The sequence below is a fragment of the Denticeps clupeoides genome, chromosome 2, assembly GCF_900700375.1.
Source record: "Denticeps clupeoides chromosome 2, fDenClu1.1, whole genome shotgun sequence".
Taxonomy (NCBI): Eukaryota; Metazoa; Chordata; class Actinopteri; order Clupeiformes; family Denticipitidae; genus Denticeps; species Denticeps clupeoides.
The window spans coordinates 19973373-20117551 of NC_041708.1; the positions used below are offsets into that span (position 1 = coordinate 19973373).

Below are 144179 nucleotides of genomic sequence, written 5' to 3' on the forward strand. Positions count from 1 at the left end.
ACCCTCTTTTTAAATGTAATAGTAATGTAGCTTTTGTAAATTATGAATAAATATTATCTGTCATTTTAAAATAGTAACCTGGAAGCTTTTAAAAAAATGTATATACAGTACTAAAGTCAACGTACAAACATCTTTCAATACATGAATTAACATTTTAATATAATTGATCAATTTAATAGATTATAGAAGCTACAAGGTCTGACTTCAAGGCCTCACTTTACTGTAAGATCACAGTTGTAAACTACTGCTACTGTCAGGAACTTCATGGGTTAAGGTCTTGCGCATCTCAACCAGCACCCGTTCACTGTCAAAATATACCTGGCAGCTCTGTAGCTTAACAGCAGTATCAGTGCGCAAAGTTCAACAAATGTATCTAACCACTGTGTGCACAGAATCTCTTAATTTTATATTAATTGGCTTTTTTTTTTTTTTTTTTTTTTTTTTTTTTTTTTTTTTTTTTGGGGGGTACCCTTCCCCCCCTGGCATCTCTTACCCTTATGGCAGAGGCTCATCGGTTAATGTGGATCTGTGCTGTGACTTGCAGTCAAGTTCAAGGCACGTATCATCTCTTGGTTGGACAGGAGGTGCAAAAGCAGATTTATTTATTTATTTATTTATTGGGAAAGGGGGTTTTATTTAAATAAACAAAACCTGACTCACTATTGCCAAAAAGAACTGAAACTGACCCAAAGGCATGTCAAACAAATGCTAGATAAGTAAAGTCCATGTTAATGTTGCAGCCACATCCTGTGGCTTTAACGGACCACTCTCAGCTGATGCCGTTTGAGCAGGAGTGATCAGGAACATTAAAGTGTGCACCCAGCAGCCACAGGGATGGAATATGTTCCAGAACTCTCCATTTCTGACGGTTTCCCTGAATTTTATTTAAATGTAATTTTGCAGTGATCTCATTCCCCAACCGCAGAGCTGCTCAAGTGGAATAGTTTTTACATGAGGCATGATGCCATACACTTCATTACTGGCACCAAACAAAACACACAGGTAGAATAGGTTTGATGCAAAGTCAATAAATCGCTTGTCAGTTTCTGACCAGGTTTTCTGATTTTCCTCAATGAGAAGTCCAGCTGCACAGAGGTTCACAGACCTGACCATGTTGATTTTATATGCTCATCCTTACTCTGCAGCTCTAAATTTTAAGCTCATTGAAGTTCAGTAAGATCAATCAGGAAAGCTAAATCCACAACATTGTGTTCAACCTTGGGGCAGTGATGGCCTAGCGTTATTAAAAAAAAAAAAAAAAAAAACTTTACTATCGACTTAGGATCACAATTTAATTGTCACGTGTAACTCGTTACTCCCCAACCATGATTACAAAAAGTTAAGTGCTGCAAATGGATAGTCCTGTTGAACTAAAAATGTCAAATCAATAAAGATTTTGATGCTTTGTCCCTTACTTTGTCAGTTATGTTTCATTTGCTTCATATGACATTCTAAACTAGTCTTTTGAGCTGTAGACATATCACTGTACCAGTATAGAAAAAAAATGTATTGACTCCCTGTAAGTGGCTGTAAATCTGGAACAATAGATATTTTCCAGAAACTCTGTAGCTCCTACATTTTACGTTTGCAGGCGCCATAGTTGTGCTATAGGGCTCATCTCCAACAATGGTGAGGTAGAGAACCTACCAGAGGTCTGTCTGGTTTTAACAGACTCTAGCTGAATGTGGCTTCAGCAGTAGACAACAATGTCAAAACCAATCAATTGGTCTTTTGTGGAGAAGGTGAGTGCCTTACATCCCTAATCTCACCCCCATTACAATTAACTGCTACAATCACACAGGGGCTTCAGGGTCATCACGGCCCCCTTCCCTCCCAAGCCGTAAGACTCCTAAAAAAGGATCTGCACCCTGTAAAAAGAGCCCCAAAGTGGTGATTGTGGCAGATTAGCACCAATGCAACTCTTGTAAACCTGTAAAATGTTGTGTTTTCTCGTTTCTGTTCATATTTGCATATTCTGTAAATAAAGTGGATAAGGACACATCACTGCATGTTGTACTTGTATTTTTCCACTTTGAATCTGGTTACTAAGATATACTGGAGCATGACCATGCAAACATTAGGTGAGAAGCAGAATCTTATTCAATGCGGTACTTACGGTAAGTAAGAAAATAAATTATGCCAAGACAATAAAGCAGTAATCTGTTTATAACATCTTGTGCATGTGAGGCTGCACCCAGGCTGCAGAGTTTTAAACAAGTTGGAGCTTATTCAGGGAAACCGCATGGCAACAAAGTTACAGTAGTCCAGTCCAGATGTTATTAATGCATGTACTAATGTCTCTACATCAGAGAATGAGAAACAGTACATCCTGGAAAAAAATGTAATATGACAGTCAAAAAGCAGAGCATCATAGGTCGCACCCAATTTTTCTTTACTAATTTAGTAGGAACAATCTTATCTATATTCTATATTTATTTATATAGGGACCAATCACCAAAACTTTAGTCTTATCCGAGTTAGGCATATGATAGTTGCATGGCCATCCAGTCTCTGTCTTTTATGCAAATTTCCTTCTTAGAAATGTGGTGAACTTCATCCGCTTGACAGACATGTACACATGTAAATTTTAATTTATTCCATATCTACGAACCAAATGTCAGAGCAGAAGCATGTACTATGAGAATAACAAGGGGCCCACAACTGAACAATGTGGAATCCCATATTTCAGTCTGGTTTTTGCAGAGTAGTCACAACTAATTTTTAAGCCAATTCCATAGGATGTTATAATCTATGCTGTCTAAGGTCTAAGAGAACTAACACAGAGATTAGGTCCTGGTCAGAAGATAAGAGGAGGTCCTTTTAATACTGTGACTTTGGGTGCTGGAAGGACTTCAGGAGAATTGGAAGAGAATTAGCCATCACTTTTATTTAAACCCCCAAGTGCTATAGGTTGTGAGAAGTCTGGCAATTCAAAAAGGTTCCCTAATGCAGTAATATGCCCCAGTGCCATCACCGCTACATGTCTACTTCATGACAATCAGTCATCCACCCCACCCACCCCATGCTCCCTGCTACAGTGGTTAACCAATCACGCATTAACACCCACAACCTGTCCACAAGAAGTGGGACAGGGGTCAGGGGTGGGAAGGACAGGAGCAGTAGTCAATGCTCATTTCAGTTTCTCGAATGTCACTGTACACTCGGCAGTTTCCATATAGTCGCACTAGTCGTTTTTATTGAACATTTAGGTGATATAATATGCAAACTATGTTTAAACCACCCCATAAAACATTTCTAAGCACAAGTTGGCCACAAAAGAACCAAATTCTGAATTGTATGGTTCAACTCAAACATTATAATAAAAAGAGAAAATAAACCAAAATCAAATTATCAATAATTCCTTATTAACAAATTGTGCTTTTTGTTCTTTCTATAGCAAATAGTTGTATATTGGCAGTTTTTACTGACAAATGAGCACACTGGCTGCTGATATAAGAAATTAAATACAGCGCTCTGCCCCACAAAATACTACAGACTGTTCAGATTGAGCCACATAACACAAACAAAAAGCCTATAAAATGTATTAAAAATAAAAAAAACTGAGAAAGCACAGGTACATAACTATTCACAGCCTTTGTCATGATACTCCTGCCTCCTGTGTCCCCTGATCATCCGTGAGATGTTTCTGCAGTTTAGTTGGAGTCCACCTGTGGAAAAAAACAATAGATTTTACATGATTGATTTACATTGGAAAGGCACACGCCTGTGCATATCAAGTCCCACAGGCCACAACCGAGGACACAAGTTCAGAAAGTGTAATCGGGGAAAAGAAATGGAGCGTAGTTACTGAGTCATCCGTTCGCAGAAAGATGTCAATGGGAGTATTTGCTAAAATATAAAATGTGTTGTCTCATCTGATTTATACAAGACAGTGATGCTCCTTATTGCCGCTGTTGGCAATGAATTATCATTAGCTCTTCTTAGTTTAGCAATGGTGTCAAACAAAATCCAAGAATTGTTCTTGTTTTATTCTATCAAAGTATACAGATATGCAGATCTAAAAAAGGAACGACCTTTTCAATGTTTGATAAGACTGTCCTTCCAGGTTTGAGCTACGCAATTCCCTTTCCAGTCTGCGTGTGTCCTGCTTCAGTTGACCGGTATGGTTATGTCATGTAGCCTCCTTTTCAACATTATTACACTTCATTTTTACTGGACCAACCATATGCAGGCTACTTCAAAGTAAAGCATCCGTGGTCTCTGGTACTTGTTTACTGCAGAATCTGGGAGGTCGGCCAGCTACAGTGTTGGAGGAAGATGTTTAATATACTCGGAACATTTGGAGTTTGTGAAGTTGTGCTCCTCACTGTCTCTTTGGAGTCTCGAAGCACAGGATCCTAATATGAAGAGAGAATAATAAGTTACGCAACAATGTATTATTTGCGTTTTGAATCGCGTTTGTGCAGTTCCTAACAGTGTTTCCGTACAGTGAGGATGTCCTTGCGTTTAGAAGCCCACGACTGATTCAGCCGCATCGAGTCGCGGGCTGGAGGTCTTCTGTAATCTGGGTCGGAGGCCGCGTCATGAGGCCCACAACGGGGGAGGCGCGTCGACCATAAAGGGGGCAGCAGCGGATTCCGCTGCGGGTTCCCAGTCCGCGTGCACCATGCTGTGGGTTCTGCTGGTTCTCGCCCTGCGCCTACAGGCCGCCTGTTCTACAAACATCCACGGGCCGTAAGTGTGTGTTTTTTTGTTGTACGTGTGCGCGCACGGGCTGTTAGTCACTATTTGGGGTTTCGGTCTGTTGTAGAATGATATTTGGTCCTGTCTCATGCTTTGAAGGGTTTACCTGGTCACCGTCCCCTCCACTGTATTCGGGGGCAGCACCGAGACCCTGTGCATCACCCTGCTGGTACCTGAAGGTCCGGTTTCTGCAGAAGTCCTGCTGGAAAACCCGAGCGGCTTCAGCAACACTTCGCTTCTGGAGCAGAGCGTTTCACAGAACTTCTACAAATGTCTTCCCTTCCAGGTCTGTTCGCTATATGTTTAGCCTGAATGTGGATTTAGAATAAAAATGTGTATTTATGCATAAGTGTGACAGGACAGGACAAAATCATTCATTACAGTTACTGTTCTAATTGAATTTTGAATGAGATGTTCAAAATATTAGCACCTTTGCCAGTGCTCTCCCCCCTCTTGAATTAAAGTTGTTTTTAATGATACAGAATTACAGAATAGCCAGAATGAAATGTTGAAATTATTTTTTTATTTAATGTCTCCTGTTTCTTTCCGCTGTGGTCTCCTCAGGTTCCTGATGTACGCAAGGACACTGTGTTCAAGCTCCATGTCACTGTCATATGTCTGGATAAAGTTTATAAAAACTCCACCCAATTTCTTGTCACACCATCACCACGCCTGACCTTTATTGAGACCGACAAGCCTCTCTACAAACCAGGACAAACCAGTAAAATACATAAGTTTTCTTTAATATGACATATTTCTCATTAATTCTGCATTAGTTTTAAGACTTTGATGTTTAATTCATCTTCTAGTTCGATTCCGGATCGTCTCCCTGGATGCCAATTTCTTGCCGTATAACCAAGTGGTAAGAGATCATTTCACGAACTTGTAGCACAAAAACAAGTCAGAAGCTAGTTGGGTGGGTGGGTCAAGTGTGTGTGGTCCAGGCAGTGTGAGCTTTAGTCATGGGCTAAGCAGCCGTTGAGTATTGTGTTTGAAATGTTCTTACTCACACTGCTGCATTGCAACATGGATTACTGGTTATATGCATCGGGTCCGTGGTCTGGAGTTCATCTAGAAGGTCATGTTTGATGAAGGCCTCATAATAAATAGATGTTGCAACCTCTGTCTGTAAGTGGGGGGAAGACCATTGTTCAACCTGTTTCTCTTTATCTGTTTCAGTTTAAGTCTGTGGAGATTGAGGTACACGCAGCATGCATTACCATCACTTGTATGTACAATCATTTAAAAATTGCAGCATACTGCACATAGCCATTGTTGGTTGTCTTTCTCCTTCATAGGACAGCGCCTCGAACCGGATCGCTCAGTGGTTGAACCAGTCCACGTTAAGTGGGATTGTAGATCTCTCGTACTCCATGGCACCTGAGGCCGCTACAGGTTCCTATGCCATCAATGTGTGGGATGAAAGAGGGCGACAGACATCTGATTCCTTTGAAATTAAGGAATATGGTCAGTATGTCTACAGCATCTAATAAAGATATTTCTGAAGGGTCTGTTGACATGGAATTCTCACCAGATGTCTTTCTCACCCATACAAAGTAATCAAACCATAGATGTCCATAAATTAAGGTGTGCGTGTGTAAGTGGAATTTCATAAAGGGACAAAAATATTGGAACACCCTTACTGAAATGTATTTAATACAAAAACCAGCTTCAGGAATGCAGGCATGGCTCAGGCGTGATTTTGGCCCATTCTTCCACACAAATGGATCCTGATCCTGAAGGTTCTTTCTCGGAACTCTGAGCTTTAGTTCTTCCAAAAGATTCTGAATAGAATTCATGTCAGGTTGTGCCATTCTAGCAGCTTTATTTTCTTTCTTTGAAACCAGTTGAGAGTTTCCTTGGCAGTGTGTCTGGGCCCTTTGTCTTGCTCCACCCTCATTTTATCATCCTGCAGCCGATTTTTATCATTTTCCATTCATCCTTGCTTCAGTAATATGAGGCCTGCCAGTGCCGTGTTCTGGAAAAATAGCCTGACACCATGATGTTCCCACGTCCAAACTTCACTGCTGTTGTGGTGTTTTGGGGTGGTATGCAGTTAACTTCAAATCAATCACACAACACTGCAGTCATTTGTAAATTCTTTTGTGTTTATTCGCCTTTCTTAAGTGTTGCCTAAATACGAAGTGAAGGTGCACCTGCCTGAAATGTTAACAATTTTGGAGCCAACTGCAGCACTTAAAATCTGTGCCAAGTGAGTATATGATTAAAATGTTCTAATATTGTTCTTGCAATAAAGCACCTGTGTTCAGTATTTTGATTGCAGTTTATGCCTGCAGATACACATATGGGAAGCCTGTACTGGGATCAGTAAGTGCAGAGGTTTGCAAAAGGTCACTGTGGCGTTGGATGGGTCATCTTGACTCTTTTTGTGAAAAGTACATGATGCGAGTAAGTGTCATTTACATCAGTTGATTGACCTCAATCTAAAATCAAATCAGGTTAACATATAACCGAGTGCAAGCCAATAGATCAATATCTGCATTATGTTAAGTGTTTTATTGTTTTGTTGAGGCCTTTTCTCATTTAAATTTGCACTTGTCCAAATTAAGGTTCTATGCACTCATTTCAGCATAGTTATTATGTATTATTGGTTTTCATTGGAGTACGGAAAGTACTGAATGTCTTTTTGTGTAAAATGTCCAGACCTGCCTGATAAGCACTGGTTTTCCCACTGGTTTCAACCCTTTACATTAATTATTTTCAAAGCACTTAATTGTGGCCATAGAATCAAATTCAACATCATTACATTGAATCTTTTTTGCATTTGGTACAGCAATTATTATTAGGATTAAGTGTTTTTTTATTCTTTCTTTTTTTTGTTTGTTTAGACAGATGAGACCGGATGTGCCTTGTATACCATTAATATCACCAAATTCGCTGTGAATTATGAGCAGAATCGAAATAGATTGCATGTGGAATGCGAAATGAAGGAAGATGGAACAGGTAAGTGCTGCCTGTGATTGGTTATTGATCATGTGCTCCTAAACTAAAATTTATTACTGTACAGGGTGGGCCATTTATATGGATACACCTTAATAAAATGGGAATGGTTGAACACATTTTATAAGTGGTCAGAAACTTGTGAAATAACTCATGAAAGAATAAAGTTACCTTAAAACCAAGCACACCATTGTGTGTCACATGACCATCTTCCTATTGAAAAAACAAAAGTTGGATCCAAGATGACCGACTTCAAAATGGCCACTATGGTCACCACCCATCTTGAAAAGTTTGCCCCCTCACATATACTAATGTGCCATAAACAGGACGCTAATATCACCAACCATTCCCATTTTATTTAGGTGTATCCATATAAATGGCCCACCCTGTAGTTTGTCGATGAGAAAGGAGAATTGGGGATACAGTTTGGGACGACAAATTGTAATGAAGTAATTGTAAACTGTTTGAGTGTGTTTGCTGTTTGCGAACCAGGGGTGGTTCTCAGGGGAAGTGGCAGTGCACCTTTTACCCAGGAGATGAAGAAGGTTTCCTTTCAGGAATATACAGAGACATACAGGCCTGGTATTGCCTATGAAGGACAGGTATGTTGAGTAGTTTTATGTTTAAGTTATTTTGATCAATTTTTCCGTTCACTCGTTTTTAGTACTTCAAGTTTTTACATTCATCTTCTACATGGGGGCAGTGGTGGCCTAGCAGTTAAGGAAGCCGGTTGCCGGTTCGAATCCCGATGCGCCAAGGTACCACTGAGCAAAGCACCGTCCCCACACACTGCTCCCCGGGCGCTTGTCTGGGCTGCCCACTGCTCACTCAGGGTGATGGGTTAAATGCAGAGGACAAATTTCATAGTGTGCACAGTGTGCTGTGCTGCTGTGTGTTATCTTTACATCTCTCAACCATTCCCTCATCTGGCTGGTAACTGGCTGGTACTTCTCCCACCAGAGAAGTATGTCACACTATGCAAAGCAAAACATCACTAAAACTCAGTTGGATCCTTATTCTACAGTTTCTCAAAGCAAAAATTAATGAGCATGATCACCAATGGTGTTTCCCTCCAGCTCTTAGACAAGAGGTCCCAGCACCTGGTGAAATACCACAGCACCTATTATTCATTAATAACACATAATTATCCACGTGGGATGGAATGATGTTCTTATTGGATCTCTGAGATTTTAACTGATCACTTGATCAAAGCTGCTTGGCTGAGGTGTAGGTCCTAATTTTTTCTGCTCCACTGTCACTGTTCACTGTTCTACTAGGTGAACGGTCTCATTAGCAGCACAAACTGTCCTATTCCTTCTCAACCTTTCATCAGTGTTTTATAATCATTTATGAAACTGTTTTCCATCCTTTGTGTCATTATGAGAAATGCGAGAGAGATGTGATAATGTGAATGTGAAAATGTGAAAGCGATTGTCATTGTGAAACACGGCAGCACAGCACACGATGACACATTGAAATGCGTCCTCTGGTTTTAACAAGTGGACAGCGATGACAAGGGTATCTGATAAATGGGAGCAGTGTGGGGGGACGGTGCTTTGCTCAGTGGCACCTCAGTGTTACCTTGGCAGATCAGGATTCGAACCGGAAACCTTCTGATTACAGGGCCACTTCCTTAACTGCTAGGCCACCACTGCCCCGGAAATCAGTGAAAGGAATGTACATCTAGTCTACACAGACTCTCCACTGATGTCCCTCAGGGCTCGCCGGTTCTCCCTGTTAGGTTATATCTTCACATGGCTTCTCATGCCACATATCCCCTTCTTTCGTACCTCTGACACATTTCCACCCAGAACTTCAAGGTCATCTCATCTGCAGTTCTTTCCTAGCACTGAGTGCCAAACTTCATGCTACAGTGTTTATATAGTAATCATCCATATATTGCTTCAGTCACAATCAGCTTTTTAAGATCTAAGTGCTCATGTTTGGATGCAGTAACAAGTCTTGAACTTGTCCAGTGATCACATTTTAAATATCTGCTAACACAAATGTTTCCAAGAGGTATAATGAGTGGTGCACAGTGGTGTATAAAAATGGGCAATTACCCAGGGCAGCTTGGTAGGAAAAAAATCTGAACATTTTTACATTTCATGTGGTCATTTTTAATGAATTAATTATTTACTTTGTTTATTGGAATTAGAGAATGAGCAATAACAATATTCTCAAAAGGTTACAAGAGAAAACAGCTCAAACAATCCCCCAATCTAGACCCAAATAATAATAAATTAAAAAAAGAAATATAGATATATTACAAATAGTACACAAAAATCGCCCCCCACACCAATCTATACAAAAAATAAATATTTAAAAATGCAAACCACCACTGTAGAGTTCCACCCACACACAAACTGTATCACCCAGGAACATAAGGGAAATTCTTGCTCTTAACCAGATTGAGAAAAGGACCCCAATTCTTTTTGTCCTGTCTTAAAGGACCCCTTAGTGAAAGTCTTATTCTTTCCAGTTTAATGAAATAAAGAATATCCTGTATCCAGTGAATTTGCATGTAGACATTTTAAACAGATGTCACAACACCAAGGAAGGGTAGGACCCAAGCGCTTTTACAAAAAACATTTTATTTTTATACAGGACGAACAAATATATAGGATTCTACTTGGGAAAATGTAGAGAGGAAACTGGGAATGGAAAGGCTTACTCACACAGACACACACACCCTCAGGCTGCGCATACTACATTTACATTTACAGCATTTATCAGACGCCCTTATCCAGAGCGACTTACAATCAGTAGTTACAGGGACAGTCCCCCTTGAGCAACTTAGCGTTAAGTGTCTTGCTCAGGGACACAATGGTAGTAAGTGGGATTTGAACCTGGGTCTTCAGGTTCATAGGCGAGTGTGTTACCCACTAGGCTACTAATACCCCTACCAAACTTGCACACAAACTCTCCACCTACGTGTAACAGACACTCCAGAGTCGCACCGACAAGACATGTGGCCTGACGGACCTGACAGCCCACTGACCAGACACAGTAAAACCGCTGGCAGCCCACCGACCACATGCATAGATTCACACAACTCACTCTCATCCACGCACAATGACCTGTTCCTTTAGAATGTTGAATGTACGGCACTGAATTTATCATTTTGACTTTGCATTTCTCAGATAAAACTCACTTCAACGTACCCCTTGACGGATTTCTCCAGCCCTGTGGCAAATGCATCAGTCTATCTGTCTGCTCAGTACAATAAACATGTGGAAAACAGGGTGCTAACAACCAACAACAATGGCCTGGCCTACTTTTCATTAGATACTTCCCTGTGGAATTCATCTCAGGTTTATCTCAAAGTGGGTTGGGTTTCTTGCTTCTTATTTGGCTTACAGTGAATCACATGTCATGTATTATTAAACATAATACATGTCATGTATTATTTTATTTATTTATTTATTTATTTATTTATTTTCCAGGTGGATTTGATTAGTGCTCAAGAAAAAAAAACATCAGGATCAACATTCTCACGTTACAGCTTTGCTGAGATTTTCCTAAACTCATTTTATTCAAAAAGCAAGAGCTTTGTGAGACTCAGAAGACAGGATGGGAGTCTCTCATGTGAGACTGACAGCACAATACGTGCCAGTTACATTATTCAAGGTGATGAGTTGAAAAGCAGTCAGGAGTCCCTCGACTTTTACTACCTGGTAAGATTTCAATCTTAAAATGGCAGTTTCAGCTAATTATCTTGTATAGAATGAAAAATAACCCATTAAACATTTCCTTTGAGTTATGCATTGTGATATATTACTATACATATTTGTGTACCTAACTGAGTTGACTAAATTCACCCTGGTGCAGGAAAAAAATACAAAAAACAAATAAATAAATCAAGATTTAACAACTAGTTTTAAAAGCAAAGTCTCTTAAAATGTATTAAATATTTGTAAATCTTGGATTAAGCACCCCTAAAGCAACTAAAGTATTTGATAAGTTCTTTTACCTGTGATGTAGGCACTAATATCATTAATATTATACTCAAACAGGTCTTGTCAAAAGGGAGGACCGTCCAACATGGACTGCTCACTGTCACTGTGAGAGACACAGGTAAATAATTCAGCAAAAAAAAAAAAGTGTATTTAAAAAGTGCGCCCACCCCTGTTAAAATCATTGCAAAACGTATACATAGATATATAACCTATAGTTATTTAAAAAAATGTGCAATTGGCTGATTGCATAAGTTTGCACACCATTAAACAACTGCTTTGATGAAGTAATTTATATTCAATTTCGAAATTCAGTCCATCAGCATGACCTGAAAATGTGTTCCAAATGCACAGACAACAGATTTTCTGTTTGATTTAAGTTGGGGCTGTGGCTGTACCATTTCAAAACTTTTTATTTCCTTCTGGTGATGGCATTCTTTTGTTCATTTGAATGTATGCTCGAGGTCATTGTTGTGTTGAAAGGAGAAATTTATCTTCATATTCAGCTTTCTCGCAAAGTCCTGAAGTTTTGGAGTTGTCACTCCTGAGGTGTAAACAATGGATCACAAGGAATGAAGAGAAATGAACAGTTTATTTGAACACAAATAAATAGTGGTTGGAAATGATCCACCACACCTCGCGCTGAAACAAAGTCAAAATTGAAAAATCCCCAGTTCACCTAAAGTGAAACCACCACAAAGCATACAATGATCATGCTTTACTGCGGTATTCACTTTGCCTTCACTCTGCGGTCCAGCTCACCCACCCCAGCTCAAACCATCTCGATGGGGTTCAGGTCTGGTGACTGTGGAGGCCAGGTCATCTGCCGCAGCACTCCATCACTCTCATTTTTGGTCAGATAACCTGGAGGAGGGTTTGGGGTCTTTGTCCTGTTGAAAAATAAATGATCGTCCAATAAACACAAACTGGCATGTTGCTGCAGGATGCTGTGGTAGCCATGCTGGTTCAGTGAGCCTTCAATTTCGAATAAATCCCCAAAGGGTCACCAGCAAAACACCCCCACACCATCACACCTCCTCCTTCATGCTTCACAGTGGGAACCAGGCATGTGGTTTCGGCGTCTCACAAAGACACGGCGGTTGAAACCTAAGATCTAAAATTTGGACTCATCAGCCCAAAGATCAGATTTCCACAGGTCTAATGTCCATTCCTTGTGTTTCTTGGCCCAAACAAATCTCTTCTGCTGATTGCCTCTCCTTAGCAGTGGTTTCCTGGCAGCTATTTGAAGCCCTGATTCACGCAGTCTCCTGTTAACAGTCGTTCTAGAGAAGGGTCTGCTGCTAGAACTCTGTGTGGCATTTATCTCTGATCTGTTGATAACTGGTTTCCAGTTTCTGAGGCTGGTGACTCAGATGAACTTGTCTTCAGAAGCAGAGGTTACTCTTGGTCTTTCATTTCCTGGGTCGGTTCTCATGTGTGCCAGTTTCGTTTTTGCGATTAATGGTTTTTGCAACTCCACTCCACTCCTTAAAGTAATTATGGCCGCTCGTTTTTCTTTAGTTAGCTGATTGGTTCTTGCCATAATATGATGTTTAACAGTTGTCCAATAGGGCTGTCGGCTGTGTCGTAACCTGATAAGGCAAACCTGTGAAGTGAAAACCATTTCAGGTGACGACCTCTTGAAGCTCATTGAGAGAATGCCAAGAGTGTGCAAAGCAGTGATCAGAGCAAAGGGTGGCTATTTTGAAGAAACTAGAATATGAAACATGTTTTCAGTTATTTCACCTTTTTTGTTAAGTACATAACTCCACATGTGTTCATTCATAGTTTTGGTGCCTTCAGTGAGAATCTACAAATGTGAATGCTCATGAAAATAAAGAAAAAACATTGAATGAGAACTTCTGGCCTGTACTGTAGATGATATTTAAACCTGCCATTTTAACAGGAGTGTGAACACTCTACATGAATTTGAATCTGGTATCAGTATGTACAGGTATGAAGATATTTCCTGTCTTGGAGAGTTTTAATTGGTGGATTTTGAATGGGGTATGTTACATTTTCCCACGTGCAGTTATCTCTATTTCCTCTTATCTTATAGTGAACAAAGGGGAGCTGTCCTTCTCACTGCAGCAGGTTCCTGAACTGTCTCCGCTGGTTCAGGTTGTGGTCTACACCGTACTGCCTGGTGGAGAAACGATGGCAGACAGTATGGACTTCCCCATCGAGCTGTGCTTCAAGAATACGGTCTGCATTCTATTTGATCTATGAAAAGGGGGATTATCCATTTTGCATCTTAGGAAGGATGTTGTAAAAAGACACAGTACTGTATAATCTTATCTGTAAGTTTTCATAATAGACCAGAGGTGGACAAAGCCTTTTTGATTGATCATGTTACACTTGGCTCTACCAGATAGTAAGGCATTAAACATGTTTTGTCAATTTGTAGTAAAATTTTTCAACTGTAATAATTGAATTGTCTTTTTCTTCAGGTATCTCTCAGGTTTCCTGGGTCCACAGAACTTCCTGGTGCAAAGACCTCCCTCAGCCTTGCTGCTCACCCGGGATCTCTCTGCTCTGTCAGGGGTGTGGACCAGAGTGTCCTTCTGATGAAATCTGGACAGGGGCTGACCGCCAAATCAGTACTTTTTTTTTTTAATTTTCGGTCCTATTTATGATCCTTCATATCTGAGAGGAATGCCAGGAATTTGCTTGACAGCAACAGTTTGATTGGACTGGGGTGTTCATTATTATCCCAGTTTGGCCATCCATTTCAGCCATTAACGGAATGGTGTCCATCCAGTTTTATAAAATTCAAAGTACTTCACACTTTAAAGTCAAGAAACAAATTAACTAATGTGTTAATGGTGGCAGAAAGTCTTTGCAAGGCAATGAAACAAATAGGTTCATAATGTATTACACAATATTGATTACTAAGTATTTAAAAACCATGAACCATATTTTTTTTAAATTAAACTTTCTCCACATTTTCCACTTAAGGCATGAAACCATTAATCTTTCTCGTGTGTCAGAATGGATCATCCATTTTTTGGACCAGCACGGCCTTGCAGAACATGATTCGGTGCAGGTGCAGTGCATCATTCCAGGGGTGTGACATTCTCAGTATCCTGTCACCATGAATGTCCAACGTCCTTCCAATAGGGGCCACCACAGAGGATCAAGCAGTCTTCACAAAGATTTGGCAAAAGTTTCACGCTGAATGCCCTTCCTGACCCAACCCTCCCATTTACCCAGGCTTAGGACCAGCACTAAGAAACACAGCCACATATGTCCTCAATGGCTGGGTTGATTAGCAAAAGAATTTGCTGATCAAAGCACATTTTGTCACTTTACTAGATAAAACTAGCAGTCAAACATCATCATTAAAATCTGCAAGGCACTGGTTGTGGATACAGGTTGATGCACACACACTGCAGCTGCAGAGTAAGAAGCAGTAGCCTGGCTGGATAATAATCTTAAATAGATCTCTAAATTTGCTTTAAGACGTCTTTATTAAATGGAATTTTAAATTAATCTTGTTCACTTGTTAGTAATACATTGACTTTGACATCTGTGCTTTTCATACCTAAATTGCCTGCATCTTGTTACAAGATGAAGGACTTCTTTTGGTTTATGCCATTTTGGTTATTTGTGTGTCCACAGTGTAATTTTATACAAATTACACCAATTGTTCAAAAATTCCATAAACCAAGAACATTTTAAATGGTTAGGGTTAAAATCCAGTACAAGGCAGTTTTTGTGATATGATCATATTGGATCATTTATCTTGTTCAGTTTGACATTTGACTAACCTATAAAACTGTTCTCATCTGTGTAGGTATTTGACCTCCTTCCTGTCCAGAGGCTTTCTGGGTATCCATTCTTAGTGGAAGATACTGATTTTTATTTGTGCCCCGAAGAAATCAATCAACCTGACCGTAAAAAGCGTTCATATCTCCCGGACTTTGAAAAGCATAATGATGTCTACAGCATCTTCAAAGTAACAACATGCAGTGTTAAAATGATGTGTGGTTGTCCGGTAAAACTATCTGCACTTCTAAATTCATTATCACCTTTTCTAGGATATCGGGATCAAGCTTCTAACAAACTCTGATGTGAAAGACCCATCAAATTGTTACCCAACAGTGCTTCAAAGTGGTTAGTATTTTTCATTTTCAGTCATGTCACATTTAATCACTGAAATATTTTGGGCCTTTTTGTTGCACTTTGCAGTACTTGAATATGACAGTCCAGTAGGAGATGCATTTTTTGCACCAAGTGTAGCAGCACCCAGAGAGAAACAGACTGTTCGCACTTATTTCCCTGAGACATGGATCTGGGACCTGGTACCAGTTGGGTATGTCTCATGAACACCATGTCTATTTAAAACCCGTTTACTCATGATTTTAAACCAATTGACATTGGCTCATGCTAATTATTTTCATTATTTATTTCTTCTGCTTTCTATTTAATTGAATGGGTTCGCTAGTTCATGTATGTTGCATGAAGGGTTCTTTTTTTTTATTTTGGTTACTCTGTAGGGGTGTAACTCTAATCTGGCTTCAGCCAAGATGCTGGACATGTCTCCCATTTGATTAGCAAATAATCACTCCAATGTTTTGTCAAACCATTTTGGGAATTTGTAGATTTTTTCTGTGTTAGTCAGATGATTCACCTAAAATGCAGTCACGAGCTACTGTGCATTTAAAATATTTTTATCTGGTTGCATCTGACATTTCCACTGTGTGTCTGAAAAAGAATATTCAAAAACCTCCTAAACCCCTCCATGCTTCCACAGATGTCATCTGCATCAACAGCCTTTTAATGTTATTTATAGGTAAATTGCAACTACTAATGTGTTGACTGCTGTAAGAAAGGATAATTTTGTCCCCCAAATGTCTGCACTGCATTTAAACAAGGCCGTCAGAGTAATCTGACCATAATCCCTGTAATGCATGTAAAATGAGTTACAGTGAAAGGAATGACACATTTTATTTATTTGGTCAGACATTCTGGATCAGTCACTGTTGAGAGAACCGTACCAGATACCATCACTAAATGGGTAGCAGATGCATTTTGTACATCTCCGGTGGGCTTTGGACTGGCACCCAGCGTTACCCTCACTGCGTTCCAGCCATTTTTTGTTAGCCTGACGCTGCCTTACTCTGTGATCCGGGGCGAGGTCTTTACCCTCAAAGCCACAGTCTTCAACTACCTGTCCAAATGTATCGTGGTGAGACTTCTTACAAAATTCTTCAGCTTCTGTTTTTTTTTTTTCCTTCTGTAATGCAGTGATTTAATGAACTTAACATTGTCATTTTGATCATTCTGAAAATGAAGGTGAAAGTAACCCTGGCTGACTCTACCCAGTTCAAAGTGCAACCCAGTAAAGGTTCTACAGACACTCGCTGTCTGTGTGAAAATGAGAGCTGGACTTTCGGATGGGTCGTGACTCCCTCAGTTCTGGGTAGGGTCGTGTTCTCGTTCAGCTGGAGGTACAGAGGCTGCTTGAGAAATGCTTTATGCACTTGCTTTGTATTTTCCAGGTGTGGTGAGCTTTAACGTAACTGCTGAGATTATAAACGGTGACAAGCTGCTGTGTGGAAATGAGGTGGCAGTGGTGCCAGATCAGGGACTCAAGGATACGGTGGTTCAGACTTTGCTGGTTGAGGTGAGGCCTTTGTGTAAGTTTTTAAGTGAAAGTAAAAGTGAAGTGACTGTCATTGTGAAAAACTGCAGCACAGCACATGGTGACACAACAAAATGTGTCCTCTACTTTTAACCATAACCCTTGGCGAGCAGTGGGCAGCAATGACAGGTGCCCGGGGAGCAGTGTGTGGGGACAGTGCTTTGCTCAGTGGCACCTCAGTGGTACCTTGTGTCACCTAGGCCACCACTGCCCCAACAGAGTTGTTCATGTTTCTTTTATATCATCAATTGTCATGATGGGAGAACGGAGCAGATACAGAATGTGAATGTGACGAGAATCTGAAAACCCAATTGCTCTCAGGCACAAAAAGAGGTGGGCGAGTTTTCACATTTTATTCATTGAACGTATTACAGCTGACACTGCAACACCCACCAGTGTTGATGCTCATTTAACAGCACAATGCGCAAAGAAAAACAGGGTCCAGGATATGAAAGGGAGGAAAGCAGAGGAGATGATTATTCTTACTATGAAGATGAGTAATGAGCTGAGTTTTAGCGCACAGCAAAGAGTCCTGGTGGTTTTGAACTTCTTCCACTTACGGATGATGGGAGGCCACTGTGCTCATTGGGAGCATTGCTGCTCAAAGCAGCAGAAAGTTTTTTGTAACCTTCCCCAGAATTGTCAACGGACAATTCCTTTGACTTCTTGCTTGGTTTGTGCTCTGACATGAACAGGTATTAAACCTTATATGGACAGTTGTCTGCCTTTCCGAATCAGGTCCAATCAACAGTTTCAACTCCATCTCAAGCATGATCAGGGGGAACCGGAGGCACCTAAGCTCAATTTTTTTGTACATGTACATGAGGAAAAAATGAATCAATTTTAAAATAAGGTAACATAACACAATGTGGGAAAAGTGATGCGCTGTGAAAATCTGTTAAAATTTTGATCTTATGCAACAAAAACAAGTGTTCATTTTCATAACTTTAAAGAAATGTCATTTGAAATTGTGAAATTAAAAAAGATGTAATCCTTATGTGTCACAGGCTGAAGGAACACTAGAAACTGTCACCCACAATGTACTGCTCTGTCCAGCAGGTAGGTGTTTTGAATTTTTCTATATTCAGTACATTTTAAATATTCAGTGTTCAGCAAATTCTTCTTCTGTTCTTACTGTTTTGTTTTTTTTAACATGCAGAAGGTCCAGTGGAAAAGCACATTATACTGACTCTGCCTGAGGTCTTTGTGGAAGGCTCTGCAAAGGCCTTTGTCTCAGTTCTTGGTACGATTTGCAAATCTGTGTTAGTAAAGACAAAAAATATATACATTATCCTGCATAGTACACATTTTTATTTTGTGCAATATTTGGCACACATGGACATACATAAAATGTCATTTATGTTCCCTCATCCCTACAGTATGCCAGTACAGCATGTAAGACTGACTTCCCCAGAATTGGAATGCCTTCTTGTTACACTGAAATCTGAAATTACACATAAAAATACACTGACTCTTTAGAATAGCTAACTTAATTTGACTGCTTCAGTTTTATAGGCATTTTATTTCTGACCATTAATTTATTTATGATTTATGACCAAAATCAGGAAATTTTATATACAAATCCAGCATAATTCTTCTAGTGCTTTTTCACAGATGAACTGCAGTTGTGACATATTTCTTGTTGACAGGTGATCTGATGGGTCGAGCCATGAAAAACTTGGACAGTCTGCTGGCTATGCCTTATGGATGTGGAGAGCAGAACATGTTGCTTTTTGCCCCCAACATCTTCATCCTCAAGTACCTGGAGAGTACAAACCAACTCACAGACGAAATCAAGGGCAGGGCCACAAAATTTCTGGAGAGTGGTGGGTGCTTTTTCTGTTTGGCTTTGTTTTATATTTGTTAAAAACTTTTAACATTTTTTCAACTTGGATATTTCAGGCTATCAAAGAGAACTCACTTACAAACATTCTGATGGATCCTATAGTGCTTTTGGAAGCAATGATGATTCAGGAAACACATGGTCAGTGTGGATCAGTTTTTACAAGTATTAGAGTTTAGCAATGTTTTAATTTTCAATCTCTAACATTATCATTAGGCTCACAGGTTTTGTCATGAAGTCCTTTGGAGCCGCAAGACCGTATATCTTCATAGACCCCAAACACATTACTGATGCTAAAAACTGGCTTGGAAGCCACCAGCAGGAAAGCGGTTGTATTGCTTCAGTTGGGAAACTTTTCCATAACGGCATGAAGGTGAGAGGGAATCGCTGACTGTCTTAGTTATTCAACTTTTTTTGTATATATTGTATGCAGAAATTGTTATGAATAGTTTAGTTAACATATTATGAACATCACATTAACATTAAACTCATAAACACACAGGGAGGAGTAAGTGATGACATCTCCCTCACTGCGTATATCAGTGCTGCCCTCCTGGAGCTGGACAAGAACACTTCTGTAAGTATTAGACCAGCTATATATATATCTAGGGTTTTCAAATATAACAAGTTTCATTTATTATTCTGTAGGATCCTGTGATTGAGCGGAGTCTATCCTACCTGAAAAGCAACGCTACAACACTGAATAACACCTACACCACCGCCTTACTGTTCTACACATTCACTCTGGCAGGGGACAAAGAGATGAGAAGCACGCTACTTAATCGACTGGACAAACAGGCTAGGAACGCAGGTTAGGATCCATTACCATTACAATCCCTTTTCAAAACCTTGTGATGCAGGCCAGGGCCATAGAAACACTCCGTCTTTGGGATGCAATGCATCCTGTTTGCTTTGTTACATCCATGTGGTGTTTTTTTTTTTTTGTTGTTTTTGTGCACACAGGTAATGGCAAATAGGTGAGGCTATATAGCACAAAGACAAATAATACTTTTTAAAATGATACATTGAAATTATGAATACATTGTTTGATGATTTAACTGCATTCATGAAAGTAAAGTGATTGTCATTGTGAAACACTGCACAGCACACAGTGACACAACGAAATGTGTCCTCTGCTTTTAACCATCACCCTTGGTGAGCAGTGGGCAGGCGCCCAGGGAGCAGTGTGTGGGGACGGTGCTTTGCTCAGAGGCACCTCAGTGGAACCTTGGCGGATCGGGATTTGAACCGGCAACCTTCCGGTTACAGGGCTGTTTCCTTAACCGCTAGGTCACCGCATGGATGCTGTCAAGGGATAAGGCGTAAACACATGACGTGATAAATGTTAAAGTAGGTTTTAATGGACAAAACAACACAGGCACAGGAACAGAAACGTAGCAGAACAGAGAACACCTCAATAATGCAGGACAAGGGTGTGTGTGTGTGTGTGTGTGTGTGTGTGTGTGTGTGTGTGTGTGTGTGTGTTTGTAAACCTACCAATATGTGGACATTGACCTGACTGCACACCAATAAGGTGGGGACGTGTGTCATCGTGGGGACCAAAAACCAAGTCCCCACAAAGTTAACTACGCTAGCATGTATATTTCATCAAAATAAGCCTACCCCTTTAATATCTCCAAAGTCCCCAAGATGGACATTTTCTTGAAAAACATTGTGTATGTGTGTGCCTGGAATTGCTCACAGTGTGTACACGCCAACTAGGGTTGAAGAGGGTAATTGCAATTGCAGATACACACAGTAACACGTGGTACAGCAATGCTGAACTCTTATTGGCTCGTCTTGATGACGTCACGGACCATCAGAAACCAATGAGAGAGCTAATTGTTAATAAGTGCCTCAGTTAGCAAGACTGAGTTTGCTGAGCTATAGCACCATCCAGATCTATGTAAGCTAACTTTAACTGCAAGAAAAAAATCATTTAAAGATTCATACTTTTATGATACACATTGTGTTAGGGGTAAATAATATTTCTTTCAATAGTAAAGTGTTTTAGTAAGAAAAGCTATGACAATGCTAGCTAGTTAAATGGTACTAGCTTAGTTAGCACATGCTAGTTTCTGTTATTTATGGATATTTAAAATTACAATTATTACTATATCTTCCATAGACGTTTTCACTAAGCAGTAAGAGAAATAATGTGCTAAGAAAAATGGCTCGGAGGCGACAAAGCCCAATAAACAATGCCATTTTTCACATCACCACCTGCCGTGATAAAGCAGGGCTTGATGTTAAATACATCAATTCCTATAAAGGTGAGCAAAGCAGATATATTATCTTAAACTAATTACTATGAGGGAAAGTAGGTATGAATGTGGGTTGTGATTCACAAATTAGGCAGGGGAGTGTTTGCCGAGTCAGATATTTTCAAAGGAGATTTCATACTGGAGTACAGAGGAGACCTTATCGATCCAGAAGAAAGTAAACGAAGACGGCGAATTTACCACAACTCCCTAAAAGGATTTATGTTCGATTTCATCTGGCATGGAAAATTCTGGACGTGAGTACAAATGGATTTATATATTTTCCTTTGTTTTGATGTATAACTGTATTAAATATTTAAAAAATATATTTGAAAACGCGCTGCTAAAACTAGTATTAGTTTTTTATTAGTATTCTAGTTTTGTTGCCACATGTGGGAACTCGTGTCTTGTGTGGAGTTGCACAGCATGGGGAGCATTTAGATCATTTATCATCGCTAAACCGCCCATAACAGCTTTAAATGTGTATTATTAATTTTTTCAAGTCAGATGTGGAGTCAAAATGGGTTACATAACGTCGCTCAGACACACAGGGATTGTGGGTAATATGGTTGTTTTCTTCTGATGGAACAGAATTATTTCATCATTTGTCTGTCAGCATTTAAGGTACTTATTGTAAACATGCAATACTATATTGACTTATTTACAGTTGGCTTCTAATAGTTAAGATAGCAGCTCATGCATGGTTCCTGCTCAGGTCTGAATATTTTCCAGAAATACAAAAAAAAAAATGTTTATTTGTTCAGCTATTTGAAGTAGATTTATAATGTCTGCATATATCAGTTGTGTCATCACAAGATCACAAAAAATTGTTTAACAATTTATATATTATATTGATAATATAAAATTAAGTAATACAAACTAACAATAGTATAATTTTGCATTTAATAACTATTCTCTTTATTCAAATTCAGTATTGATGCTGCAAGGGATGATGGCACCCTTGGAAGACTGGTTAATGATGATCACATTAACCCCAACTGCAAAATGAAAAGAATCATGGTGGAAGGAAAGCCTCATTTGTGCCTTTTTGCCTTAAAAGACATAACACCTGGAGACGAGATTAGATATAATTATGGCGATGCTGATTGTCCTTGGAGGAATCAGGTAAGAATTGTAAAAGATATTTTGAAATCTGATATTTATATAAATTAAGATTTTAGTATTAATTAATTGTAATATTATGTTTGTTCATAAAGTTTTAACAATCAGAATAATTCACACATGCTCGCATCCATTTTACTGTTATTGGTTTACTGGGCTTTTCATATGTTTGCAGCCCTGGTCCTGCATTCGAATTCTGTAACAAATATTGAATCTAGAGAATTGTGGTTGTTTTGTTTATTTCACTGAAGATGCATCATCACTATACCTACTTAAGCATATTCTCTGCATCTGTATTTATTTAAAAATGCTTTTGCAACCTGACACTGTTCAGCTTTTTTATCTTTTACCAGTATTTGGGGACTTATTGGGGATTCCTTTGATAATTTCAGGAAGAAAGAAGTGGAATGGAAGGAGCCAGTAACTGTCCCAGGTCAGAAAACGTATCCAAAGTTCATTGGATAACTGCACCCTCAACAATCAGGTATAAAACTGCTGTTTAATTACCCGATATTATCCATACTTTTAGAATGAGAGTGTGCATTTTAAAGTTATGCAAACATAACTTTCATATTTGGTCTAATTGTTGGCTGTTTTGTTCATTCCAGGAGACAATAAGTGGTGTAGACAGAGCTAATATCTTCCCCAAATCAGATGGTACCTCTGAAGACATTCAGCATTCCACAGACTGTTCACAGGTTGAGACTTTCCACATTCAGGTATGATACTTCTTTTTAAAATGTAATTTTAATATAATATACGTTAAGTCCCCACACTGTGCAATGTGCATGATATATGTGAAGTCCCCATGAACTATTGTGTATCACAAATCTTTTTGAAAGATTCACAAGACTCAGGATGAGAAGTGCTGCACCTCCCCCACTATGTCCCCACATTGTCTTCTAAAATTAAATCTCTATACTAAGTCCACACACTACACCTATTTTGATCTATTAGGATTTTGTAACACATGTACAACTCTTAGTACATTTAAACATTGAAAATATGTAGTGTGATTGTAGAATGGCAACGTATCTTTTATGTTTGGATTAATGGCTGACTGTTTTGTTCATTATAGGAGACAATAAGTGGTACGAACCAAGCCAGTAACTGCCCCAAATCAGATGGTGCCTCTGAAGACAATCAGCATTGCACAGACAGTTCACAGCATGACAGTATCTTCCACATTCAGGTATGAAACTGCTCTTTTTTATGTATTTTAATTACAATATACGTTAAGTCCCCACAATGTGCAATGTGCATGATATATGTGAAGTCCCCATAAAGTATTGTGTATCACAAATGTTTATGAAAGATTCACAAGACTCAGGATGAGAAGTGCTGAACCTCCCCCACAATGTCCCCACATTGTCTTCTAAAAAAAAATCTCTACACTAAGTCCACACACTACACCTATTTTGATCTATTAGGATTTTGTAACAAAATTAATTATTTTAATGACATGTATAACTGTTAGTACATTTAAAACATTGAAAATATGTAGTGTGGTTGTAGAATGGCAACATATCTTTTATGTTTGGTCTAATGGCTGACTGTTTTGTTCATTATAGGAGACAATAAAGGGTATGAACCAAGCCAGTAACTGCCCCAAATCAGATGGTGCCTCTGAAGACAATCAGCATTGCACAGACAGTCCACAGCATGACAGTATCTTCCACATTCAGGTATGAAACTGCTCTTTTTTATGTATTTTAATTACAATATACGTTAAGTCCCCACAATGTGCAATGTGCATGATATATGTGAAGTCCCCATAAAGTATTGTGTATCACAAATGTTTATGAAAGATTCACAAGACTCAGGATGAGAAGTGCTGCACCTCCCCCACAATGTCCCCACATTGTCTTCTAAAAAAAAATCTCTACACTAAGTCCACACACTACACCTATTTTGATCTATTAGGATTTTGTAACAAAATTAATTATTTTAATGACATGTATAACTGTTAGTACATTTAAACATTGAACATATGTAGTGTGGTTGTAGAATGGCAACATATCTTTTATGTTTGGTCTAATGGCTGACTGTTTTGTTCATTATAGGAGACAATAAAGGGTATGAACCAAGCCAGTAACTGCCCCAAATCAGATGGTGCCTCTGAAGACAATCAGCATTGCACAGACAGTCCACAGCATGACAGTATCTTCCACATTCAGGTATGAAACTGCTCTTTTTATGTATTTTAATTACAATATACGTTAAGTCCCCACAATGTGCAATGTGCATGATATATGTGAAGTCCCCATAAAGTATTGTGTATCACAAATGTTTATGAAAGATTCACAAGACTCAGGATGAGAAGTGCTGAACCTCCCCCACAATGTCCCCACATTGTCTTCTAAAAAAAAATCTCTACACTAAGTCCACACACTACACCTATTTTGATCTATTAGGATTTTGTAACAAAATTAATTATTTTAATGACATGTATAACTGTTAGTACATTTAAAACATTGAAAATATGTAGTGTGGTTGTAGAATGGCAACATATCTTTTATGTTTGGTCTAATGGCTGACTGTTTTGTTCATTATAGGAGACAATAAAGGGTATGAACCAAGCCAGTAACTGCCCCAAATCAGATGGTGCCTCTGAAGACAATCAGCATTGCACAGACAGTCCACAGCATGACAGTATCTTCCACATTCAGGTATGAAACTGCTCTTTTTTATGTATTTTAATTACAATATACGTTAAGTCCCCACAATGTGCAATGTGCATGATATATGTGAAGTCCCCATAAAGTATTGTGTATCACAAATGTTTATGAAAGATTCACAAGACTCAGGATGAGAAGTGCTGCACCTCCCCCACAATGTCCCCACATTGTCTTCTAAAAAAAAATCTCTACACTAAGTCCACACACTACACCTATTTTGATCTATTAGGATTTTGTAACAAAATTAATTATTTTAATGACATGTATAACTGTTAGTACATTTAAAACATTGAAAATATGTAGTGTGGTTGTAGAATGGCAACATATCTTTTATGTTTGGTCTAATGGCTGACTGTTTTGTTCATTATAGGAGACAATAAAGGGTATGAACCAAGCCAGTAACTGCCCCAAATCAGATGGTGCCTCTGAAGACAATCAGCATTGCACAGACAGTCCACAGCATGACAGTATCTTCCACATTCAGGTATGAAACTGCTCTTTTTTATGTATTTTAATTACAATATACGTTAAGTCCCCACAATGTGCAATGTGCAAGATATATGTGAAGTCCCCATAAAGTATTGTGTATCACAAATGTTTATGAAAGATTCACAAGACTCAGGATGAGAAGTGCTGCACCTCCCCCACAATGTCCCCACATTGTCTTCTAAAAAAAAATCTCTACACTAAGTCCACACACTACACCTATTTTGATCTATTAGGATTTTGTAACAAAATAAATTATTTTAATGACATGTATAACTGTTAGTACATTTAAAACATTGAAAATATGTAGTGTGGTTGTAGAATGGCAACATATCTTTTATGTTTGGTCTAATGGCTGACTGTTTTGTTCATTATAGGAGACAATAAAGGGTATGAACCAAGCCAGTAACTGCCCCAAATCAGATGGTGCCTCTGAAGACAATCAGCATTGCACAGACAGTTCACAGCATGACAGTATCTTCCACATTCAGGTATGAAACTGCTCTTTTTTATGTATTTTAATTACAATATACGTTAAGTCCCCACAATGTGCAATGTGCATGATATATGTGAAGTCCCCATAAAGTATTGTGTATCACAAATGTTTATGAAAGATTCACAAGACTCAGGATGAGAAGTGCTGCACCTCCCCCACTATGTCCCCACATTGTCTTCTAAAAAAAAATCTCTACACTAAGTCCACACACTACACCTATTTTGATCTATTAGGATTTTGTAACAAAATTAATTATTTTAATGACATGTATAACTGTTAGTACGTTTAAACATTGAAAATATGTAGTGTGGTTGTAGAATGGCAACGTATCTTTTATGTTTGGTCTAATGGCTGACTGTTTTGTTCATTATAGGAGACAATAAAGGGTACGAACCAAGCCAGTAACTGCCCCAAATCAGATGGTGCCTCTGAAGACAATCAGCATTGCACAGACAGTTCACAGCATGACAGTATCTTCCACATTCAGGTATGAAACTGCTCTTTTTTTATGTATTTTAATTACCATATACGTTAAGTCCCCACAATGTGCACTGTGCATGATATATGTGAAGTCCCCATGACGTATTGTGTATCACAAATGTTTATGAAAGATTCACAAGACTCAGGATGAGAAGTGCTGCACCTCCCCCACTATGTCCCCACATTGTCTTCTAAAAAAACATTTCTACACTAAGTCCACACACTACACCTATTTTGATCTATTAGGATTTTGTAACAAAATTAATTATTTTAATGACATGTATAACTGTTAGTACATTTAAACATTGAAAATATGTAGTGTGGTTGTAGAATGGCAACATATCTTTTATGTTTGGTCTAATGGCTGACTGTTTTGTTCATTATAGGAGACAATAAAGGGTATGAACCAAGCCAGTAACTGCCCCAAATCAGATGGTGCCTCTGAAGACAATCAGCATTGCACAGACCGTCCACAGCATGACAGTATCTTCCACATTCAGGTATGAAACTGCTCTTTTTTATGTATTTTAATTACAATATACGTTAAGTCCCCACAATGTGCAATGTGCATGATATATGTGAAGTCCCCATAAAGTATTGTGTATCACAAATGTTTATGAAAGATTCACAAGACTCAGGATGAGAGTGCTGCACCTCCCCCACTATGTCCCCACATTGTCTTCTAAAAAAATCTCTACACTAAGTCCACACACTACACCTATTTTGATAATGACATGTATAACTGTTAGTACATTTAAATTTTGAAATTATGTAGTGTGCTTGCAGAATGCAAACATTACTTTTACATTTGGTCAAATTGCAATCAGACAGTCAGAATTGCACTGCCAGTTCACAGGTTGAGAGTATCTTCCACATTCAGGTATGAAACTGTTCTTTTCAATGTATTTTTATCATAATATCGAATCTCGAATTCCGATCCGCCAAGGTGCAACTGAGCAAAGCACTGTCCCCACACACTTCTCCCCAGGCGCCTTTCATGGCTGCCTACTGCTCACCAACGGTGATGGGTTAAAAGCAAAGGACACATTTAGTTGTGTGCACATGTGCTGTGTTGCAGTGTATCACAATGACAATCACTTCTCTTTTACTTAATAAACATTAAGTCCCTTCAATGTAAATATATGTGACATCCCTACAAAGTAGAATGTGCTTCACCACTATTGTTGAAAGGTTAATAAGACTCAACAAGTTTTGTGTACGTGCCTCAGCAGGTACCCACGTTGTCTTCTAAAATGAAGGCTTTAGTGAAATAGCTAAGAGACTCCATGGTAGCATGAAATGGAGTCTACAACTGACATAAGTGGCTCAGGTAGTGCAGCTCGTTCAGGATCAAATTCAAATTTTATTTGTCACATACACAGTCATACATGATATGATATGCAGTTTTAACAAAAGTGTTTAAGTGTTAGGATATGTTAGGAAGTGTTCAAGTGTTAGGTATATCAATGCAAGCTATGGCAAGAAGGTTTGTGTAGAGTCCAGAACATGAAGGCACTACCAGGAAACAGGCCAGTACATCAGAAGACATGGAGGAGGCAGTAGAAGGGCAACCCAGCAGCAGGACCGCTACCTCCACCTTTGTGCAAGGAGGAACAGGAGGACCTCTGCCAGAGCCCTGCAAAATGACCTCCAGCAGGCCTCTCTGCTCTGCTCAAATGGTCAGAAACAGACTCCACAAGGGTGGTATGAGGGCCCGATGTCCATAGATTGGGGTTTTGCTTACAGCCCAACACTGTGCAGCATGTTTGGCATTTGCCAAAGAACAACAAGATTGGCAAATTCGCCACTGGCGCCCTGTGCTCTTCACAGATGAAACCAGGTTCACACAGAGCACATGTGACATGTGACAGTCTGGAGACGCCATGGAGAACATTCTGATGCCTGCAACATCCTCCAGCATGACCAGTGTGGCAGTGGGTCAGTAGTGGTGTGGGGTGGCATTTCTTTAGGGGGGCGCACAACCCTCCATGTGCTCGCCAGATGTAGCTTGACTGCCATTAACTACCGAGATGAGATCTTCAGACCCCATGTGCACATCTGGGACATCATATCTCGCTTCATCTACCAACACCACGTTGCATCACAGACTGTGCAGGAGTTGGCGGATTCTTTAGACCAGGTCTGGGAGGAGATCCCTCAGGAGACCATCCGTCACCTAAACAGGAGCATGTCCAGTCATTGTAGGGAGGTCATAGAGGCACGTGAAGGCCTCATTACTGGGCCTCATTTTTACTTATTTTAAGGACATTACATCAGCCCATAGTTTGTTTTGCCACTTTAATTTTGAGTGTGACTCCAAATCCAGAGCTTCATGGGTTGATAAATTTGATTTTCATCGATAATTTTTGTGTGATTTTGTAGTTAGCACATTCAACTATGTAAAGAAGTATTTAATAAGAATATTTCATTCATTCAGATGTAGGATGTCTTATTTCTGTGTTCCCTTAATTTGTGAGCAGTGTATTTTCTCCAAGAAAGAATCAAATCCTTAACAATTTTGAATGCATTTGTTTTGTGTTTAAGTGGCTCTTGATGTAGAACCACCCATAGATCCTTCTGCAAAAGAAGTCCAGAAATCTTCAATTGAACAAGCAACAGAAATAACAAGTACCACAACTACCATGAAAGGTACTGTTTGTTAAACTTCATAGAAAGCCTTTATGAACTTAAAAATCTCTGTTTTTTCTGATGTGCTTTGTTCATTCAGGTCGAAAGGTGGTAAAGAAAAAGAAATGGGACAGTGATGAAATGAATGCAGTTGAAAAGCATCTAAACAGGTTCATCAAAACTTGTACAGTGCCAGGAAAACAACAATGTGAGGCCTGTATAAATGCTGAACCTGTTGCCTTGAAAGACAGGGATTGGTTGTCTGTAAAGTTCTTTGTGAAGAACAAAATCACTACCCTTAAAAGAAGAATGTAAAGTCAGTTATTTTATTTTGTTTGGTATCTTATTTTCTGGTATTTTAGATTTCTGGTTATTACATTTGTTTTAAAAGGATCTTAGAATCTCTTTTTTTTTTTTTTGGAAATGGGTGCAATTCAGTAAAGTGTCTTTGAATCGAATGTAAATATGTACAGAATACTGTTCAGAATGCTACATAAAAATAGCAAAAAAAAATAAATATTTTATTCATGTTATTAAATTTTGATCTTTTCATTCATTATAGCTGCATCCCAGCTGTTTCGTCCCCATGTTGTTCACAAGTACCTACATCTTACAGTTAACCAGACAGTTCACTATGTGTGTCTGCTGGTCCTCACAAGTGATGTCTACCAGACAAGGTCCCCAGTTTGTAGGAAAATGTCACATTGCTTTATTAATGTATTTTCTATATTTTAAAGTGACAGTCATTTTTAAAGCCTCAAATGAAACATAAATCTATCTTTAGATTTTTCATAAAGCCTTTAGAAATGCACGTCCCCACGATGTGGCATCGTGCATGTAGTCCCCAAATTGCGGCTACACAAGTATGTGTGTGTGTGTGAGTGTGTGTGTGTGTGTATGTATATATTTATTTATTTATTTATTTTACCAGTGTATGTATGATACCTGCAGACTGGTTTTTGTAGCTTTCTCTCATTAATGACTTTAGGAGGTGGCCGTTACTGGGGACAACCTGAGGATTCTGGGAAGAGGACGGACTCGATCGCTGTGGAAACGTCCTCCTATGTTCTCCTTGCCCTGCTATCTGGACCCGAACTGGATGGATTTGGTCTGGGATATTCCGCCAGCATTGTGCGCTGGCTGGCCCAAAACCAGAACCCTTACGGAGGCTTTTCCTCAACACAGGTGCCATGCTTGTGTTTAGAGGCTATACATTTGTTTTGCTAATGCATAGGCTCCTTTTCCTCTTGAGAAAGATGGGGGTGAAAAGTGTAGTCTGAGGGAGGAGGTAATACAGACCTTTATGTTTATTTGGGCAGAGCGCAAAAGGGCCTACCCACTATGTCATGTCCACTATGTCCAGCTTGCTGAATTTACTTCTTTTCATTCTGTCACCATGACTTGTCCTCATACCGCAGTCTCATGAACTCATTTTTTTCAAGTTTTGAATTCTGTGAACTGCTGTACTTTTATAATGTATTTTTTTGTTAAATTGCGTACATTATGGTTTTTGCATCTAGGATACAGTAGTGGCTCTCCAAGCCCTCTCACTGTACAGTGCTGCCACATACAGCCCAGAAGGAGAGACTACGGTCTCTGTTTCCTCACCAGGAGGATTTCAGACGGACTTCACCATAAACCAGAACAACCGGCTGCTGTATCAGGAGGAGCGGCTGAAGGGCTTTCCTGGGAACTTCAGCATCCACGGGAAGGGTCAGAGCTGTGTTTTTGTGCAGGTGAGGCTGATCCCAGTGTGCATTATCAATCAGCTCACTAACTGAGTTGAGTTTAAAAGTATAGAAGTAGAAGTGGTCGATAGTAATTAAATAAATGTAACTGTTTACTGTACCTAGTATTTTAATTTTTCTAAATATCTTACTTAAAGCTTTCTTTTCAAGCACTCTTGTAAGTAGCTGTGGCTTAAAGTACCTGCCAAATGAAGTAAAAAATTATTTTACTTTTTACTCCAGTGAATAAACACTTTTATAAACAATTCAATTTTATTTTAATCATTGCTAGTTTGAATGACCTCCAGTATCTCAAATACCAGCAGTTTTGACAGCCAGTAATGGTTCAGATTGATTTTGTTGACTATATAAGATATTCATTCAACTTCACCCACTCCAGATGGCTATGTTCTACAATATCCCCCCTCCTCCAGACTCCTCTGCATTCAACATTTCTACAAGGACTTCAGGGACCTGCAGCGGGACAAAGACTCTTTCTGTATTTGTGAAAGTGTGGTGAGATTTTCATTTATACATTTTACACACTATACACTATAAATCCCAAAGGGTCAGTTTCCCTTTTGTGCATTTAATATGAGTCCTAGACAAAACGTTCTCCATTCCAACATGTCTTTAGTCTAGGACTAGGCTTAATCCATGAACAGGAAACCGGCTTTACTTTCTACTGTTCCTTTCTTCCGTGACTAAGGCAAAACTAAACTTGCATCTTATATTAGGTATACAGGCCGACGAGAAGAAACCAACATGGTGATCATTAACATCAAGCTGCTGTCTGGGTTCATTCCTGTTAAAGATTCTCTGGACAAAGTGAGAAAGAAATTACACTTGATGATAGTTAAAGCCAAAAAGATTCACATTTCTCTTCCCTGCAGCTGAAAAATGACAACACAGTGAAGAGAGTTGACCAGGAGGACGGACAGGTTATCATCTACCTGGATGCAGTAAGAGAAATTACAAGATAAGATATTTCATGAATTATTTTATTATGTAAATTTCATACTTACCAATACACTATGATGGTATGTTGCAGCTTAGAAAGATGTCGGCCAAAACGTACAGCATCACCATTCAAGAAGATGTTCCAGTGAGAAACCTTAAACCTGCTACTGTGAAGATTTATGACTACTACCAGATAAGTAAGGTTTCCTGTTTTCTTTTTTCTAATGATTTTAATAATTATTTATTTAACAATAAATAGTTATTTGATTACTTTAATCAAATTATGTACTTATGATGATGGACTGATAGTGAATTAAATGGTCAGCAAAGATTTCACCACTTTGTATTTGTTGTTTTTAAATTGATTTACTGTTGAGATGACGTGTCATGCATAACTCTGTTGCTGTTTTTATTAATATAATATTTTTCTATTAGGTCTTAATTATGTTTATTGTGTAAAATAATACTAACCTTGTAGCATTCAGTGGGACAGCTCATAAATATGTTGACTGTATTGACAGTACTGATTTAAGATCATAAATTATGTTATGGGTTTGTGATGTGAAATGTAAAAGTATTTGCATCCGAACAGTTAATTAAGCACATACTTAAAGAGTTATTAAATCAGCCCATGGTCAAATATTCATAATCAATATTTTAGCAATATGGGTACGGTGATACTAACAATCAACTGTCATGCATACTGAATAGGTTGTTCTGAGAGCTGCCATTTGACTAAATATGAAATGGATTCTTCACTCAAGTGTTTCTGTTTGCAGGTGATGAAGCAGTGAGTGAATACAGTTCTCCATGTGCAGAGAGTAAGTTGATTGTGTTTGTCACTTTGACACACAGCAGAGCACAGCACACGGTACACACCACAAAATGTGTCCTTTGAATTGAACCCATCATCCTTGCTGAGCAGTGGGCAGCCATGACGGTACTTTTTCTCAGTGGTACCTCAGTGGCACCTTGACGGACCGGGATTTGAACCCACTATTCAGTTACAAGTCTGTTTTTGCTACCTGCTAGGCTACCACTGCCCAGTTCCGCAGATTATTAGTCGTGTTACTGAATAATGAAAATATGTCTGAGAGCAGATATAAAATGCTCAGTAATTATAACTGAAATTCTCCTGATGTACGTCCCTGTTGTTGCAGGTGATGATAATATCCTGCTGTAGGACATCACGCGATCTACAGCTGCAGATGAGACGTTAAATTCATTAAAAACAAAATAATCATGCATATGTGAATGCATGCAGTGTCCTTTGTCATTATTTGATAAACAAATACATACAGTACAGGCCAAAAGTTGGGACACACCTTCTCATTCAATGTGTTTTCTTTATTTTCATGACCATTTACATTAATAGATTCTCACTGAAGGCATCAGAACTATGAATGAACGCATGTGGAGTTATTTACTTAACAAAAAGTGGAGACCTGGCCTCCACAGTCACCGGACCTGAACCCAATCCAGATGGTTTGGTGTGAGCTGGACCGCAGAGTGAAGGCAAAGGGGCCAACAAGTGCTATACACCTCTGGGAACTCCTTCAAGACTGTTGGAAAACCATTTCATGTGACGACCTCTTGAAGCTCATCGAGAGAATGCCAAGTGTGCAAAGCAGTAATCAGAGTAAAGGGTGGCTATTTTGAAGAAACTAGAATATAAAACATGTTTTCAGTTATTTACATAACTCCACATGTGTAGTTTTATAGTTTTGATGCCTTCAGTGAGAATGTAAGTTGTCATGAAAATAAAGAAAACACATTGAATGAGAAGGTGTGTCCAAACTTTTCGCCAGTAGTGTGAGTGTGTGTGTATGTGTATGTATGTATGCTGAACAAAATGCGCACATCCCTGTTCTTATAGACAGATTGTGTTGTGAAATATTTTACTAAACATCAAAGCCAGCTCCAGTATCCACAGTTGAGTTGGTACTATAGATTAGATGTATATAAGGTCAAATAAAGCAGGACCACCATCTCTCCAATGTACAGAAGCAGGCAGCGGATATCACTTGTAGGAGGTAATGCCAGGGTTTTTATTCTGAAATGTCTGAATCCACATTTGAACAATGGTTGTAAAAAATAATGTTGCTGTTGTGTGAAGCGTGAACGTTCTTGCCTTGTAAACATTCTATTCTCTCATAGAACAGTGACTAAAGAACATTGAACAGGCTCCAGTCACAGATGTGTTTCTGTAGGAAGTGTGGGCGGGGACAGGTGGAAGAGGGAGATATCCTTTATAAAAGGTCCCCTCTGTGTTGACTGCTCTGGAGTCCTTGCTCTGCTGATTTAAAGTGTGTGCACATTAACTGGAAGCTGGAGAAAACTGAACACAGATGCCATGTGAACTGAAAAGTGTCTGTGCACTGAGTCGGTGAGTCATGCTTTAAAGCAGGTTTGTACCAACGATCCTGGTGATATTAGCATCAACATATCATTTTGTAACAGTCAATTATTCTTTTTTTTCCATTCACAGAGGAGCAACAATAACAATTTCACATAGAAATGAAAAAAAAAATCATACATACACACTCACACACTGTGATTCCAGATTGACAGTCAAGTACATAATAATAATCAAGGCACAATATGAACTTTTTCTTTTTATACTATGCACAACATCCAGTTGAGCTGTGTCAGGGTCACTGCTGCTCTTCCCTTAGACTGGCAGTGATGGTGACTCGGCTGATTACAGAATTATCGGGGCTGTAAGGATTAGCAAAGAGACTGCACTTTCGGTTTCACCTTTTCAGTACCTGGCAACATAAAAAGACACAGTGAGGTCCATCTCCCATCAGCCACTGGAGTAGTAAACGCTGGCACCTGATTGGATATCGAAGCTTTGGTGACTATTTAGAACCCGGGACTTCTTTGTTGGGCTCCAGCACCCCATAGCTCCAAAACACACTCATCCAAGAGCACCTTGTTTGGCTTGATGTCATTTGGCTATGTCCCGTGTCATTTATTATCTTAAAAAAAAGAACAAAGTTGAAATAGAATTTTCTTTGACACAAACACCTCTATTGGCAATAAGAAGCTTTTTGACACTTTTGGTTATGTACAGTGCTTTTCCTCTGTCTCGCTCAACAATGCCCTTTTTGAATCCAGGCAGAAATACAAATTCAAAGTGTAGAAGTGTCTCTACAACAGCTGATTTGTACAAAAATGTTAACTCATTAGCATAATAATACAAACACATAAGGGTGTCTCTGTGCTCCGGTTTTTCTGGATAGTCCCGGAACGGGCCTCAGCCCTTGTGTGCTCCCTGCCGAAACGCAATTCATTCTCAATCTTGACGACCCTCAGTTCATGAACTGTGTGTATCCCTCGGCGCCGGTCACAATGACGTCCATCCAGATTCGCATGGCTTCTGCAGACGGCGCCACCATATAGTATAGTCTGTCATGTGTCTTCACGCAGAATGTCAGAGACGGGTTGGGGCTCTAAAAAACAATTAGCGTACAGGAAGAAATGTGTTTGAGACTGCAATATTATTACAGAAGTCAATATTATTCTATTAAAATGTATGTAAATGAAGAGCTATCTGTACGTTTTTGGAAAGCTTGTTGGTTTAGACAAAATCAGACTTAGAAACCAGCTCCATGTTGATGCCAACGTAAATTAAGTACATTACCGGTCAAAAATTTTAGAACAACCCTATTTATCCAGCTTTGTTTTTTTTTTTTAATTAAAAATTCAAGCATAGAACAAATAAAAAGTTCATGGAACTTTAAGTTAACTTAAAATTTATTTTGATATCAAATATACAAAAATCTTAATATCCTCTGCAGAACAGTTCACCAATACAACCGCATATAAAAATCCTTCGTGATAAGCTGAATATTTTTTATGAATTTTAATTAATCAGTCCAAAACAAAAACTTCTTCCAGTCTTCAGTAGTCCATTGCCGGTGTTTCCAGGCCCAATCACGACTCTTGTTTTATTTTTTATTTTTTTCCTGTTGTCATTTTGCCTGATAATTGAGAAAAGATGGGATACCTGTAGGAATTTGGGTGCATCAACTTCCGAGGCATGACCAATCATCTTTAAGCTGTTAACCCATTTCTGGGTTGCGCCATGAAAAAGGCCATTTTGTACAAAATTATGATTAACCTTTATCAAAAAAAAAAAAAAAAAACCCTCTGACAGTACACCACTGACTTGAACTGCTTGAATTTCAATAAAAAAGGGGTTCGTGAATTTATTGGGCGTAACAAAATGGACATCCTTATTTTTGTTCGTGTCATCACTGCATCTGCCTAAGCAAAAAGTTTTGATGTATTTTTTGAACAGCAGATTGATTCTTGTACATATTCTTACACAAACCACCCTCATGTTCAAAACCACCCTCATGGACTTCAGTGATTGAGCATGAAGGTAATATTCATGTTGGGTCTCACACACTCTGTGTCCATGCACTAATCTTGTTAATGCATGAAATCACACACCAATACAAACACCCTGCTCCACAGTGGTGGAGAACTGTAGAATTTTACACCATAGCACCACAAGGCCAAATGCAGAAGAAAACATGCAGCTCATGGCCAGAAGCGAGTGTGTTGGTGACATGGTCTGAGTAGGATGGACGCTGGCCATGTGGAATGGCAGTCAGTCGCTCTTTTCTTCCAATCAGTCCAAAGGAACAGTGGATGAGGGACCTGAATGTTCTAATTCATCAATGCTTTTGTTCATTTATTTGTAATGTTTGTGATGTAAACCTGCTCTGGATACTATGCACTGTACACTCAGTGGCCATTCGTTTTCAATATGCGTAATTTGGTTAGAAATCACCGTATGACAAGTTCCATGTGTGATTCATGAAGCAGGTCTGTGTTGATAAATCTGGCGTACGGGGCTGCGTACCAAAACATGGAGGAACAGAAGGTGGTGCAGAAAAGGAATTTCTCAGAAGTCGAAACTGACCTCATTCCAACCGAGGTACTCATGAGTGAAATATAATAATATAAAACATGAAAACATACTGGTAGCCATAGGCATGTCTCTAATAATGTTACTATGCGCACCGAACATTTAGAATTGTTGTCATCTGTAATCTTACAATTAGATAAGAATGCTTGTTAATATATATAACCCATAACAAAATCACCTAAATTCATGGCTGTTTGACAGAATATAAGATGATCTAAGATGTAGTTTATTCTCTGACACGGTGTACGTGATATGAGAGCTGCCGTGGATATGAGTGTGTTGTACGCTCACGGTGGAATTTGGTAAATAACAAAACGGCCGTTGAAATGATCGTACATCCATTTTCTGCCATAGGCACGTTTGATAAATGAGGGCCAATTTTTTGCACTACAGTTCAACATACTTTTGTGTAAATAAACTGTAGTATGCTCTCTTTTGGCTACCAAAAAGTCTTACATAATGTTTTAGTCTAATAAATTGAATTCACATAATGATAAGAGTTCAAATCAGTTGTCCTCAGGGATTCATGGGTACACTGATGGGACACCAATGGGACAGCTTACCAAAAACTAGCGGTACATTTTGTCCACATGGTGATAAACCGGATGCCTTACTGCACATACAGCACATAAAAATGGTGCCAGGTTCTTGTTCCTTGTTAAGAACAGATATTTTTGATAGGGTCACAGCAACTGGGGCATAATGAAAGTATATCAGCGGATCCTGCAGTCTGGGGTAACGCTCCAGTACTGGGCTTATGGGACACTGGAGGGGGCGTCCCTAGGGTGTCTTTCATGCAAATGGCTCCACTTTCCCCCACAGGGAAAGGGGGCAGCAGGGACATGCACAAGCTGAAACTCCAAAGGCATACATACATTTACCAAATTCAGGTTGAAAAATCCTTTCTGTGAAGCAGTAAGCAGTTAAAAAAAAAAAAAAAAAAAGACAGCAAAAGAGAGAGAAGAGCAGCGTGAGGAGAGGAAACATAACGGGAAGTGTGCAGATCAGCGCCGGGTGTGATGATGAGAAAGCAGTAATGTGACGTACAGTATTGGGGACATACTCTACCTTTGTGGCACTGCGTAAGTGGTCGTAGTAAACTTCCTCGATGGCCTGGAAGTAGATGACGCCTTTCAGCTTACTCTCGTGCTTATCTGGAAAAAACGAGAAGCGTAAAACAAGGCGGTCAATCACACCCCATACAAAGCCTTAAGAAAACCGTCCGGATTTCCTCCAGATGTGGATTTTCTTTGGCGTTTCTGCTCGGTGTGGGTTCGGAACCATCCCCCAGTTGCCACTGCGGCGGCGGCTGCCAGCATTGCAGCGCGTTTCATCAGCCACCGACAGAATGAGGACACACTGAGCCCATTTCATGCCCCCCACTAACCCCAGGCCACCAAACCCCAGTGAATACTAACGAGCGAGGAACCTCCAGGGAATTGTGGGGGGGTCAACTCTGCTCATGTTTACACATTTACAGTCAGCAGTACGTTAAAGCTGTCATTAAAATGAATCAAAGATTCAAATGGATTCCTTTTTGTTTTCAGGAACATTTTTTTTTGTATTTGGAAACTATTCAAATATAAAATAATATAGGACTGGAGCGGCTTTTTCTCAGTTCTAGTAAAACAGACCGGGAGCCTTACTTCATTATTTGTAAAATCTTTCTTTTCACACAGACCTTGAACTATTTAAGAGACAGGATGATTAAAAGATTTAACAACAATTCTATTATAACTGGAGGTCATTAAAAATGCGCTACTGTGCTCCACGAGCCGATTTTCTACAATAGACACAGTGCAACTGTTATATCGAAGATGTCTTCATAAAAAAAAAAAAAAAAAAACTCACTCACTTTCCCTAACCATGTATCTCTGATATATCCCATCCCTGAACAACACACACCCACACCTATGGACAATTTAGTGTCATCCATCCACCTAGTGTGCAATACCTTTGGGTGGAGGGAGGAAACCCTGGCTGGTGGAACAGCTTGCCCTGCTCCATTCGACTTGCCGAGACTACTACCCCCTTTAAGAAGCAGTTGAAAACCCACTTATTCAAAAAGTATTTCAGACGAATCTAACACCTACACACGCACACACACTGCACAAAATAAAAAAAAAATTATAATAATAATCCTTTTTTCTTTGTCTAGCACTTTACAATTTCCTAGCATTTTCTTTTTTCTGACAGGTTAGGCCCTATCAGGGCTCTTAGTTTTGTTAACTCAAAATCTATAGAAATCGAACGAGAATTGCTGGTGTCTTCCTCTTGTTAGTTGTTTTGGATAAAAGTGTCTGCTAAGTAAAGTAAAGTAAAGTAAAGAAACCCATGCCAACACACAAACACAACTCCGTAGCCGGTGTCGAAATTCACGACCTTATGGAGGTTATGAGGCCACGTCTCTAACCACCAGGCCACCATGTGCCCTGAAATTCTGTTTTAATTCAGTCTTTGTTCATCTATTCATGTAAACTACCTCCTGTCAATGTGTCATACACAGTGTTGCATAATTTCCGAAAATACCTAATATATATTTCAAAAATACCTGATATTTAACTGCAGTGTGTACTCAGTACACTTTTCCTGCCCAATCTTGCAACACTTCTACCTGCTTTCCCCATCATTGTATTTTGTTGTAATACCAAAAGTGATGTGTTATTTAATTTCAGGACCAAGCATGCATACAGATTTATGTTCAAGAATTCTGTGATTCTAAAAATCATGTTTAGTACATCGCTAAACGAAATATGCCCTTATAAAGATGACCTTCAAAAGCTTGCTATTAACTACTAGTTAATGAGAATATAACATTGTGTTTTGATTTATTCTTGTGTCCAGCAGAGCAGTTTAGGAGCAGCACTGCACCTACCTGTGTAGTAGGAAAATGTCCGTTTAAGCCGGTCAAACACGAACCAGCGCTTCTTCCACGACTTTATTTTCCCTCCCATTTTGACCAGGTAACCCTTACACATCTTCTCAGTGAGGATGACGTGGTAGCAGGTCTCCACGCTGTGGCCGGACGACTCAACATGGGAGCGCAGGTCGAACTCCTCCTTGCGTATTGGCAGGTAGCGCGTCATGGGACGGGCCTGGGGTGGGAACAGGACACTTGTGTGGGGAAAAATGTCACCCTGTCTTCTCGCCTGACCTGGCGGACGCTCACTGACCTGAGAGAAGTTCTTGGCTCGCATTTTGACCTCTTTCTCCACCAGCTGACGCCGATGCAACGTCTCCTCCTGCAGCCGCTGTTCCGCCTCCTCTCTCCTGCGACGTTCCTCTTCCAGCATCTGCTTTCGAGCTTCACTCTCTCTCTCCTAGCGGACCACAGGCACCGACGGTCACTCCCCCCACCACCATGCTGGACTTCAGCATTACAAAAAAAAAAAAAAAAAACTCACTCTGCACTCGATTAGCCTGGCCCTCTCCAGCTGGGCCTCCTTCAGCATCTTCTCCATCTCCTCGATCTTCAGAGAGTCCTTCACACTGGTACTGCAAAGCAGCATATTCTTGTTGACTCCACAACCAAGACCAGACTGGACATCACAGGCTACTGATAATTAATATCGTCAGAGTTTATTTATCAGTCTTATGCATGCATTTTAAACCAGTTTATTATAGAATTAAATCATTTACAAAATCATATATATCTCTACATTGTCTATATGCTGTGCTGACCTGAATCTATCTGTTTCACGACTATTCATGCAGAGGTCTAAATAAATGAATGAATATTGTGTTGAATCTGTCAAGTTACTGACACCAATTATAAAAAGTCAGCTTTGATGTCTGGGTTCAGATCTCTCTCTCTCACACACACACACACACACACACACACACAGAGAGAGGAACAGCAGCTGCATGCCAAACAGCTGCAGCGTAGAGAGACTCACACAGTGTCTGAGTGAAGACTGAGTGAAGTGAAAACCAACCCCCCCTGTGAATATACTACAACAGCACACCCACAAGACCAGTCCAGCCTGAGTGGCTAAGAATTTCGAAAAGCTACACTGCCCCCTTCTGACAGAAAAAAAGCTCAACAAACTACCATGCTAAAGATTCATGGCCAGGGTGGGTCAATCTAAAGCAGCACTTCTCAATTATTTTCTGTTTAGCCCCCTCGTTCCTCATTTCCCACAGTTGTCACAATACAGCGCTAAAATACGCTTCATTTTTTACAACATGTGTTTGATGATCTGAAATAATTAAATGTGACTAATGGGGAAAAAAGTCAAGAAATCAGGTGGGCAAACACTTCACATCACTGTATATATTTCTCCGATTTGGCGTGGTTAATAGAATAGTGGAGGACAAATGATCACTTGGAGCTCGAGGTCATGATTGTTCAATATTTAGTAAGGAGCATTTGTACCAGATAACAATAATGTCTAATTTACACTTACACCCTGCTGCTAGGCTGTGCAAAATGTGGGTGTAACTGCTCAATTCTTGTAACTGCTCAATACTGATCATTTGCAACACCAAATTGGATCAGTTAAGCCTTGAACTTCATAGATAGGTGTGTCTAATCATGTGAAAAGGTATTTAACGGGGCCAATTGCAAGGTGTGTTTCTCTTTGACTCTCCTTGGAAGGGTGACAGCATGGGGTGAGTACAAGGATTATGAGACCGGTTACAAATCCCAGATCACCTCCAAGGACCTGCAAGAACATCTTGCTGCAGAGGGTGTATTAGTACATTGTTCTACAATGATGAGAAAGAAGCCCTTTCGGCACAAACTTTCTTTCTGCCACAAAACAGAGTCACTTGTATGCAAAAGCTCATTTAGGCACGGCAGATTTAATTTGGACAAAAATGCTTTGGACCGCTATAAAACGTGAATTGATTCATTTGGTCATTAAAAAATACAATAAACGCTATATGAGGCTCAACTTAATTCTCTGTTGCGTGCCCGAATTTATGCAGCTGTCTACTTTTATTATGATGCATATTGCATATTTACTGACTTTACATGTGGTTGGTCAAAAGCACAATGTGTCTTCTATGCCTTAAAATAGCAATATAGCCACGACATGGCCAGCCACAACACTCCAGTAAGCACAATAATTTCTTACATAAAGGAAGGACACTGGCACATGAAGAGAAAGTGAGCGACAAACCAAAAACTATTTCAACGCACATACTTATAATGCAAAACATTGCACCTTGTAAGAAGTCATTGAAGGTGAATTCAACAAATGTCATGATGACCGAGGATCTGAACCAAAACACACAGACACAGAAGATAGCTATTCATGTGGGTGTGGCTGTGCGTGTGTGAGTGTGTGTGCACCTCTGACCTGGACATGTTGTCCGGCGAGCATGCGGAGTTGTTGCCGGTGGAGACGCTGGTGTCCATGCTGTCAGAGCTCTCCAGGCTCACCGTGTCGTAGGGTTGCTCCCGGGACGCTGGCTGATGGTGCAGGATGGAATGGTGCAGCAGAGTTGGAGGTGGCGTGGTGAAGGGGACACTCAGCTGAGTCTGGGAGCCGTGCAGCGCCTCCCACTGGCACTGTGCCTCCACCGCCGCCCTCTGTTTCAGCTCGGCCAGCCTCCTCCTCTGCTCTTCAATCACCTGTTGGCCTGGAAGCACCAAAGGGGAGATCACCAGTTAGGGAGGGACAAGAGAGACCTCCATCCAGAGACCGTGAGAGAGGGGAGAACAACCTCCACCCACACCTATCACCAAACCGACACACAGAGACAGAGCAGAGCAGCCGGCAGACCAGTAAATCCACTAAACAAACACCCACATAAAGTCATGCTGAAGCCATCTACTCGCGCGTCTGTCTGCTCAGCCACAACCTCGTGCATGCAGGACTGACACCATAGTCAGCTCAGAGGTCAGCTAAGCAGACACGAGGCCTGTGGAGAAACCAGAGGACCGTGCAGCTTCAAACGTTCTACCTGCAGGAGCATCCCTGGCTGGGCAGGACTCCCAAACAGAGAGTAAGCACTCTGGGAGAGAGCAGAGAGATGGGGAGGGACAGAAAACATCAACCTGAGAGGACGCTGTGTTCACAGCACCTACTTAGATGTTAATGCATGGAGTTCAAATGTGAACAAATATGTCAAAAATAAGCCCAACATTTCTTTAATATCTTCAATAAATGAACAGAATATTTAGCCATTTATAGACAGACACCATGGGTGAGACAGGTACAGTAGGATAGACAGATATTGGAGGGTGAGACAGGTACAGTAGGGCGATGCAGTTGTAGGTCGGTCAGGCAGGTGCAGGTCACCTTTCTGCTTGAGGGCCAATTGTCGCTTGGTCTCGATGTCCTGCAGGGTGGCGGCCAGGTTGCGTGGCAGGCTGCCCGTATTGCTGTGGATCATCAGAGGGCTCTGAAAGAAAATCAAGGTAAAAGTGAAACAAGGTTGATGGCTGCACACAGTGCTCTGCTGGCACAATTCAAGGTTCTACCATAATCTCATCTGACCACAATTTCTTGTGATTCCTAAATCACAAAATCGGTGGAAATGGCTGTTAATTCATGAAAAATCTGCATAAATGTAAGGAAAGCTCATTATCAGCAAAAATGAGTCTTGCATTGGAAGACTGTCACTTTAAGAAGCTCCATTCACTCTTTTTATGATCTGAGTACAGCTGAAAACAGCAGCACTGATGAAAGCAGTGATAGAACTGGCCAAATTCATCTTATTTAATTATCTGTATTCAAACACATTTCCTGTTACTTTTTCATTTCTAAACAAGTCTACGCTTTTCAACAAGTATGTCAGTCAATGAGAACGTGCTGATTGTTTCTTATACCCGTGCTGGGGTGTTGCGCCCCAATGTCGCTGCGCTGTATGGTGGAGACAGACCAGTGCTGACTTTGTGCTGTTGTACCGCATCACCATCCTGCTTGGATCGGAACATCTGGCAACACATAAATGAGAGTTACGTTTATGAATTCAGCCCAATCCAACACTGGGATTAATGGTCCCTGCATCTTGATCAGGGATCTGAGGTGCTATCAGCTCTCTAAGCTCTGTGATGCCAATTAACTGCTGACTATGCTGAATGTAGGAACTTCGCCTCGGGGATGGCTTAATTTTTCTTTGTGTTTGATGTTCTAGCGTACATCAACACATAATCTACTGTTTTAAATGTTCAGTACAAGGATAAATAAAAGGAGCTGCAGTTCCTGGTCCTGAGGGACACCAGCTACATCACATCCGCTCTGAAAACAGAGAAGATCAGCGTCCGCGTCCACCGGTACCTGTGAAGGTCTGTGGGTGGAGGTGGATTTGGCCGGGAGAGGAGGGGGGCCTATGCGGCCTCTGTCCCCCACAGCCGAAACCTCCTGGTACCAACGTTCCAGGTCCCGAGCCACCAGTAGAGGTCTGGTCCTCTCAGACTGCCAGCAGCAGACAACGCAACAGCCAGAGAGTGAGAGCAGAACAGGAAACAAAGCAGAAGGAGAAAGAGAAGAGATCACACAGAGGAAGAGACAGACAGGAGAGAAAACATCACAACGTGTCTCATTCAGCCCTCATCTCATTCTCTTCTTTTTATCTTAGTTGTATTTAAAAATTGTTACATTTTCATTTGTGGCAGTTATCAGACGCCCTTATCCACAGTGACTTAAAGTCAGTAGTGACGGGGACAGTCCCCCTGGAGACACTCAGGGTTAAGCGTCCTGCTCGGGGACACAATGGTAGTAAGTGGGGTTTGAACCTGTGAATTTCATAGGCAAGTGTGCTGTCCACTAGGCTACTACCACCTACATGTTTTATCCTCACCCATGTTACCCAGCTTTGGACTGGTACTAGTTACCTATTAGAATATACACTAGAACATAAGTGCCATTGTAATGAGATGATCAGTGTTATTCACTCATTATATGTAGCACCAGGTTCCAGAGATACGTTTTGGCCCAGCTGTTAAGGAAACGCACCCAGAATCAGAAGGTTGCCGGTTCAAGTCCCAAACTGCCAAGGTGCCACTGAGCAAAGCACACTGCTCCCCGGGCGCTGGTCATGGCTGCCCTTCGCTCACCAAGGGTGAGCAGAGGACACATTTTGTTGTGTCGCCGTGTGCTGTGCTGCAGTGTTTCACAATGACAATCACTTCACTTTCCCTATCTACTTGCTAACCTGTATGTAGCTGAAATGACAATAACGCTCACTTGAACTTGAAGTTATGGCTGATTGGCAAATTTCAACATAACTGCACGTACAAATCTCAATTTAGAGTCAATTTTGTCAGTATTTGGTATTTTATTTTGTGCATGTTATATTATTCAGATTATTCTATGTTCTATTATTCTGACAGCACAAAAATGGGTCCATGTTTACCACAAGATGGTGCCGCTTTGCCACAGAAAGCAGTGCTCAAGCTATTCAGTACAGCAGACTGGAAAGCAGAAATCGGTGTACGTGAATTGTGTAGTGACTGCTTTTTGTTATATTTTCTTAGTTCAGTCAAAGAAGAGATATGAGATTTTCCTGGGCAAAGGGAAAGGCAGAAGGAACAAGACACACCTTGACAGAGAGAGAGAGGAAGGAGCCATGAGGAGAGGGCAGGCAGGAGAAGGCGGAGTCTGGAGCGAGAGACTGCAGCGATTGGACAGGAGAGGTGGGAGACGACTCGACCTTTGGCATTCCATAGATCTCATTTAACTGGCCGACCGTGATGTATTCCTTTTACCCGATTAGACACAGACATACAAACGGAGAGTTTGTCAGGCACACCGTTCACAGGGTCACAAGTGGGCAGAGATAAGCTGTATTGCACTGTAATAGTTCTGCTAACAGACCAATGCTCTAGATTTTTCTGGCCATGACTAGTCCAAATGACAAACGGAAAATGACTATCACTGGAAAAAGAACCAATGAGCATGGAGTGAAGAAGTCAGCTTTCAGGAAGGAAGAGAGATGGTACCTCTCTTGTGTTAGTTACAGTTGAGTCAGGGGACAGAGACAGGCAGGGACGAGAAGACCTGGCAGGTTGAGCATGGTTGCCATGGAAATCCCTCCCATACATTTTACAGATGTCCGTGGCCTCCCAGAACTCCTGAGTCAAGCACATTCACAGTCAGCGGCCCAGATACACACCGCACACGAATCACACCAGCAGCTTTTATGCACTGATTCTATGCTGTTTACTGCAGGCCAGAACACAGTCTTCTGAATTCCGCGAACACAAACTGATCTCTAGAGCTCAATCCTATAAGGCTGCAGGAACAGAAGTTGTGCAGTTAACTTCAGTACGTCAAGCTACACAAATACCGCAAATCTTCCAGCTCATTCTCCACTGTCATAGTTTAATGTGTCTGGGAATACTGGACTTTGAAGACTATAAGAGGGTGTCACCGGAAAATGTTCACAATCACACTTCCATCTAGTGGTGCTTCCTTATATAACACTGAATAAAGATCAGCATTTGAACCTTACTGTTGGGTTTTGGCTATTCATGCCTATTTATTCAGAATGAATGCTGATTTTTACCATTCGTCTTCTGGAATTTGTGCATTATAAGCAAAAAAACATGATGACAAAACAAATTATTCACCATGTGATGATTTGTTAAAAAAGAGCAGATGACAAAAATGAAAACGTACACTACTAGCTATCAAACTCATTCATATCTTTGTGCACCTCTGTATTATTAGTGTAATTGCTTAAACTTGCTTTTATCAGAACATAAGTGTGTAACATTGTGACGTCCTGTGGCATATTGCAAGTCAATTGAAGACACTTGAACAGCGGTGACAGCAAATGTCCGGTACACTTTCAAAATAACACTTCCTTTCAAAATCGCATGCAAAAAAAAACAAAACTTGAAAACATGCCGATCTTCAACCTGTGGCCTCAGCGCTCATGAAACTGAGCAGCGTGACCTTTGTGCTGCATGCAGCGACAGATGCCTGTTACCTGCAGAGGCTTGGTGGGACATATCTGAGAATAGGAAAGGTGTAAGAAGGGCGGAGTCTGGTAGAGGTCAGCCTCGCTGATGTGGAGAACTTCCTGTTCAGCAGTGAATAAATCAGGCACTCGACTGGACATTGTCCATGCTCCCCCTCTCTGGTTCTTTTTCGCTAGCGTTGTTAGCTTGTCATATTTAACAAAGGCATGGTACATGAAGACATGTTTGAGAAAGGGCTCATGGGTGCAGATGGGACAAAGCGCGTTTTCCACAGGGAATCATACCTCTTTCATTGTGTTGGAGTTCTTTGGAAAACTCCTCCCTCCAGTTAAGACAAGGTACTTCTTCTCCAGGCTTGAGAGCTTCTCTTTCTCCTATAGCAAGAAGTGCCACAGTCAACAAAAAAAGCATTCTCCCTCCCTACATGCCATGTTCAGCACTCTGTGGGGGACCTGGTGGCTTTATGTGGCTCCAGTGTCATATGTGGCGTGTATTGGATGTGAATGAGCCCAACGCATTTAAAACAGTGTGAATTTGAGCTGGTATGAGGTGCTTTTCAGTCACAAGTCAGACAGACTTTTGGTTAAACTCACCCTACCTGACTAACCAGTGACACATTGCCCTAGTAGTCAATCTCAACTGACCACCATTATGTCCCAGAGCAAGACATTTAACTCGTTAACTCATTTAGACGTTCCAATTTGAGTTTTATTTTTCAGCATTCGTTTTTAACAGAGTAGTGCATGCAAAGGTATTAAACACTTTAACTGTTATACACAGCCACGGTCCCGATATCAGCACCAGTGTGCAAGGTACAGCAGATCAGCAGCAGTCCAGGTCAGGGTGACTTATACCAGGGTATCATGGGGTACATTGGCGTTTCTTCACACGCCTTGACTATATTTAACCTGCATCAATCTGGTACAATTTACGCATGTATGAAACATGTGAGTTGAGCCCTCAGTACCTTCTGCAGCAGCTGCAGGGTGACACCCCGTTCTGCAGTCAGCCGTTCATTCTCCTGCGTGGCCTGAAGACCCAGCTGGGCAGCCTGACCCTCCAGGGCGGACACCTTCTCCTGGACGTGCACAAGACAGGACACACAGCAGATGGTGACACGCTGCACTATTGAGTCTGGTTGGCCGGTGGGTTTTGGATTATGATGATGAGGATGATGAGTGTGATTTATTCTACCTTCCTCTTGGCCACGCTGCTCTGGTACTGCGCCCGTTCCTGCAGGAGCTGCTGACTCAGCGTCTCTCTCTCCTCCTCCAGGCTACTCTCCTTCTCCAGCTGCTGGAACTCCAAGTCCTCAAACTTTTTGGTCTCTGATTCCAGGGCATCTGCCTCCTAGACACAAACGCACATTGGCTTTTAGAACAAGTTAAGTCTAACAATAAGTCTTATTTTGATATAAAAATTAATGAAACAACTCACAACATCTGTGTTCATATTCAGTTCCTGAACCTGACGTTCACTTCACTGAACCTGACGTGGCACCTCAGGTCTCACATTATTTTGTCATATTGCTTGTCGTAAATTGTATGTATTGCCATGTAACTGTCATTCTGGAGAAGCTAGTTGGTATCCAGTAGGGTCTGGCCCACATCCCCTCTGATTTGAGTGGCCAATGAGAACCACATCACAAACCACACCTACTACACAAAGCAACAATTGTCGAGTTCTTCAGCCCCAAAACACCCCAGATTCCAATTTCACCATTATTGCTTTTATATCCAAAGTAGCCTCACTTACTCCGCCCATCTCTTGTGATGTCACATGTTGTTTTTCAGTGGAAAACATACAGAAAAGACTCCAGACTGGGAACCAGCACTGGAACAGTGGTGGCAGGGCAGTGGGTGGCCTAGAGGTTAAGGAAGCGGCCCTGTTGCCGGTTTGAATCCGCCAAGGTGCCACTGAGGTGCAACTGAGCAAAGCACCGTCCCCACACACTGCTCCCCGGGCGCCTGTCATGGCTGCCCACTGCTCACCAAGGATGATGGTTAAAAGCAGAGGACACATTTCGTTGTGTCACTGTATGCTGTGCTGCAGTGTTTCACTTTTCACTTTCACTTGGAGCAGCAGTACCAGATATTTGGCAAGAACTGTTTTTCAGGCCATGAAGTACTGATGGAATGTTGTGAACAGAGAGGACAGCTGGACATGACTTCTCCTCAGAATCCTGCAGATGGATGGGGCGGGGCAGTAAGGATGTGAGTTAGTGGTAATATTAATCTGTTAGTGGAGTCAGCCCATGAAGAATGCGGTGGGAAGCTCACAAATTCAGCCTGTTTGACCTTCAACCTCTGCTAGCCTTCATGTGTTATGTGCTGAAATTCGCACATAGGTGTGTGAAGGGAAGGCATCTGGGAGTTTCCAGATCATGTGTGTGGGAACGGGGATGTTTGTGTGCAGGTTCAGTTCTACTCCTCAGCCGGGCTGGACTGACCCGTTTCAGCTGCTCCTGTAACTGCTCCCTCAGAGACTCGGGGCAGTTGTGCAGCTGATGCTCCAGCTCACTGTACCCATCCTGAAGCCTGGCCAGGGCTTCCCGCTCCGCATCTACATTGGCTCGCTCCTATAGGAACACACAGCGTCCGGATAGACAACAGACAGAGGGAGGGGAATGAGAAAGAGAGAGAGAGAGAGACACTCAAATCCTTGCCATGCAGATCAAAGAAGCCTCCTGGGGGAGGACTGTCATTACTTTTGTGTTCCTTCCACCAGGCCAGTGTGTCTGCAAGCTCTAATCAGGACATGTTATCATCTTCATGTTAAAATGGCCACTTTACTGCCACAGACTGTAAAGGACAGGCCCACGGGCACCTGTCACACTGACGCCATGACACATGAATCCCAGGTCACATGGCGTGGTGGGTTGGTTTTAGCTGGCCTGTTGCTGCGCAGTGTGCAGGGGTCTATTTCAGCACCAGATTTTTCCCCCATTAGGGAAAAGACTGGTCACTTCGCTGGCATGCATGATCAGACGTTTAACCTGTTCTCCAGCTCAGACTGGAGGGTGGACTAGACCTTCCCTCTCTAGTTGGCTGTGTCCCTCTTCTGCAATTGGCTGGTTTTTACAAGATAGTGTTAAAGAGGATTGTTAAATTTCCATGTTTCAGCCTTGCTGCTGCTGTTTTAGGATCTGTCTGTTTTAACTGGGCCTGAGGGCCTGTCAGGAGATCGATGTGACACAGTCAGTGTTACTATGAGAACACACAGCAGTGACTCTGAGAACAGCTCACACACAGCAGACGTTTCACTGCGGACGCATAAAGCTAGTGAGGGAGAAGATGTTGAACCAGCTGGTTCCCTGCTGGTGTCTTAACAGCAGGTCCATCAAACAGCATTTCTTCTGCGGGGGGCTGGGACTTTTTTCTTTTTTTTTTAAACTTTCTTTGCACTCAGTTGAGAGATCTTTATGAAATTGTGCCCATGTAGGGGTTACTTTGTTCTAGTCATTGCATCCATAGCTGCTGCAATGTAGATTGAGGGGAAACCTGGAATTTCTACAGAATCCCTCTGAGGCTGCATCTACATTCTGTACCTCGTTACAACTAACTGTACGTTATTCAGAGGTGGGAAGGTGAACGCTGACTTATGCAGTGAGACAATGAGGGGTTAATTCATGTTAATGTTAGAGGAGCCAAGCAACACAGGGGAAACATTAAAACAAGGGCAACAGAAAATAACAGCATCTGCTCATCTAAGAAAAGCAGAAGACCTCAGAAGGTCATACAAAATTGATACATTGATTCATTTATAATTTAACATGGTTTTCAGGCATCAGCCCAACAAAATTTGCCCACATTTTTATATTTTCAATTTATGCAGATTCCATATCATTCAGTTATGTTTCCATTGTGTGCAAATATTTTTGCATAGTTTTCCCTTATTGGGGGTTATAAATACTTCTTATTGTTACTCACAGAAAAAACTAAGTTGCTGACCTGATACCTCAACAGCCACATGCTAATGTGAAATGTCAAAATTCAGGGGAAGAGCACCACCGAGACGCATTCTATCCCAGGAAATCTGAAAAATTGCTTTCAAAATGATGTGTGTGTGTGTATTTTACCTTGTCTTTCTCCCGCTGTACTGTAGTCTCCAGCTGGTTGAGTTTGTGCAGTAACTGGTTGATGATGTCACTCTCAGCCTGGATCTGCTCCAGTTCAGCCTCCCGCTCTCCCTCCAGCAGCGCTCGCTCCATCTCTGCCTGCAAATACACTCACATGAATACACACACAAATATCCAGGCATAGTATGTCATGCTGCTCCTCTCCTCTCAGAATGACTTCCTGTTTCCTGTGTGATGGGTAGATTAAATAGGCAGGGGCTTCCTGTGTTCCTCTATTCTTTCTCACACACACACACACACACACACACAAAATCTTGAAGAATGCCTTAACCCAAAAACCATTTTATGTTATTTTAGTGTTGTCCCCACAATATAAATGCATAGAACAGTCAGTTGTTTAAGGCTCCAACTGTACCTCCTGCTTGAACTCCTGCATCTGCTGCTCCAACTCTGAGAGGCGTGTCTTCAGTTCGTCCAACTGCGCTAGTCCTCGCATTCTCTCTTCCTCCAGGTAACCCAACTGCAGCCCACCATCGGCCCCTGAGCTCAGGTACTCCCCCTGCAGACCACCCGCAAACATGGCTCACTTTGCTGCCCAATCTCATTTTACACACACACACACACACACACACACACACACTCACACACACACACACACACACACACACACACACACACACTCCAGAAATATTTTGTGCTGATGACAAGTTAGCAGACCAACAGTGTACCCTTTTTTATTGTTTAAGCAAAAACATAACAACGTGCACGGTGTGGATGTTACATGTCAGATGGTCAGGTTTAGAATTTTTCACTCAAATGGATCCTACTCTCATGGCTACTCTACTCTCATCCTACTCTCAAGCGTCTCTGCTACAGTAGACTATCGGATTGCTCCTCATTATGATTAATGCTCACCAAACAGCGCTTTACCACTAGGCAGCGAAAAAATGCGCCATAAAGGATTTTTACAGCTTCGTGATTTGTGAACCTGCCAATTATTGGCCCTGTTGGCTTGTCGCAGTGTTGCCAGATCCTAAATGTCGAAGTATCGTACCAGCATCTTAAAATTATTGGATTTTGAAAATAATAATCGTACAAACGCACTCTGACGTGGTTCAGAAAATCTGCTTTAATAACATATATCAGCATTTTATAGTGTACAATAGGGCAGAACAGCGTCCCTATGCTAAACAGTCTAGAAATGTACACGTTGCAACAGAAGGCTTTAGTGTTAGTGCAAGCTAAAGGCTTTAACTCTCAGTAAAACTGGATTCTTTCTCCCATTCATCTCTGTAAGTCTGATTGTGATGTTGCATATGCTTACAGCAACTTTGCGTAACTGCAACTCCACTCATCATTGTTTACTGAGTCACCAACATCGTGCACTGATTGGCTGTAAAAGCATGAGAGACGACTCTGTACTTTGTCGTGATAATGAAATAACTTATTAAATTATGTGACTTTTGGAATTATTGATTTTACATTGTACAGAGGGTAAAATTATGGTAAAAAAATACAAGAATTATCCCACGTTTGGCAACACTGGCTTGCCGTAGTAGAGGGGCAAAGGGAGGGTGCGCTGCAGTGGCCTCATATATAATTATCATTTACATATAATTATTATTATTACTAATATCTGCTTAATAGGGTAAATTTGCAGGTAAATTCATGTGGCCTTTTTCATATGAAGAGAAACATGTTTTAAGAAACACTTTTTTCTTCCTTCATTTGTGGCGCTACCTAGATGGATGGCGACCTTAACATTTGCCTATACTGCCTATGCCAGTGGCTGATCATGCCATCACCTGCTAATGTCAATTACTGGGGTAAAAAAAGTATTTAAGTTGGCATGCGCATTATTCACGCATGCCCTTTCGCTCACTGTATTTTACTCAATAGACCTCTGCATTCATTGATAATATAGAACATAGGAGAGAACGGGGAATGTTTGTTTTGGAAGGAGGATGATTTTGACTTTTTATTCCAGGGGGGGTGACATCCCTCCCCACCCACCCTCAACTGGAGCACTGGTTATAATAATTCCTAGGGCTGTGTTAATGTGTTAATTTAATGTGTTAATTTAACGTTTATTTTAACGTTGTAAAATAAATGAGTGTCTGAACATGTCTTTTTTTTCAGGTGCAGGTGGCACAAAGTTGCATGTTACACCATGTTCAAAAACAGAACATCTCCCTGTCACTCCTTGTCTGATGATGTTTACCACAATTAATTCATTTCAATATGTGTCATTAATTAGTTGTTTTTTTTTAATTGATTGACAGCCCAACTAATCATGACCATCTTTGACCAATTGGAGCACCACCTGCCACAAGGTTCTCACTCCAGCCTGACACGTATTCGTTTCAGATCTTTATTAATGGCCTAATAATGAAGATGGTTGGCTGTAAACAGTGTGTGTGAAAACTTTATGGCTGGTGGTACATCAGTCATCCAACAGCTGTCCTGTTTCACAGCTACACGATGTGGAGAATCAGCTCATACGTCAGCTCAAAGCTGACAGCAAACACTTCGAAGCTCTTCTGCTGACCTGCAGCTGCCAAATGGAGAAGAAGGTATGAGAGTACCGGGAGCCAACGAGCTCCTTCACCCTGACAGTCAGCTTGCCTTTTCCATTCTACTGTACATACCATTCTTCACAATTTCTAAACTTTCAGGGCAATAAAGGGGTGCAATATGTTCCTAATTCCAACTGAGCACCATATCTTCTACTGAAGCCTTCATATTTTATTAAACTGGAGCAAAAACTGTAGACGTTTAGTCACCACATGGCTGTATAAGTGTTAAGTGCTGAAACTATGCTCTAGTTATGTGTATTTTACCACAGTAAAAGCCTAAACAAGTCAGAGATAGACTTAAATTGACCTCTATATTGTATGTGTGTGAGTGTGTTGCGTGTGTTTTACCGGCGTGTCTCCATTCAGACTGCTGGCTCTCAGCTCCTGCTGACTCTCCGTGCTGCTGCTCTCTTCCAGACCCACCCCGCCTCCATCCCCCCGGCTGTACTCCGCACACAGGCTCAAGATGGTCTCCAGCCGCTGGCGTTCCTGCAGCAAAAGACAGCCCAACCCCGTCAACACACCTGCCGATTCGGCCATATACCCTCTGTGTGTGTGTGTGTGTGTGTGTGTGTGTTAAGAGTCATTACGGGTATTTTTCTCAGATATCAGGCCATGTTCTCATGTGACTGACACACTTGTCTCAAAGGAAAATAAACAGCAGGGAACATGTGCAATGCAGGTTGTGGATGTTCATTAACCAGCTTTATAAACATTTCATTCAGTCCATGGTGGACTTGGTTAAGGCCAGACCTGTGTTTTGTAGGATTTTACCTTTACCCGCTATGTAGTCATTAAATCAGCCATATTAGAGACTGTGACAAAACATTCTTTGATTTTTTCTGTTTTATTCGCAACATCGCTCCTCAGCTCACTTCTGATTTTTTAAAGTCATAGAAAGTAAAATAATATAATGTAAAGCTACTACACATTTCTGCATTAAGTATTTTTGTAGTAAACCTATAAGGCTAGATAATCATTTAAACTGCTGTGTACATTCTTTACTGTTTCCTGTTGCATAAGCGAGTGAGTAATATAAGTGTGTTTCACAGTTTCACAGCATCACTGCATGTGAATAAATAGGAGTGAATGAAAGTATGTCAGGGCAGCGTGATGGAAGCAGTCACTCCAGTCCAGCATCCCTTTACTGCTCTTTTTTCATCTTTGGAAACAGCTGAGACCCTCCACAGAGTAACACCAACCACCTGGGCCTGAGCCTTAAATACTGACCTGACCCCCCCCAACCCCACCACACACAGTCTCTACCTCACAAAAATCTTCTGGATCCCCAGAGGTCAATTCTAATAATTGAACTGAAATCTTCACTGGTACAATTAGAGAGCAGGAAAACCACAGCCTGATCATTACTTGGCCTTCATCAAGACATCTGCAGGAACAGACACGCCCGGGAAAATGACAGAGCTCGACAGAGCCGCCTTTACTCTCTACTCACACAGGTGAGATCACAGAAAGTGTTGCTGTTGCTACTCATTATATCCTCCTTCTGGTCTCCGGGTTCCCGTCACAACAATGGCTGACAGGCCACCATGCGTGGGTCTTATCTGTTCGGAACAAGAGTTCAAGGCCGGAACAGATGTTGTGTTGATGGCGAGCAGACAGCTGATCCCTATCCTGTTCCAACGATCGATCACAGCCTCTCACGTCCTCCAAGCAAACAGGACCAGAGTGATTCAATACGGTGTTTCAATGCGCACCCACCTCATTTATGAATCTGTGTAATAAACAAAAAGTTTACATCTCTCCAAAGCAGAGAGGTTTTGCCATGATGGCAGCAATTCACTCTCCACCACCAACGGGGATGGTTCCTGCTGAACACTTTCTTGAATATGACAGCAGCACTGACTTGTAATACAACTCTGGCTCACCAGATAATCACAAACCCAGCAAATTCCACCAGATTCTGTTCTGTCAAGGACGAGAGAGCAGCATGTTCTCAGCCCTGTTCAAGAACTGTAGCGTGAGCACAATGATGCCACCAAACATTGTCAATCTTTTAGGTAGCATCTCACTAAACTCCACATCAGTGATGATGGAGATCTGCAGAAGTGACCAGTTCTGAAGCGTGAGCAGAGACACTAAAACATTCAAACCTGCACACCAAGTGAACACTGAATACTGACCGTACAGGCAGGCATCATAGAAAACAACATCCACATGATGTGAAGAATACTCACTCTCATGGTGTCTGGTCTGTTCCTCTTAACAGATCCTGTCTCTTAACAGTCCTTCTGAGACAAATCCACAGCCCTCGCTGAGCCCCTCCCACCAGTCTGTGTCCTCAGGGTGGTCTGCAGAGACCATAAAACTACCCCCACTGAAGCTCTCAAACTCTGCCCACAACAAGCTCAGCAGGGGCAGTAGGAGAATAATGCATCGAACCAATAAACCAGATGAAATCTCCTTTTGCTACTGCAAACCCATTACCATTTTTGGTTTGTACATTAAAATTCATTTTTCAATCTCTGAGGTATCCTACCGGTGGGTAAGCTTCATGTTAGTCAGAAGAAGTTTACACCACAGATTCTCATCTGTGGAAGGCTCCATATTCCATCCCAAACCTCCAGTGGATTTTTACACACACACTTATATTAAACAAGAACGATTCTAGAACCGAGTACCCCCCCGGTCTACCGCCCCACCCACAGGGGGATGACCACCTGGATACGGGCGCCCACTATAAACATTCGGCTGCCATCTTGGATCCTTGCCTTCAATTCGGTTGTGATTTATTTCCTCTGTTGGAAAAACTCTTGGGAGTGATATCACGCTCCTCTCACCCAGGACATGTCTGCGAATGGCCCATCCCGAGATACGAACCATGCACACAAATTGCTATGTTTGAGAATGAGCAGCAGAAAAAGTATATCTGAAAAAAATTACATTATTTATAAAGGCAAAATACCTGGTATCCATTTTATCCAAACTAAAAATATTTAAAACAAAAATAAATAAGTAATAAATTAGTGTCATGGACTGGCTCCGGAGGGGGCACTCCGGCTCCGCGATTAGGCCAGAGTTTTGTTGTGTTTTGTGCATTGTTATCCTGATGCAGCTGTTGTGAGTGTACACGCCTGTCATGGCTGCCCACTGCTCACTCAGGGTGATGGGTTAAGTCAAATTTCACTGTGTGCACCGTGTGCAGCGCTGCTGTGTATCTCATGTGACAATCACTTCACTTTCTTTCTTCACCTGACACAACCGGCAGACGCATGATGCAGAAAACTCAAGCTCCAAAGCTGAAACTCTTCAAATGGGTGCAAGGCAAACTTCCCTCATTAAAAAAACACTAATGCTTGGTGGTGCATTTAACATTATGGCTGTTTGCTCACTTTTTCCGTACTGCTGTGAGATAAACTGTGTCCCATTCCCCAGCAGTTGTATAGTACGGCTTTGCACTTCAATGTTAAAAAAAAAAATTGTATTGCAATTAACTGTTATCCCAACCAGTTTTACTCCTCACACGTTCATAGCCACTTTCAGCCACTTAATCTAGGATGTAATAATCTAGAATGTACAGAAATAAATTAGTTTAGAATGCTGGAATGTTTGGTTTCCAAACCAGTTTGAAGTTAAGAGGGCAGTACAACATGCACACCACAAAGATGGAGAACTCACACATTCAAGACATGCCACAAATGTAATCGCCTCACACAGGATATAAAGGTTATTCATTATTGACTGAATTCTTCTTTCCTTTCTCTCTGCTGCATTGTGTCTCTTTCCCTGATAATATCTTCAGTCTCTTCCATCCATCGCTACTGGAACAGTGCTGCAAGAAGGGACCTGAACGCAGGGGTCATGTCCAGCCCTGATAACCCCCAGCCACATTCTTTGGAGTCTAAGAACATTCCAGGCCTGTCAGGCTTACTGATGTCTAGACGTCTCCTCATCATCTGAAACCGCTGCCAAGCAAAGAGTGGTTGTGCAGTCGCCACCGCGGAGCTCATTCGAAACCAACTAATAAACCCGCCCACCGTTACTCAGCAGAACCCCGCCGCGTGTAAAGAGCCAGTTCTCACTGCTACGTCATCCACAATGGCAGGCAAAAATATGACCTTTGACCTTTTGGAACGGCACCTTGCCAGGGCTCCAGAGCGCCACAGTGATGGAACAGACTAGACTTAAGACGGGAGATAACAGTCACATACCAAACATACCCTGTTTCACTCAGTTTGAAAAGTGCTGTTCTAACACGCAAAATCCAAATGTGAAGTGATTGTCATTGTGATACACAGCAGCACAGCACACGGTGCACACAGTGGAATTTGTCCTCTGCTTTTAACCATCATCATTTTGCGGGGTGGTTGTAGCCTAGTGGGTAACACACTCGCCTATGAACCAGAAGACCCAGGTTCAAATCCCGCTTACTACCATTGTGTCCCTGAGCAAGACACTTAACCCTGAGTGTCTCCAGGGGGGACTGTCCCCTGTAACTACTGATTGTAAGTCGCTCTGGATAAGGGCGTCTGATAAATGCCGTAAATGTAATCACCCTGAGTGAGCAGTGGGCAGCCATGACAGGCACCCGGGGACCAGTGTGTGGGGACGGTGCTTTGCTTAGTGGCACCTCAGTGGCACATTGGCAGATCGGGATTCGAACAGCAACCTTCTGATTACGGGGCCGCTTCCTTAACCGCTAGACCACCACTGCCCCCCAAACTTCATCCAACATGCTCTAAAGGTCAAACCAACATTCAAATAATTTTGTTATGACCAGAAGCTTTCATAACAGCACAGTGTGTGTGTGTGTGTGTGTGTGTGTATATAAATATAATTTTGATCTGTTAATCCATTGGGAAAGTAACAACATCCCGGTCATGTGTTATCTCGTCCTCCCAGCCATTTCACCTCCACGCACACGACTGCCGATCACCCGTGTCTCTACCGCATCTCAACGTAGCGTCAATACATTCATAGCTGGTTCCAAGCCAAACTACCAGATTTCTAGTCCACCAGTGAACAACCGCAGGTTTTTGTCTTGTCATCTGCATTCTTTGTGTCCCCGATATTGTCTTGGCCAGGCGCTCCAGACTGGCTCTGTTTCAGCGCTGCGCCCGCCAGAGTCCGGGGCCACATGCCAGCCCCGCGCTGCCAGCACCGAGGGGAGAGCGCGTCCCAGATAAACGGTGCACCGCGGCGCTTCGCAGAACCGGCCAATCACATGACCTCCGCGCCGGGGCTAAAGGGGCGACCGCTGTAAATAAACGTCCTCCCCGGGCAACTTTTCAGCCAGGGAGCAGAATGGATCTCGGGTTGAGCGCAGGGAAGAGTTCGGATGCAGATGAGATGAGTTTTTATTGACGGTGATCAGATGGCTAATCATTTATACCAAAGTAAAAGTGTTTTTTTTTGGGGCACACAGTGAAATGTCTCCCATCCCCCTTAGTGGGCGGTGGGCAGCCACGAAAGGCACCAGGGAACAGTGTGTGGGGACGGTACCTTGCTGAACCTTGCCCGTTCAGGAACCCCAACCCTTTGATTACTCTTACCTGCTAACCATCTTTAAATTGTTTTTTAAAAAACATTTTTGAAATTGACAAAAAAAAATTCTATATTTTTGGCTTCAAAAGCTTGTCACGATGAACACTTCCTGTGGCGCACGGTCAATGTTTTATTTCAGTTGTTTAAGCACCTTTGGCCTTGATATAAAGTGACTGGTTTTGTCTCCCACTTACAAATATTAAGTAGGAAATGGTGCGTCACTTGGCACCAGGCGTCAGCTGTGACAGGCGTCCTTTATTTTTCTGCATGACATGCGGGAAGCCTGCAGCTCTGCTGCCTGTCATCGTGGGCCTGACAGCACACACACACACACACACACACACACACACACTCCCCTCCACTCCCCATGTTTGCCAGTCCCATCCCAACCCTATCAGGACGTGGAACAGGGACGCAGCACTCGGAATGTCCCGTCTCCTGGCGAAGGCATGCAGGAAAACCGCTGACTGCGCTGGGCCTTATCTGCTCATCTCTGGGTGTTAACCATGTTTGTGCTTCGTCTTCCGCAAATATTTTTAGAAGAAACAGAGCTCAGATTAGGGAGCCTTCACTCTGTCCACCCAGCTACAATGCATCACGCTTCAGGACTCATCTAAGTCATGCGGTTTAGTGTCTTTTCCATTATCTTCCCAACCCCATCGTGTGGAGCTACAGTGAGCCTTCAGGCATGGGGCACTTCTTCCGTGGGTTGCCATGGAGAAACCGGGCAATGCAGCAATATTTTTATTCTCAAATACGCTCAATAATCCTCTCCCCATTCAACAGTGGCATCAGACAGTACTCCATCGTTACAAAGGCGTTACCGTTACTGATAATAACACGTGGAGCGTTGCTGCAATAGCTTGATGGTTATAATAACGTGCGATTTGTAACGGAGGGCAGGAAGTAGAAACGGTCAACACGTCTATGGAGGAAAGCGTTGCAGAGAGTCAGTATTCTGCCAATTTAGACCCAGCGTCTAGATAGTGATGCAGGAAATGAATAAAAAAAAATTTGCTGGCTGCGACCCGTATCTCATGAAGACCCAGAGATTTGCAGATATCCGAGGCTGTTGATATAACAAACAACTCCCCTAGCCGTGCCTCTTCTTTACATTTTTTTTCTCCTTCACCAGCGTCCGTCCTGGCAGGCATTACACTTTAAACCAATCCTTCACTGAGTATATCGCCGATTGCTCCTCAATGTTACAGTCTTACCGAGCCTACATAAAAAGGTGTTATATAATCAATTTATTGTCACAGTTTAAAAGTGAAGTGATTGTCATTGTGAAACAGTGCAGCACAGCACACGGTGACACAACGAAACGTGTCCTCTGCTTTTAACCATCACCCTTGGTGAGCAGTGGGCAGCCATGACAGGTGCCCGGGGAGCAGTGTGTCGGGACGGTGCTTTGCTCTGTGGATGTACTAAATGCACTAAATGATAACTCTGTATATGAGCTGAATGCTTGAGTTTGTTATTCGGTGTCTTTGACCCGGTCGGGTCCCTGTGGGTGACTTTGCATCTTCAGAGCTCTTGGTGGGACCTTGTCACACCGCATACCGACCTGCTATTTGTGGAAAAGAAAACCCAACCAGCCAACCTTGACACAAATGCAATTTTGTACTGACTTTGTGCTGTCATTTTTGTAACCACATTTCATTTTCTTGTTTAGAATGATTAGAGCATCTTTTCAGGTGGCAGATCCTCGCTACTTCACTTCCTCCACCTGAATTTCGTGCCTTGGCTGTTTTCATCCGACCAGCCACATGACTTTGACTTAACAATTAAAGTAAAACTTTAAATGTACGTTATGCACTGGAAACAATGGCCAAGAACGTGGAAGTTGATAGCAGAACAAACCTACGTTCAGCTAATGTGAGCTCAGCTGACGAAGGAGTAACATTTTAAGTCACATTTCTAATGCTGTAACTAACTAGTACTAACTAACTACTCAGTAGTAGTACTAACTACTTTTTGAAAGAAGTAAGTAGTAACCAAAACCAATTATGTTTTTTTAGAAATATGCCCCACGCTGCTAGTCACAAACAGGCCCATCCCAACATAATAGCAAGATTTCAGAATATATATATATATACACACACACACACACACACACACTATATATATATATATATATATATATATATATATATATATATATATATATACACACACACACACACACACACACACACACACACACACACACACACACACACACACACACACACACTATAGTGAGATGCACCCAACCCCTCCTCCACAAACGAACCGTTTTAACACAAACTTCTCGTTCTGAAACATCAACCAGGTTCTGCCACTCACCAGCCTCTCCATCTCCTGCTCGCGCATCCTCTCCTCACGCTGCCGCCGGTGGTACTCCAGCAGCTCGTCCTCGTTGTCGCTGATCTCTGTGATGCTGTTCTTCCGCTCGCGCATTCCAGGGTGGGGTAGACGGAGGTCCCGCGGGCCCGAGGCCGACATCTTTCTCTGGCTCCGCGGGCTGCTGATGGGCGAGGAGACCAGCAGGGAGCCCAGGCTGTAGGCGGGGCTGAGGGTGTTTCCAAAGCTGGCCTTTCGGGCTCCTCCCGTCTCGACGCCAGTCAGGCTTGATGTGGGCGATGGACTGCGGGCACGGACCAGCCGTGTGCCAATCGTCTCATCCAGGGGACAGCCCAGCGAGCCCTTGCGTCGGGAGCGTGGGCTCTCTGGCACCAACTTGACAGAGGGGCTCTCTGGGGTCCTCAGTGGGAGAACCGGGACCCCCCTGCGAGAGAGCGAGGGGCTGAGGGGTGGAAGGTCGCGCATGCTGCTGGACTCGGGAGTGTGGCGTGCTAGCCGCGGGCTCTCGGGGGGGTGCAGCATGGAGGACTGCTGCTGGGACGCCACCCCTCCAGGAATGATGTGAATGATGGGGTCCAGTGGAGGTGGGTGGAAGGAGCGTGAGGGCTGAGGGGGGAGCTGAGCTGAAGGACTGGAGGCCAGCGAGAGCTCCAGCTGCTCTTGGAAAGGGCTGCCCGGCCGCTCTTGTAGGACAGCGGCAGACTTGACCCTTGGGCTGGATGGGGACAAGGAGGGAGAAGTCCCTGAGGGGAACCTGGTAGTCAATCTCGGGCTGCTTGGCACAACCGCTCGCCCAGCAGAAGAAGGATCAGCAGAAGGAATGGAAGACAAGGAGAGGAGAGACCGTGGGCTCTCAGGTTCACCTCCTGCCTTGAACCCATCTTGGTTGGCAGTCCGGCGGGAAGGCTTGGGGCTTGGAGGGGCCTCCAGTAAAGCCTTTCTGTGAAACCTGGGGCTCTCTGGGACCCTGGGACCACTGGCGGTTGCACTGTGATTAGTCAGGCTGGTGCGGGGCACAGGGACGGGGGGCTGGCTGGTATAATTGTAGCTGGAGGAGCGGGTGGGGACAGGTGGGAGTGAAGGTAGATTGTCCTGGCAGCTGCTGGGGGACGGGCTGTTGTAGCTGCCGCTGCTGGCGGCTGATGGCGAGGGTGAGGACAGGGGAGAGAAGGGCGGAGAGGCATTTTCGTAGCTGGAGCCCACAGACATGGCCCCCGGACTGGTGGGCGGGGACAGCAGGTAGCGCCCCCCTCCATTCAGCATGGGGGACAGCGGAGACAGCAACGAGGGCTGTGCGGGAGATTTCTTGTCCTCAGATGCTGGCTGGGTGCTGTCCATGACTAACGAGTCCATGATGTCCTGCAGGTCCTTCTCGATGGAGTTGACCAGGGCACTGTGTTCAGGGTGCACTCTCTCTGTGTGATGTGTCTGTGACTCGGCTGACCGTGGCTGATGGTTCCCATTGACCAGGTTTGTGTCTGCATGCAGAAAAAAAAAGACATGGCTTAAATCAACCTCCACACCATAGAGGACATCGCTGGACAAGTGACATGAGCTGACCTGCAAATCCCTTCCTGATCGGAGACACATCTTACTTCCATGAGTCTAATATCCATTCAGATTGAAGTGATCAGATGTGAATGATTACAGACTAGCCTTTATCACCAGAAAGTGTGTGTGTGTGTGTGTGTGTGTGTGTGTGTGTGTGTGTGTGTGTGTGTGTGTGCTGGTATGGTCTGTGTATGCTTACTTTCACATGATGAGAATTTCATGTGAAGTGTCTTATCAGCGCCGCAGAAGAAGCACCTGGAGCTACAGGGATTTCAGCCAAAAATACAGAGGCGAAGAGACTAAAAGAGACGGACCTTTTGGGATGTATTATTATGAAATACATTGGAGAGTGCATGACGGATTCATGTACATTTCCCCCTGCTTCTGTAATATTGGATGAATTTGGTCATATTCAGCTCCTGTCTGCTCATACCATTACAGTCCTTGGTCCCTGACTCTCCTCTCTCCCCTCACAAATAATGCATCGAATGAAGCATCTCACATGCTGAAGGGAGGACCCGCTGCCAGTGACATCAGTGCAAAAAGGGAACATCTGGCAGCGCGTATTCCGTCTACGTCACGTGATACGGCGCCGGCTCCGCTGCGTAAATCCCTACCGGCGAGTTCAAACGCAGCTGCAGTCGGTACTCACGTTCAGGGATCACCTGAAGACGACGGGATTATAATCCGACCTCCGCTCTCCGCGGTGCTGATGTGACAGAGCGGAGCGGGACGGAGAGGGGCGGGGCTTTCGCGACGCTCCGTCTTAAAGGGGCCGCGACATCTTTATCGGGCGATGACGTAAACGTTCGTAACAAGCGGCGCAGCGAAAGTAAATAAGTCAAAGTAAAAAAAAATGTATTGTTAAGAGACGCGTGTCCCTGAATGAATTATTTGATGTGGATGAATTTGACAGGAGTGCTCAACACATAAATCAAGCACAGAGATAAGATGATGCACTGTACCCGAGTGGTAAAAATAGGTCCAGTAAAGGACACCCCTAGACCCTAAATAAGCCCTGGAAGGAGCAACAGAGGAAATAACTTTCGCTCTCCACATGACTGGAAACTCCCAGAGGCTCCTTCACCTCTCCCTTACACTTCTGTCTATCTCTCCGTCTGTCTGGCACTCACAAATAATGCATTTTTCATGGTACATAAATCTGAGAACCTTTCCCACTTCCCAAAGCAATCCTTGCATAACAGCCATGCGTGATAATTGGTCTTATTTTTGGCTCCATAATAACAGCCTTGAGTTTTGCAGAAGCGAAAATGCCGCACTTCCAGACCCTTGCTGTCATATTTTTAGACTGGAATGTCTGCAGCAACAGAACGGTTTAATTACCATGGAAAGGAGACATGTGCATTTCTAGCAATAATACAGAAGGTGCAGGGAGGTCGCAAGAAGATTTACATATGTGATGAAAAAGCAAACTAACAGAAAGAGCGATGCCTGGAACTTTAGTACTCAAGTATACATGGTTGGTACGTGACTAGCTCGACCAGACACCTCAGTAATGTGGACCTAAAATATCATACTGGGATTGTGTGACCCACATACAATTTATACAATTACCCTCGATTATGTGCATTACGAGAATTAAACTGTGCATCAAATATAAATTGAGTTAAAGATATATTTTGAGATTGTCCCTGAAGAACAGAGTGCCACTGCCTCATTATCAACATCGTTTGGTTAATTAGAAGATCAAAAGTGATACCTGTGAGCAAGAATTTAGATTAAATTCAAATGTTGAATTTTGCAGAACAGCATACAATGACTTTCATAGCACTTTCTGGCAAATAACTGAAATATAATAATGGAGGGTAATCAGTCCCCACTGACTATTGTATAAATTACGCCCATACCTGTGGAGCCACTGTCAGGCAACATGCTCTTCATCATGAAGGCCTCCTCTGGGTGGTTGAAGCGGAAGAAGGAGGACTGACCCAGACACAGCATGCAGCCTGTTGGGGTAAGGAGCAAGGACATCTTCAGACACAAAACTCTGAAAGAACAATCCGAATAAACACAGCAGTGCTAGGGACAATAACAACTGAAAAGAAATATCTTGAAATTAGAGCAGGGACAAAGTAGACTCAAAAGCAGAGTATAAAATCCAGAAGCTCAAAACTAGAATGAAAGCTATATTGGTTGTTTGTCAAGGTTCGTGTCACTATTTGCCAGGACTGAAGGTTTATGACAGTTTTAAACCCAACTGTCAACATGTCATGTTGAGAAAAAGACACAGAGGTCAGGTCAAAGACGAAATACCACAGCAAAATTGCTCTGAAATATAGGTTGATTAATTGTGGCACAGCTCTCAAATAAGACTTTCTGTAGGCTACTGCTGAATTTTGCCTCTTATTCACTGCTCCTGCAAATTGATGGGGTGTTCGGTGAAGCTGCCATAGAGACGCTGGAATCACAGCAGATGTTCCTAAATAAAGGCCACCAGATGCCCTTTTGTTCACTTGATTACTTACTTCCAAGGCTCTGTGAGAACAAGGTGTAATTACAAAAGAGCTCAACACCGCCCAATCACCATAGAAACTATCAGTACAACAAGGAGTAAGGACATTGGAGGACAAAGACAACAAATAGAAATATACTATATATTACAGTTATAATGTGTAATAAAAAAAGACAACAATCATTAATCAACAATATTGGGGCAGTGGTGGCCTAGCAGAGGAAGGAAGTGGCCCCGTAATCTGAAGGTTGCCGGTTCGAATCCCGATCCGCCAAGGTGCCACTGAGCAAGGCCCCGCCCCCACACACTGCTCCCCGGGCGCCTGTCATAGCTGCCCACTGCTCAGCAAGGGTGATGGGTTAAATGCAGAGACGCAATTTCCTTCGGTATTAAAAAAGTATAACAAAACAAAAAATCAGAGCGGCAAAAAGATTTTATGATTAAAGATACGAGAAAAAAGTCATCTGAAGTCGAACACACTTGTAATCTTTACTTTACTTAGCAAATGCTTTTATCCAAAGTGACTTACAAGAGGAAGACACCAGCAATTCTCATTTGGTTTCTATAGATTCTGAGTTTCAAAACTAATACACAGAGAAAGCTCTGCCTGAACACGCAAAACACACGTCCCGGGGCACGCTTGTGTACACACACTCGCCAAAAGCCAAAAGCATGCATATGCACAAGCACAGGCACGGCGGAGCCCTTAAGACGTACGATCTGCGCATGTGCAGGTGCCTGAGGTGTGTTCACGGAGAGACACACTCAACTTTCGGTCACAGACACACCCTGCAAATCATACAGCCGGGGGCCAGGGTTTTCAGTCCCTGGCAATTCCACTGTCTCTACACTCTGAACACACACACACACACACACACACACACACACACACCATCAGCTCTTATCTAAAGAGCCTGATCAGTGAGTCTTGTGTGTAGCTGGCAGAGATTAAGCCAGTATGGCAACAAGCGTCCAGCTGCTCACCGGACTCCTGACAGAGTCTCTGTGCTTTGTGTGTCTTTTCCTGTTTCTGCTGTAAAACATCTGTGTGTGTGTTTGTGTGTGTGTGTGTGTGTGTTTGTGTGTGGATGAGTCAGCAGGAACACCTTGCCAGATCTGCACTACACAGCAGGTGCTGCAGTGCAGGGATTTTTACATTTAACTCACTTACAACCACTAGTTACAACTCAGGGTTAAGTGTCTTGCTCTGGGACACAAGGACAGTAAGTGGGGTTTGAACCTGCGACTTTGGTGGTCCTCTGGTTCACAGGTATGGCAAGACAAACCTAGACACAGTGATGAACGAATACCCATCATTTAGTGTTCATATTTGACATATTAAATGTCCCACAGGTGACAAAAATCCAGACAATGTGTTCTAAATGCATAACGTACAATAAAACACACACATACCATGTTTCTGCATTTTATTTGACTACATTTTGCAAAAAAAAAAAAAATTATATTCTGTTGATTGAAAAGTAATATATAAAAATAACTATATAATGGTTAAATATAGAATTAATCTTAGAATTAAATCCAGTTTCACCAGCCAAAACACTACATGGATGGAATTATATTTTTGGTTGTCAATTTTGCCCATCGATAAACTATGAGATTAATTATTATGATGAATCGCATTTCATCGTGAATTCCATCGTGATCCACTTTGTAAGATGAGATCTTACAGCAGAACCCAACGTGCGTAATAAGATCACCGTAACATCCTAACAAACGCCACCTTTAAACCTAAACCCAATAATGGCAAATATGTTGCCCTTTTGCAGTTTTAGCGTCTTCATGGGAATATTTGTTCCTGGCAAAACTCAAACACACTCACACCCCTCACGGTGTGACCTGCGGCGAAGAGAGATAAGCATTTAAATCCTATTTATTCACTTGACGGGCTGAACAAACGAAACCACAGACCTTCCACATCCAAGCTCAGATGTTCACCCAGCAAACACACCCACAGTCACGTGACCATATACACGTCAACCCGGGGACAGGGCAGTAACCCCAACATTCTGGACAGTTCGAGGCGACCGTGGGGAGCTGAAGCCACGCATATAAAAATGGAAAAAAAAGAATTATGACGTTTGCAGACAGGGGTGGTCGGCTGGGAGGATTAGACCAGGAATAGACCTGTAACTGTACCCCGGCACCGGGGCCATGGGGGACACGGATCATCGTGTCACTTCCTCTCCGCGACACTCCTCACAACGCTGCAGCACGACGAGTGACTTGACGACTTGAAAAGTACTGGTGCATCGTTCCTGTTCTTGCGAATTCTGCTCGAACCGGAACCGACTCAGATAGAGACGACTCCTCTGTTCATTTTTGTATGTATAGATCCTGTAACTGCGATTAAAATACGAGATATGAAACCTACTTCACGCCCGGTCCGCTCCGAGCGGGCGGGTCTCTTTAAAGCTGGAGACACGTGGGCTCCCGCCGGTCGGTCCCCTGGAGATCCGGTTCCGGGTGGCGAGCCGGTTCTCCCCGCTTCGACTCTCCGGTAAAAACTCCAGACGCGGTACAGTGGCGGTAGATGTCGGACCTGTTACGGGGGTGTTGTGGGAGCCCCGGGTCTCCAGCTGCCGCAAAGACAGACAGACGGAGGAGGAGGAGGAGGAGGAGCGCGGCGTGGCGCAGGACGACGAGGAGGAGGAGGAGGAGGAAGATTCATTCCTTCATCAGGAACTCACATGAGTCACTTCGTACCGCCTAACCAACCAACTGTTTAAATATCACTTTGTACGTGATTTCCAAAAAAAAACAAAACACCAATTTTATTTCACTTCACTTTTACTAATTCCGTTCAGATGTCGGGTCCCCTCCCCCGCTTGGGAAGTTCAGAGGAGACAATGGGGCTTTTAGGAGGCTGCAGTAACGGGTGTGATTTCACAGTCCTCCGTCACATTTACATTTGAATATGAAATAGAAATTCAGTTTCTCACAAAGATTGTTTTCACTCTTAATGGGTTTGAGTTCAAGAAAGTTCTGAAACATTAAAGGTCATGCCAGTCTTGAGACCCTTGCAGGTCTCAAAATGTTTCTGTGGAAGAACGATCGTACGTTCCTAGAAAACCTATATCTAGTAGAATCGTTTCCTGCCCGTCTCCTCGGGTGGTTGCTCGGAAGGAGAACTGACCACTTTTCTCTCTTGGCGCATATATTCCATCGGCTTGTAGTTTTTACATCATTTACAGCATTTATCAGACGCCCTTATCCAGAGCGACTTACAATCAGTATTTACAGGGACAGTCCCCCTGGAGCAACTTAGGGTTAAGTGTCTTGCTCAGGGACACAATGGTAGTAAGTGGGATTTGAACCTGGGTCTTCTGGTTCATAGACGAGTGTGTTACCCACTAGGCTACCTCCACCGTAGTGAAAACACATTCTTATTTTCTGACTTTGGTTTTGCGAGTCGCCAGTGTCAAGCCCGCAAGACTAGTCTGAGATTGTTCCCCATCATTCTCTTGCTAGAAAAGAACCAGTCGAACGATGGAACTGAACCAGGCGCGGACCTGGCGCATGACCCCCTGCCTACTCTGCCACTCGCCATTTTTTTTTTGCTGGAGATGGTTGACATCGTCTGTATCACTGCAGACATTATGGTTCTGTTTAAAACCCAGCCAACCTGCCAAAGACAATTACTGCAAACACCTCACAGTGGTTTATCACATTTATTACAGGCTTGGATATTTGTCAGCCGAAGCGATGCATTCTGGGAGCACAAATCTGCCTTTATCTTTTTTAACGATCCTGACTGAATGGACTACAGGGATTCATTATCTGAATCATCGTTGATTTGTGCCACTCTGGCTACAGATAAGGATGTTCATTTCCTCTCTGCTCTCATGACAAGAACCGTGTCGTTAGTTCCACCAGTCTTCAGATTAACTCTTTTTTTGGGCCACACCTATGAATAGCATTTGGACCTGCTGACAACTCAGCTCTTGACCTCTTGGACTTGAGAGTAACGCACATTCATGCTAATTGTCTTATTAGACTTTTAATCGTGATCAATCCTCAGAGGGTGACGTACCTTGAGAAAGCCTCACTGGTTTTGTGGTGGGGACTCCGTCCACAGAGCACTGGTTCCCACACGGGTGGAGGGATATGATCCCACCCTGGTTCTCGATGAAGCAGTGCTGCTCAGCTACCCCTGGGCCCTGGATGCTGATGTCCACCTCGCCACTGCCCAGTGTCGTCCTGCCTGTGTAGACAGCAGTGTGTCAGTGTAAACTGCAGCATTAAACTGCTCAGTCATGTCACAGCGTCACTGTTTCTAGTGGAGCTCCCAGTTATGGAAGGTGAGTCAAGAGGAAGAATGGAATTCCACATCCCTTCCCCCTTCTTCAAAGCCTGTCTGGCCATGAGGCTGCAGATAACAGAAACCCTCCCACCACCACCACCCAGCAAAGAATGTCTCAGAAGCATTCCTAGGAGAGCCGCCCTGGAGAAGATCTAGACGGTTCCTATTGCATTCCAGATGAGTCAAAGGGAAAGGCTCTTCCTGAATTGTCATGGAAAGAGGTCACGAGGGGATTTTTTTTCTTTTTTGTTGGAGGAGTGGGGTTTCATGTGATCAGAAACAAGGGTGATGGCAAGGTCAGGGCATGGACTATTCAGACCGGATGGAACAAGCTGTGTGTCGCTGTAGGCCATCCATCAGTATGTGACAGTGTGCGTGTGTGTCTGAGAGAGAGAGCAATAGCGTCGCTTATATTTATTAGGATATTAAACTGTGCCAGTGGTGCCCTAGCAGGTAAGGAATCGAACGCATTCCTCATATGAAGGTTCCACTGAGGTCCCCGTCCCCACACACTGCTCCCCGGGTGCCTGTCATGGCTGCCCACTGCTCTCTAAGGGAGATGGGATAAATGAAGAGGACACATTTTGTTGTGGTTACCGTGTGCTGTGCTGCAGTGTTTCACAATGACAAAAACAATTTTTCCACTATCAGCCCATCCTTAGGAACCTTGGTGGTCTCTGGAAGATATTCATAGGCAGGATGAGCGAGATAAGCACTCCACTTGACCCAAACTTTGTGTGATCAGATCTCTAATTTGAACATTCATCCATATGTGCTTTCTTCGTGGTGGCCTTATGCTATTAATATATTCATTCACAGTAATGACTAGTGCCATGAGTAGTGCTGCACGATTAATCTAATCGCAATCGTAATCGCGATGTCAGTCTGTGCGATTACATGAACGCAAAAAGCTGCGATTTAAATGATTAGTACATGGATTGGATCGGCAACATATCCAATCCATTCTCTCAAAGTTTGCGAGTCTCGCTTCAGTTGGATGTGACCTATTTGGTCACATGACTTTCGATTCGGAGACATATGGTTAGACGCCGCATGACGCGCTGCATCGTACGTCAACGTCGCTGCCATATTGCGATAGGCTGTGCTGTGGCGTGAAGCATATACATGTCTATGGAGAGAAGTGCATAAAAATGCCTCACTCTTGTGCTGCTTGGGGCTGTACAAACAGCTGTATGCTCCAAACCAGGGATTACATTTCATAGGTAAGGCTGGACAATTGTTTTTAATATATTTGGCCATTATAAAATCCCCGTTTTTTAAGTCTTAACCTTAGCTAAGATAGGCTAAGCTAGCGAAGCTATGCATTCCTGTGTTCAAGTCAGCCTCCAAACAACGTTTTGGTTAAACGTAAGAACTATAATATGGGATTTTATAATGGCCAAATATAATCAAAACAGTTGTTTAGCCTTACCAGGGTTTGTCGTTCGACAGTAATGTAAAATAGTTTTTTGTGATTAATTTTGTAGAATATTGTATTTTGAAAGCACTGGGCATTTCAGGTTATAAGTAGTTTGTATGTTTATCATATCGCATATTGCAATATTGATCTCAATAATCGCAATATGTCTTTTTCCCCAAATCGTGCAGCCCTAGCCATGAGCTTCAGACATCATGTCAGGAAATCACGTCTGCCTGTAGAAACAGTTACTTAATATGATACTGAATATTAGTTTCAGAAGTATATTTCTAACTGTTATTTTAATGTAAGATGTCCATGAACCAAGCCACCAGGGGTGCATGTGACCATATGTTTCCTGGTGCCGATCCCAAGCCTGGGTAAATGGGGCGGGTTGCATTATGAAGGGCATCCGGCGTAAAACTTTTGGATCTGTAGATTTCCTCAGTCATTTCTCAACAGTGCTTTCAGTGATACATAATGGCTTAGCCATTTCGTAGAACCCAATGTGTCTTAATTATGACTTACCTTCAGGCAGGGGCAGCAATGTGATCGCAACGCTGAGACGGCCACTCCCCAGACTGACCAGGTGGGGGCGCTCGGCCTGAACCTTCAGCCCCTTGCCAGTCTCTATTAGGTCCAGCGGGGTACTCTGTGAAATACAGGTTCTATAAAATCTTCTTTCAAGTGATGCCTGAAAACGCTGTAGGTTTCAGAACCACCAAACAAGCATATTTGTGCACATTTCTATACACATTTACCTGTTCCCATGACACAGACAACTACACCCAACTGAGCAGGCGTGGGGGTGGTGTAATCATAGTACTCCTTTTTATCATTAATTTACTATTTAATTGAAATTTATTGTACCAGTCAAAAGTTTGAATGTACCTACTAATTTATGATTCATGTATTTTTTACCATAAAGAACATAACGGAAGACACGTGGCTATGAAATAACACTCGTGAGGTTATGTAAACAAAAAGTTGAACTTTTGAGTCTCTCCAAAGCAGGGAGCTTTTGCTGTGATGGCTTCTCTACACCACCTTAAGTTAGACAACGAGGACGGTTTCCAAAAGTCCTGAACACTTTCTTATCATTCACTCATGTTTAACGAGCATCTCATAAAGCGTCTTTTGATGATAAAAGTAGTGAACAAAGAAGCCAACAAGGTAAAAGGAGGCGCCTCACAATTCACTTTCTCCTGCTTCTAAAATAGTAAATGTTTCTTGTGTTGGATTCTTCAATATGCTGGGTGGTAGTATCCTAGTGGGTAACACACTCGCCTATGAACCAGAAGACCCAGGTTCAAATCCCACTTACTACCATTGTGTCCCTGAGCAAGACACTTAACCCTAAGTTGTTCCAGGGGGACTGTCCTTGTAAATACTTATTATAAGTCGCTCTGGATAAGCGCATCTGATAAATACCATAAATGTAAAAATGGCTCCATCTCAGTCTCCACAACCAAAACAGAATAGGTGTGTCCAAATGTTTGACTGGTAGTGCATAATAAAAAAAATGGGCATACAGTAATGCAATATTGCCAAACAGAGCCACACCCAAATGGCAGGAGATCATGGATTCTACACAGCCCTCTTCGGATAGTGGGTGATTCCTGAGTCAAAAGCTCCTTAGCTCAACCAACCATGCCTTGGTAAATGAGATGATTGGAGTCCACTCAGCTCAGCCAGTTAAATCTTGCAGAGGCCAAGTGGATCACACACACAGGACAGAGGCTCTGATCACCCAGTGCTTTGGAATGGCAAATATTTTAGAACTCCAACTCATGCACTTAAATGAATAGAGACAAAGAGCTGCTATTACTCATAATAATTATTTTACTTTAATTTAACACAATTCCTGAAGCTCCCATTAACAGCTTAGATTGATGGACCTGGTCAGATTCCTTGAACTCACCTGTAGGACCTGGTGCATCTGGCGTCCACATTTTGGCAGGTTCCTGTTCAGGCTGTCCATTTCTCTGCTGTCACTCACACTTTCAGTGACATAAAGGTCCTGCAGAAGTAGAATAATGATGTTATCACTTCACAATAAACAACCACTGATCTCTTATCAGCTGATATTTAATGCCATTAAAATGTAAAAAATAATGTTGGGCTGAAGATGTTGTGGGAATATCCCAAAAAAGTTTAAACCAATTTAATTACATTATATGCACAAATTGATGGATCATAATATGCTGTTTGTGTGTTTTAACTTTTCCTTTATTTTTCAGCCGTAACTCAAAAATCTTGAATACTAGCATAGCAATGATAATGTATCTTTAGAGGAAGTACATCAACGTATTGCCATACTGATTTATTGACCCACACATCTTCAGCAACCACAAGAAACTCACGGCAAAATGGAAACTCCAAGAACTTTCTCCAAATAGATGCTGTGTATCTGGCCATGCATGCATTTTTTTCTCTTAAATGTGGCAAAAAAGACCATCGGAGCACTAGAATCTTATCATACAGCAAAGAGTGAGAGATTCTCTGTTCTTCACACTGGGTCGCTGTCACTGATTGTCATCAGACCAACATTCAAAATGTAGCAGATGTGTTGCTGCTCCATACTGAAAGGTGTTCCAATAGCAGTTCTTACTTTTAGTACGCGTCTATGCCGTAGCTGTTTTCCCCACACAGCATGACCAGGCGAGAGGAGAGAGTGCCAGAAAATTATTTTGTTCATACAACATAAGAATGTAAACCTAAAGTTATAGTTGTATATTAATCCTGAATTGTTTTATTAATCCTGAATCATTTTCTGAAATAACTGTATTTCCACTACCATAACACCATAAGAAAATGAATGGTTAGAAATGACTGGAAAAGATTTCTAGAAAAGCCACACTAAGAACACTGTGCCGTGCTTCAGCCAAATCCGTTATAAAGCCACACTGGCGTACTGCATATGTCATATATTCCAGTGTCCTGGTTCATGTGTCATCAGTCCAGCTTCTCCCCGTTGTTGCCAAATTCCTTTCGTCATATTCGATTTGTGATAACCTCATTCCTCACCTCTCCGGTTCCTGAAACAGCATTAACTAAATATCCAGTTCTCACACGTAAACGTGTGTGATAAGAGGGTGTCATTGATGCACGGAATCTGAGAAAAGCATGTCTGTATTGTGAAATGGGAAATTTGCTTCCTTTGCGTTGCTACATTTATGCACTTACACAGTAAAACAAACAGTGGTACAACCAAAAGCTTTAAATAAATGTATTTTTAAGTACTACCTTTGTCCAGCTGTCCAGCAGAGACATGGTTTTCCTCATGACTCTACGATGAATGCAGGAACGGCAGCCAGCATTCTTAAATAAAATTCTCGGTAATGCCCCTGCCAACTTAGAAGCAAACAAACCAAATGCTTCCCTTGTTCTCTTTTCTTTACTTCTCTTCCCCTCTTTTTGAGAAGGCAGGACAGTGGACCTGTCTCCACATGCTAGCAGAAGGTAAGAAACGCATTCCTGCCCGTTCCGGCAACCCAGAGCTCCGATAGCAGCTACTCAAAGAACAATGAGAGTGAGAGACGAGGACAGAGAAAGGAGCAATGGAACAAGGTCAGACAAAACAGAGGCACAAACACGCATGTGAGTTACTGTATCTGGGTCATGGTGACACAACACACACACACACACACATATTCAGTGTGTAGGCAGTGTAACCAATGTGATCTCATTTCAGATCATCTCCAGCATCCATCACAGACCCAGTCACCAACACCTCCACAAACGTATCCACGACAGATGCACAGTGGGCGAATAGGCCTTTCCCGTGGTGTAAGGATTCAGGTAGATGGCTGAACAGGTACAGAATATCAGATATCTAGGAAGCATAGCGAACCATGATATAATCACAAAGAAAGGTGTAGTCAAAGCAACATTCCTCAAGAACAAGGATCTCGGCTCAAACAAGGTCAACACAGAACTCAGGACTAAAGACTGTAAAATATGGTGGGTTGAGACAGGGATACTCAAAAGCAGCAGAATGATAGAAAAACAAGTGGAAATGTCCAAGGATAAGATGGAGAAACAGAATTTTTGTACAGCTGTAGGAGAAGAAAGGAATATGCAGGGCAGAATGCAAAAAAAAAGTCAAAAAGACTAAAGAAACTATTTTGAAATGCTCCAGATGTGAGGAACCTCATCCAGACCCTGCAAATGTCCAGGACATAATACACTTAACATTCCTTCATCAACCACAAATAACAAAAAGGATCTTTTTTTTTTCTTTAATTCTGTATTATCTTCTCCGGCTTTTCAGATGTGACAGCTGTGGAGCAGATGTCACTGATGGATATCATGCAGCACTGAGGACATCATTTTATGAATTCATTGATCATGCACTGTTCCGAGGAGCCTTAAATGATGCATGAGACTAAATTCCTTGATTTTTCAAGATGGCCTTCTTGCATCTTACAATTCATAATTATCACCACTGGCTCAGTATTTTCGGTATGCCATCGGCTATGATGGAGTAGCCCACTCTGAGTACAGAAGAGGCAGCAAGTACACTGTCTGTGAGAGAAACAGCTGTATTTGTGTCTATACAGCTGCTCTTCGCTTCTCATCAGCCAAAACCAGCTCATTGTTGGACGCTTCCTTCTCCTGGTGCCCGCGGCTGTGCCATTTCAGTGGAATATTAGTCACAGCTCATCTGTGTTTAATACACCAAAATGTCTGCCTGCTTCAGGACGAAGAGTTGGGGACGACATTCAGCCACTAGTACCTACTAGTTAGTAGCAGGAACCAGAAAACCCTCTTCTTCTGTAAATGTATTTAATTTTAGTCTTTCACTTAATGCAATCGGTTATTTTTGTAAATGTCTTTTGTGCCCTGAACGTCTCCTTTTTGAACACATTTTCATTGCTACTTACTACTTACACACCGTTCATTCACACACATTCCCCTCCCAAATCCAACAGAAGCCAGTGCTTCACACAGTGCTGGTCACACACACTCAAGAGGAAAGAAGGCAGACTGTTGATAACTGAGCAAAATGCATATTTGTGTGTGTGATTACAGCGGCCACAACAAGCTGGCCAAATGTTGAGGCATGCAGAAAAAGCAGAAGCACACACATCAACTGCGCTGGAGCGGGAGAGAAGAACGGACAGTGTTCACTGCTCACATTGGATTTGAAGATAAAATAGCAATTTTGAATGTATGTATGGGCCATTGTTACAAGTAAATTGCCTGTCTTGTCAAAGTCAAGGGAAGGTGTCCTGCTTGTTCATGCCAAGCCATGTCGCCATGACAGTTTTTAATGCAATCATACACATTTAACCTCTAAGGAATTTCCCATATACTTCAGTGTTTCTCTATGATAACTCATGTCATTCAGGTATTCACCCATTTACAAAAATGACTGATTGCATTAAATGAAAGACTAAAATTAAATACATTTACAGAAGAAGAGGGTTTTTTTTTTTTTAGTACGTAGTTCTGGTTTTCTAGGACATTTCTGTATGCGTGTGTGTGACTGCTAAATGGCAAAAATAGCAAATAAATGGCTGAATGTGGTCCCCAAGTCTTCACTATGGTATTAATACACCGTAGTCCAATTTTTTTTTTCACCAGGAACTGCCAAGAAATTGTGAGTCAGTTTTGTACGAGTCATTGTCTCTTCATTTTGTGTAGGAAGTACACTTAAAAGCCATAAAGGGACATTCTATAGTTGTGGCCAACAGTTTTGAGAAAGACACAAATACTTTTTCAAATGGTTTTCACAAAGATTGCTGCTTCAGTGTTTTTAGATCTTTTTGTCAGTTGTTTCTGTTGTGTATTGAAGTATAATTACAAGCATTTTATAAGTTGCAAATCGTTTATACAAATAGTATATTTGCAGTATTGGCCCTTTTTTTCAAGACCTCTGCAATTCGCCCTGGCAGGCTGTCAATCAACTTCTGGGCCAAATCCTGACTGATGGCAACCCATGCCTTCATAACCATTGCTTGGAGTTTGTCAGAAGTTGTGGATTAAGGGCCGGTGAGTTTCCTGGCCATGGACCCAAAATTCAATGTTTTCTTCCATGAGCCACTTAGTTATCACTTTGGGCTTATGGCACGGTGCTCCATCATGCTGGAAAAGGCATCGAACTATTCACAGTTTACTGAATTGTTCTTGGATGGTTGGGAGAAGTTGCTGTCGGAGGATGTTTTGGTGCCCTTCTTTATTCATGGCTGTGTTCTTAAGCAAAATTTCAGTGAGCCCACTCCCTTGGATGAGAAGCAGCCCCACACATCAATGGTCTGAGGATGCTATACTGTTGGTACGAGACAGGACTGATGGTGGTGCTCACCTTTTCTTCTCCAGACAGAAGTTTTTCCAAATGAAGCAAACAATTGGAATTGGCTTAATCATAGAAATTTTACCCCAGTCCTCAGCAGTCCAATCCCTGTACGTTTTGCAGAATAATAGTCTGTCTGTGATGTTTTTGGAGAGACACCAGGCAAACCTCCAAAATCTGCACCTCACTGTGCATGCAGATGCTCTCCTGCAGCTGAATAATCTTTATGAGACGGTCCTGGTGGTTACTGGACTTCCTTCAGCACCCTGAAGCCTTCTTCACAGCTATTGAACCTCTCTCCTTGAAGTTTTTGATCATGTGATAACTCTTCATAACATTCTGGAGTATATGCAGTATTTGAATCAATCTCAAAACTTTAGACCATGGCTGCACTGTGTAAAAAAAGACAGCAACCCTGTCTGCCTGATCCAACATGTCATTTACAGAATATACTATAAGAAAGGTTGGTTAAACATCTACTTTTTGTAGATTTGTACTTTTGTAATTTTCTGGACGTCTTTATTTGGCTCCATCGCAGCTGATCACTAAACAGAACCAATAAAAAAAAGTTTTTTTAAAAAGAGGCTGTTGACTGTTTTAAACTGATTATGAAACCAGCGACTAATAAATTCCAGCCATTAGCAGTGGACCTGCATGATAAAAACAGGAAATGACTGTAAACTTGGTGGGTGTGTACACTCATGATGAATTCCAGTTCTGCGTGACGTCACGCTAGATTACTTCATGGGCGGAAGTCTAGACTGACTGGTATTCCTTGATAAATGTCAGCTGACACAGAGACAGACATCACATGATACAGAAGGAGAGCAAGCCGAGCTGGAGGTGATGGACAGGTCATATCAGCAGGAGAGCCATGTCTATATGTAGATATCCTGCCTGGCTGGAACAGAGCAGGTGTTTCCTGCATACTGATCCACTCCAATCCACACAAAGACATCAAACGAAAACTGTTCCTCCCACAGTTTCATCTACACCACCAACGATGTTCAGCGTCCAGCTCAGCACACACTAGATATGAGGGGGGAGACTCAGGCAGCTCTTTACGGGTCTGGAGAAGCCCCTTCATCTGCAGTCCTCTACCTCAGAAAGTTGGAACAGCATGGGAATAAAAAACAGAAAAACCGGAACATATTATTTTAACCTCTAGATAAAAGCAAATAACGTTATTGTTTCTATAAACTTTTAAAATATTACTGATAATACTTGGGGACAACAGCTGGGAAGTCCTTTACTGGCCTGCAACTTAAAGAGCTTTGAATCGAATTTCATGCCACCGAAGCCCAATCAATACCTAAAGGGATTATCTACTTAATATTAAATATCCTTACCTTTCACTAAAATAAATCATCTACTGAGTGGGCCTGTTTCTAGACTGCATTCGGTGGACAATATCGGTCCCAATGAATCCAAACATTTTGCCAACCAAAGCACCAAAAATGTAGCCATTATGATGACAAATGAAATAAATATAGTAAAATGCAGAATAAAATGATAAAAAATAATAAATTATGCCATGTTTGATATAAAGCCTAGACAAAAACTAGCCATTAATGTAATTTTGTTGCATGGCCCTAAAAATATTTTCAATCATAACGCTAGGAACCACACAAAGAGCTACAACCAAGGCTTCCAATCCAACTGACTAGTCCCGGTCCAGTCCAGCTTCAGCAGCCTGATAGTCTGAAGTGTTGGAGACAAAGCTTCTAGCCACACAAGTGGTGCACCAGCAGATTTAGTGAAAAAAGAAGCTTGCGTAGGGTGAGTAAAAAACACCCTGATACAACTGTAACTTTGAAAACATATTATTACAGGGAAAAACTCATATTACATCACATTCATGTAAAAGACATGCGTTTGGGATAAAAACTGCCTGACTGCTGCGCTCTCATCGTAATAGAACGCTGTAACACCAGTAAGCAGCAGGCCGGCTAATCGGCTGGCTTTGGATGCAACCACACAGAATGACTCATTATTTCTTTAGGGGTGTGTGTGTGTGTGTGTGTGTGTTGGGGGTGTTACGTGACAGCCTATGTTTCTATGAACACGATATTCCAGTGGGCCCTGGCTCAAACATTCCGTTGACTTTGGCTGTTTCTTCCATAAAGACACAGCGCAACAGGAATTCCAGCACTCGTGGTACAAAGGGCTCTTTTCAGCGCAGTAATCCCATCTAAAGCGAGGCTGTGGGGGGACCAGCGCCTCGGTCAGCTAGGCAGGCGGAGCCCCGCATACAGAGAATCGAACAGTCATTCATGAATAGAATTGAACATCTTTGTCATTACTGGATGGCGTGGAGGGGAATAATTAACCCCGTTAATACTGATTCTTAACCAGCAGTGTTGCCAGCTGAGAACATCTAAATCTAGACACACCCCCACATTGCCATTTATGTCATAAACTATTGATCTATTGTTTATTGATCAGCACTTTAATTCAGTATGTTACCCTGATCATTTGACAACTTCTTTCCACAAACCATTCAGCTCCATACTTACATATGTTGTTAAATACTAATTAGCCTCTTAGTCTATTTATCTATTTATTTGAATGCATCACCAAACCAAGAAATGTTGCTAATCTGTCTTTTAAAATCACTATATTCCTTCCTTTCACAGCATCCATATCTCTTACAGTTTTTTTTTTTGTTTTTTTTTTTTTACCTTGAACACATGGCTGAAGCGGCTGAAGGTTTTTGAAATGGAAACATGCTCAGCTCCAAAAAACTCTTCCTGTGGGGAGGTTGTGTTGTCCTTGAAAGCAAAGTTTTGTCAAGCAGCCCAGGCTACAGAAGGCAAAAAAAGGGTCCATGGTTTTAACGTTTTGTAAAACCTTCATGTGCAGCAAGCAGAGGCTAATTCTTCAGCACCAGAACCAAGACTTCATTCAAGATCTGAGTTGGTTTTATCCAAAATGTGCCCAGTGAAGGGCACCAAGCTCCTCCTGAGCTACAAGAACAATGTATACGTTCCTTTCCAAAGCAGGAATGAAATGAAATCGCTCTCCTGCCTTGCCTCCAGTTTCCTTGCGGCAAACAGATGAAGTCAGACGGAACTCTTCAGGTCCAGCAGGGCTGCAGTGGAGGGGTCACGTCCTGCCAGTTTTATTTTAAGCACAGAAAGATGATCACAGCAGAGCTGAAATAACTGGGGGATGGGGGTGGAAATTTCACTTAGACTCACAGGGACCATTTGACTTTCCTCCTCCACACCCTCACCCACTCATCACATCAGAACATCTGGACCGGAGGGATGAGGAGAAACAGAACCAATGTGCTTGGAAGCATAGAGATCGGACTCCGGACCAATAAAACAAGCTCACGTGGTCTGACGAGCCCAGATTTATGACCAGGTTATTCCATCAGTGAATTTCTTCTTCCCTGATTGCAAACCTTAACTGGGAATCATTGGGATGCGCTGGAGAAGAATTTATGCAGCAGTATGACTGTCCCGTCATCCCTACATGATCTTGGTGAAAAATGAATGCAACTCTTGTGGAACTCACTGCAGAAGCTCAGCGAAACATTGCCACAGGATAAACGAAATATTAAAGTGTGTCTTTTTTCACATGAATTTTTTGGGCCAAATATTATATTCTGCATTATTTGTGCTGTTCTGGAGAAACATACATCAGACTGTTCTAGACAACTCCAAGACAAATTGGTAGAATTGTAGGCCAATTCCTGGTTCTGCTACGGATAATATTTGACTTGCAGGAGCTAATTTTATCATGAGATGAACATGACACACAGCCTGGTGGGAAGAGTCTTATCTACATCCGTTTAATCACCTACTTTCACCTCAGAACTGCCATTCACTTTAGTCTTTGTGAACTCTAGAAAAAAATTGCCAAGAAGCCAGCAGTTGGTTCCTTTCAGAAACAGTAGTCTTGATAAATAGTCTGATATTAACCCCAATATTCCTATTTTATCATGTTAAAGTTGGGCTGCGCTGTCTGCAGCAGAGACTGACCTAAGACATGGAGAGGCTCAGGGTTCAGTCCTGTACAGTCGCTGTGTCAGCAGCCAGGCTCCAACAAAGGGCTGTTCATCACAGTCCACACACACACACACACACACACACACACACATCCTGCACTCAGCTAAAAGGCTGCTCTGTTATTAAGGGTGTAGGTGTTATTAGGGGTGGCATTAGGTATGCACACGTTGCCAGGTACTGGGCTATTACGAGTGACGCTCAGATGACACAAAGACATGAGTCCCAGACAAGACTGTGTGGCATCAGACCACACCGCCAAACGTCCAGTGTCCATTAAAATGCATCTTGTGGGAATTCTGCATGTCCCAGTGACGGAACACTGACAAGAACACATTGACACACATACACACACCCTGCCCCCTGCTAGTAAAGAGATCCGCACGGAGAGACGGAATGTGAGGAGCCTGTAATTACAGCACACACACATACACAATGAGCTCTGAGCAAAGAGGCACAATAGATCACACACATACACACACACCAGCGTCTACTGTTCCATACGTGTCTCATGTGACAACACGGAAAACAAAAAATAAGGATGCTAGGAAACGCACATTACCTGCCTGCTGCCTTCCAGAAAGGGGACTGCAGGTGAAACACTCTCCACACACACATTCCTGCAAACACAGCATCCAATTGCATGGCTATCTGTGTGTTTGTTTCGGCTCAGCGCATGCTTTTCACATGTCGGGAAGGAGAACGACAAAGCAGTGTGTCCTGTTCACCAGCCAGTGGGTAATGCCTCCCCTATCGGTCCCCCTGAACAACACACTCACACACACTCTCACCCCCTCACAGGACTTTCCTGGGTCCACCCTCCTGGCGGGACACAAGGCGCTCATTATTCCAGCTGAAAAGCGCCACACTTGTTCTGCAGTCATAGCAGAGAGCAAGTTGGGCCAATAAAAATGTTCCTTTTTCTCCCCGACTGGCTTTCCTCTCTGCTGACATTCCTTAAAAGGACACTTCTAAAGGGGGTGGCAGCTGCCCATCACAACTGTGCCACCCTGCCACTGGCATGTTGGACCTGACCTCATTGTGGGGAGATGGGTTGAGACAGAAGCATCTCGAACAGCATAACATCTGCTGCAGAAGCATCATCCCTCCTTATTTCATCCCCTCCACACAATGTGCTGTTTGGGTCCTGAGCCTGGAGGAGCTGCTGCCAATTCTTTTCTGTTTTTGTCACTCTGTGGTCCAGGCAGCAATGAGTGCGGGACAATGCCATGATCGCGTTTATCTGCCCTCAGATGGTAAGATACTCTGTAAAGATGGATGAAGGAATTTGACACTGGAGGGCATGACTACAGAACTGTTTTGTAGCTGAAGGGTTAACCATACATTACAGTCTAATTGTCATCCTGCCCAGGAGGGGAGCACCAAGCAGAAGACAGAACTGCAGAACATCCATATTGTATTGACCGGGTGTGTCAAAGTAATTAATGAAGACTTCATGATAAGATAGATTTAAGTCATAATCAGTTAAATTATGCTTGCTCCAAGTGTGAAAATGCATTAGCAGTGGCATGGATTTTAGGGTGAATTTCCAGGAGAGACGTGGCGCTGCATGTCTCTTTGATCTTTAACGAGAAGCAAATTCCCACTTCCCCCCTTTCCCGGGGGCAGTTAGGAACCCTGCAGTCATCAGGCCGACTGAAGGAAGACTTGCACCAAGGGGACACAGAAAGCAAACAAAACACCCCCGAGAGCATTTAAAACAGCCATCAGAGAACAATGCTGACTGGCCGGATTACACTCTCACATGGTGCAGAAGGGTGATCCAGAGATAAAGACTGACCAAAACCCAGCCAACAGTCCCTCTAATTGACTCTCCTTATTACCCCTAAACATGCAAATAAACAGACACATCCCATGCAGTTCAATTATGTTCAAAGTAAATTTAACTTGCTACTATAAGCATGCTACGATATCAGATCCATTCCATGGACTGTTCCTGTCCACAGTGCATGTATCAGTATAGGCCAAATGCATTTGTTCACATGAACAGCACAAGAACAAGAATCACACCAGTAAAAATAATGACAACAAATATTTATAGTATAGTCCCTACGGACATGACGGAAAAAGGAATCTCGGTGGAGAGAGACACCTGCAAACCCAATTTAACACTATATACACTGCTCTGCTACGAGAACGTCACCATCGTTAATGACCTGTTGACAAAGCGAACCCTGGCCTGGTCTATGAGTAAGTGGGTGTCAGACTTCAGTCTTTTAAAAGCCTTCTGCTGTGCAGTTAGCTCAAGCATTTCATGGCTTGAGGCATTGCTGAGGATGTGCATGTTCCTACTGCAGTTCCTCTGACCACGGGCTGTGTCAGCTGCCCTAAATGTAACATGTAAGTGGCAAGATGAACGAGATGGAGTAGCCTGTTTGTGATGCTGGAGGAAATTCCTCATGCGCCTTCAGAATGCTTCTCATTTCCTGTCCCTCGGTCGCTCCCGGCCCTGAGCAGCAGCCATAGCCAGTCAGGCATGTCCTCATGCTCATTCAGCACCTACTGCAGAAAACGACCCTCGCCACTTTGTTATGAACAGATTTGTCATTTTTTTTGGAATTATAGTGGCACACCTGGGTCTCACCTGGGTGTGATCTGAGCACGTTTGTGGTCTGCTGCCATTTTTCCCCAGGCCAACACAAACACATGGGGCAGTACGTGTGTTTGCCTGAGTAGGACATTCCCAGTGGGGTTCTAGCACCTCTCATGGGTCAAAGGGGCCATTGACCTTCTCTGGAGATTACTTTTCGCTTTCACACATGAGTCTAATTCAACTCCCTGAAGACCCCCAAAACTACACTTGCTCTTCACGTCAGGTAAGTTAGACAAAATAACCAAACTCTACCGTAATGAAGGATTTCAGCATTTAGCACTAAACAGTAATGAAAGAACCTGGCTCATATGCGTGAGAAAAATGAAATACCTGAAAGCGAACTTTCTTCATCATCCTGCTGTAGTCACCACTCGTAGGATCCAGTGGGGTAAGACCAGATCATTGTTGTCCAGACCTTCTCCCAGTTCCAAATGTCAGTACCTGAGCTGTGCAGGCCTCCGGCCATGTGCTGACCAGGCTTTTGTCCAGACTGTGCTGCCTTCTGTCCTGCCCTTTCACCAGTGGCGCTTAACAAAGCCCTGGCTCGCCACTCTGTCTGTTTGTCCATTCATTCGTGAAAAAAGGGACACACCCTCTTTTACGAGTGGAAGAGCAGTCATTAACACCCCCGCCATCCGCAGCCTTTAACCCTGTCCTGCCTGAATCCCACCCCCTTCTGTCTGGCTGCAAGCTGGGATTTAGGAAAACTTAACCGCAGCCTACAGAGAAGGCTTTCTATCTATCAAAAAAATGACATTTTACAAAGGTTAATAACAGATGGATTTATTAATGCAATGATTGCCACACCACTAAAATAACACATTTTTTTTTGGTCATTCACTTTACAAATGACAAATAGGAACTTGTATTGTTGCCTTCAGAAGATGTAGACTCTGTGGAGACCCAACATGGTCATGAATGAACAGTACTGACCGCCAGCTGCAACCCCATGACCCGACCTCAGAGGTCAACAGGGGTGTCAGCCATTGAAACTCATTAACGATGGCAGTGCTGCACTCAGTGTTCACCACTCTTAAAATGATTAGAAAATGAAATGATTTTTTACATTTACAGCATTTATCAGACGCATTATCAGATGCACACAAATTATAGTCAAAGTCCAGCAAACTTTCACAGTACTCGACAACGTCCAACACCATGGTGTCACAGAACATCTGCAAAATGTTTGCTGCCAAAGACATGATCATGTGAACAAAATTAAAATGATAAATTTTAATGACTTTTGAACATGTGCACACAATCGGCAACGCCATATTGATTACTGCATTATCAACTTCTCCTTTTGTTTACTGTAACTCTAACCAAAACATCAGCCAGAAAGCATAAAAACGGAGAAGTGGTCTGTGGTCACCACCGGCAGAACCACGCTTTTATTGGGGATGTCTTGCTTATTTCTATAATTTCCACATGTTGCCTATTTAATTTGCACAACAGCATGTGAAGTTGATTGTCAGTCAGTGTTGCCTCCTAAGTGGACAGTTTGATTTCACAGAAGTGGAATTGACTTGGAGTTACATCGTGTTATTTAAGAGTTCCCTTTATTTTTTGGGCAGTATACATTCACACAAAACCTCAATTGGGTTTGTGCTGCTGTTGGTGTGTACAGCAGTCTATAAATAGAACAGTAGAACAGATGCCTGAGTGATTAAAAGACGTGTACTCTTGACATAGTTATCAGGATTTCAAGTTTAATTGAACCAGGATAATCTCTGCAAATAAATGCTGTTGAGTTCTAATTCAAACAAGAAGAAATTAAAGACCACTAGGATGGAGAAGGAATTGGTTCTAGATAGCACCTAACAATGTTGGGAATGGCAGCCATCCACATCACAGTGGAAACCATGACTTACTGTTCATGTACAACACATATTACAAAGTGTATTCAGCTCAGTGGTAATTTGATTAGGATAGTGTGTGAATGCTTAGCAACAGAACTGAAACAAACTCATCATTTAATAATTCACTTTAATTAAACAATGTCATGTTAGACACTGGAATGTTCAGACATCATTTTAAAAGAAACACTACGAGCTACTCTTCCACAAAGGTAAAAAAAAGTGCTTCTTTTAAAGCACAGATGAGCAACTATGCAGGGCGTCGACAGCAATCGGTCCAATCACATGTAATGTAGAATGGATGGTAGACCTTCAGAGCATTCGGTCTGCAATTTCCTGGGTTTTTTTTTTCAGGAAATGTAATAAAGCAGAAATTTGTAAGTGGGTGAAAATTATGGGCATTTCTTCTTATGCTTTTGATGTGACCAATCCAGCCAGAGAAAACCAGTCTGGGTCAAGCTGTGCAGGATGACAGGAACACAAATCCTCTATATGCCAAAGGTACTTGGGCGGGTGAGCACAGAATGTAGACCTGTTGACAGCTGAGAAGAATGAAGTAGACCAGTAAGTCCCAATAGTCTAAATCTCAAACGACCCCTTTAGGAGTGGAAACCAGTCATGCTAGTCCTTCATATAGCCAGTCCTTCTAAAAATCACCTTTCAAATGTCTAATTTCAGCTTCTAGCCCAAGTTCCATTCTAAAGCATAACATATGCTGCAGGTTAACCCAAAGTTCATAGCTGTCCTGTAGGGAGCGACCAGTACTCAAAAATATGAATCTGTGATTGGATTTCAGGTGCATTGTGGGTAGTGCATTGCTCTTGTTGCCACCTGTCTGAATTACCTGTGATTCCTTGGCTTTCGCAGCTTTTCTTTTTTCATCCTGTCTTTATTCTTTATATATAGATATATATATTCTCTTCTCTGATAAAAACATAAACACATCAACAATGCTCGCCATGAGGGCATGTCAGGGCGTCAAGTCCATCTGATGTATTCTTGGAACAAACAAATGCACCAGGGTGCTTGGAATCACCTGGCTGCTACAGTATTTCATATTTGTCCGAAATAAATGAGGTTTCTGTGGAGAATTTCACTTGGCCGTCCCCTTCCACGAGTGTCACCTTAGCAACCTGAAGAGAAGGGATGAAGGTTAATGACCCAGCAACAAAGAGCACACCAGACACGTCTGAAAGGGTGAAGAACATGCCTGTATGTCGCAGTAACTGCGTTTGGAGACGAAGCACACGTTGACTGGGAAGAAGTCATTGGGCTGGCCGGCAATGCTGAACTCCAGGCTACCACTCTTATTATTGGCATCAATGACAGGAAGACACCACTCTAGGATATTCCGTCGGGTATCATGCCGATATTCTCCATCCAGATCTCCAATAAGAGGTGCGCCAACACCAGACCTACAGCGGCCAGAAGGAGACACGTTATTACACACATAAAACAGATTAAATGCTATAAGCATCCAAAAGTTGTGTGTTCTCCTCTCAACATCTGCTGTATATTAAGACAGAACAGACAAAATACAACAAAAGTTGTATTTTTAATCCACCACCGTACAAAACATGCAGCGCATACCACAATTTTGTCCCTGACCCCAGTTTTAGAAACACAATATTATGGAATTCTTAGATGTTAGGTTGTTGTTTAATCATTAGCAGTGCCTCCTACGTAATGAGTACTGATTAACAAATCTTTGAAGCTTACTGGAAACCACATGCATCAGGTATGGTAAACAGCCCCAAACTCACGGTACAGGGATGGTGATGACCACGTCATTCAGTTCAAGCTCTTCCTCCTGCAGCTCATACTCGATATTTACATCACAGCTACTCCCAGCTTCAGATGGCCAGCAGTTTACTATACACACAGACACAGAAAGGAAATGAGCAGATGTCATTAGCTTCTAAACACAATTTATTCTCCCCTTGGAAGAATACCCACTGGTCAGAGGGATGACTGATTCATCTGTGGACTGGAGTCTCCATTTCAGAACACCCACATCACTGTTCAGGGGGAAAGACTTGTCCGGATTCTTTAGGCCAATCACAGAGTCAGATGAGAACAGCTTCTTATCCACATTGGGGTGAGTCTGAAACAACCAAAAAAATTAACAGCGCCTTAAATGCTGAACATCTTACTCTTGAATGGAAATATATTAGTCAACATTATAGAATTATATACACACACACACACACACATATATATATATATATACACACACACACACACACACACACACACACACACACACACACACACACACACACACACACACACACACACACACACATAAATATTGATATTGTAATCATCATTTAAGCAAAAATCTCTGCATCTATGTAATGACTTTTTTTAATAACTAAAGGTGTTTTTAGTAACTTAAGGTGTGCTGCCACTGTGTGGACAGAAAATTTATTGCAGTGACTTCTGGACCGTATCCTGAAACATTTCACCATGTGTCAACTGATTCAACAACTCTGACGAGAAATCTAGCTTGCTAAATATCTGGTTGAGTCAACCTGATCACCATATAGGAAGTTCAGACTCATATACAGGATGAAACTAGATGGATCAGCAGATCTATTGGTCTTATTTAGGGTTACACAATTTGAGGGAGGAGAAAAAAATAATTGCCATATGGAAATTACTGAGATCAATATTGCAGTCTGCAATATTTTCCAAATACTGAAGCACAATAAAAAAAAAACAATAAACCAATAACTATCAAAAACCGGTACATTTTAAGAAAGATATATTATACACGGTGGGCCATTTATATGGATACACCTTAATAAAATGGGAATGGTAGATGACATTGAACACATTTTATAAGTGGTCAGAAACTTGTAAATAACTCATGAAAGAATAAAGTTAAAACCAAGCACACCATTGTTTTTCTTGTGAAATTACCAGTAAATTTGATGTCTCACATGACCCTCTTCCTTTTGACAAAACAATGGCCACTATGGTCACCACCCATCTTGAAAAGTTTGCCCCCTCACATATACTAATGTGCCACAAACAGGACGTTAATATCACCAACCATTCCCATTTTATTTAGGTGTATCCATATAAATGGCCCACCCTGTATATTAAATGAACTTATAGATATGCAGTGCAAGTATCCACAGCTCATTACTTTTTCTACATTTTGTTATGTTGCAGCCTTATTCCAAAATAAATTAATTAATTTATTTCCCCCCTTTATTAGTCTATACACAACACCCCATAATGACAACATGAAAAGTTTTCTTATGTAAGAAATCCTAAGTACATAAGTATTCTCAGCATTTGCTTTGTCGATGCACCACTGGCAGCAATTACAGCCTCAAGCCTTTTTGAATATAATGCCACAAGCTTGGCACACCGATCGTTGGCCAGTTTGGTCCATTCCTCTTTGCAGCACTTCTGAAGCTCCATCAGGTTGGATAGGAAGATCTCTCCAGAGATGTTAATTCGCTTAAAGTCTGGATTCTGGCTGGGCCGTTCACAGAGTTTAAAATCTTGGCTGTGTGCTTACGGTTGTTGCCCCAGTCTGAGTTCAAAAGCACTGTGGAGCAGGTTTTCATTCTGGATGTCTCTGTACATTGATGCAGTCATCTTGAGCGTGACTGGTTTCCTCCAAATGTGATGCCTGGTATTCACACCAAAAAGTTAAATCTTTGTCTCATCAAACGAAAGAATTCTATTTCTCAGGGTCTGAGAGTCCTTCAGGTGCCTTTTGGCAAACACCAGGCAAGCTGCCATGTGCCTTTTACTAAGGAGTGGCTTCCATCTGGCCACTCTACCATACAGGCCTGGTTGATGGATTGCTCCAGAGCTGGTTGTACCTCTAGAAGGTTCTGCTCTAGAGCACTGGCAGTGTGACCATCAGGTTCTCCTTGACTAAGGGCCTTCTCCATCGGTCGCTCAGTTCTAAGAAGAGTCCTGGTGGTTTTGAACTTCTTCCATTTACAGATGATGGAGGCCACAGTCCTCAGTGGGAACATCAAAGCTGCAGAATTTTTTCTGTAACTTTCCCCAGAGTTGTGCCATGAGACAATCTTGTCTCGGAGGCGATTCCTTTGACTTCTTGCTTGGTTTGAGCTCTGACATGAACTGTCTACTGTGGGACCTTATATATACACAGGTGTCTGCCTTTCAAAATCATGTAAAATCAACAGTTTTTCCCCCACAGGTGGACTCCAACTAAGGTGCAGAAACATCTCAAGCATGATCAGGGGAAACAGGGGGTACAGTAAAGAATACTTATGTACATGTGTTTTCTCAGTTTTTTTAATATAAATTTATATAAAAATTTCACTACTTATTTTACTAGTTCTCCTAGCCTGTTTATGGTCCTCCAGTGGCCAGAATTGGTGATATGTATAAAGTGTGCTTTGGCCATTCTGTTTCATTGGTCAGAGAGCAGCAGCTAATTCTCCTCTAATGTAATCATAATTTGAAAGGTTGCCTCCCGTTTCTCATGCGTTTTCAGCTAAGAGAATTCCCCACCCCTCCGCTTAAACATTATCTCCACCGACAGTCATGGTTCATGGTTTGATCGCAGTCAGTTTTCAAATTATAGACTGATAAAGTCGTAGCCCAGCAGCTAAGTATATCAATCGGGATTTAGACCTCATCATAGCACCGAGACAGCGCCGGTTAAAGTGGCTAATGACCATCTGATGGCCTCTGATCAGGGACGCATCTCGCTGCTTGTCCTGAGTGCAGAGTTTGACACTTTGATTTCGCATGTAGATAATGTCACTAGGATAGCATTCACCTTAGAAATATCATTTCGATGCAGAAAAGTTGGTCCATGCATTTATTACATCAAGGTTAGATTACTGCAACGCACTACTGTCTGGATGCTCTAGTAGGTGCATGAGTAAACTCCAGCTAGTACAGAATGCTGCAGCCAGAGTTCTAACAAGAACTAGGAAATTTGACCACATCACCCCAGTCTTACAATCACTGCACTGGCAACCAATCAAATTTAGGATTAACTACAAAATCCTACTTTTGACATCTAAAGCCCTAAATGGTCTTGCCCCCCAGTACCTGAGTGAACTTTTAGTTATTTACAACTCGTCACGCCCCCTTCGATCAATGGGTGCAGGGTCACTACTGGTACCCAAAGTACAGAAGGTCACAGCTGGGAGCCGATCCTTCTCCTATAGAGCTCCGCAGTTGCGGAACGGCATGCCTGTCAGTGTCCGGGACTCAGACACAGTCTCAGTGTTTAAATCTAAACTGAAAACGCATCTGTTTTCTCTGGTCTTCTGATAAAGGCCAAGACACTCATTTCACTTCATTTTGACACAGTGTCAATTATAAAGTCCACTTTATCACACAGTCACCCCGTTAGACACAGACAGTGTTAAATTCACCCTTTTCCTTGTGTGCAGAAGGGTCAAGTGTGGGGTGTTACAACTGTAGGGCCTGTCAAAGCCCATTGAGACATACTGTATGTGATTATGGGCTATATAAGAAAGTGAAGTGATTGTCACACGTGATACACAGCAGCACAACACAGTGCACATAGTGAAATTTGTCCTCTGCATTTAACCCATCACCCTGAGTGAGCAGTGGGCAGCCATGACAGGCGCCCAGAGAGCAGTGTGTGGGGACAGTGCTTTGCTCAGTGTATTCAGTGTTGCTTTGCTCAGTGTTGTTCCAACATGCAAAGTATTGCAGTGTCTCAGTGATTAGATGTAAAAAATCGAATTAGTTACATCATGTGAGACTCTGAAGAAACAATGGGTTAATTTTACGTTTTCTGGAAAAACGCTGATGTGACTTCCTGCAGACATTGTGGTTGGTGATTGTGTTTATTACGTCATTTACACGAATGCCCCCTCAACTTCCATAGGCCACTCTCCTTCTCAGTAGCATTTAAAGCTACACACACAGAAATGGCGCGTCATGGGGAAATCACATTGGGGGACTGGTTCAAAGCGGTAATTCTGAATTTCAGAAAGAGACTTCAGATACAGTATTATGGGCTTAGGGGACCACTAAGACCGATATAAAAGCAAATAAAACAAATTTCATGTCAGGGGACCTTTAACTTTTTTTTATGTTCTCATTATGGGATGTTGTGCCTAGACTTCTGAGAAAAAAAAAATAGTTTAATCAATTTTTGAATAAGGCTACAAAAGCAAAATAAATGATGCGCTGTGAATACTTTCTGGATGCACCGTAAAGTGCACTAAGGGCCAAAGGCGACCCTCCGCTTAATCTCCTCAGCATCCATTATTGCATTTCACTCATAATAATTAAAACGAATCACCGGACAATGATGGATGAGAACTGAAAATCAAATTAACATTTCATTACAAAAATTAATAAACCTAATTTACAACATGCAAATCATATGGAAAGGATAGGTACTGAAGACCGGAATTTTGTGTTTGCAGACCGAACTGAGCAGACCCAAGCCCGACTAAACTGATAGAAATTGAGTTTGAACCAGACCCATTCGGGCCTAGATTTATTCATGTAATTGCATAATCTGATTTATCATGCAGCCCTAGACTGTATTGTTATACAAATTATATTATATGCTATTTAGTTTATCTATTTAGAAAATTGTCAATAATAATTTAATCCGTAAACCTTTAAATTAAGAATACAGAACAATCTAAAGCAGACACAGTACAGAATCTCAGGAATAAATGAATTATTGGAAAACACTGAAATAAGTACCATGAAATGAAAGTTTGAGTAAGGGAGTATCTGAATGGTACCTGCATCTGTGCTCCCTTTTTGTCGTTGTTGGATACATGAAGGCGTATGCGACCATTCTTCTCGTCGCCAACTCTTAGGGAGATCATACCGAGCACCTCCATGTTCTGTAGGCCACCATCTCTCCCACAGGACAGTGAGATCTTCTCCTCAATCCGCATGTGAATGCTACGGGTACACACACACCAGACAACTAAACATGTCTATATGTCTTCAGTCACCTCGCAAACTAGTTAACAATGATTCTGTTTTGGAGAACCTTTCTGTGTTGATGGGTGGCTGCAGGACTTTGGACACATCTGACGACTTTCTTCCCAAACCAGGGGCGATGACGTGCTCACCCTCAGACTTCAGCTTGTCCACAAAGTTATCAACCTCCTTCCCTTTTGCTCCCAGCTTCAGGGCTTTGCTTGAACTGCTTGGTCTGTAAAAATAAATAAATAATATTTGTCATAACTTTTTAGACATTTAGAATAACTGCAGGTTCTGCAGTAGCTGAACCTGCTGACCAGTGGTTTGCAATGCCAGATCATATGATCATGATGGCCTTCACTAGCTGGATAAACAATGCTGGGCAGGGAACCCATGTTCTAAGCACAAGAAACTCAGTAGAATGTTATAGTACCTGACTGGAGCAGGAGCCACTTTGGGCTTTTCTGGTTCTACAAATGAGTCGGTGATTATTGTGGCAGGGTTGACGTTAGACATTCCAGAGCTGCCGAAACCGCCGAAACCTGGAGCCTTTTTGCCAGCACGCTCTGCATCCCGACGGGCCTGCTGCAGCTCCTTGGCCTTCCGCCGCATCTCCGCTTTAGCCTCCCTCTCCTGAGTCTGTATGCAGGAAAGCGACCGTTACAACAAGCAAACATGGGAATGATCGAGCTCTGCCTTGAGACAACATTAAGGCCTCCAACTGAACCATTAGAAATTGAGAAATGGGTTTTACAAGTTTGGCAAGTCAACATGCAGGGCTGTTGACAAGTTTTAAAGTCTATTAGTGCTACATGATATTTTATTCCAGCGTAATCACGCATTGTAAGATGTGTGATCTCAGGAAAAAGGCACAATTCTTTCACTGATTGATACAAAATACAATGGATTTCTGACAATAGCCCCTTACTGATCAACAAAAGTCTATTTGGAATAACATGAAAGAAGGTAAGGCGTGTAGACTGTTGCTGATATTGTTCGAACAGGACACAGAAACAGTGAATTGTGAAGGCCAATCTAAGATCACCTCTCTGACGGCACGGAACACTTTCTCCTCGTGGGAATCCATCTCTGTGAACGTGCGGATTTGAGCAAGGTTCACATTCTCCCGGTATCCCAGAGCCACGATTTCATCAAAGGCAAAGATGAGGTCGAAGCAGTGCTGAGAAATCTCACCCTCCTCCAGAACGCGACAGTACTCTGGGATCTGCAGACAAGATTAGCAGGTTCTCGTTCAGGGTCATCCTCACACTTCCGCACTTAACTATTCAATCGTGAAAAAAGCCCCCAGGTATCATCTCATAAAGTGATCATTCTGAATTGGTCAAGGACCGAGCTTTCACTTCCTACCACACGTGAGAAGAGGCGCAGGGTCTCCAGGTCCTCCAGGATGTTGCTGTTCTTGGTGGTGATCAGGACCATGTAGAGTTTTTCCAGTGGCTGGTAGACATAACGCACGCTCTCCGTTTCCACAAACGTGTGCTGCTTGCCCGTGTTCATTAGCTTGGGGAAGGCGGCCAGCAGGCCCTCGACGCGTGTCCGGGTCATTTCCACAAACTGACGGGACACAATGGCTTTGCCTGCTTTGGTGCACACTGCCGCAGCCAACAGCACCTAGAAGGGAAAAAGAAAAAACACAACGAAGCACTGAGCGGGACATGTTTATACCTTTTCACATTAGAGACCATATTGGATAAGACAACATGTTGTAAGAGTTAAACCAATATGATGTTCCAGATGTTTACAGACAGACAGACAGATCAACATCAACACGGTAATGAAATTCACTCTCACATAACTCAACAAAACAGCAACAAAAAATTTGATACGTATCACAGGATTGTTTTCATTTGGTGCTTAGCTGTCCTTGCATGTAAAGCACGTTTTAAAGAGAGAATGATCCCCCAGTTTCCAGCTGACGGACAAGAAATCCGAGCGAAATCGAAGAGATTGACGTTCTTCTACGCGACGGCCTTGAGGTTCTACCCATTTTAAACTTTGTTCATAAATATAAATAGTAATAAAGTTAACGGAGACCAACTGCACTGAGCATTAGTTACGTATTTCCATCTCGAAGAAACAGGGTCCCTGGCGAGCTGGAAATGAGTTTCCCTTCGTTAGCTCAGCTAGCACGCTAAGCAGCTAACATTCGCGCACCTGACCGCGGAATTCGCGTTTCAAAAGACGAAAAAGAGTGAGCAAAAGAGAAAGCGGACGGCACGGGTGTATTCAGAGTAAATGGGGCGCCTCCGTTGAATAATGAATGGCACCAACTTGCTAGCAGAGTTAAAAACGCCGTTAGCATGTTAGCTAAATGTTTCTACGGAGGTTGAGGTTCACGTCTTTTTAGAATAATAAAAAAAACTACTGAACACGAGAATACAACTCCATCCAGAGTGCGAGCTTAGACAGAACCGAGTAGTTGAGACGCTTGGACAAGAAAATGACGACGAACGAAAGGCTGAATTGCACGAAATATTGTTAGCACCAGGAAGCCAACTGGCTGCCTATCGTTAGCCGATTAATGACAGAACAGAACACAGTGTTCATTACCATTCTGGGTTTTCTTAAAGATTCGGGAATTCAGTCCTCAAATGTAATGTTCCCTGGTCACCACGAATATTCAGCCACGTTTGAAGTCACTACAACAGTTCGGTCCTTCTGAGGAATTAAAAAAAAAAAAAAAAACAGGCAGAATATGGCAGCAGGACTGAGCCACGTCTTCAGAAGACGAGCAGGAAAAAGCAGCGCAGGCTGCGCCGCCCTACTGGCCGCTTACTGGAACTGCAGGCCTCTTTTTAAGGTGGAACGGGAAACGCGAATAAGAAGCCAACTTCATTCCGTGCGTCTCTCTTCCTCCCAGGGTTCTGTTCGACCTCATAGCACCCCAACTTTAGTTTTCAGCTCAACTCAGTGTCTCTTAACTATTGGCTAAATTTCACATCCATGAATGTAGATTCACTGGCAGGAAACCCAAGTCCAACACACTGGTTAAAGTACACCAAAATTCAACTTTGACCACTAGTGATGGGAATTCTGGGTCTTTTAAGAGAACCGGTCCTTGTTCTTAAGGCTCAGCTCACTAAAAAGAGCCGGCTCCCAAATGGCTCCTCAGATTTTTTCTTAGCTTCAATAAGCTTATTATCAAAAAAATTGTAAAAATGAATTTCTTAAACATTCTAGTGAATTTGTTATATTGAATGTTTTTTTTTATAAGCTTATTATAATCAACATTGGAACTAAAACAAATACCCATCTCAATTTGATGATCAAATATTGTATACAATTTATAAAATGTCAACTACATAGAGTGTAAGAAAACAGAGAAGCTAATTACACATTTACGTTGGTAGTTGGAGTTCATAGGCAAGTGTACTTTCCAGATATGTGATGTTTTTTGGCCATATCACATAGCCCTAGACAATTTTTCTGTTCCTTGGTAAAAACGGAGTGATGCACCAATATTTCAGCCATGTGCTGCTATCAGCTGACATTTACCTTGCGGACCATTGACAGCCAATTCATAGATATGGCTTCCCCTGGAGACACTCAGTGTTAAGTGTCTGTTACCCACTTGGCTACTACCTAGAAAATAGGTTTAAATATTAGCTGTAATCTAGCTGTAACTCAGTAATACTAAAAGTAACTGGATGAAAGAGAACAACACACAACACAATTAGCATTATTTCTGCTATTATTATTTGTAATTTCGATCATTTTAAATATAGGAAGCTGATAACAGCATAGATTTTTTTCCCCAGATTTCCATATTTAAATATGACCAAAACTATTGGACTTTTGGCCATATTGGATCTCACAAGTTATAATAGCTGATAAAAGTAGAACTCAAATACACATAAATGATTTAAATATTCTACTTGAATCATCTATTTATTGAGAAAAATAACCAGAGAAAAAGTATTCTGTCAATGATAATCAGGTGAGAGTATAAACTTTATTTATAAAATGTCTAACGTCCTTACACTTCTGTCCCACCAGGTTGCGCTGTATCCTTGTTTGACTCATTGTTTTAACCCTAATTAGTATTCCATTTCTTTCACCTTCCTCATTAAATATCCTAATTATCTTAATTCCTTGTCACCGATCTGTGGTGCAAGTTTAGACTTGAGGCATTCTGTGTTCTAATTGGCCTGTTTTTCATCACAATAATAAATCTCAAAATGTTGTGCATTTGTGGCTTGTGTCTGGTTTTTAGGAGGACAAACTTCTCGTTGAAATAATCACAACCCAACCGAGAGGGCCTGGGTTGTCCTTTCCTGGGTCTTTTTGTTGTGTGTGTTTGTTTCTGTAAAATTGTTTGATGATTGTTGGTACCCCTGTTCATGTGTGATGTAAAACGTAATGTGTAGTATGGTCTTCAAATGTAAATGAGTACAGCAATCAATATTTGCACACCCAATTTTATTATTTTATTCACTTTGCTTTCTGGGTTTGGTGTGCAGGTGTGAATGAATTTTATTCTGAACTGATTTGAATTGAACTGTCTGCTTAAACTGTTTCAAAAGCATTCTGTTAAATGTGGGGAGTAAACCCACAAAGACTTAGAGGCTTACTCCTAATGTCTGATTTGTAGATAATTAAAATGATTAAACCTGGTGCACTCTACATCAAATAATGGCAAATAACCAGTTAATAGATGTGTCTCCAGTGATGTTGAAACATTAACCTCTTTCCGTAACTTCAGATGTTGCCTTTTAATGATTTTGTATAAAGACATCAAGATTTGTTGAAATGTGAGTAATTGAGACAGCACAAAATGTTTCAGAATTTCCACTGCTTTACCATGTTGTGAATTTGAATATGATGTGTTCATTTTCACTTGGGATGTAGCAACCGACACCTGCAATACAAATAAATGATGATTGATTTAAACGATGAACTTTAGTGGGGGGGTGGAAAGGTTTGGAAGCTGCATTTTGTCTTACCCACATCAGGCCTGATTATGGTGCCATTTTTAAGCTGAACCAGGAATTCCCAGTATGTGCGTTTATCGCTGTTTCCAGTTATTCCGTTCAAACTCGTCAGGTAAGGCCCATAGTCAATGGTGTTGTTCACTTCAAACCTACAATCAGCAAAAACTCAGGCAGTATCTACTGTCCATCACAATGAGAAAGTCTGTACCCTCTGTACGATTGACTGGGGTTCTATTACAATGAATGTTTTTTTTTATTAAGATCACCTGCAATTAAACATTTTTGTATGAAAGTATTATTTACTCAGGGATGGAGTCCCCTGAGGACTAAATTCGGAGGAAGCGGTTGAACGTAAAAGATATTTAGAACCACCCACTTCCATGTGTTCCAATAAAAAAGAAAACTAATTTGTTCTTAAATGTTAGTTGTTTCTAGTCTGACGCCCATGTTTTTTTACTGTGTCAACTCCGAGTGATGAGCTTGTCTGTTTTTCCTGTACTGTATAATCTGTTGCCAGTCATGTTTGAAATATGTCAATTTTTAAATGTAGTTCTTGTCAGTGTAGATTTTTAAAAATTTAATTCTAAAATCAAAAATATAATTCTTTGTACACCAAATTTTTTACTTGAATGTCGACAATTACACCAAATCTGATGTCTATTACATGTACATATAAATAAAAAACTAAGATTTGTTTATCAGATGATCTACTCACTTGAAGTTGCTGGTATTGGACAGTTTTGTCATTGCTCCAGTAAGGATGCCCCTGTAAGCAATGTCAGTGCGGTAGGTCTGATTGGGAGTGTTGGAAAGACTGTCAAACACAGTCAGGGAAATTGGATAGGGTCCTGTCGAACAAACACAGAGTTAAAAAAATATGAGCTAAACCAGTTGAAAAATTAATCCGAAAAAAAATATTTTGCAAACCTTCTACTTGAGTCCCTGTTGCCAGATGAGTGAGCAGAGCTACAGAGACAGCAGCTCTCACTGACATCATCATCGTCATCATCATCGCCACTTGCTTTGAGCCTTAAACACACGCACTCTCTCACTTCCCTACCAGACACCGAGCCTTTTATATTTTCCGTGTCAGGCCAGAGAAGTCCTACATGATAAGGCTGTTTAATACCCTTCACTTTACCAGAGGCAGCTGGCATCATGCATTGTTAGCTTTGGATTGAATCTGGCTGTGGTATGAGATATGGCAATCATAATAATAATCATGTTTTACTATGACCTTCAGTGCCATGAGTAAGCAACATAGAGGTTCTCCCATAGCTGGAAAAAACATTTCTAAAAGTGCCTGTCGCTGTGCCGCATGAATCCACATGCATCTAAACTTATTGTTATCCACAAGTGCCCTTCATAAGAGAATATGCTACATGCTGTAACCTTGTGTCTTGCTCCGGATAATGAATATTAACCGGATAAAGGTTTTCCAGAGCAGCTTGGGCTGAAATGACATCCTTCTATGAGCAGCGTTGAGAACCACCACTTTTAATTAACAAAAGAAATGCAAACCTTTGCACTTCTTAAGGTGATCTGAAATATACATTACTAACATACATAATGACATTTACATTAATGTATATTACTTCAGTGGATTTACAGCAATTAAAAATCCGCTATAGCCTCTGTAAAAGTGTCACGACCGTGAGCTGACGGGTGAGGGACGCGCAGCGGCGGGACATTCGGGAAACAGGATTTTATTACAAATAATAAAAGAACACAAATAAACAGCAGCGTGATGGCTGTAAACAGGGGGATAAAGAGCAGGACATAAACGAGCCCCCAGGCGTGTGGCGGATGCCAGAACTCAAAACACCAAACTCAAGTTCGTGCACAGGGTCCACGAAAATGTCGGAGCTGCAGAAGGGGCGGAGTCACAGACTTTTAAACGCTGTCCGAATTGACCCCAGCTGGCAACCTCACCTGGAGCCAATCCTGACAAACAGCCTCATCATCAAGAATTCATACCAGAATTGAAAATTTGAAAATTTCTGCTTCGTATTAATGCATGAAATATTCAGTTTAGCAATTAGTGAATATTACCATGCTTAATTAATGTAATTAGCTGATGAAAACTCAACAAAACGTCCAAACAGGGTCTAGTTTGCTTTACCTGGCTTCTCGCAACATGCCTGGAAGTCACAACGACTGGTCTGACCCACACGGAGTTCATCCGACAGGGACTCTGATGACAATGAGGAAGAGTCATAAGTGGAATAACCTGGCTGGGACTGTCACCACATGCACCGGATGTCATGATGGCTGGACACGACTGGACACTAGGCACACATAAGGTCATGAAACGAGTTTATTAGAATAACACATGACAGAGGAAGCATCACCAAACAATGACCCGACAGGGAACACCGTCCTGTTGGAACAAGAGGATGATCCCTTTTTTTAAACAGACAAGCAAACTGGGCGAGGTCCACACTGAAAAGGAACAGTGTACAGATTTACATTTACATTTACATTTACGGCATTTGGCAGACGCCCTTATCCAGAGCGACTTACAACGTGCTTTCAAGTTACCATCGATGAAGAGATCAATTCCGGTTCACTAGGACCCCAACTATGAATACATCTATTTAATTCACTCTGTTGTAGATTCTGTACACAAAGTTTGACAAGAAAATTACAATTTAATCTAAATATTCTTTAAAGAGGAAGGTCTTGAGCTGCCGTTTGAAGGTGCTCAGTGACTGAGCTGTTCTGACCTCGAGGGGAAGTTCATTCCACCACCGAGGGGCCAAGACGGAGAAGAGTCTGGATGAATGTTTTCCTTTTACCTTCAGAGATGGAGGGACCAGGCGAGCAGTACTGGAGGCTCGGAGTAAACGAGGTGCAGTGCGGGGTGTAATGAGGGCTGTGAGGTAGGATGGTGCTGCTCCATGTTTGGCTTTGTAGGCCAGCATCAGTATTTTGAACCTGATGCGTGCAGCTACTGGGAGCCAGTGAAGGGAACGTAGCAGAGGGGTGGTATGGGAGAATTTGGGAAGGTTGAAGATCAGTCGTGCTGCTGCATTTTGTATGAGTTGTAGAGGTCGGATGGTACATAGAGGTAGACCAGCTAGAAGGGAGTTGCAGTAGTCCAGTCGTGAGATTACTAAGGACTGAACCAGTAGTTGGGTGGCCTGGGTTGACAGGTAAGGGCGGATTCGTCTGATATTGTAGAGAAGGAATCTACATGAGCGGGAAAGATTGCTGATGTGAGTTGAGAAGGAGAGTTGGTTGTCTATTGTTACGCCAAGGTTGCGGGCTGTTGCAGAAGGAGAGAGCTGCGAGTTGTCTAGGTAAATAGCAAGATCCTGATGTGGTGAAGAATCTGCTGGAATGAATATTAGTTCAGTTTTGGTGGGATTGAGTTGGAGGTGATGGGCTGCCATCCAAGACGAGATGTCTGTTAGACATGCAGAGATTTTGGAAGCAGCATGTAGATCAGAGGGAGGAAAGGAGAAGAGGAGTTGTGTGTCGTCAGCATAGCAGTGGTAGGATAATCCATGTGAGGAAATGACCTCACCAAGTGATCTCGTGTAGAGGGAGAAAAGGAGAGGACCTAGCACCGAGCCTTGAGGGACACCAGTGGAGAGTCTACGTGAGGTAGAGGTGGATCCTTTCCAAGTCACTTGGTAAGATCGCTCATCAAGGTAGGAAGCAAACCACTGCCATGCTGAGCCCCGAATTCCAAGCCTCTTCAGGATTGACAAGAGAGTCTTGTGGTTAACGGTGTCAAATGCAGCAGATAGGTCAAGGAGAATAAGAACTGATGACAGTTTTGCCAATCTGGCTGCATGTAGCTGCTCGGTAACCGCCAAAAGGGCAGTCTCGGTGGAATGAGCTGTTCTGAAGCCAGACTGGTTAGGATCCAGGAGGTTGTTCTGTGATAAATGGAGTGATAGCTGGTTGTAGACACAGCGCTCAAGGATTTTGGATAGAAACGAGAGGAGGGAAACTGGTCTGTAATTGTTAATGTCTGTAGGATCAGCAGTGGGTTTCTTTAGGATTGGAAGAACCCTGGCTGTTTTGAAGGCGGATGGTACGTGGCCAGATGAGATTGAGCCGTTTATGATATAAGAAATGAAAGGGATGAGGTCAGGGGAGATAGTTTGAAACATTGCAGAAGGTATTGGATCTAGTGGACAGGTGGTTGGGTTGCCTGTGGAAATAATCTGAATGATTTCATCAGATGTGATTTTAGAAAATTGATGTACATACATGTACATATCAAATGTGAATGGAGAACACATGGAGGCAAGCAGGGTAGACTGGACAGTGATACGGTGGGCGTGGTGGGCCAGGGGCATCCTAACATTGCAAAAGCACTAATGCCGAATTCAAAGGATTCAACAAAAGCATTAATTGTCATATGTACAGAAGATATTACATTTCTCTGTGCAATAAAATGCTTTCTTTGCTGTCCACATACAAATGCAGCGAATATATTCATTCTAAGTGTTATTTTAACACACTAACAATAATGTGGCAGAAATGTACTTGCTGATTGTCAGGATTGACTGCAGCTGGGCTCATCACCGGAGGCCAATCCTGACAATGCTTAAAACCCGAAGATTTCCGCCCCTTCGGAATCTCCGGCATTTTCGTGCACTCGGTCATGAACTTGACTTCAGTTTGTAAATGTGTTGATGTTTTGAGTTCTGGCAATCGCCACACGCCTGCGGGTTCGTTTATGTTCTTTCCTTAGGGGCAGTGGTGGCCTAGTGGTTAAGGAAGTGGCCCCGTAATCAGCAGGTTGACTGTTCGAATCCCGATCTGCCAAGGTGCCACTGAGCAAAGCACCGTCCCCACACACTGCTCCCCGGGCGCCTGTCATGGCTGCCCACTGCTCACTCAAGGTGATGGGTTAAATGCAGAGGACAAATTTCACTGTGTGCTGTGCTGCTGTGTATCACATGTGACAATCACTTCACTTTCTTTCTTCTTCTTAAGTTAAATTGTTTATTTGTATTTATTTATTGTTTAAGACGTGACACTGATCTTAAAGTGCATTTTACAGCTTTAAAAATGTATTACAAACGAACAGTACATTAACAGTACAGAAAGGAGCATTTTCTTCATCATATGTCACAGTGTTTCACGAACTGAGCTCTTTGGACTGGATCATTTTGAGTGCATACGTGGCCGTCAAGGTGAATGTCACTTTTTGACTAATTCTTTCCTCCTGCTGCCCTCTGGCACTGTGGTTCTAGTGTGACTGTCGGGCCTGATGGGACTTGTCCAGGAGCGCAGTCCGGCTATATGTACTGTGGTGGCAGTCACCTGGAGCCAACAACCTTCCAAATAACGAATCTGTCAATCATTCACAGCACCATCCATATATGGTCATACCGACTTCTCAGGACAAATACATTTTTGAATCGGAACGCATACGTATTCTAAACGTGATTTTAGCAAAAAAAATCCTCCTCCCCCCCCCATCTTATTCACGTGTCGCAGCGTTACACGGATAATTCCGCACGTGACTCCCCCTCCCCTACAACATCGTTTTGTGGGTGCGGGTCCGTGGGCAGGAGGCGTGCGCTGCTCGTCATTCCGCGGACAGGGCAGAGAGGGACGGGACGGGACGCGGGGACGCGGGGATGTAAGGGCCGCATCAGCAGCTCCGCCCTGCCCCGACGGTGGCGAGCGGGCATTATTCTAAGCGCGCTGGACGCACCTCGTCTGATAAAGTAAGTGCGCTGAGATGAAAATGCATCGCTTATAATGAAAGGTTGTGTAATTCGTGTCATTCACGGTGTGCAGCAGTTTGCGGTTTTTTACCCTGGTCTTACGTGGTTGGTGCTGAAAGGTGTTCTAGTTAAAAAAAAGAAATAGTACCAGGCCAGGTACCAGTTCTCCTCTTTTCTGGGGTATACAGGGCTTTGCTGAAATCAGGTTATTTCAGTGTATCGGCACAATATTGTGTTTTCTTCACCAACAGACCACCGACAAACCAAAGCAGAACAAAGAGGGGCGAAAAAGGTGAGACGTAAAACACTTTTTTTTTTTTTTTAAGAAGTCTCTGTTGGTGTTCTTCCATGTCTGAGTAGTTACAAATGCATTAGAAATGTACAGTTTGCCTCCGAACCCTGGTGACCCAAACGGCTTTCCAGTCTAATAATTCTTGATGGACGTTCTTGGCTGGTTTCTCACATGCTTTTCTCGGTGGAAGGTCTTGGGAGATTTCTGCCTAAAGAGCCAAAGCGGATAAGTCGCACTTGAAATCCTTGCTCTGCTCCAGATCTCACGCATGGCGGTAAGGCTGTCCGAGACGGGCTCCGTCTGCATTCAGCTGGAGGAGGTCCTCTGTAACGGGGCGGCACAGCCACAGGACGGCGCGCTACTGACGCACCTGAAGAAGGTGGAGAACCACATCACAGAGGCGCAGCGCTTCTCCCACCTGCCCAAGCGCTCGGCCGTCTGCCTAGAGTTCTCTGAGCTTTCCTACACTGTGAGCGAGGGCTCATGTTGGCGGAAGAGAGGTAAAAATCTTCTCACTGTTTAGTGACTTTTCGTCGAAGCTGGTAATTCATGTTAATTCAGCGTTCACATGTCCATAAAAATCCTGTGAGTGGACATTAAAAGGTTGGCCTACCTTGTTTATTTCAGAACAGGGTTCCTTAGCGAGACCTGGATATCATGTCTACATCCGGCCCTGACTTGATATTAAATCTGCAGTTAGTGCTATTGATCGGCCAGAGAGCTTTCATCTAATTCACAGGTCAAGACAGACTAAAAAAAAAAAAAAACAGCACCTATGTGTTGTGATGAATGTGGCAGCTTGAACGCAGTTTGGATCGGGCCTGAAGGAACACCATGGAGAATGTCATTTACAGTCTTTTAATCTTTCAGCACCTTTATTGCCTTGCTTGCCTCATAAGTAGGGACAGGCATCTTGGAACGATGTCACATCTGTTTCGAATGTGTTTGATTTCACAGTATTAGCAATACTAGTTTCTTATAGTTTTGCATATAGAATGAAATAAATATGGCAAGGTCTAACAAAATGTACATTGCTAAAGTTTTTAGTGGGCTGAGCTGTCATTGTCAAAATTGTCAGGGTTTGGTGAGGTGGGTATTCAGGAGGTGCCAATGGAACTTTCCAGATTTCAACCACGAATCAATATGTTTTCTTTAGATCATATGAGCTTTGGTGTTACCGTGTTCTCTGTAGTGTGGTAATCCCTGTATTTCCGACTGATCCGTTTTCATGCTGCCAGATCCATTGCAGCTCTACAGCAGTAGAATATTGAGAGCTTGGCATTAATAGGCCAAGGGGAGAGGAGAGAAGGGATCGCTTACTTGTCTTGCAGTGCTTGAGAGGCCTGATATATTGATTGGTGTCTGTACCACACAACATTCAAAATATGCTGAAATTGATGCTGATTATAATATTTCTATGTAGGAAACAGTTATACATCAGATGGTTGGTATAATACTAAAATACACAAACAGCAGACACATACCTTGATGAAACAAGTGTAAAAACATGGTTTTTCCATGGGATGGTTTATTCTGCAAGAGAGTTTGTGTGCGGGCAATAGCAAGATATTTACAATACAATTGTGATTAAATATTTAGTAGTATATCACTCATTTGTAATCTGTCACATTTGTGCTTCTGAATAAACATCAGAGCCACTGCCCGATCCCTTCATGCAGCAGGAGAACACACCTCACAACATCTTGACTTTACTTCCCACCTTGGATCCAATTAAAACACCAGGAATGAGGCAACGTTTCACAGTCACTTCAGATTCCTTTAGATTTCAGAACCCAATTCCTTCCTCACAGTTAACATTCCATCAGGGTTCTAAAGAATTCAGACATATAGTCAACAACAGTTTTTCACAATGACATAATGGCAGTGTGGGGTCTTGGCGGACTTCTTCTGACTGTCAGGCATTCTGACAAACTATTTGCCCCAGTATAATGTCATTCTTTTACAATTCTCTGAGTTCTTCAGCTGCAATGGATGCTTTCCTAAATGGTGCAATATCGAGCAATATGTGAAAAACTACACATATCAAAAGAATGTAGAGAAATAATAGTTTTGACTGTGTGAAAAAATGACTATATACTGTATAGTGTATGTGAACCCTTTAGGAATTTCCTGGTTTTCTCCATTGATTTGTTGTAAAATGTGATCAGATCTAATGTTATTGACAAATATAATGTGTTTAAAACAATTACACAAAAAAAGAACATCAATGAATAACTTATATCACCAGTGGAAAAAGTATGTGAATTAATAGCTGGTTGAACCCCCCTTGGCAAAAATTAGCAGGGATTTCCTGTATCTGTAGATCAGACCTGGATATCATTCAGGATATCATTTTTTTTTTTACCAGGAGTGAGATTGAACCTTGATGTAATTTGAATGAGTGTAACTATGGCACTTAAATATGGTATTATTATAAACCGTATGAAATTTTCAAGCAACACTTAATGGATAATGTACTTACAAAAATAGAAAAATATGCATATCTACTGTGCAATATATGATAATGTGAAATAATCTACTAGATCATTAACACATTAGTGCATGATTCAACGTCATATTCACATTTTGTTGTGTAAAGGGAAGTCTTATATAACATAGAGCAAATCCTCTCATCTCTTTACATTATTAAATGATTAGTGTTAACTCGCATTAGCATTCCCTTATAATTCCAATAATTATTGCCCTACAGTTGGAAGTAGTTAAGCAGGAATATATTTCCTGCATACATTGCAGGGGTGGGAATTTTTTTTTATTAAAAACCAAATCATTCTCTTCTTGTAACTCAAAATTATATATGAAGTTTGAAATTGTTAAGATTAAACCACAAATGCAGAAATTAGCAGCATTAAACTCTCCAGTGACAAATGGACAGTGGGAGCAGACAGTCATCAGCTCAAGGCTCACACACCAGAGCCGAAGGCCACTAGTTCACTAGACATGAATGTCTGTTAGAGAACCTGGTGGAAAAGCCACTTTTTTTACATGATTATTACATATATTACATATATCATAAAATCTGGCATTCATCAGCACTAGTCAATGTGGGACTTTTAAATGTGTAACAATTTTGGTTTAAGACATTCTTAAAAATGAACGCTAAGAATGATGGAATGTTTAGAATGTACTGATTTGCAGTGCTTCACTCATTATATCTTGCATCCTGGTTTGATGCCCTGTAGAGAAATAGAAAATTACGATGTGACCTCATCAATGTTGAGTATCTTGGAGCCTTCCTGTGTTTTTTCAGGAAAACCAAGTTGGATCAGCTGACCACTCAGTGTACAGCAGTACCAGGACCAGAGTGTCACTGTACGACTGACTCTAGCTGAGTACAGTCCACTAGGCTGCTCAACCTGTCAGAACAGCAGCCTAACAGGCCTCTAATTAGTGTGAATTTGTAACAAATCCTCCACAGACTGATCATCAAAGGGCAAACAGGGTGTTTAATGTCCATATAATTTATGCCCAGTTGCATTCCTCAAGTACTAATGTCCTGCAGGTATTCATTCCCACCATGCAGCAAACTGTATGGTGGGAATGACCATGCAGTCCAACTGGTTAAACTAGTGAAATTCATCATAGTAGGCAATTTGATCATTTGAACAATAGCTGACAATATTTTGACCACCATAGGTATACTGCCCTTACAGATTATCTTCACTAAAGGCAGTGATGGCCTAGCGGTTAAGGAAGCCTGAACCTCAGTGCCACAGAGGTTCAGTGGCAGCTCAGTGCCACTGAGATGCCACTGAGCAAAGCACCGTCCCCACCGTTGTGTCACCGTGTGCTGTGCTGTGTATGACAATCACTTCACTACGCTTGTTGTAATATGGAATGCATGGAATTGAATGGATTACCCCCACATTTTGTTTTGTAAGAATCACTCACAGCGTATCATGTTAGACTTTGGTGATGAGTTCTTTTCTGCATTGTAGCTGAAGAACAATTCATAAAATTAAAACAGGAAAAGCATTATGCTGCATTGTGTTACCCAAGACACCCAGGTCACTTCACTTCACTAAAGGATCTTTACAGGATCTTTCACTCGAGCTTCACTCTAATTGTCTGTTGGAAACACTTATAGTTTTAGGGTTGATGTTGACTTCCTTTCTAGGTTACAAGGCCTTATTGAAGTGCCTCTCTGGAGGGTTCAACAGCCAAGAGCTGGTTGGCATCATGGGACCATCGGGGGCAGGCAAATCCACCATGATGAATATACTAGCAGGATATAGGTTAGTGATGCCATGTTAAAAATGTACTTTTCCTTTGCTGAAAGTAGATATTTTAGATATTTATACATTTGAATATGTGTCTCAGGGAAACTGGGATGACAGGGAAGATCTTGGTGAATGGGAAGCCCCGAGACCTGCGGACTTTCCGGAAGATGTCTTGCTACATAATGCAGCAGGATGTGCTCCTGCCAAACCTCACTGCCTTGGAGGCCATGATGGTGTGTTTGAAGACATTTAGGGACATCTGCTGGTCAAGCACTGCAATCATTTGCCAAAATTTTAAATAAAGCAGCGCACAGGACATTGAACATTTGTTTACTACGTTGAAACTTTTAAGATAACATTTATCTAACATTGACCTATGTCATATAAGTCAATATTATTCACCTATTTTTCACTGCTTTGAGCAATTAAATTGTCATGGAATGATGCCCTGCTTTAGGTAATGGAATGATATATTAGTAAGCAATAAAATATGCTTTGAAATGTTTACAACTATTTTGAGATGTTTACATTTGATTGGTACTACATGACTACAGTCATAATGTTATGACAGTATAATTATAGAACTTTATATGTATTTATAGAACGTTTTATGTATTATTGGTTACAGGTTTCTGCTAATCTAAAACTCAATGAAAGCATGGATGTGAAAAAAGAACTGGTGAGGACCTACATCTCTTACATTTTTTGCTACATTTTTGTGTTATATTTAACTCTCGTTATTCCATTTGTATTTATCAACTTTCTATATTTTGGGATTAATACAAATAATAAAGATCTTATCTTATGCCATTTAGATTGCTTTAAGATTTGTAATGTTTTTGTGTTTCTTAGAAGATTGCAAAGCATACTGTGTGTTTGTGTGATAGGTCCATGAGATCCTTACAGCACTGGGCCTACAGGAGTGTTCACACACATACACCGCTTCTCTCTCTGGAGGCCAGTGCAAGCGTCTGGCCATTGCCCTGGAGCTGGTCAACAACCCGCCTGTTATGTTCTTCGATGAACCAACTAGGTAACTACTTTCCACTTTCACAAAGAGCATTTATATAAATTTAGTTTTTTGCTTGGTCAAGATGGTCATTTTTGCTTTTCTGCTGTTACATGTGCTTTTGATTTTGAAACTGTGATTTTTTTCTGTTGCTCATAGTGGCTTGGACAGTGCCTCCTGTTTTCAAGTTGTATCACTAATGAAGTCTCTAGCCCAGGGTGGACGCACCATCATCTGCACCATTCATCAGCCCAGTGCAAAACTCTTTGAATTGTTTGACAAGGTGTGATCATGGACTACAGGAATATTTTGTAGAGCCAAATTATTCAGTAAACTAAGCCTGCTTGTAAATGTCTTCCCATGTCCCGTACAGCTTTATATCTTGAGCCAGGGCCAGTGCATATACAAAGGGACGGTTTCTTACCTCATCCCCTACCTCAAGGGCCTAGGTCTCCACTGCCCCACCTATCACAACCCTGCTGACTTCAGTATTTGACTTTTGTATTTTTCATTATTGCCATTCACCATTTGGTCTTCGTGCTGTTTAATCAGGCGCTCTATGTCTTTGGTGCAGTCATTGAGGTGGCTTCAGGTGAATATGGAGACCTGAACCCAGTGCTTTTTGAAGCTGTGCAGGAGGGAATGTGTGCCTTGGAACAGAAGAAGACTACTGAAATGAATCAAATGATGCCTCTGTGCCCTACCATGAATGCCAAAGTGAGAGACATTCCTGACATTATACTAATTGTAACATTATAATGATCTTATTATTATATTCTGTATATTGTAGAGAAGGATCCATCAGTGCACTATGACACTTTGTTTCATATAATACTAAATTACTGTATATACTGTTTAAAAATGAAAAATATTTTACTGACCCAGTTTCTGTTCATATATGTTTGATTTCAAGGACTCTGGACATATTGAAAGCCATACTCTTGCAACAAGTACACTGACTCAGTTCTGCATTCTTTTTGAGAGGACATTCATAACAATATGTCGAGATTCGGTAAGTAACATCAGTTGTGTGGTACACAGGGATTACAAAATGAAATGCTTGAGACAAATATATAAATTTTCTGTTCCACTGTTCCAAAGCCTCTCATCTAATAAATTGCCGGTTCAAACAGTACAAAATAATGTTTAATGATCTGTCATGCAAAAGAGGGAAAGGACCCAGACAAAATGGAGGACTTACTCATAACAACTGCACAAAAGACAGGACCGTGGGACACATAGGACAACCATTCAGTAACTCGACAAGGACTAAATGCAAGGGGGCAGTATAAATACACAGAACAACAGGTGCAAACAGTCAGGTAATTTGGGTGAAGACATGGACAACGTGGACCCTCCGGACCGGAACACAGCACCCGAGCGCCCCCTGCAGTTGGGACTATGACATGGTTATTTTGACAACCACCACACCTCCACAGTGTAGACTGAGCCTCTCTAAGTTGTAAGAAAATTCATTCCTTTTATTCTACTACGACCCGCACAGTGGCATTGAATTTAGCAATGTGCTCTCCACCTCCATTTGAACACCTCCAAGGTTCAAATCTGGCTCAGACCTTTTTGGTGTGGCTTTCCTGCCGCCATCCAAAGGCATGCACACTAGGTGGATTGGCAACTTTTGATTGAAAGTTTTGATAATGACACAAATACTGGTTTTCACAAAGATTGTTGCTTCAGTCTTTTTGGTCTTTTTGTCAGTTGTTTTAGTGGGGTATTGAAGTATAATTACAAGCATTTTATAAGTTTCAAGGCTTTTATTGACAATTGCATCAGGTTTATGCAAAGAGTCAATATTTGCAGTTTTGCCCTTTTTTTCAAGACCTCTACAATTCGCCCTGGCATGCTGTTAATCAACTTCTGGGTCAAGACTGATGGCAACCCATTCCTTCATAACACTGGTCAACAGTGGAAAAAAAGGTCTAACTTTTTATAGCTGATCTAGGATAATTTTAATGTGCTAAATCCAAAAATCACATTGGTTTTGCGCTACCAGGTCAACTTTTTGATCTATTGTCGAAATTAGATAAACAGATGCCATGCAAAGCATTACGTAAACTACATTGTGTGCGTGCGTGTGTGTTTCTCATTTATAGGCCTATACTTAAAATTTTGTTGCTGCATATTACAAATATTGTTATTTAGAGTTTCAAAGTTAATGAGAAGGCATCATTAAGAAGATCTTGCAGAAATAAGCCTGATGTCTTCTGTTACATTTGCGGCGAATACACTCTTGTTCATAACAGGAAACCAATCACAAGTTTCGTAAAGCGTGCATACCTTGCTTATTTCAGTATGGCACTAGGTGACCAAGACAAAGCTTGGGCACCACACATGGTATGCAAAAACTGCGTCAGTGGACCATGGGTCATAAGATTTGTCTGAAGTTTGGAATACCCATGGTCTGGAGGGAGCTGAGAAACCATGACAGTGATTGCTATTTTTGCGCTATTGATGTGACTGGGATAAACAGAAAGAACCGGAACAACCTGACATATCCTGATCTTGATCAGCATCACTGGTATATTTGTGTTGACTTAAAGATGGTGAACTTTTTGTCGGGACAGCAGTCGGGGTTTACCAAGTACCCCTGCTTCCTTCCTTTGGAACAGAACTCATCATTACATTCAGAAGGACTGGTCTGAACGGAAGGAATCAACAACCCTCTGGTGGACAGAGATAAGATACTTTTCCCACCGCTGCACGGTTTGATTAAGCAGTTCACCAAAGCATTGGACAAAGCTGGTGGCTGCTTCATTTACTTGTGCCAGGCTTTTCCAGGATTGAGCATTGAGAAGTTAAAGGCTGGCATCTTTGACGGCCCTCAAATCCGTCAGCTCATCACAGATCCTCAGTTCAAAAAGTCAATGAACGAAGTGGAGCTGGAAGCGTGGAAGGCTTTTGTTATGGTTGTGAAAAACTTTCTGGGCAACAATAAGGCCCCTAACTACGTGGAACCTCGGATGCAACATGAGCATCAAAATGCATTACTTATACTCACATATGGATTGGTTTCCGGAAAAGCTTGGATCTATGAGTGATGAACAGGGCGAGCGTTTCCATCAGGAGATGAAGGAGATGGAGAACAGGTACCAAGGTCGGTGGGATGCAGTAATGATGGCGGACTTATGTTGGAATCTGACTAGAGACATCCCTGCCACTGGACATTCCAGGACTTCAAGGAAAAGGGAATTTAAGCTCCAAATTTTGAACAGTGATGATTGAACATACAATTAGCATATATAAAGTAAATTTTGTGGTAAATGAAACATTTTCGAGACAGAAAATCGCATTATAAAATCAACTTAGCTGAAAAACCTGACCTGATCTACAAAAACTGATGCAATATTCGTGTTCTGTGGGCCAGAAATATGTTAAATCAGCAGAAATATGTTAGACAACTCACAAAAAAATTTTTTTTGTAGCCCAGTGTAATCAGTGCTTGGAGTTTGTCAGAATTTGTGGGTTTTTGTTTGTCCACCTGCCTCTCAAGGATTGGCTACAAGTTCTCAATTGGATTAAGGTCCGGAGAGTTTCCTGGCCATGGACCTAAAATCTCAATGTATTGTTCCCCAAGCCACTTTGTTATAACTTTGGACTAATGACACAATGCTCCATTATGCTGTAAAAGCCATTGTTCTTTACCAAACTGTTCTTGGATGGTTGGAATAAATGTGGCTATCGGAGGATGTTTTGGTACCAGTCTTTATTAATTGCTTGTGCTCTTAGGCAAAATTGTGAGTGAGCCCACTTCCTTTGATGAAAAGCAGCCCCACACATGAATGGTCTCAGGAGGCTTTACTTTTGAAGAGAAGTGGCTTCTTTGCTGCCCTTCTTGACACCAGGCCTTCATCCAAAAGTCTTCACCTCTCTGCAAACTGGGATGAACTTACACCTGCCTGCTGCCTTTCCTGAGCAAGCTCTGCACTGGTGGTACCACAATCCTGCAGCTGAATCAAGTTTAGGAGACGGTCCTGGCACTTGTGGACTTTCTCGGGCACCCTGAAGTCTTCTTCACAACACTTGAACCTCTCTCCTTGAAGTTTTGGATGATCTGATAAATTATTGATTTAGGTGCAATCAGCAATATCCTTGTCTGTGAAGCCCTTTTTATGCAACGCCATGATGATTGCACATGTTTTCTTGCAGGTAACCATGGTAAGCAGAGGAAAAACAATGATTTCAAGCACAACCCTCCATTTGCTGAAAGTCTGCTATTCTAACTCAATCAGCAGGGGCAGTGGTGACCTAGTGGTTAAGGAAGCGGCCCCGTAATTAGAAGGTTGCAGGTTCGATTCTTGATCCACCAAGGTGCCACTGAGTAAAGCACCATCCCCATACACTGCTCCCTGGGCGCCTGTCCTGGCTGCCCACTGCTCACTAAGGGTGATGGTAAAAGCAGGGGACACATTTTGTTGTGTCACCGTGTGCTGTGCTGCAGTGTTTCACAATGACAGTCACTTCACTTTCATGACAGAATGATCTCCAGCCTTGTGCTAACAAGAGGATCACTGAAATTATCTCAGCAGGTCCTTTTGTGGCAGGGCTGAGATGTTTTTGGGGGAATAAGTTCATTTTCATGATAAAGAGGGACTTTGCAAATTCATCTGATCACTCTTCATCACATTCTGGACTATATGCAAATTGCCATAATAAAAACAGAAGCAGCAAACTTTAGGGGAAATCGGTATTTGTGTCATTCTCAAAACATTTGGCCACGACTGTAGGTGGGAGTGTATGAGCGAATGGTGTGTGTGTGTGTGTGTGTGTGTGTGTGAGCCTGTGCTGGGCTTGCATCCTGCCCTGGGTGAATCCTTGCCCTGCACCCAGTGTCCCGACAGCCAAGGCCCCAAATAGGGCCAAGCGGTTAAGGAGAGTGAGTGAATGAGTGTGTGTGTTCTTCCAAAGAATATATGAGCTGTAGATTGTTATGTCTGCAGGTGTGTTTGTACAATAACAATATGAAATAAAATGTCACATGAGTCCATCCGCGTGACTGGGAGCAACACAAAGATGAGATACCGTGACTCCCATAAATTGGCAAGATGGCCACTGCCAGCCACTCAGTCATTGATTGGCATTTGTCAACTCTACTCGACTCTTTCTGTTTCGACTCTGGCTGTTTTATGGTACATGGCCGGATGTGATTGAGCTGTTTATGAAATTAGAAATCAAAGGGATGAGGTCAAGAGAGATGGTTTGGAGCATTTTAGAAGGGATTGGATCTTGTGGACAGGTGGTTGGATTGCCTGTAGATATGATCTGAATGATTTAATCTGATGTGAGCTTAGAAAACTGATTCAGAGCAGTTGTAGAACCTTCAGAGGGTAGCGTAGGATTTGTGGTGGAGAATGTCTAACAGATTTGTTTAGTCTTCCCTGTGAAGAAGTTAGCAAAATCATCAGCAGTTAGGGAAGATTTACATTTACAATTACATTTATGGCATGGCATACGCCCTTATCCAGAGCGATTTACAACGTGCTTAAGTTACCATCGATGAAGAGATCAATTCCGGTTCACTAGCCATGATAGATGGGGCAGGGGTGTTGGAGGGTTGAGTAGAGATAAGAAGATGTGGACAGAGGCTTCCAGTTTTGCTTTGTAGCAGCAGTAAGGTTAGTGGACAATATGTGTAGAAGATTCTGGTAATACAGAAGGTCTGACTTAAAATAAACTACAGTTTTAGATTTTATTTTATTTACAGCTTTTATTCTAATTAAAACATTTTTATAGATGTAAATGTCCAGATTCTTTTTTTAAATAATATTTATAATATTTCAGCAGATTGCTGAAAATTGAACATACCATTTTCAGTTCATTGAGCTTTGTTTTTTTTTAATCACAGCAGAGCTCCACCATGTCTTTTCTACTTTCAGTTTGACACTGATTTATATTATTTAGGTGCTAACCCACCTGCGTCTGATGTCACACATCTCCATCGGCATCTTGATTGGACTGCTCTACTTCAACATTGGTAATGATGCCAGCAGAGTTTTTAACAACACTGGTTTCCTGTTTTTCTCCATGCTCTTCCTCATGTTCGGGGCTCTGATGCCCACAGTGCTCACTTGTAAGTACACTCATGTTTGCAACTTTATTCATGAGACAGTACGGTCTGTTTTTTAAATTGTTTATCCTTTAGTTCCCCTAGAAACATCAGTGTTTCTGCGGGAACACCTCAATTACTGGTACAGCTTGAAGGCTTACTATCTGGCCAAGACCATGGCTGACATTCCATTCCAGGTAATTAGCCATCAAGGAATGTAAGAACACATTCAGAATGTCTTTTCTGTCATATAAACTGGTCATGTAATGGGTGTGGTCACCTTCCTTAGGTCATCTGTCCTGTGCTGTACTGCAGTATTGTTTACTGGATGACGAATCAACCCCCTGAGGTCACTCGGTACCTTCTCTTTATGACCCTGTCTGTATCCACAGCCTTGGTGGCACAGTCTTTAGGGCTGCTGGTTGGTGCTGCCTCCACCTCCCTGCAGGTATCACAGCTGTACACGCTATCCTGCCTGAATATTAGATTGTAGAAAATGCAGAAAGTCACAGCAGTGTAATTTTGTCAGTAATGAGTAATTCACACCCTTTTCTTGGCCTCATTGCTCACACAGAGCGTGACTTTGACAGAGCTTCACTCAGAATGAGCTTAAAAAATAAGACATATTCTGTCACAGTAACATGTCTTTTATGAAAGAATTGAAGAATAAAAAGAATCTTAACACAGTGATCTATAATGTTCTGTGCGTCTTTTAATAGGTTGCAACATTTGTTGGACCTGTCACAGCAATTCCTGTCCTGCTGTTTTCCGGCTTTTTCATCAACTTTGACACCATTCCCAATTACCTGAAATGGAGCTCATATGTCTCTTATGTTAGGTGGGTTACAATAAAATGTGCAATACTTTGCACTTGGGTTATGTTTACTAATGCATCATCAAACATGCCTTCTAAATTTACAGAAATGAACATTTAAACCCATTCTTGATTGACTGTAATTTTCTATAAAATAACAGATGACTAAAATGTAATTATCACTGCTTTATTTCAAATATTCCAACTGACAAACTAGTGAATGTGACATTAGGGAACGTGTCCCACGTTTTAAGTCTTATTAAGCACTAGGACCATGCAAACTATACTTTCTACCTGACGTTTTTATTTATATTTTTTAGGTATGGATTTGAGGGGGTGATTCTGTCCATATATGGACTGAACCGCACAGAACTGGAATGTCCAAGTAAAGTGTGCAAATTCCAGAAGCCAGAGGAAGTTCTTCAGTTGCTAGATGTGCAAGATGCCCAGCTGTACATGGACTTCATTGTGTTGGCAATTTTCTTCTTGATCCTGCGACTAGCAACTTATTTGGTGCTTCGTTATAAAGTCACATCAGAAAGATAATTTCTCCCCTTTTCCCAGAGTATCCTACTGTTATATATGCAGCTTAAAGGGCTCCTTTATCAATATGGAACAGAGAAATCTGCTAATCACAGGGAATGTTTACACTAAGAACAACTCAAAAGACATTTGAACACCTTTTAAAATGCCTTAACTCACAGCCTTTACATTAGTTGGAGGCTTAACTTAATAAATATACAATTAGTCAGCACATGTTCTTTAAAAATGGGCTTTAGTGTTGTAACCTCAGCTCTGTTGGCATTATTGGTGGCCAGAACAACCAACCTAAGATAGCCAACCTATATACCAATCTGTTCATGCTGGTATAACTAGCATAATCATTCTGTTTTGTTCGGCCAGTTGTTGGCTGTTTAAATAGATGCATTTCATAGTGTTTTATAATCTAGTTACCTACGCATAAATGAATATCATGGTTTATGTATTAAACCATATGATTACTGCTTTGTTGAGTTTTACTGATTATTGTGTTTTGGATACTGACCTTACTGGCAGTGTAGCCAAACAGGGAAGTTCTGAATTTGATCATTTGGGGGAAAATGCTTTTATAGGTTAAGGAAGTACTTTTAGTATGTCACAGTAAGCAACACAGCACTGCCGATACATGATAGTTATTTTTAAAATCTAAGTTCTTCATTAAACTGGGTTTTTGATAATGATGTGTAGCAAATTGATTTTGAAAAAATGATGTTTGTACTTATAATGGCAATCAAACACATACAGCAATAACTTACACCAATGGACAAATTCAGTCTCAAATTCATTGATGCATTGCACACCAGCTCCTCCTCAGCAAGGTGTTGAAAAAGGGCAGAGTAAGTCACACCACCGCAGCCCTGACCTCTCCGCTTGGCCCTCAAGCCTTTTCTAATAGAACAATGTACCTGTAGTGCACTCGTGCCCTTCTTCCCAGACACTGGAGTTGTAAATCAATGTCATTTGGTAGGATTCCACTTAAAGCACCCTACCACATGTAACCACTGGCACCACATCTGGGGGTCCAAATCCAACAGTGCCTTTTTGAATCCAATCTTACTATTCCACGTGACTTGTCTGCTTCATGACAGCTTCAATACATTCACAACAGGCTGTGGATTAGACTTCTATATACATGTTTTATACCACATTTACACATTTTTACACCACAACTACACATGTTTACACCACATTTTCGCATTTGGAACCAGGCAACAGAAATCTGGAGGTGTACATTTATTTTCAAATGCATCACTTTGAAACCACATTATGTATTATAACCACTTTTTGTTTGTTTATATGAACTGATTGCAACATACCATCTCAGACCGACTTTTGGGGAGAAAAGAATTGCTGAATAGGAATCAGCAGACACAACCCTCAGCCTTTCCAGCCACTGCAGCCACACCAGAGGATGGAGTTGGACTGTAGGTGTCACCATCAAGGTCAAAACAAAACCCCTCTGGTTCTGCTGTTCCCTTGTACAACTCACAGTGGGTCTGTCTCCCTATCATTTCACCAGAATGGCAGAAGTTCAGTAGCCAAAAAACGGGGCACTTCACCTTTCTCATGAAGCATGCCTCGTGTGGTTATTACCTTTGTTTCCTTTGAATGTGCCTGCTCCTAGACTCAATTAATCAAGGTGTCTCAGTCATAATCTATTTCTAATGCATAAAATAAATAAAGTATAACATTTATATTTACAGAACAGCTTATGCTTGCAGAATCATTACAACATGGCTACCGGCAGTGGTGGAATGTAACAAATTATTTGTACTTCGTTACTGTACTTAAGTACATTTTTACCTATCTATACTTTACTTAAGTAAAAATAAAAATGCATACTTTTTATTTTACTCCATTACATTTTGTGGCAATTATCTGTACTTTCTACTCCACTACATTTCTACAATTTATGCCGTTACTCGTTACATTTTATGAACACAATTTCCTCAAAATCTTGCATGAAAAAATAGTTCGCCTATTGCGTTCTGGCGTTGTTTGCCATTTCCTACCAATCAGGCTTTATTAGCTTTACTTTACTTTACTTTATTTATTAGCTCCAATGATGGCAGTACGAGCTGGTAGACGAGACATTCCTCATGGACCCAGAGCTGCATCAACTGAGCTCTGAATCACAAAGAAATCCTGGGCCGGATTTAAGAAATTGTCACGTGGGGACTGGACATGGCGATGAAGGAGGACGCATATGCACGACTTAACACGACAGGGGTTTAATACAAACTGCACACGACAAGGGAACATTAACACGCAGTGACCTGACGGCGAACAGACACGAACAGGATAGTTTTATACAATTATATAAATATACACCAGGTGAACACGATCAGGGAACATTATACGAGACGAACATGAAACTCCGGTCCGGACTCCGGATCCGGAGTCACCCCTGCCGGTCCGGATCATGACAGAAATGTATTTGAGTACAAAGGAGCAAAGAATGAGTCCTTGCGATTTCTTTGCATCCCATGCCTGCCTCAACATTAAGAATTGTTGGCATTTAAAAACTCCCCTTCAAATTTGCTATAAGCTATGCTATGGTATACTATGTTTTTGGGTATCAGAGGTGTGGACTCGAGTTTCATGACTTGGACTCGAGTCAGACTCGAGTCATTAATTTGATGATTTTAGACTCGACTTGACAAAATGTAAAGAGACTTGCAACTCGACTTGGACTTTAACATCATTGACTCGTGACTTCACTTGGACTTGAGCCTTTTGACTTGACAAGACTTGCTGTTTCCCAGAAAACCCAAATATTAAAACGTATGTTATTACCGAACGCTCTGTATCTTTCAATGTCTGTGTATATGTGCGTCTGTGCGCGTATTTGCTGTGAATAGTAAACCTACATCCAATCAAATTAGATCCACGTTGTTTTGAGCCAACAGCATCCATCCAATCAAATTACAGGACAACCAACGCAGTGGAACTCTCAAATAACGCGCCAGTTAGACAAAATGATACCAAAGATAGTTTCGTTCGGATATAAAAACTACGAGGTGGTCAACAAAAAACGAATAGCAGTATGCAAAACATGCGGGTCGAAGATTACAGACGGAGATGCAACAACTTCCAACTTCATTCAACATTTGAAGTTGCACAAAGAACGGTAAGTTCTGAGTGAATGCTAACGCTTATTTGCTAACTTTTCTTTGCTGTGTAGTTAAATCAGTGAGGCTGTAAACTCACTGTTAACGTCGCAAACTGGTAATCTGTCCACTGCGAGTTCACTCCCTTAATTCGTACACTTATTAAAGTGATTTTTTTTAAACCTGGTAGGATGAGGTACTTATACATAACATTAGCCAATGTACAGTATCGCACACAGTAGACGGCGGTCAGCAGCAACGTGTATTTTAGCCACCAACAAAGACACACAATACATACATATTAGTGGTGGGCCGTTATCGGCGTTAACGTGCTGTGTGAGACTCTTTATCGGGCGATAAAAACGTGCTGCGTTAACGTGAGACTCTTATCGGGCGATAAAAACGTGCTGCGTTAACGTGAGACTCTTATCGGGCGATAAAAACGTGCTGCGTTAACGTGAGACTCTTATCGGCGATAAAAAAATATCACCGTTAATCTATTCACAAAGTTGGGTTGGGAGCTGGGTCTATACTACGCAAGCTATTGTGCCGGAGTCACGTCCATGCGGGCATGACGCGGTGGGTGCACGGAGAGGAGGACGAGGAGTGACGAGAAGACGTGGAATGAAGGACGCTTTCACCTGACATCACGAAACCGGGGTTTAATTGTGAATCACAAGACAGGGGAGACATCCGAGACGTAGACACTGGTGAACATGGAACATAACGTTAAAGACCTGACAGCGGACAGAAACGAACAGGGCAGCTTTATACAATTAACACAGGTGAAAACGATTAGGGAACATTTCACATGACAACAATGAAACTCCGGTCCGGATCCTGTTCCGGACCGGAGTAACCCCATTTCGGACCGGATCCTGACAGAATCCCCCCCTCCGATGGCACGACGCCTGGCGGGCCAGACGAAGCAGTCCATGAAGGAGGAAGGACAGTCCAAACACAGTCTAAATGGTCCGAGTGGACAGGAGGAATCGAACGGAATCGATTCGAAAACCAGAAAGGATGAGATGAAAAGGGAGGAATGATAAATGACTGAATGAATGAATGAATGGTCCAGTATTCCAGATGGACGAGCGGCGGTTCTCCAGCGCAGACGGCTTCGGGCCAGTGTGGTAATGACAACAATTAAACTCCGGTCCGGATCCTGTTCCGGACCAGAGTAACCCCATTTCGGACCGGATCCTGACAGCCGAAGTTAAATGGTTAGATTTATAAGTATATTTCTTCTTTCTTGTGTCTTTTATGTTCTTATTTTCTAAAGACTTTTATTTTGTTTTTGAGACCCAGTTCAGGTCTCTTGGACACATGGCGTGAGCTGTGAGGTGCGTGGGGTTTGTGTGCAAAAAGTTATTTCTTTCATTTTAATTTATGTACATATTAGGAATATTTTGCATGTGGGTTATTTTGTGAATATTTTTTTTTATGTTCTTTTAATACTGTATATTGTAGAGAGAGGTGCAGAAAGACGTGATGTTCTGACGCGACCTTGCTTTTTGTACAGGAATGCAGTATTGTAAATTGTGAATGCTTTATGTCAGTTCTCTTGGACACATGGCGTGAGTTGTGAGAGAGAGAGGTGCAGAAAGACGCGATGTGACGCGATGTTCTGACGCGATCTTGCTTTTTGTACAGAATACACTTTGCACAGAAAATCTCTTGGGTGTCAGCTCATCATTTGTGGTTCAAGAAACTAAATCAAAAAGTTCCACAACGCAGAAGAAGAACCGCTACACTATGATGACTTTCACCTTGATATTTTAGCGCGGATGTATACCTAGCCGAATTGCACTGTAGGGGGCGAGAACGAGTCTTCGAACTGTGAAATTACCACATCAAACGTGACGTGTTAACATGGATGCAGCTATTTAACTGAATAAACAGTTGGTAAACACAAGTACATCTTATTTTCCACTTCCCGCGGTTAAGTCTGTTATGTTCATGTATTTGTTACAGGACAGGACAAACTGCTGTGGAATTAATTGAAATGCAATATGTCATGGAAATACAATGTTAGCACTTTTTGTTCGAATAATTACAGTTGCACTTGTTTTTTCAGATGCGTTTATTCTGTAAAGCAGTGGTTTAAAATGAAGAATATTCTTTAAAAATATGAGTTAAATGTTAAAAATGAAGTTAATAGTGCAATGTCAGCACTATTTATTTCTGCAGTTTCAATTGCACTTGTTTTAATAAAACAATAGATTTTAAAAGCATACACGATCGGTGAAAATATATTATTATTGTGCGGTTGAAAAGACTTGAAAGCACTCGAAACTCAAACTGCAGGACTTAGGACTTGACTTGAGACTTATCAGTCTTGACTTTGGACTTGACTCGACACTTGCCTGTCTTGACTTTGGACTTGACTCGACACTTGCCTGTCTTGACTTGGCACTTGAGGGCAAGGACTTGAGACTTACTTGTGACTTGAAAAGCAATGACTTTGTCCCACTTCTGTTGAGTATGTTATGACATGTTATGATATTATCTAGTGAAATGTATGTTGACATACAGAAATAGTATAAAAATTACACCAGTGTAGCTTCATTTTTTTTTAACACGCTGGTAGGATAAAAATGTGACAATCACTTCACTTTATAAACTGGTTTATTAGCTCAGATAAGATAGCTTAATGTCTTTGCTAGCATAATGTCCAGCTCAGTGTTGTGCCAGTTGACACTGAAAAAGAACTAGTTCACGTTCATAGTTAATTTTTTTAAATTTTGAACAAAGTTCACAGCTCAAAAATGAACTAGTTCACGTTCGTTCTTTATTTTTTATTTTTTAACATTTTCAATACAACGTCCTTCTTCTTTCAACGTCTTCTCCTTCTGTCTGTCATACCTAGTAGATAACTTGTCATCCACATAATTCTAAGGTACACACAGTATTGCAGAGTGCACGCACAATAAGCACACCAAACTTTCCAATACACATATACTGTATAATTGCTTTTAATTATTATGAGCAATGACATCAGCACAGGCATAAGTCAGTATATGTACTATGCTTTTACAAAATGGCACACCCCAGATGTTGAGACAATGTGTGAGTACTTTTACTTAAAAAAAATACTTTAAAGTAAATTTAAAAGTAAGTACTTAGGACTTTTACTTAAGTAAGATTGTTGATGTAGCAGTTCTACTTTTACTTGAGTACATATTTTGCAGGTTACTTGTACTTTTACTTAAGTACTAAGCTTCAGTACTTCCTCCACCACTGGCTACCGGTTCCTCACTAAACCTCACTTGTGCTGATGAAGACCTTGGTGCAGCATTTATCAGACACCCTTATCCAGAGCGACTTACAATCAGTAGTTACAGGGACAGTCCCCCCTGGAGCAATTCAGGGTTAATCTGGGACATGATGGAAGTAAATGGGATTTGAACTTCTGGTCTTCTGGTTAATAGGTGTGTGTGTTACCCACTAGGCTACTACCACCCCGCGGATTGACGTAATCAATCTTGTTGTTGACAAAAATATTTTTCATAGCATGCAACTTTGGAAGCTTCACTCACTCATGGCTGTCCAAGTCCAGCCACCACAGGGTGCATACACACACACACACACACACACACACACACACACACACACTCAATTCATCTAGTGGACAGTGATCTTCACTCTTCAGATGTCCTTCAACCTACACCACCTTAGCAGTTCAGGTTGTCGGGAGGGCAGGTGTTCTATAATTTCATCCTACTTATCGAATCGTCCTACCAAAAGCAACTGCGCATGCATGCTGCCGTGGCACGGTTTTCTACGTTTAGTTGGAGTACTTAAAGGAAAACACGGTAAGTACAGCACCAAATACTTGTGTTTCTGAGCTATCAGAACATACCTGTGGTTTTTGGACAATAAAGTGTCTTAATAAACAGGTAAAACACTGGTGGTCTGATGGGTGTTTCTGAGCTATCACAACATACTACTTGTGGCTTATGGACAGTATAATAGTAAAATTATTATATAAACAAGTTGCACATCGCATTTGCACTATAAAATATGCTGCGGAAGGAAATTCTGACCAGGTAGGACAATCCGACACGACACGGCGCGTCTGGGGAGGATTCTAAAACGAATCAGAAAGCGAAAACGGCGACTCGCGCGCAGCGGTCCGCACACCGGAAGTGCGTGTGACGTCACGACTGTTCGCCGTAAATAAACGGCGCTGAAGTCCAGACAAGGATCAGCAGTCCAGTCCGAAACTGTCACTTGACAAGATGGCAAGCCGGATTTTATAATCATATGTCGCCGGGTAAGAGGTTTTTATTATGTCACAACACGAAATATGTGGCGTGTGGCTGCGACGTATCCGAAATGCATTTCAAAGTTATTGTGACCGAAACGAGCGCGCATGAAAATGAGAGATCGTGGAAAGGTCGCCTGTGTGCTTTAGTTGTGTCGCGTATGACCCTCGCGTGTCCGCAGCTGCCTTCTGTTCTATATTCGACCCAACAGGCAGGCGGCTGTGTGTTTTCTGTACAGACTGTCTGTGACAGGAAATAACGGGGACTTGGCAAAGTCACGCCAATGAGCCTCTGCCTGTAGAGATCATGGCCTTGGCTGTGGGTCTGTGCACCTTTCAGAATAAAGGAGGTAGTGAAGTGAGCGGGGCATGCCGGGGCTTGTGGAGACTGTCCACGTTCCCTGCTAATCCTCCTGAAATGCAGAAGTGCAGAAGAGACGTATGGGTTCATGTTTCAGGCTTTCAGGTAAAACCCACTGGTTGAAGCCCAGTTCAGCCGGGCCAGTGAATGCAGGCATGACAATGTGGCGGTGCGGGTGGGGACCACGAGTCCTGAGAAGAAGGTGGAGCTGTCCGGGCCTTTGGCGAGGTAAGCTCCTCCGTGACTCTGCCTCCATGCAACCCCGTTTCTACATTTCGCCAGATAATCGTGACCGGTGCTTTCTTTTTAGAGGGGAACCTCAAAATCCCATCAAACCAACATCACAGTTTCAGAAAGTCAACCCTGTCTCCAAGGTAAGGTGTGGAAACATCATATAACATCTACAAGGGCTCATGCATCACCGCAGAACAAAAATTCAACCACATAACGTAATACAGTTGACCCAAAATAAAATGCATGTTAATCGTGAATTCCGATAATAACCGATGAATTCCGATAATAACCGATAGTAAATTGATCACTAGGACCTGTTTGAACTGGTTTTCCAGTTAAAACAAGCTCGTCCAGCTTACAACGTGTCAGTAAACAGACACTGAAAGGTTCAGCCTCCGTAATAATACGTCCCTGGCTTCACCCCACTAAACTGGTGTTATAAAACAAGGAATTACCTCATATTTTCTTTGTTTTTATGGTTAAATGTAATACAGTGATGGTAAGAGCTTTTAAACCTGTATGTGCTATAAACTGTAACAGTACAGTGGCTGAAGCTCAAAAGGAATGTGACCCACATCTGACATTTTAAGATCGTGGCTGCTTGTATGTGAGATAGGGGTGTGACTGCTGATCTGCTGAGTCAGACATCATGAGTAATGTTTCTATTGTATTGCTGAGTTCTAGCCAAATCCTTCAGGGAGTTTCATCATGATAACAAAACACACAAGAGAAGGATTTTGAACCATTAGATCACAATTATAAGTAATTTTCCTAAATAAAGGTAATGTTCTTTTTATGAAATCCCCTCACAAAAAAACTAATATAAATCTGCAAGCACATGCAGTTAAACATAGTCTTTTTTTTATGATTTACCATGTTAAAATGTCTTTATGAACAGAAACATCCTGTTAGTTCAGTTAACTTATATTATGAAGCATTAACACATATGAAGCAAACCAGCTGGAAGCATTAAACATTAAGGAAAGTGCTCTATTCTCGATATAAAGCTGGCAATATAATCCAGTTCACTTAAAATGTGTTAAAAGGTCAATAAAACCTGCATGGCTACCACAGCGTCCCATTCATCTCATCTGGACTCTAGTCAGTCCTACATTTCCATTTCTCCCGGAAATAACCCAAAAGGCTTGTTTGTGCCCTATAAAATGATATTGCAAATACCATAACATTAATGTTCATATAAGGGAGCATGGATTTTTCTTAAGCCTTGTAAATGAATTTTGGTTTAGCATCAACATTAATTGTGATTTTAGAATTGTACTTTTCTTCTGATAGTTTGATACATTTGCATAAAGCAGCCTGGACTAGACTGGAGCAGCCTGCAGTTGGTTCAGTAAGCTCTTTGAAAACAAGGACGTTTTGCATGAGAGATAAAGGTGAGTTTGTCATGCCATGAGTTAACATGTCATATGATAGGAACATCATGTATACATACACCTAATCCAGAGTCTTGGTGATCTGTTGAACAGTCACATGAATCCAGCTTGTTTGTTGGTCAACCACATGAGTGTAGGTAGATGCAGGATGTAGCCTAGTGGGTAACACACTCGCCTATGAACCAGAAGACCCGGGTTCGAATCCCACTTACTGCCGTTGTAACTACTGACTGTAAGTCGCTCTGGATAAGGGCGTCTGATAAATGCTGTAAATGTAAATGTAGGATGTAAGAGTACCAGTCTTCTGAGAAATGTCATTCGTTCTGTGACCTGGAAATGGATTGATTTTCTAGTCTTTTCTGGCTTGATTTTAGCTCACAACGTCACATCCTGTGTTCGATCAGATTTATTTCCCTCTTTATGAAGTACAGGTATTACTGGTGACAGTCCTGAACTGAGGAATCATGTTTTCGCTGGAGTCAGTGTGTCCATCCCATTCTATTCATGAGGGAATCTATTAAAATTCTGCACAAATTTCCAGATGGTCTTATTAGATTTTTTTTGGAAAAGTCAATACAATTAATAGTTTCTTCAGATTTGATTTGAACATTTGTTAGATAATGTTTGTCCAAGGTCCAGTCCACTGATAGTTGATGGTTATGTGATGGTTGCCAAAAAACATTTTTATTAAATTAGGGTGGTAGTAGCCTAGTGAAAATATGAGCCTAACACACTCGCCTATCTACCAGAAGACCCAGGTTCAAATCCCACTTACTACCATTGTGTCCCTGAGCAAGACACTTAACCCTAAATTGATTGTAAGTCGCTCTGGATGAGGGCGTCTGATAAATACCGTAAATGTAAATTCCTTTAAGACATGGAAAGATTTTACCTATTTACTTGTGTGCTGTCAATTATGATCCTGTGCACAGTCCTGTAAAACCGTGTTTGTTTGTCAAATGTCTTCAGTGGTCTATAGCTAAAAAGTGCCAATATATTAAAAAAATAACAATTTAATTTGTGATTCTTTGGTACTTGCAAAGTCTTCCAGCTAGTATTAAACTAATATATATACATATTAATCTAATTTTCTTTACTAGATGACTGTATTTTACCTAAACATAAACTGGCATTAATGCTATACCATTAAAGCTTTGGTACCTGTATACTGTTATATATTTTGTAATGCAGCATCCACGTGTTTTGTCATTTTATCATATTTTGGCACATTTATGTATGTTCATAGATCCCATTGAGATTCACAAGGAAAAACTGAAGTTATGGTTCAGTCACCTACCTCAAGAAGAGATGCAGTTTGGAGGATACTTCTCACCTGAAACTATGCACATAGACCCTTTAATTTTGGCAAGGAATCCTGAAGATGCTAAGTATGGACCTTTCAAGACCAACGTGCTCTGTGGTCCTTCCCTTGCAGTTGAACAACTCTTTGCGCCAACCTCTGACAGCATGGGCCAGGGGATGAATGTCCTGCTGTATGGAGCCGTTGGAACAGGGAAGAGCACGGTTGTGAGGAAGTTGGTTCTAGATTGGTGTGACGGTTCCACACTCTCCCAGTTCAAACTGCTTGTGCCTTTCTCTTGCGAAGACCTCTCTCAGTTGTCCAAGTCATCTTCCCTGAGAGACCTGGTGGGCAGGAAATACATGCACCTGCGGAGGACTCCATTGCTGAGTGGCGAGGCTAACCAGGCTAAAGAAGTGCTGTTCATTTTTAACAGCATAGAGAAGATGAAACTAGACTTCCGCATCAGCAACTCTGAGCTGTGTAGTGATCCAAATGAGCCTCTTCCAGCAGGGACTGTTGTGGTTAATCTGTTGAGGAAGTACCTCCTGCCTGAGGTAAGGTATCACCTTGTGTTATAAGGAATGCGTTGCTCGCGTAAGCTAAGAAAAAACTTTGATTACTAGACATTCTACAAATGTACAAATGCTGTCTGTTCTTTTTTTCAGGCAAGCATTTTGGTCACTACCAGACTGTCGGCCCTGGAACGGATACCTAAAAAATATGTGACTCGTTATGCGCAGATCTGTGGCTTCAATGACCCCGATCGCCAGCAAGCCTATTTCACAAGCAGACTTCTCCAGAGCACCACAAACCTAAGCAGGGAAACAGAATCCCTGGTGGAGCTGCTCTACCTGAACCTTCAGCGTGAAAGTCAGTTGGCTGCCGCCTGCTTTCTGCCTTCCTACTGCTGGCTGACCTGTGCCACCCTACATTTTTTGCATTTTACGGACGATAAGGCTCCCATTCGCACCCTTACTGGCATCTACACAAGCTTTCTGAGACTGAACTTTGGAGGGGAGATACTTGACACTGGGGGAAGCATGAACCCACAAGATGACCAAAAGTCTTTAATGTTGTATATTGTCCGAACTGTAGGGAAGCTTGCATTTGATGGGGTATCAAAAAAGCGGACGTTGTTTACTGTGGAGGATCTGGAGCAGTTGGTGGGTGGCAAAACCAAAACTGACGAGGAACTTCAGCAGCTGGCCGTGTTCCGTACTGATGTCCTTGACTTTTTTCTCGTACCCAGTGTTGAAAGCAAAATGTCATTTGACCACATCGAGGCGGATGAGAAGCGCTTTGTCTTTGCCGTTCCTGCCATGCAGGAGTACCTTGCCGCACTCTACGTTGTTCTGGGCGAAAATAAAACCGTGTTGGAGAAACTGAGTAAGGAGGTGTCTGTGGCATTTGGACAAGTTGGTGATGATGTTACCAACCTGATGACAATTCTTTCCAAATTTATACCTCTGAGAATATTCGCTCTTTTCAACTTGCTGAAACTGTTCCCCAGTCTTTTTGAAAAGTTCAGCAGCTATAGCAAAGGCCACATTGCTCGTACCATGGCAGCAGAAATGTTTCGCTCTGAGGACAGTTACAACGAGGATGTCCTGGACCAGGTGGAGCAGAGCCTCCTGGGAGTTCAGGGTCCGGCACCTAAGCAGCAATTGGATTCTAAATCCTTTGAACTCTACCCCATCTTTATGGGTGGCCTTCTGCACTATGGCAACAGGAGGTTGCTGGACCAGCTAGGCTGCAACATCAAGAGCACCACAGTGGCACAGATCACACGAACACTCAAGAAACATCTGGTGAGGGAGAGCCGTAAGAAGCTGCCACCCGAGGAGCTGATGGACCTTCTGGTTCTGCTGTATGAGTTCCAGAACCCCAGACTCACGGCTGAAGTCCTACTTTCTGTCAAAACCTTGGACCTGTCCACTGTGCGCATGACACCACTCAAGTGCGTGGTTCTGAGCTCAGTGTTGAGCTGCACCTCCTCAAGCTTCACTCTCAATGACCTCGTCTTGTCCTCCTGCCATCTGAACAAGGAACTCCTGCCCATGCTGTGCCCTGCCTTCCGACACACACGCAGTCTCAAGTGAGGGGCTGCCATTAATGATTGTGGTATATTGGTCTGTGTTGTCTGTTGCTCATTGGTGGTTTTCATAAAACCTTACCAGCACATTTGTCTGCTGTGAAAGAGGCACAGAGTTTATTCCTACAGACAATTGGGCACATTGTTCAAACTCAAGGTTTTATGAACATCTTGCATTGCAGTCGGCTTTTTTTACTGCCCTTTAATAGAAAGATGGATGAGTGTGTACGTGTGTCTAATGTTTAACAGCATTTTGAATAGTTAGTGTAGTGCAAACCTTTTATGAGCATATTGCTTCCACGTTTCTCACTGAGGATAGTAGGTCCTGATAATGGCACATTTGATTGATTACAATAAGACTGCAACCTTAAAGTGTTATTAAATACTATATACACATTTGTACATACATACAAATGTGTATGTATTAAGTCATTTATTTGCAGTGTTTTTTCCCCCAGATTTTGACTAGCTGTGTGCATGCCTGTGTATGTCTGTATGCTTTTACAGCTGTGTGTGCCTTTTCCCTGTTATCTTTAGTCTGCAGTTTAACAGCCTTGGTCCAGAGGCCTGTGCAACTCTGAAAGAGCTGCTGCTTGATCCGAACTGTACCATTAAATCGTTACAGTAAGACTGTTAACTGTCGTACCTCCTCTACCTCCAGAGTGTTGCTCTTTTATTCACTTGTGCATGTTTATAATCAATATACTACACATTTGCCTCTGAGATAGGATGTCTACATACATGTTATTATGATCACACTCTGGGCTGTATTTTATCATTTAGAAAATTTTAATTAGAACTTAAATTCTAAATGGAGTCACTTAGATGCTTAATGTGAACATAGTCAAATTCCTTTATACTGTTGCATTTTGATTCTTGCACTGCATGATGAGTGTAATCGAGACCACTTCTAAGCAGTCTAACTTTGAAGTGCGGCCTATAATATTTTCTGATTTCACATTACTTTGAAGATGGATTTCCTCATTTGAATGTGTTGTTATTTTCTGATTTTGTGTATTTCTTTCTCCTGCTGCAGGTTATGCGACAACCCTCTACTGGACAGTGGGCTCAGCAGCCTGCTGCAGGCCCTGCAGAGGAACCGCTCACTCAGACACCTTTTCCTGATGCACACTGGCATGGGTGACACAGCAGCACTGGAGCTAGCAGAGAAGCTGGCTTCTCATTCAGTCCTGCAGGAGCTTAATGTGGCCTACAACAATATTGGAGACAGTGCCGCCCTTGTGTTGGTGGACGCCTGCAGAGATCACCCCAGCATTCACACACTTCAGTGAGTGGCAGTTTCAGATTCTGGAAACTGTGTTCATCCCAAATGATACAACTGTACAGAATAAGAAAGACACGGAAACAGACAAATACGTCTCTTTTAATACAATGAATATAGAATCTCGTCTTGAACAATCCCTGTAGGATATACTGTACCAAAACTATTTGTATATCTGATAGTATACAATTGCAAATAATTGTAGAAGGTATGTATGAAGAGTTTTAGAGCGCATTAATTGTGTGCACCATGTGCTGTGCTTGCTGTGCATCATAATGACAGTCACTTCACTTTCACAATAAAAACACGAGCAAACATAAATAAGATATATCAGACTTAACTGCTGATATAAGGCTGATATGACTAAACAACAGCTTCAACCCTGTTGCCATTAGGGCACTTAATGACATTTAATTATTTTTTTCACCTCCAACTCTATTTCTTTCTCATATGTAATAATGCACATCACTTTTTCCACATTTTTTAATGTTACATACAGCCTTACTCTAAAATAAATGCAACACAACAAACACTGATGCACTATGAATATATTTTCCAGATGCACTGTATAGGCTACTTACTACCACATGCTTTCAGGCTGCCAGCTGTAAAAGTTTAGGATACAGACACTCAGTATTGAAAAACTGGGAAATATTTCGGGAAAATTTTTCTAACTGCAGTCAAGTTGTCGTTGGTTTCAAACAAATTGTGAATTTGTTATAACATAAAAAAGAAGATGAATGACTTGTTTGGGTCAACAATATTTTTGGAAGTTTTCTTTAAAGTAGCAGAATAACGTGAAGAATTCTCAGATACCTTTTCATTTGCTGTTGTGTTATGTTTTGCCAAGATAAAGTACTCCTATTTTCTGATTGGCTATTGTGTAGGCCTTTTTCATTTTTTTTTTTTTGATTGACTGGTAATTGACTCTTGGACCCAGCGCTTGTTTCATATTGAGGTGCCTCACTGTGCCTTGGTCTGAGAAATATGCCTTCCGCGGTGCACAATTTCAAGCGGATTTTTTTTCTTCTTCTGATTTTCATTTTTTACTCCATATACATATATTTCCAAAATATCAGTAATATTTTAATGTGCAAAAAGAAAAAGATATAATAGATCAGTTAATTATTTAATAAATATTATCTTACAAGAGAGAGTTTGTGTTAGAAAGCAACAGCAGCATGCAAAGCACTACTGCACTACATACTGTAGCTGATTTTTACTGATTGTTCTGTCCATTGTTTCCATGCAGTTTGTACCTGAACCAGCTGAGCGATGTAGGGAAGCAGTCCCTATATGTGCGAGGGACACGTGGCAAGCAGGGAGGGACTGGAAGGCAGGTCAAAGTTCTGGCGTCGGTGACCGAGGGCACAGACATCTCAGACCAGTGGCACCCCATCCTAAGCATCATTGGAAAGAACTCCATGCAGTGGGAACGGGAGCGAGTCCGAGAGCAGCTCATGGTCTTCCTGCGGGACCTGGAGTGGGGACGGCGGCAGCAGCACAGCATCTGGAAGAAGCTGTACTTCCGCAGGGTGGAGAATGGCGTGAAGCAGACGCTGCGCATGCTGGAGAAGGCTTCTGCTCTGAGCACAAAGTCCGGGCCCCACTGATCCCATTATTAACTACATGCTCACTATGAACCTCCAGAGCAACTAATGATTTATATTGCTTTAAAGTCTTTTGGAATCGTATTACAATTTGCTGTTGCTGTCATTCATGCGTTAACATTAAAAAAACACATTCAGTGAATAATGAGTGATGAGCTGTTTGCTTTTTATCCAGCAGCAAATTCCTCTTATCATTAGCCATCGTCTAAAAGACCCTTCAGGTCACAGGTACAGCATGAATGGTAACAGATGTAATAATATGCACATGAGAGATGGAGAAATGTGATTTTTAATAGCAATGAATGTTAACTTTCATGTTAAAAATAAAAACATTCTTTATATAATTTCAGTGTCATGGTTTATATGAATGTGGTTTTTAAAGAAAGCTGAGTTTCCACCGACGTAGTTGATTGGTTGCTACAGCTACAGCATTGCTCTCTTTAACTGCAGATTTAAACATTAACCTCAGGTTAGCACTGTGGGAGGGGTAGAAGTCAGGCCAGGTAGATCACACTGCAACACTGACAGAGTTCCCCTAGACTGCCAGCACTGGCCTGAGGTATGCACACTGCCCCATTATTATCGCCGGGCCCGCCAGGACCATGAGGTACCCCACAGGTATCTAAATACATAACGACTAATGCTTCCCACGCCGCTGGGCCACGTTTCAGAAAAGTCACAGTTTGTCTAGTCATTCTGAATGTTTTCTATCTAAGATTTATTTCTAGCTGCATTAACGGTAAATATCTGAAGCTGAAGATACTCTAAGAGCAATACCGTGTTCTTAGACTGTTTCACCATGGTTAAAGTGTAAACTTAACCCTTGTCACCTTGTGATCAAGGTGTTTATGTACCTGTTTTCTAGTAAGAAATTATGGCAAAATAGCATTCAGTGTTAAAAAAAAAAAAGTGTAACGTATGAGCAACAGATGTAAGAGACATGAATTTTCAATTAGATAACTGTCTTGAGAGTGACTTGGGGGGAAAAAGAATGAAAGATAAGTAAATAGAAGATTGCATGATATCTCCACGTCTCAGCTGACATCGCCTTTTATAGACAGCATAAACAGAACTCTCCCAGGCCAAGGTCTAACGTGTGTGTGTCTCACTTTTAATGGAGAAAGAAGCCATTTGTTCAAGTCAAACAAAATGTGAACTTTTGTTAGAGCCAGCTCAAGTAACATTACACCACGTAGCACCACTGAGTGTGTTATTGAGATTAATAGTCTTATTTTTTTTTTTTTTTATTAATTTTTTTTTAGAAATTATCAATATCTCATTCAGCAACTGTGAACCGTGCAATATTGTGGAATTAATGATAACATAGTGATGCTAAAAACAGGTCATCTGTAATGAAGGGTGTCTCAGGCAGTTTCAGTCCACCTCTGCAGGCATCACATGCAATGGCAGTTAATAATCATTGAGCAGAGTAATATGTAACTAAAGTAAAAAAAAAAAAAAAAAAAATGTAACTCTTTGCAGAATTGTCAGGTGTATACAGTGCACAACTCTCCCATGACAAATTTGTTTTGTCATTTGTAGGGTTAATGGATCTGATGGAGGTTCCACAGTAAGTCGGAACATGGATGTTGACCTCAAATACCTTTCAGATTTTGCTCAAACTAATGCTAATGTTCACTCCGAGGCAGTTAAACAGTAACAAAGTCACAGTTTTGTTCTTTAAATTTCAGGAGATTTATCTTTAATCCAAAAGAAGGGATTGACAATCCAGCTCTGATCATCTCAGATGACACTGGTAAGAAAAGCCCATTTCAGGGAGGACACATTAAGATGGTTTGTTTCCTTGAAGGGAAGACTCTGAAAAAATGAAAAGGATTTGGCGCCAATCCTGTGATATTCTTTACATTTTTATATGCTCCAATGATGTGGGAATCTGCCAATTTTTTAGAATAGCAAAGATGTGAAAAATCGATGAAGACACTTCATTGTTGATGTCCATGACCAATGTAATGTTTCCAGAATCTGCTATGCAGCCCCGGCTGTGTGTGATGAAGAGGGACCAGGGTGAGGGATTTGGATTTTACCTGCACATGGGTAGGAAGTGTTCAGGGCTGGCGCCAGGGCATCGCGTTGGGCGGGTGGAGCCGTGGAGTCCAGCTGATCGCAGTGGCCTGAGGGAGGGGGATCACATTCTGGAGGTTAACAAGGAGTTTGTAGTCACTAAGGACTACATGCAGGTATTTATTCAAAACTAATAATATTCAACAATTTTGGCCATGTAGGGACAATGAGCCACTCATGTTTTAAATCCACATCTAATAGCATTTATTTGATATTAATTAAACACAGATATGGACAGCATAGAAATGCAGTGATCAGCAACGTGGCCTCACACTGCCAAGGTTGTGAGCTTGAATACGGCCTGGACCTTGTGTATGTGTAGTTTACGTGGTCTCCCTGTGTTGGTCCACCCACACTCACAAAGCAACTTTAAAGTGACTATAGTTACGTGTGTGAGAATGAGTAGTGTTTGTGTGTGCCTTGAGGTGGGCTGGTGCCCTGCCCGGGGTGAGTCCCCACCCTGTGGCCAGTGTCATAGGATGGGACCCTGTCTTAACAGGACTAAGATGTTTAGGATAGCGAGTGAATGAGTATAAAAAGTAATATAATCCAGCATACCATTTTATTATAATTACTTGAAATGAACTGAATACTTTACAAAATTGTTGCTTATTTATTAATTTAATAAATAAAACAAAACAATACAACTAAAATAAAAATATAATAAAATTAATATTATTAAGACTTACGCTTTTTTTTTCATTCAAAAAAATTTGTTCCACTATCACTTTGTTTCAGGACTATTTACATTGGAATTATGATGCTGGACAGCATGCACTTGACTGTTGTGGTTGTTGTCAGGTTGTGCGTCAGATCCAGACGTCAGGGCTGCAGCTCTGCCTTATGGTCCTGGGGGAAAGTGAGTACCGGACGGCCTTGACTGAGGGCCTGGACTTTAGGGTCATGACCAGAATGCACCATGGTGGATCCTGCTGCCGACCTCGTCTTTGCCACATCGTCAGAGACCCATTAAATGGCCTGGGCATCAGCATCATCCAGAGTGAAGGTAACTGCTGTTGTTTTCACGCTTTCCTCAACATTTTACCACACATATGTCTACATGCTGACTGCTTGATTTAGTTGGGAAGAACCGGTACCATGTGAATGTGCTGCCTGAGGGTCCGGCCAAGAAAGCAGGAGTCTGTGATGGAGACTCTCTTTTGTGGCTCAATGGGGCAATGGTGTCAGAACTCACTCACTCAGCTCTAGCAAAAATGGTAGGTCAATTTCAGCTGTGAAATACCTAATATTTTATTGGTTATACTTCTGAAATGAGTAAGACTAAATTAAACATAAAAATCTCCACCTCAGGTTAAGAAATGCGGGAGCCAATTAACGGTCCTGGTGATTGACGGTGAATGTGAAAAGTGCTTCTGCCACCGGAAGCTGCCCATCCTCCCCACCATGGCCAAAAGTCACAATCTGACCCATATGCCCAGAACCCTCCACCTCACACAGGGACCCCAAGGATTTGGATTTCTTCTACGGCAAGAGAAGCTCTTAACAGGACTCATTGGTGAGATAAAGAGAACAAAAATAAAAACACAAGAAAAAATGAAAACACTGACTTTTCAAACCAGTGTGAACAATTTTTTATTGAATATGTAATTTAATCAAATACCATAATTATCAACATTAACCAGAAATATTGACATTTTATGCATAACTTTAATAGTATTGCATAAAAAAATATTAATAATATTGAATTGAATTAAATTATTCATTATTCTATAATGATAATTTTATATCTCTGTAGTGCCCTTTGTTCATAGAAAATATTATAGTTACTATTAATAAAATATTGCTTTTTAAAATATAAATTAGACATGTTTACTATAGGCTCATGAGACTCACCCTTTATCACAATATAAAAAGCATAGAAATAATTGTTTTGTTTATTGTACGTATGGGTGTTGCTGTAATGTGTGTTTTTGAGATTTAGTAAAAAGTAGTTGTGAAAAGCATACTTTGACAGCAACAATGAACTCATAACCTTTATGGAATTTGTGTAAAAAAAAAAATCAAATTCCATACACACTATATGGGACTTAATTATACAATTAATCTAATTTAAAGACCTTCTGAGCTCTTCCTTGAAAATTTGCTTTCACAGCAAAATGCCTTTTTTACAACTGTAAAAATGCTAAACTAACATTAATACTAAGACATCTAGGTGAGAAAAGCATCCTCCCCCTCTTGACTCAGCATATTGCCCACTTTTCAATCAAAAGTATGCTGTTGTTGCACTTATGAATCGATAACTTAAGCTTAATGTTACGTATTAATTGCAGCTCATGTATTGCGGGAGGTGGACCCGGGCAGCCCTGCTGAGGCGGCGGGTATGGAGGATGGAGATATTGTTCTGGCCGTGAACGGGATGCCCGTAGAGGATGCCGAACACGAGGCTATCGTCAGCCGAATCCGCCAGAGTGGCCAGACAGTGACCCTGACTGTTATCTCTCTTTGTGGGAGAGACTTCTACTCAAAGGTACGTCGCAGTGGACCAGATTGGTTACGGTGAGATGGGATGAACTAGTAAAATGGAACTGATAAAACACATACAAGCATTCACAGCACATCATTTTTCTACATTTTGTTACAGTGTTATTCCCAAGTGGATTATATTCATTTTTTTTCTCAGAATTCTACATTAAACACCCAATAATGACAAGTGAAAAAGGTTTACTTGAGGTATTGACTAAAACTCCTCATAGCTGGCCTGTCTAGTGTCACATCTCCGGCTGCACAAGTCCTCCGCTAAGAGCCTTCTGACAGGTCCCAGCTCACAGGGTGACGTCAAATTTTATTTGTCACATACATAGTCAAACATGGTATGATATGCAGTGAAATGCTTTAGCGACTGCTACTGACCACAGTATTGCACATATTGCAAGTAACAATGAACCAGAAGACGGTAGCGTGTCTATAACACGTTTGTTGTTAATTGTAAGAAATACAGTTGGATTCCACAACAAAAAAGTGGTCTCAGAGACATTAGAAAAGAGCTCTTAAGTACACAGTGCCTTTCAGTGATGTGAGCATTATTAAATCAAGTAACATTATGCAATGCATTAATAGAGGATCTGAATATTATATTGACTCAACATTTTTTTGACAATATTACATGGTTGAAATAATTTGTATTGATGAGTCACAATTAATTGAGTAAGAGAAACATTTATGCCACATTCTGATCATGTGGGACCGATGTTCTGTCTCGACCTGGGTTCGTTGAGTGAAGGAGGCTCAGAAACTGGACATCAGAACAAAAACAGGATTTATTATAAACACAAATCAAAGGACACAAGCAAAACCAAAACCTGGCACAAGAGGTAGTAAAGTAAAGGAAATAAAGGGAACTTCAACAATCCTTGCAGGTGTGTGGCAATTATGGCCAGAACACTGAAAACACAAACACTAAAATGGTATGGAGTCCAGTCTCCCCATTAACACAGTAGCTTTTTCCTCCTCTCGACTCTTCCCTTTTAACCAATCACTGGCTCCTTATCAGCGGTGGCTGGGCATGATCAGGGCCCTGTTGTCAGGCCGACAGTCGCTGGCTGCACACCCAGCAGCGACCAGCCATGACACATACACATTTAAATCAAGTAAATTCAAAGGATTATTTCTTTCAGTGCTGCCGTCATCGTTCCTTCTATCCTGACTCTCCCAGTTCCTGCAAGTAAAAACATAAAAAAATCAGTAAAAATCTTCCCCAGAGTTGTGCCTTGAGACAATTCCTTTGACTTCATGCTTTGTGCTCTGAAATGAACAGTTAACTGTGGGACCTTCTATATACAGGCCTGTGCCTTTCCAAATCTTGTCCAATCAACAGTTTTTTCCACAGGTGGACTAAGCTGCAGAAACATCTCAAGCATGATCAGGGGAAACAGGAGGCACTTGAGATCAATTTATTTTGAGCTTCATGGCAAAGGCTGTGAATATGTATGTACATGTGCTTTCTCAGTTTTTTGTTTTTTTTTTAAGAAATTTGCCAAAACCTTTTTTTCACTTTGTCATTATGGGGAATTCTTAGGGGAAAATTATTTAATCCACTTTGGAATTACGCTGTAACATAACAAAATATGGAAAATGTGATGCGCTGGGAATTTTTTCTGGATTCACTGTCATTTGGAAATATTTATCTAATTAATTCATAAATGTTTCCTTTTCCATAGCTGGGCCTGTGTCCACTACTGTTCTATGACAAAGACCTTCCTCTAATTGAGGAGAAGTGTTCTCTGTGCAGTTTATCACATAGGGAATGGTCTTGTGATGTGGAGCAGACAACACTGTCCAGCCCTCGGCTCTGTGTACTCAACAAAGAGGATTCATCCACTTTTGGCTTTAACTTGGGCAGTGTCCAGAATGAGCCAGGAACCTTTATAGTTAAGGTACCCCTCTGTTATTATCCATATCAGAACTGAACTACAATGTAAAAGTCAGTAGTTATAAATATTTGTAACAATTTATACCATTATACTAGAGAAATGAGTTAAGTAGACATATTCATGTGTTCTGTTATAGTACATGGCCTCACACCTCCAAGGTTACAGAGTGTAAATACACTTTAAAATAAATACACTGCTCAAAATAAAGGGGGAACACTTAAATAACACAAGGTAACTCAAAGTCACTCACACTTCTGTGAAATCAAATTAGAGGTAATTAGCAAGATATCCCCAATAAAGGCGTGGTTCTGCAGGTGGTGACCACTTCTCAGTTCCTATGCTTTCTGGCTGATGAGTTTGTCACTTTTGAATAGCATGGAGGCACTACCAAAAAAGTGAAGAGATTGTCCTTGTGATACACAACACAGCACACAGTGGTCACAACAAAATGTGTCCTCTGCTTTTAACTTATCACTCTTAGTGAGCTGTGGGCACCCATGACAGGCGTCCGGGGAGGAGTGTGGCACCTTGGCAGATCAGGATTCGGCATCCTTCTGATTACGGGGCCATTTCCTTAACCACTAGGCCACCACTGCCCCAGGAGACAGGCCAGTACATCAGTAGACATGGAAGAGGCCGTGGAGGGCAACAACCTAGCAGCAGGACCACTTCCTCCGCCTTTGCACAAGGAGGAACAGGAAGAGCACAGCCAGAGCCCTGCAAAATAACCTCCAGCAGGCCACAAATGTGCATGTGTCTGCTCAAAATCAGAAACAGACTCCATGAGGGTGGTATGAGGGTGGTATGGGAGTTGTGCTTACAGCCCAACATCATTCAGCACATTTGGCATTTGCCAGAGAACACCAAGAATTGCAAATTCGCCACTGGCGCCCTGTGCTCTTCACAGATTAAAGCAGGTTCACACTGAGCAGATATGAGCAGTCTGGAGATGCCAAGGATAACATTCTGCTGAATGTTGGCCCTGGGTTCCTCCTAATGCAAGTTTGAGTCTTTTGTTTGAGAAACTGTCAGAACTCGGACTTTGGGAGGTGCTGCAGTCCCGTATTCCAGACCAGACTTTTGGATTGTGCATATGCGTGTCCTTAATTTCCTAAGTGTGTTCTTCTGTTGTATAAATGGACCTTGTATCCGCTTTGTCACTGCACGGTCATTGAATGTACTGTTTCCCTGTCTTTGACAATGTGTATTGCGCCTTGTTGTTGTTGCAGTGGTTTTTTTTAATGACACAGTTTTATTTGCAGGGACTCAGAGCATCCACTAGCAGCAAACTTAGCAACAATCTCTCTTGTAAGATCTCGCTAACTACCGCAAAGTCTAATAGTGACATAGAGCTGTTGTACACAATAATCCTCACACAAACCTGTTTGCCTTTCATGCGTGAATTTAGTTGTCTTGTAACACCCCCCTTCATCTTAGCTGTGGGTGAGACTGTGACGGTCAAATCTGGCCAAAGATGGCAGCGGTTCCCTTACAGAATTGTGCCTTGTTGTGAGAACTGCTGACATTACCCAAGTCTTTTCCTGATCCAGCTTGATGAACTCTGTGTCTCGAAGGCAATTGTTATAGCAGAAAGCCTGTTTGGTCTTCTCACTAGCATCCTTTTGTTTAACCTTCTTTTGGTTGTGCCATTTTTGTTGGAGATTTTTCTCCAGGGTAGGGGGAATCATCCTGATTCTTCTCCCAATGAGGAGTTCTGCTAGACTAACACTTGTAGTGCAAAGGATTGATCTATATCACATTAGTGGATCTTGGATCAGTGGGTTGGGTTAGTGGATCAGTGAACGTTAGTAGCCTATGAACCAGAAGACCACACAATCACAGGCTCAAACCCCACTTACTACCATTGTGTCCCTCAACAAGACAATTAACCCTGAGTGTCTCCAGGGAGACTTGTTTCACCAGATTGATCCTAACTGATGGAGAGGTGTTCTGTAACTCTGAGTCTATGGACTAAATAGATTTCAGACTGGTAGTCTTTGCTCTCTTCACTGGCTGTCTAGAGGGATTTGAGATAGTTGTAATGTTGCTTCAGGGGTTGAATGTGTGGAATGTTTTGTCATTAGGTCCTCTGTTGATCTTAAAAATCCACAGGTAGAGGAATATCACACATTGAACCTAGAGAATATGAGTTCTGCTCATCCTCAGTCCCTATGACCTCACACCCTGGCCCAGTGTCCAATTTTGTTACAATTTGCCACATTTACCAGGCTTTTTTTTGTGACTTGCCGGCATGTGACCACCTTTCTACACGAACCAAATTCATTTTGGTCATTGTAATTGTTAACTGTTCTTCAATATGGTGCTTAATAAGATGGGCTACAACAATTAGCTGAATCTGGCAAAAGAGTTATACTACAATGCTTCTTTTGATCTGCAGGTCTCAGAAGAGAGCTGTGGAGCCAGAGCAGGGCTATGGCAGGGTGATGTAGTGCTTGAGGTGAATGGAAGGAATGTGGAAAAGAATTACATTGAGGAAGTGGTGAGGTTAATCAGGACAAGTGGGACTTCCCTCCAACTGCTGGTGATGGAGAGAGCAAGATATGAGGAACTGAGACACAGAGCAACAGAAATCTGCCACAAAAGTCAGGTGAGTTGCACACAAAGACATGGCATGCGCAGTTGTACTATGCTCACAGTTACTGGAAATTAAAACAAATACATGTTTTGCAGGTTTCACCAACAAATGCTTTGTTTATGTAAGAATCTGAATTTCGGGTAAGTTCTGCTGGTACATCTGTCAGAAATGCTTCCAGAACTTGAACTTAAATGATAATGAGTGCTGGTGAAAAGTAATATGTGTTTCCTTCTAGTTCAGTCACCCTGTGTCTCCTTCTGTAAAACTATTTGTGTTCTACTGTAAAATTTTGTGTTTATTTTGTGTTACATGTAAGAGAAATTGTCAACATATTGTGTTGTTTATATGTGGTATCGGAAATACTTATCTGCACAACAGTTGAGTGCTAATGCCAGTCTAAAGAGAACATTTTTAATGTGAAAATCATCAAATTGTGTTGCCAGTACTATTTGCTTATGTTTTACTTAATCATTTTAAGATTTGCTGTCATTAATGAGTGATGGCATGATGCATGATAAAAGTGTAATTGTAAGTGGCACAAAAGGTAAAATGGCAACAAGGGCCACAAAACACAACGTCAAGTTATTCTCAGGACCCAGTTGTTCCAACTAATTTAATCTGGATGATCCGGATGCTTTTCTATCCAGGATCTGGTAATTAATTTTTTTTCAAAGCTGCACTACATTTGATCACTGTTATCCAAATGCAGAAATTTCTAGATTATTAAATCTGGTTTACTAATTAAATTATATACCTCAAGTAACCCATAGTACCAAACCCTAATAATAAACCTGTATCGAACATTTGTGCACATTGGTGACCATATGTGTAATTTGAGATTTCTCAGGAACCAAACAATAAAACAATTTACTTTACAAACGTATGTGTGTGTGTGTGTGTGTGTGTGTGTGGAAAAAGAACTAAATACAATAAATGAACTGTATCTACATTATTGTGTTTCATACCATTGCTTGAATCAGTTATTTTTAGAAGTGAAGCAGAGTGGCACCAGCCACTTTCTGCAGTGTGTGGCTGTGGATGCCGACCAGGAGATGCATTTCATCATGTCCAGACCTCCTCAGGTTTTTGCCACGCCATCATATTTCGGTCTCCTTTCATAATTTACAGAAACATCGATGTCTGTGGTGTGTTCTGGACTGTTGGGCGTTTTGCCTGTAATTCTGGAAAGAATGCATCGGCATATCTCACGATTGCATTGATCGATTTGAATGGTTCTTGGCTCATCTGAATCAGCTGAGTCTATTGAATTGAGGGGGCATTCGTGAAAATAACTTTCACCAACCACAACACACCATGTCTGCACACATAGCAGCTAGAATGTCACATATGACTACTATTTGCTGAATGTCCTTCATTTCTGTGAAATTCTCCATTGCAAAGTTGAATATGGTAAGACCAATTACTAGTGTTGCAGGCTGATTGACATGTTCGTAGCTGTTTGCCAAATTGGACAGTTCTGGACACTTTTCACCCACTTTCAGAATCAGAATATCTTTATTGTCTTTGTAACAATTACAAATTATCTTAAGGCTGTGTGTAAAAAAATGCTCTAAATGTAAATGTAAAAGCTAGCTTAAAAGAAGACATATACTAATTTAATACAAATATTATGCAAAATATATAACATTTAAATGAAAGGGTGAGGTAGAAACCTTATTGCACAGGAGAAACCTTAATGCACATGAAAAAGAAATTGAGTTGGAGGTAGAGAAATGTATTAAATTACATTAAGTGTTGTTTAGTCTGTTTGTAGTGGTTTTTAATGCTCATGTATCTCTTACCTGATGGCAGCAGTTGGAACAGGTCATGATCGCGATGTGAGGGGTCCTTTATGATATTTTGTGCTCTCTTGCAGCAGCGAGATCTGTGCAGTTCATCTGTGCAATAGAGAACAGCCAATGATTTCCTTGGCAGTCTTCACAATCCGCTGCAGTGATTTCCTCTGCACTGTTGTGCAGCTAGAAAACACACACACAGCAGCAGTAGCACAGGATGAGGTCAATACAACAACGGTAGAAGGACACCAGGACAGGTCCTCCGTGATGTGAACGTCCAGGAAGCGGAGGTCCGACACCCTCTCCATACAGTCCCCACTGATGTAAAGTGGTTTGAGGTCTACAAACTCAGGTCTCACGCCACGATGGAGACAATGCACACACTCAATGCATGTCTGATGGAACTCTTATTTACAGTCCTTTCCACAACAGGGGAGTACAAAGTAACCGGCACACACTACCAGGAACCGGGTGTTTGTGGTCTCCTAATACTATGAGGAGGAGAGAGGCGGGACGATGAAAAGAGCAACCTATTGAAATATTTAGAAGCATTTGTGAAAGCATTTGTGCTCATTTTACATCCAATCACTGCAACTGCAATGCTTTGCATATTCTCAAGCCGCTCTGGTCAGTGGGGCTACTTTTTTAGGGGAGGCTTTGGAAATTCTGTGTAGACAAGTGAAAGTGAAGTGAAAGTCATTGTAATACACACAGTATGACAATAAAATGTGTCCTCTGCTTTTAACCATCCCCCTTGGTGAGCAGTGTGCAGCCATGACAGGCGCCCGGGGAGCAGTGTGTGGGGATGGTGCTTTGCTCAGTGGCGCCTCAGTGGCACCTTGGCGGACTGGGATTAGAACTGGCAACTTTCTGATTACAGGGCCGCTTCCTTAACAGCTAGGCCACCACTTCCCTAAATCTTACAAACCAAGATTTATAAGAAAAGAGTTAACAGTTGTGAACCCTGGCTTGGACCTTCTGTGTGTGTGTAAAGATTAAATGCTCTCCCCATATTGGTGCAGGTTTTGTACGGATTCCCCAGTTTCCTCCTAGCATTCCAAAGGCATGCACCCTAGGTGAATTGGTGACTAAATGGATCATATATGAGTAAGAGGTCAGAAAATAACGAGAAAAAGAAAACATGGTAAATACTTTAAATGTAAAATAATCATAAACTGTACAATGTTCACATTTATCATAAACCAATTTATTCACCTGTATGGTTACTGCATTTTAGTGAGTCACATATAAATGCACAAGGATAAATTTTTTTTTTTGCAGAAACTGCTTGGTGGCTATGCAGATACAAC

At 41.8% G+C, this 144179-nt stretch overlaps 7 protein-coding genes and 1 long non-coding RNA gene across 31 annotated transcripts; 6 read left to right on the forward strand and 2 right to left on the reverse strand.

Annotated features, from left to right (window-relative positions):
- The first annotated feature begins 4519 nt into the window (after positions 1–4519).
- LOC114784563 (alpha-2-macroglobulin-like protein 1) lies at positions 4520–33196 on the forward strand. The gene is made up of 36 exons (XM_028970049.1): positions 4520–4695; positions 4804–4990; positions 5269–5425; positions 5514–5566; positions 5884–5904; positions 6003–6171; positions 6832–6916; positions 7002–7113; positions 7554–7668; positions 8158–8267; positions 10809–10991; positions 11112–11342; positions 11682–11742; positions 13681–13826; positions 14072–14221; positions 15418–15579; positions 15662–15737; positions 15813–15936; positions 16587–16812; positions 16920–17046; positions 17126–17250; positions 18276–18327; positions 18428–18511; positions 18918–19094; positions 19171–19252; positions 19328–19484; positions 19614–19688; positions 19760–19922; positions 30251–30447; positions 30783–30998; positions 31390–31505; positions 31727–31817; positions 31883–31951; positions 32041–32146; positions 32729–32770; positions 33110–33196. The coding sequence occupies exons 1-36, from the start codon at positions 4628–4630 to the stop codon at positions 33130–33132; spliced, it is 4338 nt and encodes a 1445-aa protein (XP_028825882.1). The 5' UTR covers positions 4520–4627; the 3' UTR covers positions 33133–33196.
- LOC114784564 (N-lysine methyltransferase KMT5A-A-like) lies at positions 20392–23626 on the forward strand. Of its 3 annotated transcripts, none has more exons than XR_003748875.1 (4): positions 20392–22497; positions 22848–22978; positions 23103–23213; positions 23573–23626. XR_003748875.1 is itself a non-coding variant. In XM_028970051.1 (4 exons), the coding sequence occupies exons 1-4, from the start codon at positions 21442–21444 to the stop codon at positions 23110–23112; spliced, it is 483 nt and encodes a 160-aa protein (XP_028825884.1). In that variant the 5' UTR covers positions 20527–21441; the 3' UTR covers positions 23113–23214. The 3 variants fall into 3 exon arrangements, 1 of the variants encoding a protein (XP_028825884.1); XM_028970051.1 differs by lacking the exon at positions 23573–23626 and having other exon boundaries at positions 20527–21629; positions 22305–22497; positions 22887–22978; positions 23103–23214; XR_003748874.1 differs by having other exon boundaries at positions 20528–22497; positions 22887–22978.
- On the forward strand, positions 27071–29655 carry LOC114784565 (uncharacterized). The gene is made up of 3 exons (XR_003748876.1): positions 27071–27134; positions 29179–29283; positions 29363–29655. It is a non-coding gene; the product is annotated as an uncharacterized LOC114784565 (long non-coding RNA).
- A 777-nt stretch (positions 33197–33973) lies between the features above and the next one.
- phldb1b (pleckstrin homology-like domain, family B, member 1b) lies at positions 33974–84460 on the reverse strand. Of its 19 annotated transcripts, none has more exons than XM_028965044.1 (27): positions 84288–84460; positions 72954–73052; positions 71561–71684; positions 69346–69516; positions 64690–64788; positions 61253–62748; positions 53771–53911; positions 51262–51405; positions 50847–50984; positions 49218–49346; positions 47963–48118; positions 47736–47846; positions 47053–47142; positions 46777–46953; positions 45785–45916; positions 45385–45543; positions 44121–44258; positions 43670–43777; positions 43140–43242; positions 42802–42852; positions 42195–42477; positions 40296–40386; positions 40065–40211; positions 39767–39986; positions 37960–38045; positions 37767–37796; positions 33974–35404 (listed from the first exon to the last, which is right to left on the reverse strand). In XM_028965044.1, the coding sequence occupies exons 1-27, from the start codon at positions 84309–84311 to the stop codon at positions 35264–35266; spliced, it is 4788 nt and encodes a 1595-aa protein (XP_028820877.1). In that variant the 5' UTR covers positions 84312–84460; the 3' UTR covers positions 33974–35263. The 19 variants fall into 19 exon arrangements, with proteins under 19 accessions (XP_028820877.1, XP_028820911.1, XP_028820902.1 ...); XM_028965078.1 differs by lacking the exon at positions 84288–84460 and adding an exon at positions 81906–82068; XM_028965069.1 differs by lacking the exon at positions 84288–84460 and adding an exon at positions 80012–80429.
- A 1465-nt stretch (positions 84461–85925) lies between these two features.
- arcn1b (archain 1b) lies at positions 85926–95452 on the reverse strand. The gene is made up of 10 exons (XM_028966543.1): positions 95321–95452; positions 94118–94381; positions 93795–93974; positions 93183–93388; positions 92817–92981; positions 92560–92725; positions 87770–87917; positions 87577–87685; positions 87024–87228; positions 85926–86946 (listed from the first exon to the last, which is right to left on the reverse strand). The coding sequence occupies exons 1-10, from the start codon at positions 95321–95323 to the stop codon at positions 86857–86859; spliced, it is 1536 nt and encodes a 511-aa protein (XP_028822376.1). The 5' UTR covers positions 95324–95452; the 3' UTR covers positions 85926–86856.
- A 7814-nt stretch (positions 95453–103266) lies between these two features.
- On the forward strand, positions 103267–116815 carry LOC114780749 (ATP-binding cassette sub-family G member 4-like). Its single transcript, XM_028967773.1, has 16 exons — positions 103267–103397; positions 103649–103689; positions 103949–104189; positions 107825–107942; positions 108028–108160; positions 108556–108606; positions 108815–108960; positions 109096–109219; positions 109310–109424; positions 109511–109653; positions 109850–109948; positions 114853–115021; positions 115094–115194; positions 115287–115445; positions 115717–115835; positions 116132–116815. The coding sequence occupies exons 3-16, from the start codon at positions 103958–103960 to the stop codon at positions 116355–116357; spliced, it is 1935 nt and encodes a 644-aa protein (XP_028823606.1). The 5' UTR covers positions 103267–103397; positions 103649–103689; positions 103949–103957; the 3' UTR covers positions 116358–116815.
- Positions 116816–123580: 6765 nt separating this feature from the next.
- Positions 123581–132348, forward strand: nlrx1 (NLR family member X1). Of its 3 annotated transcripts, none has more exons than XM_028970701.1 (9): positions 123581–123737; positions 124187–124317; positions 124400–124463; positions 125617–125717; positions 126964–127574; positions 127686–129115; positions 129650–129736; positions 130149–130400; positions 131647–132348. In XM_028970701.1, the coding sequence occupies exons 2-9, from the start codon at positions 124245–124247 to the stop codon at positions 132005–132007; spliced, it is 2979 nt and encodes a 992-aa protein (XP_028826534.1). In that variant the 5' UTR covers positions 123581–123737; positions 124187–124244; the 3' UTR covers positions 132008–132348. The 3 variants fall into 3 exon arrangements, with proteins under 3 accessions (XP_028826534.1, XP_028826536.1, XP_028826535.1); XM_028970703.1 differs by having other exon boundaries at positions 125640–125717; XM_028970702.1 differs by lacking the exon at positions 129650–129736.
- Positions 132349–132552: 204 nt separating this feature from the next.
- On the forward strand, positions 132553–141917 carry nherf4a (NHERF family PDZ scaffold protein 4a). Of its 2 annotated transcripts, none has more exons than XM_028969729.1 (11): positions 132553–132622; positions 133547–133574; positions 133696–133760; positions 133985–134202; positions 134888–135092; positions 135167–135303; positions 135398–135602; positions 136378–136574; positions 138265–138480; positions 140876–141085; positions 141169–141917. In XM_028969729.1, the coding sequence occupies exons 1-11, from the start codon at positions 132607–132609 to the stop codon at positions 141196–141198; spliced, it is 1527 nt and encodes a 508-aa protein (XP_028825562.1). In that variant the 5' UTR covers positions 132553–132606; the 3' UTR covers positions 141199–141917. The 2 variants fall into 2 exon arrangements, with proteins under 2 accessions (XP_028825562.1, XP_028825564.1); XM_028969731.1 differs by having other exon boundaries at positions 138265–138474.
- Positions 141918–144179: the final 2262 nt, after the last annotated feature.

Coding starts and splice junctions, on each gene's coding strand:
- LOC114780749 (XM_028967773.1), top strand. CDS start 103,958: ATGGCGGTAAGGCTGTCCGAGACGGGCTCCGTCTGCATTCAGCTGGAG. Junction 104,190..107,824: donor CTCATGTTGGCGGAAGAGAG/GTAAAAATCTTC, acceptor CTTCCTTTCTAG/GTTACAAGGCCTTATTGAAG. Junction 115,195..115,286: donor TGGCTGACATTCCATTCCAG/GTAATTAGCCAT, acceptor CACCTTCCTTAG/GTCATCTGTCCTGTGCTGTA.
- nlrx1 (XM_028970701.1), top strand. CDS start 124,245: ATGACAATGTGGCGGTGCGGGTGGGGACCACGAGTCCTGAGAAGAAGG. Junction 124,318..124,399: donor CTGTCCGGGCCTTTGGCGAG/GTAAGCTCCTCC, acceptor CTTTCTTTTTAG/AGGGGAACCTCAAAATCCCA. Junction 124,464..125,616: donor AAGTCAACCCTGTCTCCAAG/GTAAGGTGTGGA, acceptor TTCTTCTGATAG/TTTGATACATTTGCATAAAG.
- LOC114784563 (XM_028970049.1), top strand. CDS start 4,628: ATGCTGTGGGTTCTGCTGGTTCTCGCCCTGCGCCTACAGGCCGCCTGT. Junction 7,114..7,553: donor GTGAAAAGTACATGATGCGA/GTAAGTGTCATT, acceptor TTGTTTGTTTAG/ACAGATGAGACCGGATGTGC. Junction 15,580..15,661: donor ATGTCTACAGCATCTTCAAA/GTAACAACATGC, acceptor CACCTTTTCTAG/GATATCGGGATCAAGCTTCT.
- LOC114784564 (XM_028970051.1), top strand. CDS start 21,442: ATGTGGGTTGTGATTCACAAATTAGGCAGGGGAGTGTTTGCCGAGTCA. Junction 21,630..22,304: donor TGGCATGGAAAATTCTGGAC/GTGAGTACAAAT, acceptor ATTCAAATTCAG/TATTGATGCTGCAAGGGATG. Junction 22,498..22,886: donor ATTGTCCTTGGAGGAATCAG/GTAAGAATTGTA, acceptor TGATAATTTCAG/GAAGAAAGAAGTGGAATGGA.
- phldb1b (XM_028965035.1), bottom strand. CDS start 74,317: ATGAGGAAAACCATGTCTCTGCTGGACAGCTGGACAAAG. Junction 64,789..69,345: donor ACCAGTGAGGCTTTCTCAAG/GTACGTCACCCT, acceptor TTACCCCAACAG/GCTGCATGCTGTGTCTGGGT. Junction 53,912..61,252: donor AGCAGGAGATGGAGAGGCTG/GTGAGTGGCAGA, acceptor CTTTTGCTGCAG/GAACGCCAGCGGCTGGAGAC.
- nherf4a (XM_028969729.1), top strand. Junction 136,575..138,264: donor GGAGAGACTTCTACTCAAAG/GTACGTCGCAGT, acceptor CCTTTTCCATAG/CTGGGCCTGTGTCCACTACT. Junction 138,481..140,875: donor CAGGAACCTTTATAGTTAAG/GTACCCCTCTGT, acceptor TTTGATCTGCAG/GTCTCAGAAGAGAGCTGTGG.
- arcn1b (XM_028966543.1), bottom strand. Junction 93,389..93,794: donor TGTTCCGTGCCGTCAGAGAG/GTGATCTTAGAT, acceptor TCCTGCATACAG/ACTCAGGAGAGGGAGGCTAA. Junction 87,686..87,769: donor ATCAGTCATCCCTCTGACCA/GTGGGTATTCTT, acceptor CTGTGTGTATAG/TAAACTGCTGGCCATCTGAA.